Source organism: Astatotilapia calliptera, chromosome 4, assembly GCF_964374335.1.
Source record: "Astatotilapia calliptera chromosome 4, fAstCal68.1, whole genome shotgun sequence".
NCBI lineage: Eukaryota > Metazoa > Chordata > Actinopteri > Cichliformes > Cichlidae > Astatotilapia > Astatotilapia calliptera.
Window position 1 is genome coordinate 9664913 of NC_137425.1, and position 144179 is coordinate 9809091.

The 144179-nt window shown below is 37.2% G+C and overlaps 1 protein-coding gene across 1 annotated transcript; it reads right to left on the bottom strand.

Annotated features, from left to right (window-relative positions):
* Nucleotides 1-12689: 12689 nt before the first annotated feature.
* Nucleotides 12690-100782, bottom strand: hs3st4 (heparan sulfate (glucosamine) 3-O-sulfotransferase 4). The gene is made up of 2 exons (XM_026164495.2): nt 99403-100782; nt 12690-14778 (listed from the first exon to the last, which is right to left on the bottom strand). The coding sequence occupies exons 1-2, from the start codon at nt 99996-99998 to the stop codon at nt 14124-14126; spliced, it is 1251 nt and encodes a 416-aa protein (XP_026020280.1). The 5' UTR covers nt 99999-100782; the 3' UTR covers nt 12690-14123.
* Nucleotides 100783-144179: the final 43397 nt, after the last annotated feature.

A 144179-nucleotide genomic window follows, 5' to 3' on the forward strand; every position in this document is an offset into this window, starting at 1 on the left:
GTACATTTTAAGGTGCGATATTGAAGGGTTCTTTATTTTTTAGAAGCTGAAATGGTTTTCAAAATGTTTTAGTTTGTCTGCTCTTGGCCGCAGGCTCCCATTTGAGTCTAGTCACAACACTGTAAATGCCTTTGGACATTTACTCATAGCGATGAGCTATATTCAGCTCACTGTTGACAGACTTACTCTAAATGATTTTATTTCTCATTGTAAGGGCATATTCTCTTTGTTATATATTCCTTTTTGCATATCAGGCAAACAACAAACGGTGTTTATGCGCAGAGGATTTTAACCTTGTAGCCTATGCACGAAAAAAAAAACAACATCCTGCTGAAGCAGATCAATGAAAGCTATGCATATGCACAATAATTGCAAGGTATGCTTACTGTAATAATATAAAAGAGTCTGGTCTGTTTTCCACATATTTCATAACAAATAAATCTGCTCTAAGGGTGATTTCACTAGCTACGGATCACCACAGCTCATTCCTCCATATGTCCCTGCCTGCACTGCGTTGTCTTTTGGACTGTTATAGGACACAGTTGTTTCTGCAGCACAGTTCCAACTCTCACTATCTGTTATGATTTCTTCTGCTGTCATTTCTATTCAATTAAATGATAAGCTTTTTTTAACTTTTCAAATGAAGGTAGTGTCCAAACTCTTTTCAGGAAGAGGGGTTATATTCTACTTCAATATGTGTGTTTTTTTTATAGGTAGAAAGATTTACCTTTAAACCTCCATACTTCCTAGCTGCTTTTACCTGTGCTATACTTTGTGCCATTTCAGTTCTCTCAAGAAGTTTAATCAATAGGTTCGCAGAATCTTTGCATCTCCTGGGAATCCGCTTTTTTCTTGATTAAAAACACAGGCTTTGACAGCAACTCTTTGCTGTAAAATACACAAATTCCAGCAGATGGGCAATGGTAGTATTTGTTGAAAACATTAACAAAGTGTTCTCGGTTTGACAGTACGGACAGCAGGTCAGGAATACCAACTTGCTTCTGTAATCTCAAGTAGGTTCATTAAACCTGTCTAAATCTTCTCAATCTTCTCAACTCAATGAGTCTAAGAAACACACACACGGGAACAAGAGCTTGATCTTTTGGGTTGTGTTGTTGGCATACACTGCTATAAGTAGCTCAATTGATCAGCAGTTTCTGAAATACTCAGACCATCCCAGCTGGGAACAACAGTGCCACACTTGATGTCTATTAAATCACAATTCTTGTTGTTTCAAACCTTGTTTACATGCCTAAGTGCATCGGGTTGCTACAAAGTGACTGGCTCATAAGATATTTGCGTTAAAAAATATTTGAACACATGTACCTAATAAAGTAGCTAGTGGTTACTGTGTTTTTAAAGGCTGTATTCATCTTTTCTGTTATTTAGCATGTTGGCAATGTCTGATGCCTTCATGATGCTAAAAAACTAATATCTTATAATAACTTTATCTATAAACAAGCATGTTTTTTTAAGAAGAGCAAGAATGCTAGTTGGAGACTAATGATGTTTTCATGCACTAACCATCTTTTTTTCACCCCATTTTAGTATTGCTCTTCAAGTGTTCTGCTTAGGAGTTGGATTGCTTGAGGCAAAAATCTGACATGAGTTTGAGTCCTGCATCATTTATGCATTGTCAGCATTGGCATGCAGTAGCTGCAACAGATTCAGTCCAGTGAACAAACATATTGACGTGCTGCCACCATCTAAAAGATTGAATCAGAGTCATCATCAGCTTTATATTGTTCCAATGAAAATAATCACATTTTTATTTAAAGAGTATTTCACAACTCTCAGCATTGACAGAGACTTTTTATTTCAACCAAGAAATAAAGCAAGAGTGGAAGTAAGTACTAAGAAGAATTTTAACCGAGAATGAAATAGGATAACAGACTAACAGTGATATGTTTTGAAAATTTTATATAATGCACAATACAGTTTTTTTTTTTGGTTAAGAGTTGATTGCTAATATCAAGATTGACAGGTGCTTCTGTTGTTACATAAGAATTTACTACAAGACTTTTTCACAGCTTTAAATTGCATTAATTTTAATGGCAAGTCCCAGTCAGTCTGATAGCGAACCTACTGCATGTACGGGCAAAATCATTATACATTTTAAAAACCCATTAAGTCTGTTAAAGTTCACTTTTATGAGACCAGAGAGCAGGAATAAAAAGTTTGAGTTGAAAAGAAAATGCATGAACATTTTGAATTAAGATGTAAAAAAAGTCGTGGTTTAAGGTGGAGGAATAACTTGATCCTTAGTTCAACCATCTTGTCAGAGAAAAACTGAATGCTAGATGTGAAGTTTCTTCATCTCCCAAGGCCTCGAGTCATGATTCAGGCCCCATTTGCATTCAGAGCTGCGATGCTTTTACACAACCTAAGAAATATACCTGCCACTTGCGGGGTCAAGCATACTCCTTCAAACACTATCTCCAGACTGACAGACGTGAAGTGGATAGTTTATCATACGCCAACAATTAGGGGCTAGATTAGTGCTGATAGAAAATGTAAGCAGTTGTCATGACCAGATGAGAGAGTGAGCAATCAAACAGGATGGAAAGATGCAGCTGTCAGCCTCATTGTTCAACTTTGACTGGGGTTCAATTTAATATGGTGGGAAACCTATATCCACATATTTATCTCTCATTTATATTTCATTAGTGCAAATCCACTATGGATCAACTTACGTTTTGCCTGTATTTTCTCCCTACACCGTAGCTTCCCTTGTCTTCTTGTCCGTCTTTATGCCAAAAATTATGTTTTCAAAAAACTACAGGGTACAATATGCTTCTACAAAATATTACATTTCTGACAGGCCATTACTTTAAGTCATTTTTTCAAAAAATGTTATATTTACATAATATTTCCACTTTTTTCATGCTGAGATATATAATATGTTTATGTTGCAAAATATTTGGAAAACAAACACATAAAATCCCCCCCCCCACACACACACACACAATACCCTCATTAGTGCTAGACAATGGGCCACTGGGTGTTGATTCCCTGAAGTGTGAAACTTTCTGCCTGTCTTAATTCTTGCTGTTAAGCAACACACTCACTTCTTTCTTCTACCTACGCAGACGATTCTTCTTCCACCCAAACACTGTGATCTGATTCCTTTAAGCTATTGTCTCTTTTTATGACTTAAAGTCAGACATACAGTACACAGTGTTCCTTATCTTCTTCAAACTTTGCACACATTTAAATAATTTAATGCAAAAGGAAAAAAAAAATCAGTTTATTCAATAAACATTTTCTTCTGCACGTACAACCAGAATGTTGGATTTACCAATACCTACTAAAATTTACAGCAATACATCAGACCTTAGAATTCATGGCACATTCAGTTTATGGACCCTTTTCTCCAGTTGTCTTGTTTCTGTAAATCTCCCTGCTTGGTGCAGGATTTACTGGACTCCTGTTAGCTGTAGCGGTCTTTCATGAGAGTCAGTAAAAAAATGAGTGAGTGCGATTTTCTTATGGGAAGCCCATAAGCTGAAGTGTGGCACATATGAACAGAAGGAACACACATTAAATGTTATTCACAGCATTACATTAGGCAATATCCAAAATTGAAATGCAGGGTGAATCCCAAGCAAAGATCCACAGTGTGAGCTTAAATTCGCATGGTCGTGAACATTTGGGTTTTCATACAGGGAGTTGTCAGAGAGGCATATTTTAAGAAATTCACTTCAGAGGCGAGTTTAATTACTATGCAAGAGTGTGCATGAATAGCTGTAGTGTAATGACAGTGTACGCGAATTTACTGTGTATAAACATGTGGAAGATAACAAGGATGCTTTTTAAAATTAAACACTTTAAATGTTTTAACTTTAAAAGGATTATAATTAGTGCCCTCAGTTTAACTGCACTTACTTTGAGGCACACTGGGTTGTGGTGACCAGGTGTTGCACAGTAATCCCTGCCTAAAAACCTATGAGTATTCAGAGCATGATAATTTAAACTGCATGCATGGCTCGGCAAAACAGAACAAATAACCCCCCTTGTCACTTCTGCAAAATTTACCATGCGGGGCGAGAGATTAGCAGTCCTTGTGGTTGAGGCGTAAAGGGATCAATAAATCAATCATTTGAGTCCAAGAAGTCAGCTGGACATCATGAAGCACCTCTAATGTCAGGAGCCTATTAATTGGTTTGTTTATGGCGCTCCAATCACAACATACCACACCTCTCCCACAGAAAATTAATGATTACTGGCAAAAGGTTAATATCCACTCAGCTGAAAATGAATCAACACTGAATTAATGGGATCATTACCTACACGGATTGATAACAAAATTAGTCTTCTTTCAAAGCAGTGCTTTCTGGGATGTGGTGGTATTGATTTGAAAAATAATGTATCTGTTACTGAAGCCCTTGACCAGATGGCCCTCACTGAGCGATCCCTAATGCTGAAGGTTGCAGCCAATGAAAGAATGGTTCGGAGTAGAACGAAATGTCCTTCACATCAGATTTTTCCCCCTCTCTTATGATTTCAAAATGAATAACCATGGATAATGATTGAAAAAAAAAGCATGGTGTTTTGCTTTATATTTAATGTTTGGAAGACAATACCATTCCTTCCTACATCTAAAAGTTGCAACATTATTGTTTTTGAGAAGACTCCAGGGTTTTTCTTTTGTGTTGTTTTTTGTACCATCCTATTTTTTGCTGTTTTAAAGAGCTAAACTATCAGCATATCCCACCAGTAGTGATTCATATGCGTGAAATAATGTCTCTGTGGAAAATGGCACTGGGTTAATAATTGGCAGGGAGTAAGACAGTACTTAGAGTAGACTCTGGAGATGGGTTGATTCATGTATCAATTCTTCATTTGAACAGCACTTCAAAGTAACACAGTCAAATTGAATCTGCAACAGAGCTGAAATTTTATGTTAGTTGCAGACTGTAAGTTGAGGGTTTCTTTTTGCTTTTGTTTATTTGGTTTTTTAAAAATATTGTATATCTAATACTGATCTTCTTTTTCCTGTTGTAAGAAAATTCATTTTATTGTAACCATTTTTGTATTTTTGTAGTTATCCGTCATGGTCCAGGTAAGTGGCTGTGTTTTGTTCACCAGGTGCTGGTCTCCGCCTTTGGGTGGAGACTCGACAACCTTTTCATTGTCCACACCTGCTACCAATCACCATGGCTGTGTATATATATATAAATATAAAAATAAAAGACCAGCGCTCTCAATGAGTCATCGCCAGAATGTCTGCTAACCTTCGTTAGTGCAGCCTGTCAAGTCAAGTTAAGCTTAGAATTCCTGTATACTAACTGTTTGTTTCCTGTGCTTGTAGAAACCCCTGGATCATCCACCACCTTTTCAGTTTCATGTTTCCCTGGCCGCTGGTATTCTGATGAAATCACGGTCCCTGTTCATGCCACTGCCTCTCTGGATCTCTGGGCTCCCTGGATTCACTTCAAATGGACACTCACCCAGACCTCATCGTCAGTCCTTTTGCCCCGCACCTTTGCTTACTGGATTACAAGTAAGACAGAGCAGCACATGCATATATTTACCGGTCTCTCAACCAGTACTCCACCTGACCCTTGTCTCCCTCTGTTAACAGTGACTAAGACCACCGAACCCTATGCCTTGATACCTGTGCTGAAAATCTTCTGCAGACCCTGCTGTTGGTTTTCAGCTGCTGCCCCAGACTCTCACCCTAGCCACAGCTCTTGTCTAAAATCCTGTTACCAAGTTCATGCTACATTACTACAGCTCCGTCAAGTCTGGATACTGGGTCCACTCTTTGTTCTGGCTACACCACCCTGACTGTTATCCATATGGTGTTATACAGTTGTAATGTAATTGAATCTATCGGGCAAAAATTACCACTTAGTCTAAGGCTGCTAGTTCCTTTGGTCATTTCAGCATCTCTTTGCATTTATATCTATATATGTAAATGATTAGCAGTGGATTAGCAGTCACACAAACTTATATACCAATTAGTGACACCCTGGCAACTTTAGGTTGCCAAGGAAAAAAAAGCATGCGTATGCCCTGACCAGGTGGTGAGTGGTTGCTGGCAGTCACTAGACGATTGCTACAGTTCCAGACACCAACACAAATTCCTATCATAGTGACAACAGACATGCAATCTTTCTTTTAATTTTTAGATATAAACACAACGTCAACAAAAGAGAGCTGAAGGTCAAAACAAACCCAAAGAGATTACTTTATTCTACTTTAAGAACAGGAATAGGTAAAACTTGAGATTTCAAATTTGACTGCTCATCACTGAAAATAATGTTAATATGTCTTCTCTAAACCGCTCCCCCATCTGCCCAGCCCATAGACTACTGAAAAACAATGACATAATTGTAACTGTAATATTATTACTGAATTTAGCACAGAAATGCCTTACAAAATTGCGAAAACAAAAAATGTAATGTAATTGCAGTAACACGTTGTTTTGGAACCGCTTACATCCACTGTGAGCATCCTGAGCAGCATAAAACTAACCTGAAACAGAGAACGTTTGGCCCCAAAGTAAAAAATTGTCCCTTACCTGCAAACACATTCAATGGTAATTGAACAGTGTTTGCACACAAATTGACATCTTCCATGCAAACTACGACTGTGCAACCAAAGGAAATCCTAAAGATGTTTTACTTCTTTACCATAAATTTAACCTAGTGACTCTGAGCAACTTCCACCAACCAGTGAATATTAATTTTATTATATTATCAACCTGTGGATTCTAGGGGGAGACTGACTCGTCTCTAGGCCTGCCCAACTGGGGCATTAGCAACAAATTTCACAGCAACCTCCAACAACCACTCACCAACTGGTTGGGGTATACTAAGTTTATACTAAGTGAGGCTGCAGGGGGAATCACCGACCACTCTCTTGGTCTGTGTAAATGATACCTGGGCTATTTTGAAATTGATTCCACAAGTGTGTCAACTAGTATTTTTTTGTTTAAAATGACGTTTTTCAAAGGGTGTACAGGTAGTTTTCACAAAGTATTTAATGTTAAAATATGAATCTATTCAATGATTAATAATAAATTAATAATTTCTCAATTATTTACTTTTAAGCCTATTTTTCTAATAATATTGTCCTCTAGATAAATATACAATGAACACTATATATGTATAAAAAAAACAATAACATTCCTGTGTAAATATTAAAGTCAAACCAGCCTTATCAAATTTAGCTACAAGTTTAAGCTTTTTACTTCTACGTACACTTATATACTTAAACATACTGGATTTCTTTTTCTATTTTATCTATATATTGGACTTGTTCCTTCCAAATAGTGTTCCATACCAACTCAAATGTTTGTCTGAAAAGCTGCACCAATAGGATCATTTAAAAATCCATTTCATTTCCTGAACGACTCTACTTATGCAAATGTTTCTCCCTGTTTTCAGTATTCATAAACTGTCTGCCGAGATCCAAATTTCTTAAGGGAAATCATCCCATTAGTGATTTCATCACTCCCTCAAAACAAATAAGTGTTCAGTTTAGGAAAGAAGCGGCACTCACTACTAATCACACATCTTCTCAGTTTGCTTGTTAACACAAACATCACATTGTTAATGCTGTACTTGGTCTCTTTTTAAAACAAGTTGCTTCAAAATTTACTATTTTATAAAATTGATTTTTGCTTATTTGTCCTTTGGCTCGACAACAGCTTATCACATTCCTTCAGCCAACACTGCAGTCCTTATATTAATTAACACTAAAGCTTGGCTCCGGCATATAATACAGCTCAATCCAACTGTGACGTGGCTGCCTCATGCCTACTCTTAGTGCCTAGTGGGGGTTTATTATTATTGTTATCAGAATCAAAATCAGTATGTAAATTATTTAGAAAGAAACAAATCTGTCAATTTTAGTATTGATTTGAATCTTTTTTTTTGTCTTACTACCTGAACAACACAGTTTTACACCTGCTAAAATATTTTACCTAATATTAATTTGGGTTATGCTTCAGGATAACTAGCCTTGTTTGGAAAAGGATCCAAATTCATCAAGCCACAGACACACATTTGTATTAGCCATAGACATATGCATTTATTTTTTTTCCACACTTTCCACACAAACTGGACTTTAATACTGCTGCTTATACTTCTTCTGTATGAAATGTCCTCAAATTCAAGTGACAGAGGATGTCTTTAGAAGAGCTTGTGAAGTTTTAGTGGAATGCCAGATTTTAAAATGATCCATTGCATTGGCCTAAAGTTCAGACATTCAGGTCTGTTCCTGCAGGGCTAGTCTCTACATTTTTGATCCTTCTTCTGATCTTCACTGAGATAAATTTGGTACCAAGTAGATAAAGACCAGGTGTGGCTTGTAAAGTAGCAAGAAAGACCAGAGTATCTGCAGAACACCTAGTATCTATTGGGCCTGAAGCAGAAATATTTCAGTGTCATATATATTTAATTTATTTTCATTTCTTCTGTTTACTGGCATGGCTTGATAATTTCTTGTTCAAAGTGGTCTTTAAAATGTTGTATGAATGAGTTTCTTTCCCCCCCCTATCAGTCATATAACTGCAGTCACCTGGCTCTCTCTGATTAGAATAGAAGTTGCTGCTCTGGGTCATGTCATCTTTTTACACTCTTGCCCATTGTTTATTTGAAACAACAACACAACCAAAAATAAGTTGACTTAAAACCACAGCATCTGTATGTGTGTGTGTGTGTGTATGTGTGTGTGTGTCTGAGTTAGGGCGTTGTTGTTGTTGTTGTTATTGTGAGCATTAATAAATGATGGGTAGGGGAAAAACCACTGGGTTAATAGCATTCACTTGCAACTAGATTACTGTGCATTACCATAGCAGACTTTGGGAAAGCAATGTGATTTTCTGCCAATTTCATTAAACATACATTAATTATGTATGCCTAATTTACTGGTCTACAATATCAACATGTTTATCTGTCAGTGATTACTGTTTAATTGGTGATTAGATGATAACTGTGAGCTCTAATAGTGAATGGCATTTTTTGCTTTTGAAGTCATCTTTGCTCATCTGGACTTTTTACACAACACACAATACCTGCATTGAAAGGACAGTATCAATTAACAGAGCTCAGAAAGCTGAATTAATAACAAACAACATCACGGGTGGTAAAAATACTCTACCAGACTTCCTTGACTTTTAGATTCAATTACTTGTCAGTTTTTATTTTTGCTAAAGTGCTATGAATCAAAAGTGTTTGTCGTTTTTTAACAATTTCTCCATCGGAAACATGAAAATTTGTAATAAAGTGGACAGTTGCAAAAAACAGAAGATGATTCATCTCTGAGTCATTGTAAAAAGCATCACACAGGATTGCACGCAAGAGGAGGCAGACACAGAGAATGTGTTGGGGCAGCAGGGATTGAAAATCACCCATCACAGCACGGAGAGGAGAACGAGTTTTGAGTCAAGATTTATGAGAAGATGCTTTTTCTCCACTGAGGTGGTTAGGAGGAAGTTCCTGATTTGGAAAGTGGCATTAGATGAAATGATTGGTCATAATTGCCAGCACTGATTCTGGTGTATGGAAATGGCAGGAACTGTTGATCTCAGGATATTGGAACCATGTGTGATTGAACACTCTTTCTGTAATAATCTTTGCTCTTTTGTTATTGACTTGAAATGATTATTACAGCAACTTCAGAGCGAGCTTCAACACCAGCTTCGACTGAAATGGGTTGGAATATAATTTCTTCTCCACAATACAGGGCAACACTTTCATACATTTCCGATGGAAATGTAGTTTATTGCTAAAGAAACATACTTCATGTTTGAATTGCAGGTGCTGGTATGTTCGATTACTACTGCAAGGGTTGTTCTTGGCAACTGATCGTTCTCATTGTCTGACACACCCCTTGTATCCATCTGAAGATATACACTGTTTAAAAAAAATACATGACTGTAGAGAATGGGAGAGGGATTTTAGTAATCAGATGCAGAATCAGGTTCAGATACATGGGTAGCATCTCAAATCAATGACTGCCTAAACCACACTTGGGACTAGGGGTGGGTACCGGTATCTGACATAAACCGTAGTAACCAGACCGAAAAGCAGCGCACATTTCGGTGCTTTTTTTTTCCTGAGCTGTGATACACTTTAGATTCTAGTAGCCAATCATTTTACATTTTCGAGGATAGTAGGCGGGTCCAGGTACGTACCTTCTTTTAGAGCAGAGCTACAGATTAAAAATGCCCAAGGCGAAGCGGTCAAAAGTCTGTACTTCACAGCAAAAGATGCAAACTCAGCAGCCTGCAACAAGTGCTTTAAGGTAATACTGTCAAAGGAGGTAACTCCTCGAATCTGATGAAACGCCTGGCGACGCATAGCGTTTTTTTTTTTAAAAGCCGAAAAATGCGCCGTATTTGATAGCTTGCTGCGAGACCTCACACCGTGCACATCTACTGCGGGTGTGGTGCCTGTTATCGGACCCCGAGTTAGCAACATCCCCCAAAAACCCGAAGAGGAGAGTCCTGGCCCCTAGCCCTGCCAGTGTAGCAGAAATGATGACGGATGATGATGGCAGCAGCAGCCGTTCTTCTCTGCGTGAGTAGCTTAATGTTGTTCGTGTATAATTTACGTTGAGTAGGCTAACCACGTTATTACATTAATGCATGTAAGGTGAACTAGCAAACATCATCATAGCTACATGCGGCTGTCTTCTTGTTTGATGGCAGATACTCCCTTCACGCTGGCCAAAAAGGCTAAAATGACCAAAGAAAAAGTGGAAAGCAGTTAAACATGAGAGGTTTTTGGACAAAGTTTGTGTTTTTTCCATTGTTTAAGCACTGCTTCCAGCCAAGAGTGATACTATATATGCCCCATAGCTGCAGAAAAGGCTAACATTGTTATCTTTTTACAAAAAAAACAGCTGAACATGAGAGGTTTTTGGACCAATTTTGTGTTCTCCATTCTTTAAGCACCGGTTTGAGCACCGTTTAAGCACCGGCACCGTTTCAAAAGTACCGGTTTGGCACCGGTATCGGATAAAACCTAAACGATACCCATCCCTACTTGGGACATTTCCATGCAAATAAAATTCCTCTATAGATGAATTATTTCACTAAAAATGAATAAAAATGACCATGATGTAAACTTCCATCTAATTTTCAGCAATTTTTTGTGGATCTTTTGCAGTTGCTAAAAAAAACCTTTATTGCGTGTTGACAATTAGCAAACAAGTTGCTTAAAGATTTTTGAAACCTTTTCTAAAACTACATTTCCAAATGAATCTGTCCTTTACTAATGTGAATGTCAGTGGACATTAAAATGAGCAATTTAAGAGACTACATTAGAGAGTTACTCAGAGTGGAGGAGTGCTAAGTTGTCAGAGTTGACACTATTGTGCCTCTTTACACAGCTGGTGATCATTCACTCAAATGAAGTGAAAAACCAATTAGTTGGTAGTAATGGAGACTTCTCTTCAAACATCCATGTTTCCGCAAGCAAACTATTAACACTGTATTTTTTTTCTTCTGCACCCTCCATTATGCTGTATATAATTGGAGCTCATAAAATAGAAAAGTGAATGCATACTTTCGCACTTTACCATGCACAGATTAAAGCCCTTCAGCCAAAAAGCAAACACACAAAAGGCTACTGCAAAAACATTTGTTGGTACGTCCAAGTGCTTTTTTCTTTCTTTCTTTTTTTTTATTCAAAGCACTGTTTCAACTTCCTGCCAAATTTTCAGTAATGTCTGACAAATATGAATTTGTACCCCATTTCCGAAATGATGGCACTTAAGCAGTGACAGTTTGATGAGTAGGTGACACTCATTTATCATCACAATCTTCTTTACTTGAAGCTGGAAACAGTGTGGAACCACATTAACACAGCATGACCCCCAGTGGGAGGAACACATGAAGGACAGCTTAGCATGTCTTTCATGCATGGTAAGCCTTGTCGGATGTATCACAGTGCTCCTCCTGTACCTAAAACAAGCAAGAGATACAAAAAAAAGGTGCACGTGTTTCTGTTAATGAGCAATTGGATCCAAGTTTTCACTTTGGAAAGGAATTCCCTTAAGTGTGCGATCCTGGAAATGCAAATGACAACACGGCTGCATATTCAAAGATGTAAAATGGAGTCGTCATCTGTCCTAATAACCCTGTAGGGTGCTTTCTGCGGATTTCTTTGAGTATCTGTACACTGAGTAGGAGGGACTGTCTGGCTTGGAAGTTGGATAATGCTTGTTCTTAAGCTTAGCAAAAATGTGAATAAATAAATGAAAAATGTGAATAAATAAATGATGATAAGGGCTTTTATTAACTGTGTGATTAGCATGTCTTGCTTGCAGTTCACTTATCTTTATTCAGTGCCTCACCTTTGTGAAACAGCCAACACACTTCACAGCTTTGGAGGATGACATGTGTGAGGAGAGAGAAATAGATTAGGGGGGGGGGGGGGTAAAAGTGCAGAGACATTGTCAAGAAAACACCAAGGGATGGCTGCACAGAAAAGCCTCAAAGTGGAAGTTGTGACTCTGGGATAGTGAGACTCAGAGGTAAGTGTTCAGGCTTGGTGCTACAAAGGGCAGTATAGTGCTTACTTTGATTGAATCAATTGCTCTGTGTAAGTAGCTGCTGGTGCTGGCTTCCCCTGGGTGACAGAGAGGTCTACAGAGAGCGAACCAATCCAACCATCCATGGCAAGAGAACAGGGAAGATTAACAGAGCAATGCATCATAGCTGTAGCAACCAGTGATGTGTAGCAGACTGTATTTATTGACTCATTGGCTGTATTGATTGTCTCAATTGATGAAAAGTCCAGAGACAACAGACAGACGCACAGCAGATTATGCAAAATCAGAAAATAATAAAGGAAAGATGATGGGTCATGTTGTTATTTCATTGTATGAGTAAATTAACATTTCACAGCAAAAGCCTGTAATATCTGGTACAAGCATTCAATCAGTTAGCGTTGCTGATCATGTGATTAAGTGTTTGCTAGTAAAACGTCTAGTTACAGCACATTTGACTGGCATGAGTTATTCCATTCAAGTTAAGCACATACAGTAATGGCTTGGTAATTTACCTGGGCATGTATGTAGCTTTTCCTTGACAGCAAATTCTCTTTGACATTGACATTGTTCCAACAGCAGCAGCAGTTTATTTAACACGCCATTAATCTCTAACGACAGAAGACTGCATAGCAGCAGATGTTTGGTAACAAACTTCTGCTCGGTCCTCTGTTTTTCTTCACCCTCATTGACATGTATTACTGTGACAAGAGGAGGGTCACAAGGCAAGCAGGACCACAAAAGTCAACTGTTATTTTTGGGAATGCTTTGGCAGCACCAATTTTTTCTTCTGCCTAGATGCAGACTCGTTTGATGCACAAAGAGAAAACAGATTCATTTGTAATGCTATACCAAAACTACTCATAGTGCACCACACTGGTGCGCATGGTCGTCAGTATGCTAATGTTCAACTGTGCAGTGAAACAATCCAATTATTGAATGATGGCCACAGTACATCTTCTCTCATATGTATGCAATTAATGAGTGCAGATCAACCATAACAGTGACACAGAGTAAATTAACACTTTGGTAAACTTAAAAGGATTGTCTCCACTCAGATATAGACAACTGAAAAGATGAGCACATGTCAAAGGATTATAGTTCTATGTCTATCATGTCCTCTTTTCTCTCTCTCTTATAAAGCAGCAGAACTCTTTTAAAAGAAATAATACAGAACGCTTCATGGCATTAGCCATTGAAATAGAATATCTTTTTGTACTGAATGCTGGTGAGTGGGCGTGAGGGCAACAAACTGCAGGAAAGTAAAGGGAGAAGAAACAGGCAGAGTTTACCCTTAGGGCTCATGAGGTAAGGACACTTAACTCATCGCATGCATTGCCATAGTCAACATGATTTTTTTTATATCAGTTCTATGCTTTAAACCCAAAAGGAATAAATCATCTCATTTACACAAATATAAATATATTTTATGTTTAGTATATACAATAATGATCTGCCATCATCAAGAAAAAGCATGTCAGTAAACTCTTGCTAATGGGTACAGACACTGCAAAGACAGCCATGATTGATTGGCGTGCTCAAGCACTCTCTGAAGATGAAGCCGGACAAGATTAGTTTTAGTGAGAAGGCTGGTGGTGTGGCTGAGCCGTGCCATGCTAGTCCTGAGAGCTACGAGTTTCACTGTCCTCCTCCAGCTCCCATTCAAAGTTCTGACCAGTCATTTGGTAGAACATCATGTTAAAGGGCTTGTAGAACTTGTGCAGCCGCCGAATCACATCTGGGTCAATTTTAGGATGAGTTCTCCCTTTAGACTTGCCAAGGCATCTGGGAGTGCTGCTGTCCTCTGGCTTCTTTAGACATGGAAATCCTTTCGTTTTATTAAAGTAAAAGTGTTTGTCTGTGACAATCCGCTTCAGTCCCAAGAAGTCCTGCACTTTGGCCATCTCACCAGCAGGATCCACAATGAGCCTCTCTCCACTGACAAAGTGCATTTGGGAGAGTGGGAAATACTGCATCCAGCTCTCCAGGTGAAGAGCATATATTCCTATACGCAACGCACTCCACGAGGCATCTATAAGACCCAGCGTCCGGTTCTTAAAAGCCAGAACCTCAAAGGTGGGGATATCGGGTTTCTTGGACAAAGTCTGTGTATAGTCTGAAATGGCTCTAGTGACAGGATTACGCACGACAATAATAAGCTTGATGTCTCTTGCCATGGAGTGGATGCGCTTGGGGGCATGGTTAGTCACAAAGTAGCTTGGTGTCTTTTCCATGGTGATCTGCCCCTCCAGCGTTGAAGGCATCAGGTCTCTGGGAACAGAAACAGCAGAGGGGGAAAAAAAACAGCTTAGCATGGTATTACCCTCAACACCTCTTCCAGTGCAAATAACATACCCAAGGACAAGGTGCAAGCAAATCTGGTACATTTACTAAGCAGTGCATTATTCGAAATTACAAGAGAAAATAACCGTTATTATCACTGGACATTATGTTGTGAGGAGAAACATACAGCTAATTACATCCATAGAGTAATATGCAAGAGATAAAAGAAGGAAGATGAAACAGCAGGAAAGCAAGTATGCTCATTGCTTAATTGACTCCATCTGTGTTACTCCAGGAGCTGTTTTGGAACTTTAATAATGAGTTCACTGCATATCATTAATACTGGGGTGCCTGGGGTATTGTTTTGTCATACATTTATTATGCATGCTAGGCTCACACTCTGTGCAGGCAGTTTTATTTCTAATGCACATGCACTTCCCCGGCAGGAGAAGATTGGAATGGGTGCAGGCAGCTCTTTTCTTTTGCTCTTTCTGCTGCATTTAAGGTTAGGGGCCAATCATTTAAAGCAGCAGTGATTAATTATCAGATTCAAGGAGATAATTTGCAGTACAGTTGAAATGTCCCAGACTTGATGAATTAATCCAGGGAGTCGCAGGAAGCCATGTGCCATTGCCACCAATATTATGAGTTTCATCTCTGAGTTGTAGGATAGGCCACTGCAGAGGCAAGTATATCAAATGCACAGAGGCAACTCTTGTTTTTGCAGCTTTTATTTTTGTATCAGTAATAAAGCATAGCAATCGCCTCAAGCAAACCCTTATCAAATGTTTACACTGATGTTCATTCCAATCCGTACTGTTTTCTTTGTTTGTAAGCTATGTGATTCAGTGCTAAATTGGTACATTAAATCCTCTGTGAGACATGCAGATTATTTAACTACTAACGAATACAAGCACAGGAGATGTGTAATACACTGTAAAAAAGAAGCAGAATCCAAGCACGTAGAAAGCTGCTTCCTTCCAAATTCACCAATGTTTGCTTGGAAATGAATGTCCGAACAACCGACCAAAATCGAAATTATTTCTTCTGGAGACTCACTGATTTAGTGGAGAAATTTCCCCATAATTCTGGGATAAAAGCTATTTCCTTCTCCCTGCAATATTCTTTTTCCATTTATCTGCCCTGCACCACAAACCTACAGTTGTAACGATATAGTCACATCAATCATTTGCATCTTGGACATATTCTAAATTAACTGTTCTCCAGCAAAGAATCCAATTTACTCTGCTAGACATAAGAGCTGTTATGCACATATCGACCACACACATGTACCCACGGATACTCGGCTGAAAGTCTCACAAGTGGCCTGGTAATTGCATCTCAGTAACAGTATTGCCTTCCTGATGGGTAATTTCCCTCTGGATTATGTTTGTCTCTTGACAGTATAGAACTGTGGTTACTTCTGGGCCTGTAATGGGATATTAAACATATCTACAGATAGCATAGTGACCAGAAAGAGTATTAGTTTTCATTATATTCAATCACTTTCCACACTTCCCCCTTCCAGTAATAAATGGCTAAAGATTGTTTTAACCTTTCAAGGACTTCAGGTCTGTCTGCCATTAAACTCCAAAGTCCAGTAGGTGGTCTAATAGAGCAACATCGCCATGCAGAAAAAAAAAGTTCAGATACACACCACAGCGAATCACCTTGAAACAACCGACGTCCTACTGTATGGACATTAGCTGCAGCGTCTCCCTGGCAATCTTTGGAGCATATCCAATTGAAAGGACAGTTATACAGTGTTCAAGGTTACTTTTTTTGAAAACACAAACATAGCAGGCTATTATTGTAATCACGCTCATTGCTTGTCATCATACATTTAATTAAAAAAGCGAGCAAAAGCACATAAGCCCAGTAGCTTGTTATTGTGCTTTTGATTGAGAATCAGTCATGGACCATGTACGTCTAAAATGTCAGTTGGATGTTGAGGCGGGAAGGAAATCAAAACACTGATAAGCAAGCTAATTTTACTGTGCATTGCAAATGACTCCTCTGGCCTTGCAGTCTAGTGGAACTGAAGTAAACACGAGCAAACAGTTAATTCTTACTTTTTTTTCTCTCCACATCAGCTGCTCAGCTCAATGCAGGTCATTCAGGTGGGTAGCTAAATAAAATCCATAGCGCTAAAGTGGCGCTGCTCACCATCTGTTGTTTACTGCCTCACACCGAGAACATACCACATAACATTTATTTCTTGCATTTCAACACGTGCCTAACACTTTATTTACATAGCAAACAGAAGTTTGAAGATAGAGGAAAGGTCTCTCATACCATTTGATGAATTCTAACTGTGTTGCATTACAAGTATCTAAGGAAATAATATAAAATTACTCAAAAAATCATTGTCAAGATATGATCCTTTGACAATTTATGGCATAAAAAATATTTCCATCAAATATTAACAATACATTTTGCAATCAGATACTTTGAGTGGAAGAAAGAAGTCATCCACAGTGAAATAAATTATGAAAAGACAAAATCAACCTTTAAAACAAGTTCACTTTCCAGTTGCACCAAGGTTACGTACTCGTAGGAAGGGAATTCCATTTTACACCCACTCCTCATAATTTTCAGATCTGGAGGATGCCATTTGAGAAAGTTGATTCATTAGTAAGAATGTGAAGTACATCAAATCAAATTTGTTGTGTGTGTGTGTGTTTGTTAAGACAAAATCTTAGTAGATAATCACAAGTCTTAGTTCCTAAACACCCACTACAACATACGTGAGCATTTAACTCGATGTTTCATTCTGTTTTGTCAAACTGTTGTGCGGGGAATATTTTGAGGTATGATGAGGTGAGGCATGATGCTCATTTACATTCCCAGATACTAATAGGTCCAAGCTGTTTATGGAGAAATGCAGTTTCTCCAGAGAAGCTTTGCTGTTTCTAATAAACTCTGGCAGAGGAATCAACGCTCCCACAGTCTCTCATTTGGATTGATCACATTTCAGCAGCAGAGTATCAATCTGCCGTGCTTCCTCCACGTCATGTCAAATACAATCAATTATTCTAAAGGAGTCCACTCATAATAAGCTGACTCCTTGGAGAGTGTACTTTGGAGAGGGGGCCAATGTTGTGGGCAGATTTGTGTGATTTTTCTTTTTTTCAATAACGCCTAAAAACTAACATAATGATATTGAGGTGTAAATTACAGGAATTCTTTGCTGTCTGCCAATATTGACTCAGTAAGAGAGAATAATCGTTTTGTCGGGGAGGTGTCAGAATCTTGTCATCTTGCCATTTATGAAGGAACATACTTGTTAGTCCTATAATAGAGAAAGCAGAAGTTGTACTCGGATTTACTAAAAATGGCTTTGATAAACCTTTATAAGTTAACCAGTGCTTAGTACAGGCAGCCCCCCCCCCAACAAAAAAACAAACCAGTGCAAGAACAGGCAAATGTATTACACTTACAATTGGAATTACAAATATCAGTCGAGGGTGTAAAAGCGTTTTTCATCAAAAACAGTCAAGACATTTGCAGTGAGAGATATACTGTGGTCATTTTGCAATGAATAATCCAATTATTTTACCATGAGTGACATGTTTGTGATTACAGCGGCACAAAGAACAAAGACATGGGTTTACTGCAAAGTGGAGAGAAAACAAAGGTTGGTCAAATGAGTCATTCTTTGCTTGGCTCTCAACAAGTGGATGCGTACATGTTTGGCACACAAAAAAAAAACAAGCCCACAGGCCAGAGCAAAGGGGTCCTGGTGGGTCTGCTGTGGAGTGGGAGGCATTGTTTTGTCACGGTTAAGGTGCAACTTTTGGGAAGAAAATAAATAGAGAGAAGGCTGCCATTCTGAGCCATCAGATCATGTTCAAGTAATGGGAGAGAGTTTGGCTTGTTTTTTGTTTTTCTCAACCTGAATCTGACCTAACCACATGGTTGTGTAGTGAAAGTATCCTTTCAGCAGCCTTGCCTTTAAGCTATTAACTGGATTTAGTTATGCAATGTACATAGAGCCACTTACAATTACAGTGAGAATATTATGTGATTTGTCATTTAGAGCATTGAAAAAGTGACATTAGGCTTTTCACATGTGTCACACCTATATACATATATTTAATGAATTCTTTTTTGTTCATGTTTTAAGTTTTACATTATAATAATTGAAGACACGTGTGCATACACAGACACAAACGTAATCCATTTATTGCTTTTAATGATTCCTTCTGAATCACTTAAACATTATGTCTTTCTTTCACTATCTTCAAATCCAAGGGGCTTTTCACACCAGAAAGATATCTATATGCATAATAGGCATAAAAGCCTTTTATTGAAATCCAGTAAAAGAGAAGATATGGTTGAATGTATTTAATATTAGCTCTGCATGCTACTTTTTTGTGTAGTAGAGTCTCAGATGCAGAGCTTTTACTATTACATTGGGCAATATGGAAATGGTTAATTTTTACTTTTAGAATTTTCCTGACTCGTTTTACGTTAAACACTTATTTTCTTTCACTGACTTCCAGTTTATTTCATTTTTTCTTTTTTTTTCTTGTTTACATTTACTGGCTGTTGTTATTAAAAACACAGATCTAGAAGTAGTTTCATGAGAAAGATGAAACCAAACCAAACTGTATTTCAAAATGCAGTCAGGTGCTTGGTAATCAGCAACGATAAATGCATTTTTATAAAAAAAAATAAATCTATACTACAACATCGTTTATTATTGTTTATTCTACAATATCCCCTTTTACTCCCTTAAACTGTTTTTTGTCTGTTAATCAACTAAAATACTAGCTATTACCAGCTATTTGAAAAACCTTTAAGACTACCATGAGCATTGTTGAATATTATTTTTATCTATTTATTTTTCTTTTCACTGAGAGTTCCCAGTTTGGCTGATGCACAAAGAAGCAGCGATGAAACCAGGCCCATACTGACTGAAGAGTGTTGCTAGGTTGTTTCAAAGCTGTTTAGACAATAGGATGAAACCATGCCAAACTGCAGTGAGATTTTTTGTTCCTGTCTTTAATCATAACAGTACATTGGGTGATAGAATGAGGAACACTGTTTTAAAGTCACTTTATCATTTAATAGTACACTAAATTTATTAACTGCTATTATGTGAAAATTACTATTGGTGTGGTATTACCACCTTTTAAGAGCCAAAATAAGCAAAGCAGATTAAAATCATATTTCAAATATAACAGCTTTCTCATACTTACTAAGTAGTAATTAGGAGGTAATTGAGGGATAACTCTAAGTTAATGGTCTAGTAGCTGGAGAATATTTTGTGATGAATAAGTCATTAATAAGTGACTTATAATTATTTCTAAAGAGTCATTAAGCTACTAATGTGCATAATAATGGTAAATAAGTACACCTTAACATGGACTCCTATTGAACTATGAACCAAGTTCTAAATAGCTTAAACACATTTCAGATTTAATGCTGTTTGTCATACAAACTGTTGGCTTTCTTCTCAAGTGCATTGCTTTCTTTCACCTGCAATGCCATGATCACGGAATATAGACTGTATATCTGTCCACATTTATCATGCTGTCTTTACAGATGCACCACATTCATTAATTAAATGCAACATTTTGAGCCTAGCGGTCAGAGTTATGCTAAATTGTTGAATGTTAATATTGTCAATCTTTCCTCAGTAGAGATTAAAAGACAAGCAAATCATGTCTGTAACATGACAAGGAGAGCAAAACTGCTATAGCCTCCCCACTCTAAATAAGCCTATTATACTTGTACTTCTGCGGGACTGTAGACTTTGAGAAATAGTTGAGGACAGAAGTGACAGCTGGTCCTGATCAAACCCCTATTCCCCACCCCCTTCCTGAGATCCCCTAAAGACCATCCCATTCCAACAGTGGGCAAGCCAGGTACTTCTCTGCCCACATCACCAGACTGCAGTGCTGAGATCTGAAGCTGTGCTCAGATGCCCTTTGGACATAAAACATCATGAAATAAAGTGTGGCAATGAAGCAGACTATGAGGATGTTTGGAATGCTGTACCGACCTGCAACATTAGTACATAACAGTGTATATGAGCCAGAAAATAAGTCTATTTTTAACTGTATTAATGTCTGGGAGAGAGAACGGAAGCAATCTTATCTCAAATCAAACTTCAAGGATATTGCCTTTTTTTTTTCAACTTCACTGTCTTGTCTTAACATTGCTGGCTATAAAAAGGAACTGATTTCTAATCATAAATCTCGAAATAAACACACAGTACATAACCCAAAATAATATCCTTACATAATGGCTCATCTGTGGTCTAATAAAAAAACAGCAGTTTGCCACTCCTCTGAAAGACGATTGTCTCCTTTTATTGTTCTTTACTTGTTTGTTTATCTGTCTTTGAATGAACTGATGAGAGCACTTCAGACAACACTCATTCAATTTGATCACAATTGCCCTCAATATTCCATTATTGATGTTGCCACTACAGAAACAAGTCTATGTTATGTGCTTGTCCCAGCACTGCTGCGCCACTTTCACATTCATTTATTTACAAAGTTGGAGCACAAGCGAGAACACAACATAACAACCGCATGCAGGTCAATGTGATATGATAATATCAATGTTAATGAGCCAGTGGACAGAGTGTGACCTCAAAGTTGTTGGGGTTTTTTTTTTGCATTTAATACTTTATGGTATTTATGTTAAAAATGTAAAGCTCTGCATTTTCTTCTGTGTGGAACAGAGGGCTTTTCATTAGCGCCTGCCTAGCCCAACTTAATTCGCTTACACCGTTGAAACCTTACCAAATGTCTAATAGCTCAACGAAATGCACAAAACAGCAGCTCTAATTGAAAGTCACACCTGAATACGTCAAAGTCAAAGGCTAAAATTTACATCCTGGCTATATTGCAGATCCAGCTCAGTTAAGCAGAACCAATTAATATGACAGTTTGAACATGATAGATTTCCTTGCCAGAGAAAAAAATGGGCAACACTTCAGGATCCAATCAGTTTAAGTTGACCACAGACAAAACTTTGCACTTGTTTGGCTGCATTATGTAAAGCAACCTTTTTATTAAAATGCTCATTATTTTTGATTACATAACACATCCATGAGCTCTTTCCATGCTTTTTCTAAGTGGATTTATGAGGTAGCTGAAGTGTAACTTTTGATAAAGTGTCTGTCAGAATGATAAGACTGAAAGGCATCAATTATTGTGGTTAAACAAGAAGACATGAACATATGAGCTGCTGCATGTCGTCAGATCAACGCCATATGACTGATGAAAGAAATAATGTAAAATGGATAATGTCACCATATTTGCATGTGTGGCTGATATAACTTAATATAACCGGAAAGCACAAATTGTATTTTATGTAATTTTGAGTATAATATGTAGGTCTTTGTCAGGTATACATTACAGACACTGTTGGTCTGCATTACTCATAAGTACTCTGGTGAAAACTTAAAAGAAAAGATTTGATATCCAAATGATAGATTTTTGGCAGCTCGATCAGTTAAACACCTGGACATTTTCCAGAAATTACCTATCAGAGGCAGTATTTTTTCCTACTTTTTTCTAATTTTTTCCCCCCCCAACTTATTATTAGGCTGTAGGTCAGCATGACACTACGAAAAAGAAGACTGCACAAACTCTTACTTTCTGTGTGCAAGACATTACCCTAACACAGACAGAATTTTGACGATTTTCTCCTTTTAGAAGTTTGAGTTAACTCACAAAATGTCAGGATGAATATTATGAAAATTTGAAAGCAAGCAGACTTTTTTACTTTTGTCTTTTCTCATGTTGTAAAAATCGGTAATCTTTGCAATGAAGCCTTACAGAAATGTCAGTGTTGGGCTCTGTTGATTCTATATAATGCACCTTATTCACACATTACAACAAAGGACGCAAGTGACTGAGTTGAGTACTTGTCTATTTTCTCCCTCAAGCGTATGTGTTAAGCTGGCCACAGTTGTCATAGCTATAAAAAATGAATAATGAGCAATATAGTAAATAAAATGAAACATGTATATAGTAAAAATTAAGTCACTGCTGAATTAGGTAGGGGTTATTGCATTCAAAGCGAGTATTTGGTTCACTGGTTCACCATCAATTCTTTCTACATGTATTTGTCTTGATGCTTCAACCCAAACCTAAATAGCACTCTTCAGAGCACATTTGCATTCATTTCTTAGTTACTACACAGCAGATATTGAAATGCATCAATAAGAAATCCAGCAAAAGCAAAAGTGTGTACTGCGTTTCCTTTCTTGCCTTTCCTGTTTAACATTAATCAAGGACTTCAGCGGCTCCAACAGAACTGCAGGAACACCACACATAATGGCATATAAATGCTGCATGAAGCCACTTTCAATCTTGGCAATCCTGAACATTTTCATTCAAATAAATGTCTGGAAGCCCCCATAAATCACTTAATGTGGTATCACAATCGTAATTAAGTCTGTTGCTGACTGATGAAAAATGGTGCAGCATATTTATATTTGGAATATTACAAATCTAGTGACTTTGCCAAGAGACAAATGCTTTATTAATTTATTGTATTAAGTTATTAATTTGCACACCAAATATTACCAACTGCTACAGCTTCACATTAAAAACATTAACTAGCAAAACAAAAAATTGTATTGTGTTGGACTAAGAAGGTACAACGGATCCGCTAGCTGATCCTCCTGTTCGACTACAACCCTGATGTCAAAGTATCTTTGGGCAAGATACTGAAGATTAAAGTGTTGTCAATCCATCAGTGTGTGTGGATGTTAGGGTAAAAGTGCTGAGGCATAAAAAAGCACTTGTATAAATGGTAAATTAGGCTAGTAGTAAGAAAGTGCTTTGAATTCTAAAATTGTGCAGAAAATTGCTATAAAAGTATCCATCCATTTATCAGTTATGAATTAGAAACAGAAAAGGCAATGTGTTATTTTACATATTTTTAGACTGTGGATCAGTTTCACATATCACAGCGAGTAAAGGGACAAAAAGGAGTAGACCTAAGGTATTAAAGTTCGTGTTTTTACTGTCAAATCTTTAAGATTGCTTTTTTTTAAAGCTTGAAGTTGTGCAGACCCAACTAATAGTAATTAAGCCTATATTTGCCAGATAATTTTCTCTGTAATTTGCATTTAACCAACATTTTAAATTGGGTGTGTCCTGCCACATTTCCACACTGGCAACCCAGTATCTCTGCATTTTACATTGCAATTATTGGTGCACTTGAAAGGGTTAGAAACAACACTTGTGATATTTCAGATAGAAACGAAACTCAGTTTTCAGAAGGATTATTGTCTAAGAACAAAAGAAAGATTCGTGGTGAGGACAAATACAAACAATAAAAATACATTTAAAGTGCAGGTTTAACTGTCCAGTTTTAAACTGTAGCTAATATGGAATACACTATGACCCACGAATCTCTTCATATAGTTTCTATCCTTGAGTTTTTAAGTGAATTCCTCAGTCAACTGTGGTGCAAAATTTCTAACCTCAAAAGAGATGAGAAATGCCTCTAGCATTTAACTGTCTTTGTGCCTGAGCCAGTGAGGACGAGGTCAACCCATACGGAAAAGAAATAGTAAAAACTTATATGTGATTACTCATGAAAGTGGCCACTTTCGCATTACTTTCATACATTGTTTTAGTAAGTATCCAAAACTTACAAGTTTCATTTTATAATTTTTCAAGGGATCTTATATCTGTTTTAACACTTATATGCTTTTCATACAAGTTTCACACAAGACAGATACAAACTTTATAAGATTTATATATATCTTTTCCATATGGGAAGTCTTAACACTCATTAACACTGTTTTATCTACCAGGTCCCTCTTTTCTATTTAATTTCTTTCAACATAAATTAAATCATTGTAGCAGTTTTAAGATTTATAGAAAAAAAACCATTAACTGATTAAAAATATCACTTAATTGCAATTTCTCTGTATTTTCTCTGTCTTCATTCCTCTGTCTCGTGTTTGACCTCCTGTTATTGTTGTGCCCTTAAACAGGGGAAATAGTGAGGAGAGGTGAAAGAACGGCACAGACTCGCAGCTCTCACTCGTCTGTAATGAGTTTCACATGCAATACAACCAAAACAATATTCTTATGGATATGCACTCAGTCTCAGGACAACTGTGTCCAAACTAAGTCACTATTGTTCGCTGCATTAGCTGATGAGAATGCTTTAGATAACATGAACTGTAGCATTAGACAAAAACATCTTTTTAACTTGCACATGTTAGCTGACACAGTCACTAACTTTCCACAGCAATGAAATAATACTTTAAGTGCTGCATGTCTTTCAGTAGTTAACTTATACAGATAGTAACAGAAAAATCTTCACACAATATGGCGGAGTAATAGTGAAAACTCGCATACACAGCAACAGAGGTTAACTGGAACTTCTCAGCAAAATAGTCCGCAATTCACATCTTTCGCTAAAATGAACAATGATAATGACCTAATAATCAACAGTAACACATGCTGCCACGTTTATACAGATCTGTGCATGGCAGTTACCTTAAACAGGGGAAATAGTGAGGAGAGGTGAAAGAACGGCACAGACACGCAGCTCTCACTCTCACTCGTCTGTATCCGGTTGTTCAGTCTGACGTCACTAGCCGTGTCTGGACCTAAACTCCGCTGCAGGTCCACATATCAAACGATCACTATGGCATTACTGAGAGTTGAAAAACTGTCTAAAGTCTTTCATCTTTAATAAAATGATCAGCGTTCTGCTCTACCAGGTGTAACAATTGAGTTTAACATCCAGGCATCCATGAAAACGGAATTTATGACATTTAACAGAGTTAGAAGTTAGCAGGGCGTTAGCTCGCTAGCTTCTATCTAAATACAATATAGCATGTCCTGACTGCGGGGTTTTGGAAACAAATTAAAACGTACAGCTCTGTTATCACTTCCAGCATAAATGAAGACAGAAAACTAGACAGCAGTGACGTTTGTAGGGTTACTGAAGTTGGGCTAGCTGGTATATAATGATGTGCTACGTGACCGCTAGCGACACAGCTATGTTAGCATAATATAAACAAGCTAACTTTTTTTCCACTCGATAAAAGTTAACGTGAGTGTTCTCGGTGGTCAGGAACAAATGTAATCGCATGGCAGGATGCTGTAAAAGGACCAAACTTCAGCCAGGAGAACAACTGAGATAATCCATCCACAATACGAGGTTAGTCATTCATATACTGCTGCATGGGCTGGGATGTAGTTAGATCCTAAGGTTTTAAAAACTGAGCTTAAATAAATGATTAGCTGTAATAAAAGCAGAGGGAGGTCAACAGTGATCACTGACTGTTTTAGGAGCTTTTTGAGATCAAATAGAAGAAAATACATAACATTAAACATGTTAACAACACAAAAGCCATATTAAATGCAGACTACTTTAGGCCCGGAAGTAGGATTCGTCGCGTCATCACTGAACAACCGGATTGAGTGAAGGAGGAGGTGCGCGAACCCACCTACTGGAGCCCTGAGGCATTAACAATGGATCGACGCACAATCAACCCTGGCAAAACTTTCACTACTTATCTCCCTCTATGTTCCCACTGCATATTCTATTCGAAAACAGTCAAAGCAACAAATAAAACATTAATAAGGGCATGACATGAAATGTAAGGAACAGAGATGTACAACTTCAAAACTAATCAAATTTATGATCCACCACATTATGATCATATGATCGGCAGCAAAAACACATGGTAGTTGCTCTGCAACATGGATCCTGATCCTACTCTTTAAGCTTTGGTGCAACTTGAAAGACTTTGATCAAATTTACAAAGTAAAACGTGCAGTATTTGAAATGTTGGGTCAGCAGTTCATAGCTGCGACTGGCCAGCAACTAAAAGTGATTATCTCTCTTGAGAAAGGGTGTGAGTCTATTCTGTCAGGAGAGTGTGGCAGCCTGCTGGTGTGCGTGATTTTAGATGACTTTGGGCGATGTGCCATTGCTGATAGTGCTTTGTAAACATTGTATTTCATTTTAAATATGGTGTGACTCATGTATTTTTATTATGGTCTGTGTCTTTCACATCTTGCACTGCACCTTTGTCCCCATGTTCTAGGCATTTCATATTCTGTATATACTTCTATATTTCAGTGTGCATGTGGCAGCTACGAGTGCTTGAGAGTATATTTCACTTTTGTCTCGCATTTGGAAAAAAAAAAGCCTCTAAGATTTTTGCTCCCAACAGGCAAAACAGAAAGCAAGAAAAGAAAATAAGGGAGGCATGAAATAAACTGTATCTATTACCTGTGTTTGAGAGATTTACCCACTACCTGTCTCTGCTTATACACGGTGCAACAGTGTGTAGTGTGGTGCAAAAGCACCTTTAATACCAATCAAACAGAGCGGCACAAATTCTTTTAAGCTGCTTTTGGTCATCTGGGCAGGTTGGCCCATCGTAATACTCATTGTAAAATATTACCTTTGGCTGTGGCAAGAGAGGATGGAAAACAGATGAGAAAGGTTCCTGTATTATATGGGGGTATGCGGTGTACCTGACAAAGGGAGGAAAACAGTTATGTGTCTAAATGCAGGCTTTCGCTAACAGCACTTTAGCCCATCATCAACTAATCGATGAGCACTTTTATTAGTGTCTTGTTTGTTTTTTAGCCCATACAAATAAGCTTGAAATTAAACGTATCAACAGCAACATGAATCTTTCAAGCATTTAGGATGCTAGAAAGCGAGAGAGGGAAAATAAAAACTCCCCTCCAAACAACAAGAACAACAACACTGATCAGCCAAGGCCTGGAACACCCAAGGGAGTCTAAAAATAAATTATTAAATAAAAAATGTGTTTTCCAAAATATGTTTAATACATTATACTGAGATTTGCAAGTTCTCCTTGTTCCTCCATTTGTTTCTTTGGCTTCCTCTTTGTTGGGTTAATTGGTGATTCTAAATTGGCTGAAGGTGTTAATGTGAACAAGAATAACTGACTGTCTCTGTTTTAGCAATGCAATAGACTGACAGCCTTTCTAGGGTGTACCCTGCCTGTCACCTTAAGGCAGCTGGGATAGGCTCCCTTTGCCCCCATTATGTTCCTCATTCTTCGGATCCTTATTAATTCCTGACTTCAATATTGCAATAGAAGTGACTACGTATATTGTTAAAAAAGACAGCTAACTTAATCCAGTAGTAAGTAGTATGCGAGTATTCGAGACGAAACAGAATATATTTTTAAAACAATAATAGTGAATAAAAGTGACATTTTTGTTTCGCAAACTATAAGATGTGGCCACAGATCACGTTCATGACATTTCGGAGCTAAAGCAATTACAGCGTGAAGTCAAAGCAGCGGGGTGCCCTGCAATAATGTGGTGGAAACTGCTGGTCGTAGGTGTCCATTTTCATGGTGGAGGCATGTGAATTAAGCTAGCAGCAAAAGTTCTTTTAAATGAGCCGTGAACTTATAAACAAAAAGTTTCACGTGCAAGAGAAATGAGCTGATGAAAACATTCTGGCACGTGTTTTATTTCCATGAGGACGTCTCGTTTAATATTAACAGTGGAAGTGTTGGCATGGTTGGGTAAGGAGAAAGGTAAATGATGAAAGCCCCCTGAGTGAAACCTGTGATCAGAAGAGTCTGAGAGACTTCTAAAGACAGACAGCCCTTTGAAAATGACTAAACCACACAGCAGTTTGCATAAACACTGGGACTGTCATTTGGAAAAATAAAACATTGATTTTTCAGGTAATCTTCTTAAACCCATTTGCATCATTGACAGCATCCATCATAAAGCTTTAAAACTTCTAACCTGATCTTGGCCTGTTTATATAATGTACTGATAATGAAAACAACATGCTAAGAGGAGAATCACTACGTGGTGGTGTGTTGAGCACTTTCCAACAAATGCATATGCACACGAACGGCGTCGTTTTGTCACGACATGAGGAAATTTACATTGTCATTTGTGTTTCATGAGAACAACTTGCACAGGCTGAGAGCTCTAATTTAAAGAGCAGTGAGAAATTGAAGTGTTGAAAATAAATTACTGCTGAAGGTCTGAGAAATGGGGTTTCTGAAGTTGAATGTGTAGCTGCTTAAATGCACAGACAGTGCAAAATAACAGTGCTGCTAAATATCAATTAACTATAAAGCATTCGTCACATGCCAGCATTTCAAAAAGAAGCGTCAGAAATGAAATGTCTGCTGTAGTCGAATGTAGTTAAAATGTTGTTAAAGTTGACATTATAATGCTTTGATTTAGCAAACAGATGAAAAAAGAAAATGTTGTCAAAGATGAGAACTTTTAGAATAAATTATTTGTGCCAAATAAGGAAGAAGCATTGCTTGACATATTTTACAGCTAAAAGATCCTTTCAACATTTATCACAAACAGCATTGCTGACAATTAAGGTTCTTGAAAAATGTATCACGTATGCGAAGGTGTTTTTAAAATGTTCATCATTTTGTTGTTCCTCTGATCTACATTTTATTTTGGACTTGAAGTGAGGCAGATATGTTTGTGCTGTAACATCTGGAAGCAAGGCAATAGGCCGCTAAGAATGTTATAATCATGCAGACAAGGCCTAAGCTGCTCCATTACGGGCTAAGCTGACCTATCAGTGGGGCTTTTGCTAATCCAAATTGTGCTTTAGCTGGCAGAGATTGCTCAATTCAGACAGTCTGTTGGGAGGGCTGAAAAGCTGAAATAATTCACCTGCCATGTGAGCTGCTATCACTTATAAGATATTGTGTCAGTTATATTTGCAACTGCAGGCACAGCACAGAACGTGCTGTTAAATGTATGTGTTTACTTGCAGGGGCCTTTTCTTATATCTGGCAAAAAAGGTGTTTTAAGGCCCTGCTGGAATGCTCAAGATGCAAATGCACAACTTGGCAGGCCTGAATTCTTGCCTGTGTTAGAGGAATTTTGTTTTCACTGTGACTTATGTACAGAGGCAAATCTATTATGTTTCTGCATGGTGTGACTTCATCTAAAATCAGCAGCACAGAGTTGGCTCCACAGATAGACTGTGTTACCCAGCTGACATGACACTGGGGAAATTAATTTGCTACAGTCATATAATGGTTGGTTATTTAATCACTGTTAGATTTAATGTAACACCTTAATCTCACAGGGTTGCTTCCCCTGCCGGAGTTTCATACCTGCAAAGACTGAAGGGATTAGAGACAGGATTAGACAGAGTCCACTATAAACAGGACCCAACTCTGCAGCGTGAGCGGCTTTGCTGTGCTGTCAGAAAGAAAACACGAAAATAGCTACTAAACAACCGCTCCGCTAAGTGTCTCTCTTTATGGAGGAATAGCTTCGTATCATGGCTTTTGAGCTTTCTGGTTTCTGTCATGTATATTTAATAATTTTGAAGATCAAAGCGGGGCACGTTCCTTCCCAGTCTCATGGACTCAAATACTTGCAACTATAATATTAGTTGAACATCAACCAAAGATCTCACTGAGCAGAGACACTCTGCAAGACCTGTTTATTTTGTCAGTTCCGCATTATTTCTGCTGGTTACAGCCCCAAACCACCAGAAAGACAGTCTTTATCATGGAGGAAATGGGCAGACAACACCTCAGCTGTGAAATGGCTGTTGCAAGTCATTGAACATCTCTCTGGTTTTCAATACTCAAGATGGGAGGAGATATGAGGATGTAATCCTTGAATGAATCTCAGTATAGCCCTCAGCCTTTTGAGCAGCTTGTTTGAGCACTTCCAGTAAACCCTGTACACACCCTTAATCTCCCCAGCAGAGGTAGTTTGACACAGCAAGGGAATCTGCCATAAACACACATCACAAACGCAGGATAATGTTTTAGAGATATACAGATTTGCTCATGTAATCCAGGCTGCCAAAGGGAGAGCTTAAAGAGAAATGTGTCAAATGTTTATAGATAGAATAAAACCAAATATTAAACCTTAATCTCAGAAGGCTTTTTGATATTGTTGTCCTCACATGTTTTGCACTAGTCTTGAAATGTATCACTTACCATTATATAAATAGTAAAGCTAAGTTACATAAAAATATATGCTTTATGAAAATATGGGAAAACGATTTTAAGTGTTTTGACCTGGCGTCCACATATGTGGACATCACATTTTGGGTTATTTCGCTCAAAATACTCAATTTTGCTCTACAAGGGCCTGATATCTACTTACGAGGACATTATACTTCTACTGTTCTATCAAAAATTTAAATGAATATCCTCATATGTGGCTCTTATTTGTCTTAGAAACAAAAATAAGGTAAAAAAAAAATCTGGTAATTCTTTGTTTTTACATTCATCGGGTCCCAATCAGCCCAAATATCAAAGAGACATTAAAAATGCATGCCGTGGAAGAGTTCAGGTCTTACGAGGTTAAAGTCATCTTCCTTCAGATGGCTTCTCCTGATATAACAGAATATGTTGAAACAAACTGCCCATGTAAAAACAAGCAGCTCAGGGCTACGGCACTACAGCACATTTACTTTTAGATAAGAACACAAACATACGTTCTTAGAAAACCATGCTGTATCACATACTCCTGAAACAGGCAGGTATGCAGCAATTTATAAAGTAATTCTACCCGCTCAACATTAACCTTTTTTTTTTTACATCAGTTTAACAGTTTCCCGCCTCGGTTTTCATTGGCTAAAGGATAAAATTGAATTCTGTACAAAGTCCAGATGCATCCCGAGTCAGTTACACCAAAAAAACAGTTACCCGTGGTCATGGCATGACGGTGTGATGGTTTGAATTTGGCTGAAAAGATATAAACCACATCTGGGTTGTATATATCGCCAAATCGGTGCCACAGCTTAGCTGTTTATTTGGAACACCATCCTGCCAAAGAAAATTTGCTGACTGGATAATGCACTTAGAAGCACACTGTGCACCACACCGTCCCTATGCACATTCAAATGAGCTGATAAATGCATATTTGCAAAGCTGGGAGTTCACTGTGTAGTGTGCTATAGTTCCTGTTGTCCTTGTACTGTGGAAAATCTTTGAGCTTCTGCTACCAAGTAAATCCCTGTGATACAGACAAAGGTAAGGGAAATATTACATAACAGATTATTACTCCTTTACTCCAACATTCTATATTGTATATTGACTGGAAATTAAATTCTCCAAAAAGCAGACGCACTCCTGACATGGGAGTGTCTTATCAATAACCACCAGCTAAAGCAGGTACACTTCAACACAGAGGATAAATGAGTTAAAGAAAATTATCCATATGGGTTGAGTTGCATTTTTTAATTACTTGTGAAGCCTGCTCTGCTATCTCTTGTACTCTTCACATCAGTATTCAATTAAGCACTGTGATCAGATGATTTGGCACAGCAAACTGCATTGCGGCATTGAAATGCAAGGAGTAAAGGAGCTGTATATTACAAAGACGGTATTTTTCTAGTGAATGAATTTGGGATATATAGATGATTGCAATTAATAACAATCAGCAATGACAATAATAATCCTTTGGATATGCATTTCCATCGCCACATTTTGAGCACTTTGAGCACTCAATTGGAAGTTGAACTGTTGTCTTATCTCTGCCAGTAGTCAAGTTTTCTTCTGTGCAGTGAGTTCTGTGTTACCATACATCATTAACCACTATGAGCTCTTCACTGATTTATCATCCACAAAAAACAGCCTTTGGTGTGTACACCAAGTTGACCAGTACTCGAACTCTCCATGTTACGCTGCAGTGATTATGGACCCTCCCTTTATATAAAAGTAAAGCTCAGTTAATTTAAAGAATCTAATTTCCCAATCAATCTGCATTTATAAATTGAATTGGACTCCGGGGCGTGTAAAGTTGCACAATAAATTAATTGCTTAATGACTCTTGCACATACAAGCAATATTTTCTTTCATTTTATTCCAGCAGTAGAATAGAAGGCTTCTGAAAAGCAAGCACCTCATTTGAAAGCTCACAAAAGCAGCAAACAAGAGCTCTTTGTAGCTCCTTGTTAGCAGATACGTCTTATAATCTTGTAATGGTAGTTCAGATATCATTCACAACACAATGTGACTTGATATTTTCTTCAACAGGAATCTATTTAGGCAATAAATGTGCGCAGAAATCAAAATAGCTTCACCAAAGGCCCTCTCTAGTGACTTTATCAGCTCATTCAAATGTCAGAAATGTGTAAAAGCAAGGTATGATCATCTCCACCGCTCTGAAATTTGGCGTAAATGAGGCTTTGGAGTGAAGAATAGAAAAGGGGCTAGGAAAATCCAGGTGCTATTTCATTTAGCAGTAATTAATTAGGTTTAACACCTATCTTTTTTTTCAAGGGAACAACTGTCTGCCAGAAAGACAGTGGTTTTGAGATTACCTAAATGAAACTGCATGAAATGAAAAATTATAGACAAAAGAATATGACAAGACTGGCATACAGGAAAAAAATGCCAAGAGCAAGCACAATGAAAATAGTGGGTATGGTTAAAGGGGGCACAGGAGTACTGATTAATATATAAATACTTTCTGGAATAAAAGAGAGGGGAAAAAGGCCTCACAACATCAACCTGGCCCTGTCAGTATGCAGTACTGAGCCTTAAGACATAGTGGAAATTGGTACTTTTCGATATAAGATTGTAAACACTAATAAATAAATAACAGGATTTCATTAGAATGTCGTGGCAAAAGTGGACTGAGGACAGACACTCTGTACACAGAGCCCTCATGAGTCCTAGTCAGGGCTCTCTGTCCAGCGTGCATGCCATCCAACACCTCCGGGTTTTACTGGAATGCCGAATGTAATCCAGGCTTTATTGCCCAACATCAGTAATGCTCTTGTGACTGAATAAGAGCAAAGATCCCCTTGCCCTGGTTTCAAAATCTGCAAAAAAGCTCTCACAGAAGAGTAGTATTTTAATCACCATTTCCCATGCAGGCATCACAAATGCAATCTATCAGCAGTCCAGCCATATTAAAACCTGCAAAGCCATTATGTATAATATTTTGTATATAAAGTAAGTAATTAAATTAAACCATTAAGTATAATGCTTTCTGTTTTTGGCTCGTCTTTGGGATATTACATTATTTGTTGTAAATTACTTTAGTTTCTATGAAGACAGAGTGCCATTAATATTACTCATCAGAGACAGGTTTCACATAAGGATGCATTTTTCCTGGTTTCATCTGAAAATATAAAGTGTTGCCCTCTCTCACCACTTAGATACTGAAGACATTATGAAACCAAGAGTGGTTTAAGCAAGGATAATCTCAGATGAACTTAAATGGGCAAAGCTATTAATGGACAGTTTGTATAGTTGAGCACAGCAGTTAAAAGCTTGTCAGGAAGAATTTTTTTCCACAAATCCTTTGCTTGGTTATTCACATGATCACATTTCAAATGTGCATTTCCAAGTCAGCAGGTCTTACTAATCTTTACAAGCCCAGCTGAATGTTGTGTTCAAAACCTTGGCAATTTGCATGATTCATGTGAATATTCACACACTGTGGATGCATGCAATGTGTTGTTCCTTCCTCGGGTTGTAACAAGCTCAGTAAGAATTCCTCTTCTTGTCTTGGGAAGGGTTTTTAAGCCATAATAAATTTCAGGGTATATTATGAGAAACAATATTATCGCAAGCTCCACCTGATGATTGCCTCATTATAAATGGTTTGCACATTGACTTTTACCTCAGCAAGACAGAGGGCTATTAAAAGATGCTTTATTCTCCTTCTGGATGTTCATTATTTTGCACAGCTAAGGATGTTGACATCTCAAACAAAATCCCTGAAGTGACCAGCCTCAGGCCTGTCAGGGGAAATTTAGATAAGCTTCATATGCATACATTTTCTCTACCAAAACTGACGAGGCACCATCACGATAATGTAATCTCACAAACATACTTCTTTTGTACTTTTCATTTTTACAACCAGTTAAATTAGACTTGACTAATCCCTTCAATGAAACACATTCTATACATGTAACGTATCATAAGTATAATGTAGCAAAGAGGAGAACAAAAAAAAAAACAAAACAGACATCCGCTGCAGACACTTCAGGGCCAGAACAATGACGTCTTAGAGAAAGACATTATTATTGATAAAGATATGGTACGCGTCCCAATTGGACAGCTCTGTATTCCTGATGACTTAATGCGCTGCTTGTGACAAGCACAGCCAGTCTCATGATCACATTGTCAGACATTCTCAGTAAAGCTTGTAATTATTCATGTTGCTTAAGTGCTGCAAAAGAGAAAAGTGTCCAGTTTGACTTACTTTACTAAAGCCTGTTTGAAATAAATTGAGTCTTTTTCTTTACAACACAGTTGGGCTTTTCGCTCATTTCATAATGGCTTATTGAGATAAAAACCCAAGTGCTACGAGGTGGACGTGTATGGTGCAAAGACTTCTTGGTTTCTCTAATTGATGCTCGGTAATTAAAATGTCTAATTAGAGTATTTGTATACCTTAAAGGTTAAATTTGTTATACTGAAGTGTGTTTTTTGATGTCCCTGACATGCAAGTAATCAAATCAGCCACTTATCATGTTGATTTGATTACTATTTAGCAACATAGTGCACCCATGATATTTCCCTGTTATTCTCAGAGCAGATGTTCAGAGCAATCTGATGGAGCGCCGCAGGAATGTAAAAGAGGCTGTTAAGAGAAAAAGCTACTGTAAAAAAGCTGCACTTTTACAGGTTTGACTATATAAAATTAATATAAAAATTTATATATTTACACACTGTCACAAACACTTAAAGCTTCAAAATGGAGTAGGAAAAATAGTCTGTCTTGACTATAAGCAGTAAGTCTGCTTATTAGGTCCTTACGTTTTGTGCTTGGACATATAGTTTACAACAACATTAGTGGCAGTTAAAAAAAAAGATTTTATCGTTAACTTCTTTGTTTTATAGAAAACCCTCATTGATAATACTGGCCTATATTGTTTTTAAAAAATAAATAAAAATGAGTCATAGCCAGTCAGTAAGAGCTAAAGCTATTTTTTTAAAGCAAAACACAGAGGAGACCTAAGGAAAAAAATAAATATTTGACTCAACTGATAGCATGTAGCATATTATTATTATAATAATTAATATTATTATTATTATCGTACCATCATAACCATTGCCACAGCAGTGAAGCAGGAAGATACCAGGCAGGCTTTGTACCTTAAGTATTACCTGCTTATTAACAGTACTTAAATGCAATGTCAGTATTTCATCAGTATTAGTATTTCATAGGCTGATAGCCTTTTGTTTTCATATAGTGACACACTTATACACACGCATACAAAAAATACAGCCTTTTCCTTATTTATTTCCTGCTGCTTTTTGGGAAACTGCTTCCCCCATTAAGTCTTGTATACTAACCTATGTCTGCATTTAGCTGTTAGCGTATATGTTCACCCATGAACATAGTTACTTTTCAAGAGTCCTTTACAATGTTTTGGATTATTTTTGTTGTGCACGTAGTAAATAAAATTTAAATCAAATCCGAATGCAGTCAGTTGTACTGTAATTCATAAATTCATATTTTATTCACAATAGAGCATAGAAAACATATAAAATGTTTAAATTCAGAAAACGAACCATTTAAAAAAAATGAAATTTTTAATTTATGAAAAAAGTTGGTGTGAGGTCATGTTTCCCACTGAATTTCCTGTTCTGTTAACAGCAGTCTTCTCCGGGAACTGAGGAGAGCAGTTGCTGGACTTTTGGGAGAAGAATGTTGTCCCATTTTTGTCTGATATAAGATTCTAGCTGCTCAACCGTCCTGGTCTTAGCTGATTAAAGGTCTATACTGCCGGCCGGACAGTTCTTCTACTGTGAAGTGCTGCTGTTTTAATAGTAGCAGTATGCAGTTCAGAATTGTCTTGCAGAAACGTGCAAGACCTGAAAAAGATGTTATTTGGGTGGGAGAACATGTTGCTCCAAAACCTGTATGGACATTTTAGCACCAATAATGGCTTTCCAGCTGCCAGATTACTAAGCAAAGTACCCCCATACAATAAGATATGCAAGATTTTGACCTGAGTGCTGGATGGTCCATCTCCATTTTAGTGTCAGGACTAAATTTAAGTTCAATTTTGTTACCTGTCGGAATTTTCTGTCATTTGCAAATCGTAGCATTCATTTTATGCAGCTTGCACATTTTTTTGGAATTGGGCTAGCAAAATTGACTTTTGTCCTCATGTTATTTTCTAGCAGTTTTAGTTGACACTAAAGTTTGGTAAATACATGTTTACATATTTATTTTACAGTAAACTGTGACTCTATTCTGTCCCTTCTTTAAAAATATCACTTTCACTTGAAGACAGAGCGTTTTGTGATGTTTTGATGGTATGACACTCTCTTGCCGTGTTTTCAAGTGCGTGTTTCTTGGCCCCAGACAATCCCCAACCTTCGCTGTGAGCTGATATGACAGAGAATGCAGTCTGGCTGTCATTTGCCCTGACCATGACAGAGAAGCACATGGCTGTGAGCTGCATACACATTCTTCTGCGCAGAGTCTGCCTACACCACTGACACTCTATCTCAGCTAGAATGAGCTGTGTTCACACCCTGAAACCCAACAGTTCTCTTTGCAATAAAAGTATTTTTCAAGTGGGTCTGAATAGCTGTCAAGACACATCATTGGTGTGCCTTTTGGCCATTTTAAATAAAGCAGGTGCACAAAAAACACAATAGAACCTCATAGCTTAGCTAAACCTTTTGCCCCACAGCTGACAGGCTCGTTGGCTGGTATTTGGGTGTAAATTTTCATAAAGCAAGAAAAAGCATTCTCATACAAACATACTCAAAATCCCTGATATCCTTAAGGTAGAACATTGACCATAATATTCTAAAATACAGGAATACCAAAAATGAACATTTTCTCCAAACATATGGTCAAAATCGAACATGACTTTACTGCAGTTACAAATAGCCACTTGGTAATACACATGTTATCATATGCATATTACCATTAATGAAAACTCCAATTTCTGCTTACTTTACAGTGACAAATTTCAGGCAAACCTAGTGTCACTCTACTGCCTACATTAATAGGACTGCAGTCACTCTAATAGTAATACAGACTTTGGCCTTCATGTGTTGTTTAAGTCTAAAACTTTTTTTTTCCTTTAAAAATTTACAGTATAGAAGAAAATTACTGTGCAAAGAGTAGTTTTATCCTAGTAATTCAGCAGACTGACTGCACATTCCACAAAGCCTCACAGTCAAGAGTCTGCTGAATATGACCAGCTGAAAAAAAATTTCACTTTGAAAATAAATCCCTTAATACAATTACAAAATGAAAATATTTTCAATATAGCATGTAAAAAAAGAAATGCTTCTGGATTAGTCTTATAATCATAAATTTAGTATAGTGTCATTATGCCTCTTGTATTTGGGGCACCAAAGAGGAACAAGTCTGACTTTAAGGTGATCCTGCTCTTTTTTCTTCCCTGCACTTTTATGAACTACTTGTTATACATTAGAATAAATCATGTCTAAAAGGTTGTCATTCATATAAAGTAGAGCTATTTCAAATGTTGCACAAAGGAGATGCCGAGGTTATTATCTGTATAGGCAGAAGTGTTTTGATAACTGACTTGATAGGATGGCCTTGTGAAATCTTGTGAAAAAGATTATGAAGGAAATGTCAGTCAAAGTGGTTAAATGTCATCTAACATGCATCACAGATCAGGGAATAAAACTTCATTGCAGCCAATTAAAGATAAATATGCCACAGACCAATATGAGAGACATTAGGTTAACAGGTTACTTCCAATTTATAGCAATTAGCCCACTGTAGAGTCAAAGTTCTAGAGTCAAAGTGAGGGCTGAGCTGCTCAGCACAAAGTGACGAGCTCCTGGCACATGACATCAGTTAGTTGGAATCCAAGTCTCTGACCTTTGCTGCCTCAAAGAGTGTTGAGCTTTCTGTTCAGTGCTTGCTCTACGATTGTGGGTTACATATCACAGGGAAGACTGATCTCTTGACCCGGATTGATATACTGGTTACCCTTTGCCCCCTTGCTGATGTTATTCATGCTGAACAACATCTGACTGTTATAGACTGAAAAAAATCAAATAAATCAACACCTCGCATGACCTTTTGAATATTATACCATTATCATTAATTTACCTGCTTATATTTATTCGCCTACCCTGAAAACCAGAAAAGTGGGAAATTAATACCAACCACACTTGTAGAAAGACAGCTAACCTTTTCTTTCTTTCTTTCTTTCTTTCTTTCTTTCTTTCTTTCTTTCTTTCTTTCTTTCTTTCTTTCTTTCTTTCTTTCTTTCTTTCTTTCTTTTAAAAAGCGGCTGTTTTATTGACTTAAGTAGAAATATGATTTGGTATCAACCTTGTTATAAGAGACCAAAATGTGAGCCAGGCAGCGTTCAGTTTCACCTTGTTCTTTTGTCAGCTCTGGATTAACCTTTGCTCTGGTTTAGGATGTAAAGGTAGCATTGCTAATACAGAAACCTCAATAGTGACTGAAAATTGTACAATTTGTACAGTGCAGTAAAGCCAGTGTAACATGTTCCATGTGTTCCTGTTCCTGACAGTTCTCAGATAATGAATGCCACAAAAATGATCACATATTTAAACTTGTGTGACATTATTATATAAGTGGCAGATGGTAGTGGTAATTTAATCAGGAGAGACTACATTTTAAAAGCATTGCTTGATTACACTTGAAGGAATCGCTTGTGGCAAAAAGACAAAGCAACAACTAGACTGACAACATTTAGCTGATGTAAATCTCACTGGATGGTTGAAACAGGGGGTAAACTAGTTTTCTAAGATATCGGCGAACATTTGGTTAGAATAAACTAAGGAACCGTGACTGAATATAAACAGAGTGATGGATATCTTAGATGTCAGGACTAGGTTTTAGTTTATAGTTTTTATAAATTATAGTGTTACGCTGGAAGGATTATTACATTTTCTTAGCTTCTTCTGTCTGTTTGAAACATCATATCCACCCTGTTGATGCCAACTGTTATACTTTATGTAAGAATATTATTTTCTTTTAATATACATGACTGTGTTTTTATTGTATTCAGGATTGCCTTTGCAAAAAACACACTCTGGGGATGCTGAGGCTCCTGTGGCTGGTTTATTATAAAACCTGATGTTCCCTGTGCAACACCTGAGTTTATGTACTGTCGTAGCAACAGTTAAACAAAGAATGCAACATGAATCTATAGCAGCAGCATTCACCACACCACATAAATTATTGACAATTTATTACAGCTTTGCGAGGCAGTAATCAACAGGTTAATCACTTTGCTGCAGTTGAGCTTAAATTTTCACTGGATGTTGCATAAAAAATACAGTTGAATTGGGATGATCTGACACTATACATGCACTACACTAGCCAGAATGGCACTCAAGAGAGAACAACAGATTCAGAGACAAACAATATCATTAAATATGTATGTTTGTCTTCTCTACTAAAATAGTGTATTTGACCAAATGGGTTGTTCACATAGCAATTGAAACACAAAGACGATGGCTATTCAAGCAAAACAATGCAGCCCTTTGAGAGTATATGATCACTGGGAAGAATAGTGTATTCCTCACGTATTACTTTTACTGCAGCACTGAAATATAGTTTAAGTGCTTGAGAAAGCTGCACACGTGCGGACACAAAAGATTTTAGTTTTCTAAAATCTTCTTTCGTTTAACTTGTAAGAGTTCTTTTTTCTGTGTTTTATTTTGATGCCCAACATTAATTAAGTCTGGAAATAAAAACGGCTTTCAGAAAAACAGGGTTTTCTTTTAAAGGCCCCCTCCATTTTTCTCTCCATCCATCTTTAGATAGTTTGTGAGTGACCTGAAAAGTGAGATGCATCAGCAGGCAGGGGGTAGAAAACAAAATGCTGAGAGCTTATAAGAAGCATGTGGAGATGTTTTGTGTCTTAAGCAGAATGAATCAAAATGGGTGAAAATATTTGTGATCAGAAGGACCTGAATCACAGTTAGCTGTTAGGTGCACTAATCAAGGTTTTTGTTATTATGATTATTTTTGTTAAGTTATCATTAAACATTAAAAATGTAAAGTAATACAGAGCAGACTATTACTTTTTAGGCTCTGTGATAAATTATTTGTAGGTAGTTACTGGTGGAATTTTGCCAATTGTGCCTAATATGGATATTTTTACACTACAATGAATATCTGAAATTAATGAAGTGCCTTTGAAAAAACTTGCAAAAGACTTGCACTTCTGCAAGACTTGTATTGATTGAAAAAATAATTTAGAAAAGTTGAATGTTTCAGAAAGGGCAGAATTCTATTGCATACGTAGCATGCAGCAAAACATTTGTGCATTATTATGGTAAAAGGCACAAAAGATCTGATTAATAGACATGACAGCGATCTCAGGCTAATGTAAATATAATGGACAAAGCTTTAGAATCAAAGTTCATTCCTAGTTTTCATGTTGATATCTTTTTTTTCTACATATCAATTAGATATACAATTTTTCCCTATGAATCTTCCTCTTTTCATTCAATAATTTGACATCCCCCCAACCAGTGGCAGCAGATGGTGCCCTTTTCCTGAGACTAGGCCAGAGGTTTCTTCCTGTTAGCAGGTAGTTTTTCCTTTCCACCGTTGCCAAATGCTTGCTCATAGAGGATTGTTGGAATTTTCTCTGTATTATTGTAGGGTCTTTATCTTACATAATAATGCACCTTGAGGCATTGTGATTTGGCACTATATAAATAAAACTGAATTGAATTGGACTGAATCAAAGCGATGACGTACTTCTTGCTGATCACCATTGTTTATCTTCAGAGACATTGTCACCATTGTTCAGTTTTACCTTGAGATCGTGTGCAAAGTGTGTAGCAGTGCGAAGTGTGTAGCAGAGATGCAAAGAAAAATGAAAAGGTGGCTGATGACAGCACTGTGTGTAAATACTGTCATGTCTAGTGACAAGTGCAGCCATGTTTAGAAAAAAGAGAAGAATGGCTCATGTTTTACAAAAGAACAATATATTTACATACCTTCTATATATAAACCTGTTCTAGCGTCACATGCACCAAGACCTAGATGAACAATAAGTTTGCACCTGCACTGTGTGGTTACCATGGTTACAAAAAGTCTCACAATATGGCCATCTATTTATTGCTGAAAAAATAAAACAAACCAAAAAGATCTAAGATTAAAAAAAGCAAAATGTTTCTTTGTATCTACATTTATAGTATATTGCCGAGAATTTGTGTGTATTCTTTCACACGCATATGAACTTGAGCAACATCCCATTCTTAATCCATTGAAGTTTATTAGGATGTTGGCCCACCTTTTGCAGCTATATCACCTTCAACACGTCTGGGAAGGCTTTTCGGAAGCGTAGTTGAGAGGCCATGCTGATGTTGGACAAAAAGTCCTGGCTCATAGTCTCTGCTCCAATTCATCCCAAAAGTGTTCTGTTGGGTTGAGTTCAGGACTTTGTGCAGGCCAGTCAAGTTCTTCATCACCAAACTTGCTCATCCATGTCTTTATGGACCTTGCTTTGTGCACTGGTGCACAGTCATGTTGGAACAAAAGGGGCAATCTCCAAACTGTTTATCACAAAGTTGGGAGCATGAAATTGCTATGCTGAAGCATTAAGAATTTCTTTCACTAAAACTAAGGGGCCAAGTCCAACTCCTGAAAAATTGCTGCTGCACAGGTGGCATCCTATCATACCACGCTAGAATTCACTGAGGTCCTGAGTGCAACCCCTTCTTTAACAAAAGCTGTGTGTATCTGTATGTCTAGGTGCTTGATTTGAATCAGCATGGAAGTAACTGGAACACCTGGATTCAATGATTTGGATGATTTATTCTCATAATAAGAAAACCCTACTTATTGTGTTACAATAAAAAAAAAATTCTAATAAAATCATATTAAATTAAATGATACTGACAACTAATTAGGAAAAACAAGCTCTTTTTACGGAGATGTAACAAACATGGAAGTACAGTAAACAGCTACTGGATCTAAGAAACCGCAGACAATGACGTTATCATATTTTCAAACTGTAAAACACAGTATGAAACAATCAGCTTGTGATTTAAAGTTATCTAAAGCCAAAAGACCTTTTAATGATTTAAATCTAATAATACAACAAGTCTCAAACAAAGTGGCCTGTTATTTCTGTTAATGAGAAGGCCCGATCAATATGATGAATTGTTTATTTTTATATGGACATAAACACATAATAACCACCGACTTGAATGAAGCCCTTTATCATGCTGTGGCATTCATAGCCTGAGGCAAATTTGCAGCACCTCTCCCAACTTAATTGCAAACTGATGCTTAAATGCTAACACCATGAATTTTTCAGCAACTATTAATGAGCAAGAGCTTAGAGAAGGCTTGGATTGCTGTTGAATTATAAACCTTTATGAGTGTGGCTGTGAAGGATAACGTTATATATTATGTAGTGTATACAAATGATTTACCTTTTCCTCGGCCACGATCTGATTCCAGAACCAGAAGGGGAAATATTTTTTTTCTTATGGAGTCTCTGTTGTGTCTCTCTTAAAAGATTGATTGTGCCATGCAGCTCAGTCACAGAGTGATGGCTTATTATTTTTGTCCAGACAGGTAGAAGTGGAAACTTTCCAAAATTTGACATTTTTTCCTAAACTGTTTTGGAACAGGAGTTTGTTATTTATATATATAACCTGAATAATATAGATTGCCAGACATTTAAAGGCAGCCACAGATTAAAAATTGGCTCAACATATCAATCATTACAAATGCAAAATCTGGAAAGTTTAGAGCAGCACTGAGCTGTGTACTCCCTGTTAATCCTTTAAAACCCGACAAATTCAGGGAATTTGGAAAACTAATGCCATGCTTGACCGCTCTGATACGCCTATGCTGCTTTAGCGTGTGTAGTGAACAGAGCCGATTTTGACATCTAAATCACTGTTTGTCAGCACATGTGTTGGAAGAAAATCAGTTGTAATGCACGGCTACAACAGACTGTTGGAAAACATCCTCCAGGGGAGATCACTTGTGAGCATTGGCTGTGCTGTGTAGGACATAATTATTTTATTTGAGAATGTAGCAGACAATAATCATTATCAAAATGAATGATGGAAAAGACAAACTAATTGAGGGTGTTAAGTGTCCTCAAACCAAATGAGGTATGACTAAATGCATCCTTGGAAATATGAAGCCGCATTAGGTTTTGGAAAACAAACAGTCACTACATTCTTTACCAAACACTGCAGAACACAGAGGCATATGGTTTCATGCCAGATTCATAAAAACAGCAATCAGCAGAATACAGAGTGCCAAGGAACAACCCCATGATTTCTAAATTCTCTGGGAATCCTAAATAAGCTGTGTGCTGTGTTTGCCTGTCCTTTTCATTACACCGTGATGTGCTGTCTGTTATGTTTCAAACGAGCAGTGAAGTCAGTCACGCACAGGAAACAGAGATGAAAATAATATCACTTTTTTTTTTTTTTACAAGGTTGATGTCAAACATCTAAGATAATCCTGAGATCCACTGAGTAATATACTCTTTTCCTCCACATTTCCATTCTGCAAAATAGTGGTGTCTTTATGTGTTGTATTAGTTTTATTTCTTAGTGACAAGGAAAGACTGTAAAAATAGACACAGTGATCAAAGGCACATCTGTGACTGGTGAGAAGAAAAAGAATTCATCAGCAGTCGGAGAAAGTGGGTCTGCAGCGCACGTCTGTCTAAAAGCAAAGTAGAAACTGTGGATCCGCTCCTCACACATCTCCTCTGAGAGCCAGGTGCTCAAAATCACCTGAGGTCACCAACTGTCCTCCCACGTGGGCATCCATGCCCTCTGCAGGCACTATCAATGTTTAAAAGCTTTATAAGCGTGGAGAGACTAAGAGGCAGAGAGGAGGTTTGTCATATGAAGTAAAAGCAAGAGAGAAACACTATTAGAGAGAGGATCATGGAAACAAAAAGCTGGGTTTGGGGAATAGAAAACTGGATAGAAAAAAAAAAGATGGTGCTTTTTGCTTACTGTTCCGCCTCTATCGCTAAAACGTCTTTTTTCTAAAAGCCAGTGTTATTCATTTTGGACAGTTTGTGTCTCAAAAGTCAGCTACTTCACATAGCTACGAAAGCAGACAGCAGCCCAAGTATGAAAAATTGATGGGAAACAAAAGACAGCACTTCCCAAATGCCAATTAAATCTGTGTTACTGTACCCAGGATACACACACATAAATAACACAAAGTGTCTGCTTAACACTGGACAATAAGGGCTAATTTTATTTAAACATCAATCTAGCCCAAAGGAGCAGTGCCTCACAGTGTACAACTGATATAATTAAATACTCTGTCACAACATATGCAGCAGGTTTAATTATTCCCCAGAGCTGTAGATAAAGAGAGGACTGCTTTTTTTGGTGATGTAGCACTTTTTTTGATGACGCTTTACTTTGGTCACGGGCCCAGTCACTAGGTAACACAGTACTGTGTTATGTGTGTGCTTCTTGCAGAGACTCACTTTTAGCACTGCTCAGATCCAGAAACCTGTGGTGTAAATTACAACAACCAGAACCACCAGTTAGAATTTGCCTGGGTGGGAAAGCCATTATTCGAGATGTTACAAGTCATTACTAAGTGTGAGGATATTCTTGGTAGCAAGCAGCATGTGTGTGAATGCGTGCGTTTGATTTGGGAGACCAATATGGAGACATGCAATAAGAGGCTTGAAACTTTCTGCATGTTTTCTTTGACAGAGTCTGAACCACATATTTGCCTGACTTGATGTATGTGGTATTTAGTCTATAAAGCATATGTAATGTGTATCTTATACAGATGACAGAGCATGATGATTAATGACAGAATGTTCGTATTCACTTCTTAAATTCACTCACTCAAACGGAATCCTAACAAGACATTTCTCTCTCTTATCTTTCCAAGATACATGAAATCTGTTTATTAGTTTGTTTGCAGAGTCTTCCTTCGTAAACACTCATTGAGCAACCAAACTGGTATAGGTATCATATTTTAGGCCCCTGAATGTTCTTATCTAACCTATATCTGCTATTATGATCTTATTGTGTTGCCTACCAACCACCAAAATTGAACAATGGTGATCCATTTGTAGATTTTGTACCACCCACCTAACAATGCACAAAAATTGAAGGCCAAATTATACTGTACCATGAGCATGGACTACTGATGTACCTTCATAATGGCAGTTTTACATTAGTTTCCTTTACTAATCCCTTACCATTCTCCTTTACTGTTTTGTGTATGCTATTTTCAACCATGGAAATATCACAATAGGTAGACTTTATTTTTATGTGATTTAATTTTATTTATTTATTTATTTTAAATTCAGTATACTTTACCTGAACTTTAATGACAGCAAATGCAGTTGATGGAGTTTTTCTTTAAATCCTACACACAATTTCTGTGCCATATTTAACTGACGCAGACCGTTCCTTCAACTTTTGCATGAACAAAATAAAGTTTTTTGAACTCATTTCCATCGCCTGCATTGCATACCAGCTCTCTACATATTGTATGACTAGTATGTAGTGTGCTCATATTCAGTTAACGTTAAATAGTGTGTCATCAAACACCGCCTCATTAACAGCAGCATCATTAGGATGAAGCCTTTAAGAGCAGTACTCAGCCATGTGACAACACTGTCAGAAATGTGAAGTGCGACTGCACTTAGTGAAAAATTTGCATCTCAAAACAACTCTTTTTTTTTTTCTAGTGGGCAGGATGGATCGCTGACTCTTGCTGTGTTTTATGTACATTTCAAGTTGTCAGTGTTAGCCATGTCACATTCCTGAGCATAGCACCGTGAAAGCAACACACTGTGCTGTAAACGAGATGAGATGAGTCCTGTTGAGAGGTGGCTGCACAATCTGTCTCTTTTTGTGTGTCTCTGACCTTCTAATGATCGAGTCAGGGGCCCAGGATAGCAACCTCGTCTAAAACTGCAACTCAAGCCAGAGTGAGGAAGGTGATATGAACGGTTAAGACTATGGCTCAGAGAGACTCATTTCATAGCGCCTTGCAAAGCTGATAAAGAAATCCCTTTGACATTAGGGAGGAAGCTGCCCTCCCATTTTAATTACCTGGCAAACTGCAAGGCAAACAGTATTACTTCAGCCTCCAGATTCTTTGATGGCATTTGTCATTTTAGAGAGATAGCAAAAATTGTCAAGTAGAGCTAACTCCTCTCTAAAGTGGGACATAGATTTAAAGCTAATCTGGGTGGGAATGGGAGTCTGGATAGATAAACACTGAACAGAACTGAGCAGACAAACAATTTTAGCTGCTGTTCAAATCACATCTTAAAGTAAACAGCCTCGTCAAAGCACCAGAGATGCTCTTGAACTGTCTTTGTTCCCAAAAAGTAGAACAGTGGTTTCACTTCAGATTAGGTGGGCAACCACACAGTAGAATATTGTTTTATTTATTTATTACAGTAGTTTTTCATTTGACATGGAACATTTTTACAGATGACTCAGAATGGCTGGAAGTATCAGCTGAATAAGACAGGGTTCTTTTTTAATAAAAATATTCTGCTCTCTTATTGTAAGAAATGCGCCTGGGGTGAAAAGCCTCTAGAAACTGAGGTCTGCTCAAAACTGATCGAGGGAAAGGTAGTACTTAAGCTCATATGGTTATTTTGGTCATGATGGAGCTTCTCAAATGACATGGGCTCGAGTAATTATTTAGGTCAAACGTATCGAAGTGCATAGTGTAGTTATAGCACACCACTAGGGCTAGAGTTGGGAGGTGAAGTATGTAAAATACGTTACTTTTCCCACAACTTTTTAATCCCTTTATTTTAACAGAAAAGTCTACACTTTCTAATCACTTCTCACTTGTGCTTACATTTTCAAACCGGGTTCGTTACTTTAGGTTTAAGACAAGGGGAGGTTATTACTTCCCGTCATTGCATGCCTTCAAACATCAAACTGATTTGAACCTAAATGGATGGAATAATAAGTTGTAAGGAGCAAGCACATAGGTAGTAATTTGACAGGTAATTTCAAATTCAATGTTTCTAACAGCTTAAAAATTATCAGCTAACTGTCTCTGTGCAGTTTGTCACACAGTGTCTGCTAGCTAAAGGCGCAGTTGCTGTTTTTCCCTTGGAGAGAAAGAATGTGTGAGATAACTTCAGTCAGAGATGGAGAAAGATGTAAGAAAGGCAGGGCAGGAGAGGAAGAAGAGAGATTAGATTTAAATGTAAGAACTGCACAGTGATATTTGTTGAACTGGAAATTGAAAGCTTACAGGTAATGTCCTCATTTGTTCTCGAATTCTTGAAACCAATATTCAATCGAGTTTGAAAGTGATCCAAAAGTATTCTCCATGTGCAGTAAAGTTAAATGCACACATTTTGATCTGCTGCCGAGAAAAAGATTAAGAGCTCCCCCCTCCCATGCTACTTCTTACTAATGAAAACGTGGCAAAATATCAGTGCTCGGAAGAAAGCCAATTGTAGAAATTTTGCATTTAATATCAATGAAAGTAAGACCCTTTGTGAACTGTGTGGATCACCTCTCACTATTAAAAACACAAAAAACGTAGTTAACTAAAACTAGACTAAAACTAAAAGAATTTAGATGCCTAAGTAATGACCAAAACTAAAAGATATTTTAGTCAAAAGACTACAAATAAAACTAAATCACAATTTGCTCACAACAAAAATTATTGTCTCTAATTTCTAAGTGATTATTTTCCTCACACTGCACCGTTACAACCAACCTTGGTGTCACTATGCCTGCCGAATCCCACTGGTTATACTCGTCTTTCTGTTTATCTGTGGAAGCAAAGTTACCTTAGCTTTGGTGGCTTTACTTTTCTTTTCTATTATTATAGATTTATATAGATCTTATAGATCTTTTCTATTCTTTTATCTATTCTTTTCAAGCTGGGTGAATTCTTTAGAATTGACATTAAGGTTGAAAAAAGTTGGAATTCTCTTGTATTCATGTATTATTTTATTATAATATGACACGAGGTTTAGTTAGCTTTGCAAAAAGAATAAAAAAGTTAATAGTAGTTTCAAATTGTTAGCAGAAATGTCATGTAAAGATCTACTTTATTTAATTTAATAATTAATACATACGTTTCAGAGCTTGTACTTTTTTACTTTTACTTCAGTAGCAAAGCTAAATCAGTACTTTCACCAGAGCTTTTACCATTTTTTTAACACATGTTTCTGTACTTCTGCTTAAGTGAGAAATGTGTGTACTTTTGCCACCTCTGCTAGGCCTCCAGGATGACAATCATGCGGCTGAGAAAAATGATACTCCATTCTCAGTGGAAGGTCTTACTGCCTGCACAGTTAGCACCAAGTGTGTTTCCTTTACTGTGGTTATTTTAGTGGTGCTGAATTTATGTAGACATTTAAAAAGGGTTTACAAGAGACAGATAAGATCACTTAATTACTCGCTTTTATAAAGAAGCATGTTTCAAATACTTATATGAATCAGCAATCACTGTGGCACATCCTTCAGAGAAATCGGGAGTTTAAATTAACAAAAACAAGGTGATGATGAATGACTCTGAAGGAGCATCCTATTTTTCTCCTTGATCAATCTTATCTCTTCTTCTTTCTGTGATATTTTCTGCACTCTGATCCTGTCCACTCGCCGTAAGTCTCACTTAAGATAGTGTCAGAGAAAGGGTATGCTGAGCACTTTAAAACCCTCTCTTCTTGAGAAACTCTTTCTCTCTCATCAAGTATCCAACTAGACACGGACAAGCGCACTTAGAGGTTATATTTGGCGATTACAGGATAACACCATGAGCACAATTCAAACACCACGAATTGGATGATGTGGTTGTGGTATTGAAGAGAAAAAAAAAGTCAAACGTAGTTTGTTTATTCATTTTGCAAAGCATGCTGTGTTTCATGACTTCCTCCCAAGCAGTGTTTCTACTGCGGTAAACAACACCCTCAAACTCTGACTAAACTGTGTGATTTTCAGAAAACTGAAACAAAATATGTCTCAGGAGAGATGAAAAAGAGAAGTGCGCTCACTTGATTTACTGCAGGGACTGCAAAAGAGAAAACTTGAAAGACACAGGTTTACTAGACTGAAGCAAGGCTTCCCCGGGCACACAGTAAATTATCCTTTTCACTTTGAAATTTAGAAGCAGAACTAGAACTAGGGAAAGCAGTCTTTGGGGCAAAGATGGACATCTGTTAAAGAATGATATATTCATGGGGAATCATATGTTTTTGTATGTACTATGGGAATTCTTCAAATTGCCACTAACGTTCATTAAATTGTATTTAAATTTGTATTTTTTTATTAATACTGTTTGACAAAGTATCCTAGTTGACCTTTATATATTTTATCCTAGGATAGTTTGCACCATTCAGGTGTATTGTTGCTGAAAGGATTTTGACTTACTGTGTTATGAGAGCTGAATGCCTAAAATATATACGACACTATATTTTCTCCTCAAAATACTTTAACATTTAAATTAAAATCACTGCTCCTAACATAACATTTTTAAATTCTACATTTTACACAGATTGTGGTTTTCAGTATTCACCTGTTCACCTAAATGAAGAGGTATGAAAATAAGAAACTGACAATAAAGGAAAATTACGTAGTATCAGAGTCACTAGATAAATATGCAAATAGCTATCACATTTCAAACCAGTGCATTTAAAGATGCATACTAAAAAGGTGCATTCTATACTCAGGTGTTTCTGAAATACAAACCATAAAAAGCACGATAAGAAAACAACAATAGACCAACTGTCTACCAATAACGCTTCTACTCTTCTCTCCCCTGTCAAGTGTTTTGCTGCATAAAAACAGAACAAACACAGAAGACAAAGGGTCGGGTTATTCTCACTTGTCAGACATGGTGTTTGACTGTGATGGAAATCGCTGTTTGTTCCAAACAGCCACATTACTGTGTAAATATGGAGAATTGTCATAGCTCCAGCTAATGTCTCGTGTGCATAGGGTGATGTTTTGGGGGGTTTTTTTGGCCAAAGCATTTTGACCAATCAGCAAGCACTTCACATCTGCATACTAACACAGAGACAATACTAACATGCTTTCGTTAAGCCAGAGCTGCCAACTCCTGTGTTTTTGGTGTTAGACAACCAGTTTAAGGCTCTCGTTCTCCTAAAAAAGTCTCAGTGGACTTTCTTCATAAATAAGAGAGAAAGAGAAACATGGACACGATACGCTTCCTCATTTACTTAGAATTGCAATCCAAAATCGCGCGTCAATTAATAATTTGGTCCAGTTTGCATTACCAGTAAAGTCTTCCTGTGTTCCTGCATGTAATCAGGCTTTTGACAAAACATATTTATTCATTTAGCTTCAGCTGTTTGAAGGTTAAATTCCCCTGATAATAGATAAACACTGGTACCACCAATATGTACATTTCCATGGTAACACAGCTGTAAATTTCCCATTTATACAAGTGACACATTGATCTGCTTTATTATAAATGTGATTTAAGTCTGCTAAACAAAAGAAATCTTGATGGCATACAGCTCTGACAGGTGAGGTGTAGCAGACAAATTTACAGTTTCCTGACTACAGTCAGATAATTTAGAGTTGCCATCCTCAGTTTGAGTCCTGTGCTCCATCACAGCTGTCAGAACAATTTCATTTAACTGTAAATTAAATTCCAAATCATTAACTCTGCAGAGTCAAAATATCTCCTTTTTTTTGTCTTATGTCAAGTTTATAATTTTCGGGTCTTTCTGGTTGCTTTCTTTAATCCGAAATTGTGCTACAAATGGCTGCCATTGTGTGATGGGGCGTGGTCTGCACCGTGAAGGGAGGGCGGACGCACCTGCACGGTTTGGGTGTGTTGTGTTGTGATGGGAAATCAATAAAATGGCTCTAAATGATGATCTTTGGTCCCGCCGTGTCTTATTCACACCACACTACAACACACCCAAACCCAGGTGCGTCCGCCCTCCCTGCACGGCACTGCAGACCACGCCCCACCACACATTGTTTACAGTATACGGCAGGCATCTGCATCATTATAATATACATTGCATATAATCCACATGATATACATTGGTACTATGTATATAAATCATTTGAGTTATCACTGTATTTTGGAACTTTGTAGACATGTACAACTTTATTGCAAAACATGCGTTAGTTGTCGAGATGTTTTACTCATGACCACTCTAAACCAATGTAGTGGCATTACTGAAGTCCTTCAAGGCAAGTGTTTGCCTAAGCAGCACCTGTCTTTGTAACACCTCTGGCCAATTATATCAAGACCTGTCAGTAGTTCCACTATGCATGGTTATGCATCAACACACCAACTTACTGATTGGACAATCCTGCTGTTATAAAGAATACAGTTAAGGACATATGTCTCTTTCTTATAATGTCTTCACTATAGAGAAATTCACTTTAACTGTGTACACAGCATCTGTCCAGGGGTGGCCCCGATTTTTACCACTGTGGCAGACCTGCCAACAGATTCCACGAGCAATGCTGCCGGTGTCGCTAAAAGTGTTGCAATGTTATTTTCTAGTGTTTTGACTGTGTTTGCACTGTGTTTTAGTTATGCCTTACAGTTACTCTCTTTAATGAGCAGTGTGTGCATATAATTATTCTAATTGATGAGATATTTTGACAAGATTTAATAGGATGCAATTCAATATAAATATTCAGGAAATGTAAATGTGCCTCCACAAACTAATTAAAAGACTGCAGTGGGTTATACAGGGTACAAATTGAGGTTCATTCCCCAGACTGTGAAAATGTGGTACATACAGATGAAGTGTGCTGAAGGGAAAATGAGCTTTCTTCTGACCAGAAACAAGAAAATTTCACAAATCTGTTGTGACGTATTCACCCATGTTCAGTATCATTGCAGTTAAGTCAAATTCAGTGAGGCTTAATGCTGATTCTGAATGCCGGTCTGCTTCTCTTAATGAAAGCTTTCATGGTGGTTTGAGGCACTTGGTCAATGGAGGGAAAAGCAGAGGTTAATTTTTAACATCTCTTTATTTATTTATTTTCTGCCCGCACGGTCCCTTTGTGATGTCCATCTCAGTTTGAAAGGGGCTGTCGTGTGCACTGCCATAGGGAACCAGTCATGCAGTGTCATGTTAGAGTGCACTGAAAGATAAGAGTGGATATGCGCGACACAATAAGATGCTCATACGTAAAATCTACATAGTGTAAAAAGCTTGTTAAAAAAAATCCAGTTGAACTCATTTAAATGATTCAGATGCCCAAATCATGAAAATAATGACGCTACATTTATTACACTATTATTAAATCATTTAGCATTTAAGGGCATATACATTTTGATCAGTTTCCTTCCCAAATGTAAATGTGCTTGTTGGTAAATCCCTTTGAAAGACTGCATTAACTGAATGCATTTGATGGCATTAGAAGACATTCTGACAATAAAAATGTAGTAATTGTGGTCTTGGCACTTGTCACACAGTAATGGAACAATGATATAGATGTATGCAAACTGCCAGGATAATTACGAGGTACCACAATCACCGGTTTCACCTTACACTGTGAACCCCCCTTTATGATTATACTATCCTCCACTTATCACCTCTACATTGGCAGTTATCCCCAAGTTGGTAGAATCTGGCATATGAAAATGATCGTAGCATTTTAGTTCACAAAAAATTCATTGTTTGACAATTGGAAATAAGAAATGTTTGAGATAGAGCATCTACTAAAGGCATAAAGATGTATCAAAAATAGCTCACCGTGCTATTATGAAGCAATATATTAGACTGCGTATTGTGTAAGGCTGTAATGAATTGTCACAGAATACCAACTTGTGTACCTTCTTCAAAGGATGAGAACAAAAGACAAAGGCATAACAGAGTTGGTTGTCTCCGATATTGGATATTACACACCATGCCCACAGAATCGCTAATGAACTTCATCCAGTTTCATGCTAATGGTTATCAGGGTGAATTCATTCCCTCGGCCTTTGTGTGTAATTATTGATTTCCCCAAGAAAGGTGGGGTATATAAAGCCCAGTAAACAGCAGGTAATTAGTATTTCTGGACCTTTGGCAGGATAATGTCCTGTGTTGCTTCTATTTGTATGCATGAAGGTAGAGAATATAAGAATTCTTTTCACACACCAAGATAACTGGGAGCAGCCTCAAAAGCTTCCACCTGAAGGTTCATTTTATCTTCTCTCTCTAAAACGTGTTAACAATTACAATTTTCAATTGGACATTATTGATGTTTTCAATTAAAACCAAAAAGATTAATAATTTTCTAAGAACCAAAGTTTTCCAGGAGAATGGCTGAGGTGTTAGGTCTTGCATTATTCATTATTTTGCCTGAATATGAGAGGGAATACTATTTCTTCCTATTCAAAAAATGCCAAAATTATTCTTATTGTCGTGATTTATTGGGAGATTTTCAAGAAATATCATCTGTGAATCCCACTCTCCCAGAGGAAAATCACTACAAATTAAGTATAATCTATAAGGGAGGCTTTTATGGTCTTTGCAGTGGCTTAGGGTGAGGACTCAGCAGGGGGTTGTGATATAAGTGCTACACGCAGTTACTTAGGGTGATCAAAAAACTGAGAAAAAAAAATTGCCTCTTTCACACCCATTCAAGGCCATCGTTAAATGTCAACAAGCTGATATGATTGAAATAGCCTTGACATACATCCAAATATCTAGCTATTTAAATAAGTGAGATGTCAATTAGCATAAATGACTATATGCCCACTAATTCTTAGAAATCATAGAAAAAACATATGTTTATCTTGTGCTTTTCCTCATACTGTACTGATAAAAGTAATTACTATATTAATTATTGGTTATTATCTAAGTTGGTTCATAATTATCTTAATTGATTTTATCTGCTACCTCTCTGAAAATAAAGATAAAGTTGTCAAAATAATCTTCCTTTAAATATGCCAAACCCCAAAAGACAGTTTATAGAATACAAATGCATCCAGCAAAGCTTATGAAATGACTTAAATAACTAAAAATGACCGAAATCAGTAAGAAAATATATGAATTAATTAATCTTCTAGGTAATACTACGTAAGTAACTCCAGGTGTCACCCCTAAATCTGTCTGCATTATGCATTATCAAACAGCTGATCATTTGTGATGCAGATTTCTAGAACTCTAAGCAATATATGCTAAAAATAGGGTTCATCAAAAGTTTGCCCATAAGGCTTGAAAACCTTAAAAGATCTGAATACACAATACACATGGGAAGTACATCATGAACGTTGCCACTGGTTGTTTTGTGTAGCTGCCTGTTCTAAAAGGGTGGGTATGATGTAGGACCACCATTTGGAGAGATTTCAGCCCCCAGATGGTGCTTTTTGTTGCTCTGAAATTGTTTAAGAAGTACATTGTGCAAGTTATAGTGATTTGGCCAGTCACTCAATTCCGAAGGTCATCTCCTCATTAACTGTCCTTTTCTTTAGGGACAGAAGGAAAATAGTAACATTTTGTTTCATATCTTTTATGAAACAAGACTCCCAGTGCTCCAGTTCTTAACACTGATTACCAAACACTGCAGACAGAGTCCTGCACAACATCATGGCAATATGAGACTTTGATTATGTGTTTGTTGTTTAATTATAGTGGAAGTATTATCTGTATTTTTCATGCGGAAAGAACCTATGAACTGAAAACCATTTTAAATAGCACCTGTAATGCAGAGTGAAATAGCAAACTGATTTGTGCAGGCTGGTAAAGCATCACCTTTCCTGGCATGGTGCAGATGACCTGTGTTGAGCTTCGAGGATACAACAGAAATCCATGAAATGCAACACACTATTAATGGACATTTGTTGTGGATCACTCACTCTAAAATGTCAGCACACTCCCTTTTTTCTCCTTTCAGCATTAGAGCAAGGAAGCACATGATGACTATCAGAAAGGACAATATTATCCACAATACATAGTGGATAATATTTGTGAAAACATAAATATTGTATGAACGTGTTTAAGTGTATATATTTGAAAAGTAAGAGATCAACTATGTTACTGAAGAAATTAATTCCAGTATTTATGTTATGTACAGGGAGTGCAGAATTATTAGGCAAATGAGTATTTTGTCCACATCATCCTCTTCATGCATGTTGTCTTGCATAATTATTAGGCAACTTTATTATAATATTAGGCAACTTCCTTTCCTTTGGCAAAATGGGTCAAAAGAAGGACTTGACAGGCTCAGAAAAGTCAAAAATAGTGAGATATCTTGCAGAGGGATGCAGCAGTCTCAAAATTGCAAAGCTTCTGAAGCGTGATCATCGAACAATCAAGCGTTTCATTCAAAATAGTCAACAGGGTCGCAAGAAGCCTGTGGAAAAACAAAGGCGCAAAATAACTGCCCATGAACTGAGAAAAGTCAAGCGTGCAGCTGCCAAGATGCCACTTGCCACCAGTTTGGCCATATTTCAGAGCTGCAACATCACTGGAGTGCCCAAAAGCACAAGGTGTGCAATACTCAGAGACATGGCCAAGGTAAGAAAGGCTGAAAGACGACCACCACTGAACAAGACACACAAGCTGAAACGTCAAGACTGGGCCAAGAAATATCTCGAGACTGATTTTCCTAAGGTTTTATGGACTGATGAAATGAGAGTGAGTCTTGATGGGCCAGATGGATGGGCCCGTGGCTGGATTGGTAAAGGGCAGAGAGCTCCAGTCCGACTCAGACGCCAGCAAGGTGGAGGTGGAGTACTGGTTTGGGCTGGTATCATCAAAGATGAGCTTGTGGGGCCTTTTCGGGTTGAGGATGGAGTCAAGCTCAACTCCCAGTCCTACTGCCAGTTCCTGGAAGACACCTTCTTCAAGCAGTGGTACAGGAAGAAGTCTGCATCCTTCAAGAAAAACACGATTTCCATGCAGGACAATGCTCCATCACACGCGTCCAAGTACTCCACAGCGTGGCTGGCAAGAAAGGGTATAAAAGAAGAAAAACTAATGACATGGCCTCCTTGTTCACCTGATCTGAACCCCATTGAGAACCTGTGGTCCATCATCAAATGTGAGATTTACAAGGAGGGAAAACAGTACACCTCTCTGAACAGTGTCTGGGAGGCTGTGGTTGCTGCTGCACGCAATGTTGATGGTGAACAGATCAAAACACTGACAGAATCCATGGATGGCAGGCTTTTGAGTGTCCTTGCAAAGAAAGGTGGCTATATTGGTCGCTGATTTGTTTTTGTTTTGTTTTTGAATGTCAGAAATGTATATTTGTGAATGTGGAGATGTTATATTGGTTTCACTGGTAAAAATAAATGATTGAAATGGGTATATATTTGTTTTTTGTTAAGTTGCCTAATAATTATGCACAGTAATAGTCACCTGCACACACAGATATCCCCCTAAAATAGCTAAAACTAAAAACAAACTAAAAACTACTTCCAAAAACATTCAGCTTTGATATTAATGAGTTTTTTGGGTTCATTGTGAACATGGTTGTTGTTCAATAATAAAATTATTCCTCAAAAATACAACTTGCCTAATAATTCTGCACTCCCTGTATTTATTTAGCTGTCCCTGAGCAATCTCAGCCCTGAGCTGAGATTGTGGAAACATTCTGCAGAGATTTTGGTCATGTTTCATGCAGTTGCTGCAGATTTGTCAGCAGCACATCCTTGATGCCGATCTCCCGTTTCACCACTTCCCAAAGGTGCTCTACTGGATTGAGACCTGGTTACTGTGGAAGCCCTCTGAGTAAAGCAAACTCATTGTCAAGTTCAAACACAGTTTGAGATGATCTGAGCTTTGACATGGTCCATTATCCTGCTAGAATCCCCCAGTGGAAGATGAGTACACTGGTCATAAAGAGACATGGTCAGCAGCAATAGGCAGGCAGTGGCATTTAAACCATGCTCAGTGGGTACTGAGGGGCCCAAAGCATGCCAAGAAAATATCCTCCACACCATTACATCACCACCACCAACTTGAACAAGTGGTACAGGGCAAGATAGATCCATGCTATGCTGTTTCTGCCAAATTGTGACTCTACTGTCTGAATGATGCTGTAAATATTGGGAATTATCAGACCATGCAGCAGTTTTTCAATTTTCTGTTCTACAATTTTGGCAAGCCTTTGGTTCCAATTTTAACCTCACTTTCCTGTTCTTAGCTGACGGGGGTCTCCTGAGCTTTAACGTTCAATGTATTGTTGTTGAGATGCTCTTTTGCATAACTGTGTTGTAACAAGTGGTTATTTGAGTGCTGCCCTCCTATTAGCTCAAAGCTGCTCTACCGATTCTTCCCATATGGAAAAGAAATAGTAAAAACTTATATGTGATTACTCATGAAAGTGGCCACTTTCATGAGTAAATCATATAAGGCTTACATGATTTACTCATGAAAGTGGCCACTTTCTCATTACTTTCATACATTGTTTTAGTAAGTATCCAAAACATACAAGTTTCATTATATAATTTTTCAAGGGATCTTATATCTGTTTTCACTCTTATATGCTTTTCATACAAGTTTCACACAAGACAGATACAAACTTTATAAGATTTATATATATCTTTTCCATATGGGTTCTCTCACGCCCAACAACAATACAGCACTTTCGCCCAGAGAACTGCCACTCAGTCCCTATGTGCTTTTTTCCAGACCATTCTGTATAAACCCTAGAGAATGTTGTATTGGAAAATTGCAGTATATTTGAAGTTTTTGAAATAATCAGACAGGCTTGTCTGGCACTGACAAACTCACTCAGCAGGTCATCTTGACCGTGTCTACGTGCCTAAATGTTGAATTGGTTCCTAAAAGCTAAACATTGTGCTGACTTGTTATTATTCAACATAAAAATCAAAGAAAAAGTTTAGGTGATTGCAATTATATTCTAGCAATACTGCATTTTAAGGGTATTCCAATGTGGCAGAGGAGAAAAAAAGCAGCATGAAAACAAATGTTTTTACTATTGGTTGTTACTTTTACAAGTAACCAGCAGCTATGAGATGTTTGAATGTGTATTTGCTCAATGGCAACAAAATCGGGTGTAAATTTGATGGATTTAGTTTTATAGACTTGCTCTCGGGTAGGTTCACAACAAACAACACCTGTGACAGCATATGTTGCCTCCGTCCTCCTGCAAGAATAAATCATTTGCCCCCCCTCCTCCAAAAAGATACAATAATGCAAAATCACACTATTGTGTAGTTATGCAGAATCTCTCTGCTCCGTGAAGCTTCATAAGATAGAGGATTTTTGTTTTCCTTTTTTATTTATTTACAAGGTCTTACCGAGAAAGCGCTTTAATAAAACCCCAAACCGAAGCTATAAAACTACGTAACGGTAAGTTAAAAAAAATAGAAAACCAAAACATGAGGTCTCTGTGAAGTAGCCTGCACCCATTCTGATAAAAGCTTCATATGAGTAAACTGCCAAACGTAAAAAAAATACTTCGTGTGGGAGCCCAAAAATCGACTCTGTGGCGTGTACCTGATGCATAATTTAGCCTTTGTCTAATGGCACTAGGTATCTGAAAGTGAATAAACAAAAATGGAGGCAGCAACTAATTTAAACAACCTTTTCATTTATGCACATCTGCACTGTTACCGATGCAGTTAGTCCTGTGGCCTGGGATGGCTGCCATGACGGACAACCCACCTCTAGATGCGGCTGTCTCGCCATGACACCAGATGACCTGATCGATTACAGCTACTGTCAGTCTCCTTGAGAACTGCCAATATCGAATGTCTCGCCAAAATAAAGACATCAAGTGTTTCTCTGATCCTCTGCAAGTAGACTGCAAAGTTAACCCTACCTGATGCCTGAAATTGTAAATGCTCCAGGCTTCATCTTTCTTTTGAGTTTGAGCCTCATTTTTTCAAGATTAAAATCATCGGCATCTTGATGTTGCTTTTAGTGGAGTTAAGAAAGCGAGTGAGAGATAATCTGGAAAAATAATGATCTATCCATAGAACACGACGAGGAAAAAAAACAACCTTGTCATCTACAAGCTGTATGGTAATTACTGCAATGGTGTTTTTTGTTTTTTTGCCTTGTACGTGTATTAGAAAAGGAAATGTAGAAGCCATTTCGATGTCCATTAAGAATGTTTCGTTTTATATAGGGGTGGAAAACATAAATTTAGTAGTGAGACGTAAACAAAGGATCAGGAGTATCAAGAAATACACCTCTCTGTCTTTAATTAATGCTGCCACACAGTGCACACTATAGCATCTCAGATTACAGAGAGCAAATTGCTATGTAATTGCTTGCTAAAAAAGTCAGACAATTACTGCTATACTTTCTTTTCTACAGTAACAGCTGCATAATCACATGTAAATGAGTTTGAGGGGCTGTTATCACGTACCTATGTGAATGGCATGCTAAAAATCACTAAGGGGCAATTTAAATCTGAAATAGCTTAGAAGACAGATGTACAGGGAATGCTAAAAAAATTGGATCCTAAATGCACCAAATTCTAGTTTATGATTGCACCACTGGTATCATCCTCCTTTCTAAATAATGAATATGTATTATTACCTCCGATTTGGTTTATTGGTTGGTTTAGTTCTCTGAAAGTCCTACTAAACGTTTTTTTGGGGTAATGTCTTACTAAAATTGCTTGCCTTGTTCCCGGTTTTCAGCAATATGTTTTTAGGAGAAGGGAGTCAAACTCATCCTTACAAATGCAGGAACACTTTTTTTCAGTTTCTCCACTGCTGTACCTCCTGGCAATCACTTATCAGTAGGCAAATCAGCTTAGTCATTGACCTCATGCCTCCTGGCACTCATTAGTGCAGCATGTGACAGTGATGGAGGGGTGGGCTTGCGCTAGAGTATGATGCTCACGCAGGGAATACATGGGTCACCACTAGTGGGTGGTCAGATTAGTGTGCCACAGAGAGCTTTCTGGTGTGCTATGCCCGGGGCAAGCTTTTTCTTGTTTTGCCTCCCCTTGCCAAGACCCCTTTTTCTTTTTCAGTTATTCTATTCGTGTTGCCCTGGATATCAGAAGAGAAACTAAGAATTGGAGAGTAGCTACACTGAGTGATGTCATGTAGCTCAGGCAAGCACTCAAGGCATTATGGGCCCAATGTGCTGAGTGCACTGAAATGAGAGAGGATCAGCTGTGGCTTTCGAGCTTTTTCTAAAGCATCAATGGACGTGCACAGTGTGGCATCTTTAGTGAACCCCCCCTCCATGCAGAGCTGCTGTGCCAGTACATTTGTGGTGTGGTTCTGATTGGTTAAAAGTAGGTAAACACCGCCACAGTATACGTTTTGGTATATGGGGGAGGACACAACAACAGCTGTGACATAAAAAAAGAATCCGATACATCATATGTATTTTATCACTTTCTGATATTGCTGTATAGTACCTGTTGTGCTGGTGAATTGTCAATCACGGCTGTTCATATAGGAATACAAGGTAAGCTGTGATAAAATTCATGACTGCTTTACATATAATATAGTTTAACAATAAGAATACAGACCGAAGATTAAAAGCAATATCTCTCTTCATATTGAGACAGAAAGAATCCTCAGTTTTTTATGGGGAGTCACATGTTTTTAAGGGGGATTAAAAACTATTGCTGTTTACATAGGCAACCTCTTGTGGTAATGTGAGTAAGTGCATGTTAAAGGTCTAAGTTTTGCAGAAAAACTGTGGTGATCTCATTAATGTAGGAACTGAAAAGCAGAGGAGAAGCTTGTAATAATTGGGGAATTGGCCTTTTAGAAGTGGTTAACCTTCAAAAGGGGTTATTATGACAAAATTAATTATCTTATCCTGAAAAAAAAGAATTCTGTGGGCAAATGCATCGTAAACCATCATCAGAGTCCACAGATTTTTTTTATTGTACTAAATAATCCTGATTTTCACCAGGCATGTAGCCATATAGTTACTTTCTAAAATAAGCAGTTTGCTACTGATAAGGTGATATCACATTCTCACTGTTCGGGCTGTTGCCACAAAACATGAAACAAAAAGTAAAATCACTCAAGCATTTGTAGTTTGTTTGCTTCATATCTATTTCTTGGAGGAAAGCATTCCATACTACAGTTGTTTGTGGACATGTGCATAGCTCATCTGGTGAAATGGCACAGAGGGAATCCTTGAAGTTTTCGAAGTTTTTGAGTTACTTTGATTTCGTGGCTGAAAAGGACAAGAACTGTCAGCAGCAAAGAGCTCCACTTCAGTATAGAAGAAGTACCTGAAAGCTAAGCTTCGCAGCTCTTCAATACTGGCCCTAAGGACCACTGAGAAAGAGAAATTATGCTGGTGCAAATACTAAAAAGCAATTATTAACTTTTTGTTTGGCTAAATGTATCATTTCAAGAGAAATTCACATGCTCCATAGTTACATAGAGTGGAGATGCTACAAAAAAGACACCAATAGTCTATAAGGTTTCTCTCTTCAGCCTTTTGATTCAAGTTATCACAGGGTACACAAAGCATTGTGATGGAACTGCTGTATAAAGCAGCAAGTATAAAATAAAGTCAGTTAAACAAAATTTAACTCCTGCTAATCTTTTTATGTAAGATGCAGATACATTCAGTAGCAAACTCTCGGACCTCATAATTTCACCTGTTACAGACAATCTTCACCAGTGTAACCTGTATTATTACAGACATTTTATTTTGTAATAGATCTGAACATATAGAGCAAAGTAAATGAGGTAAGACTCAAAAGCACAAAACATCTTTCGAACATGCAAAAGTCCTTGTGTGCATCTCAGTAAGATAAATGCATGTAGACTGTGTCTTTTTCTGCCTGTAATGTCTTTTTTCTTGTGTGCAGCTATTGAGGCTTGAGATTACATGTACAGGCAGATGTATATGCCCATGTTCCATCATTTCATGAAAATGCCACATCTGTGAAATTGTCATCACCAGCGCGACGCCTATGTCGCACGTTTTTAACACCCGTGTCTGTACTGTCAGTGTGCATAGATTGTTGCTATGCATTTAAAGGTTTGATCAGATCTTAGCTGTCTTAAGTCAGCACTAGTGAGGTGTTTAGAGTAAGTTGCAAAATTTGACCCCTGCAGTCAGCACATTCAAAAAGGAATGCGTTGTATGCAACTGCATCATTTGCTCTGGACAAAAAGTCCAGAGCAAATGATATATATATAATATATTCTGTTTTTAAGGTTTTTAAGGTACAAGGAAACATGAAATTATCTCTAAGTGAAGTAACAAAACACAAATAGGTCACATACAATGAGTGATCCATTCACATTCGCTCAGTGTACTTTTTTTTTTTTTTTACGCAACAAAAGATGTATTTTAAGATCCACACATTTCCTCCTACCTTCCCACAGTTCCACCTGGGAATTGGATTTTCAGTACTGATAGGTACTGTAGGTGCAGGCATTGACGCATTCATTTGGTGGACTCTTCTTATAGCTTTAGGTGTCTGGTGCCTGCACTTCTCTAAATAACACAAAGTACAACCTAATAGATAATAATAGATAACAAATGCAATTACTTTGTGTGGCAAAGAAAATGCACAGAAACTGCAGAGAAAAGACTTCGGGATGTGGGATGTGCGGCTAATTTCATTCTTTAGTATAGGCGGGTGTGAACACCATGGGATAGTGTTCACCCACATACTGTATGCCTGATTAAGCTGGCTGGAAAGAAGCTCCCATGGTATTTAATCAGCTTCCCCAGACCATAACCTCAGTATGGCTGAGTGCAAACATCCAGTATTGTCTTTTTTGTAATTCAGTGCTATCTCTTATTCAACCAGAATGACATGAACAGAAATGGTAGCAACAGTGGTGGAGCTGGTGTGTGTGTGTGTGTGTGTGTGTGTGTGTGTGTGTGTGTGTGTGTGTAGGTAGAGGCAAGGCTGTAAGGATTGACAAGACCAAAGAAGTCCACAGAGAAGGTAAATAAAAAGGAATATCGTAACCTCTAACAAGGATTTTAATTAGCTATTCAACTATATAATTACACAGACGCAGAGCAATAATCACTCCAAATATCTGACCTTCAATAAACCCAAATTGGCATTGCATTTCTATAGTTACAGTGTCCTTAGAAAGAAATTGTTTCATAATGAAATTATACCCCATTAAAAATGATAACGGAGAGAAATTTCCCCCTCTTCAGCTTACACCTCTTTGACTTTGCTTCCACTGACTTTTTATGAAGACTTTTTTTTAACGAAAAATGTAAAATACTGTGGCAAAAATGGGAGTGAACCTCATTAGATTCGTCTTTAGGAACAATGCGTGATACAAACATGTGTAGAAAGAGTAATTTAATGTCACAAAGCTGTTAACTGAGCACACCATCAAAAGGCTTTCCATTTCCTGCAAATCATGAGCCAGCTTATCTAAAATATGAATTTTACACCTTCAATAGCATATGTTAATATAGGCATAACGTAATTGAATTTATGTCAGTTATCATGGTGATGAACATTAAGTGAGAATTACTAATTTGCCTACAGTGACAGTAAAACAAATTCAACCTAAACCTTTCAGCTCTTCTTTATTTTCCATAAGCGCACATCTGAGCTGGAGAGGAGCCCGAGGAGGAAAGTCAGAGGCAGTTAAGACTCTCTGGTAGAACTCACTCAACAGATCAAAGTGTGAGGCTTTGTCCAGTGTGAGAACAGTGTGTGAAAATGGTGCTGGGGACTGGCAGACTCAGCTCTTTCCCTCAGCATTGGGTTAATGCAGTTGTGCCACTAAACCTGTCAGAGCCTCTAACAGTAGGGCAGATTCACAGCTGCTAGCTTTAAAATGCTATTACTGTTGCAACACTCAACAGCAACATGGCAGACACAAACACAGAGTGATTTGTAAACCTGATGTTTAAAAAATATCCACTCAACATTAAGCTATGTTTTTCCCCATTGTGGACAAAGTCTTTTAAATTTCTCCCTAATAAAGGTGAATGCTGATTGTCAGTGTTACCTAATAATTCAGTCGGCCTATGCAATTTTATTTTCAAGAAGAATTAAACTGATGTAATAACTATCTATTCCAAAGTTTCAGATGCTTGAGTTGTTTAACAAAAAAGAATAACAAAATTACAACTGATTGTAGACGTCTGTGTGGCAGTACTATATAATTTGTCTTTGCTGTAAAGATAAGAAGATTTGAAAACTATGTCACACTTTAATTTTAAGCTGTTTGACTTCACTCGCTGGTCTTCAAGAATACCATTCGAATTTAAGAGGACCATTGTATAGCCACATAGACATGTCCAAAATAAGTATACACTAAGAAATAATTATTATGACGCAAAAAGAAGCCGCATCAGACATAGCCAAAAGCATTTTTCTCTTGAATCCATTATGTTCTGATTCAGAGACTCTCACAGGGGAAGACAAAGAAGATGTACTTTGTTCAGCGCAATGTAGGCCAAAATGCTTAAAGCAGGGGTCAAGCCACACAGAGTATTCTTTGATAAACTCTGGAAGAGAATCAGAGAAAACCACCAAACCTAGACTTGTCTAGTGGGGTAGTGCTATTACATGAAGAACAAACAAACAAATCCATGAGTGAGCACAAATAATTACAATATTGCATTATGTAAAAAAAACAACCCAACTTCCGTTTTGTATGGCTGTCTCCTTAAGGATTTGTGGTTAGCAGTATAATTGTTTCTCTAAATAATTTAAACATTTTAATGGTAATTAGCTTATTCTTGCCAATAAAACCCTGAATTTATATAAGTTTGCAGTTCTTCAAATTAAAAACCTTGATGAACATAACCAAAAACTACTTTTGCTCTATTAGATCCTAATTATATTAGTTATCCCTTAGAAAGCTCAGATTTACTTACAATTTCAAGGCTTTCAAACACAAAGATTGAAGCTTGAAAGCTGTGAAATCACAAAAAAGAATAATCACTCATCACTAACCCTAACAAGGTCAAGTTTAGTTATAGTATCAAAGTATCCATATTTTGTTAGATTTAAGTAGTTGCTAATTCTGCTAACCTTCAAACTGTAGCCTGTAATCTATGAAAAATACACTCATCACTGAAAAATCCATTTTAAACGTTGCGAAATAACCCGAACATGAAACCCGTGCAACCGTATGCCTGTTACAATTGAAAGCAAAGTTTTGCAACCTTGTTTTGTATCCATTAGGCCTCCCATGGCCTCATTTTCAGAGTACTTCTCAAAAGTGCTTCATGTTGCTTGGTTACAGATTTATCTTTTTTTGTTGTTAGATCGTAAATAACTGAGCTGCCACTGACAGCCAGGATCAGTTTCTCCTTCATTATTCATTGTGCAGGTATGGTTAAATGGTTCAGCAACGTACGGTTGAAAGTGTTTATGTCACAAGCTATTTCTTCGCAGTGCAAGCATAAAAAAGGATTAGAAAGAAAACCCTTCTTAGATCGAGTCACCAGAGAGTCACCAACACTGAACTTTAAAGTTTTTGCGTAGAAAATGGAATCTGTGAACATGAATCCTTATTATTAGAGATATGACCAGCATTTAATGTTATCTTGAAAATATAATCTAAAAAGTTGATTTAAAGATTTCACAATGGTTTGTCTTTTCCTAGCATTATCTTCAGGTAATCTCAACAAGTACTGTATGCCAGCGGTCTCCAAACTTTTTTGTGCCACGGAGCGGTTTATTCCCGACAATATTTTCACGGACCGGCCTTTAAGGTGTCACAGATAAATACAACAAAATAAAACCAATACCAGTACAGAAAAAAGAAGATTTATTCATAACACACGTGAAAAGACCCAGGAAAACCGAGTTAACGATAAAAACGATAACAAAATAACGCTAAAAACCAATAAAAAACCCTGAAAACCATACATTTCACACCCAAGCCTCAACTCTCGTGGCCCGGTACCAAACGGCTAAAGGACCAGTACCGGTCCGTGGCCCGGGGGTTGGGGACCGCTGCTATATGCTATGCATTTGTAAATTAGCATCTTGTCTACACTGGCCACATAAAATAAGCAGCATGTTAGGAGGAGTATTCATCATTGTTCAATTTATTGCCTACATTGGAAGGATTTAGTCATCAAACTGCTGTGGGCATAAACTCAGTGCTTACAGCTCACAAGAAAAACAGTGATGTTACACATTTAAGACAGAAAAAAATGTGGTGTTGAAAATAGAGCAGGCAGTAAAATGATCCCTGTGGCAGTAGTTTGTGCTACATTTTTATTAAACAGTCTTAGTTGATGGGCACCAAGGCCTCTTTGAAAGTAGATTAGTATGAGTTAGGAATAGACCAAGCAACATACTTCACTTAATGTTAATCACTGGATCAGTCTGGGTGTTAGTATTACGTAAAACGCCCAACTCAGCATCTGTATTGATTCCTATTGTAAAAATATAATAAAAGACATTCCAGTTGTCTTCAGCACATTTTGCATTTATATGTAGGACTATTTACCCACCATCAGAGAGTATTAAATTAAATGAACATTTTTGAGCTGAATAATGTTGGAAGCAGTGAGACTCATTATTTTCTTTGACTTAATGGTAGTTCTTTTGCTAATCTGTTGTGCAGTGTCAAGAGCTGATTTTGATTAGCTAGAGCTGAGTGAAAAAGTCGTTTATTGTTGCCATGGAAAACTGTGTGTCACACATTGATCAACGGGATTTTGTTCCACTAATGTACTAACAATTCTAAATCAAGGAAATCACAGTGATCAAAAATATTTGGAGACTAGATGCCCTTTGCAAAAAATGCAACAAGAACATTGTAACTATTGAGTGCATTACCAGTGTTGTTAATATATAAAGTTAGCGAGTACATGAAACAATGAAAGACTGAAAATATAAGGTGATGCAGAACATGTAATAGAGCCTGCATTCCACTTTTTATTTGTACACAAGACCAATAAATGACTGTCTTATTGAATCGATGCTGACATGGGATGCTAAAGGATTGTTTTGAAAATTTAAAAATAAATAAACTACTTTTCTCAATGTTTGAAGCCATCCATTTTCTTTATGTATACTTCAGGGTTGCAGGTGGATTAGAGATGAGGACACATTGCCAGTGAATCACTAGATGTGTTTTAAACCAATGGGAGCAATTAGTTGATTTACAAAAATAATTCTGTAAATCGTTGACCTTGGCTTTTTATTTTTTGGAGAAGAGAAGATGTTTTATGTACCTTGTTGAAATGTTGTTCTGATGCCTTTCTTTGTCAGTGTAAATAACTGAGTAGTCTCAGTGTTTTGTATGAGATATGTATATAAAAAAGGCCTTTATTTTAATCTTTTATTTATTTCTATTATGAAATGTAGTATGATATTACTCCCTGTGCAAACACAGGAGCAATACTACAATGCCTCTTCACTTTTCTTGTATGCTTGTTTAAAGATGATCTGAAAAATGGACAGAATTAATGTTGTAAAACGTCACACTGAACCTTCACACAGTAATTACAGTAATTACAGCAGTTAATTAAAGAACTTGATTTTGTGATACACCTCATAACCTCAACAGATAGTTTATACTTGTTATTGCACAGGTGTAATAATGCCTGTACAAAATGTATGTATGAATGAATGAAACAGTAAATGGCTGCTTTATCCACTGACATTTATATAGCCTCAAACAGTTGGACTTTGCTTTATCAACAAGGTCCAGAAACTTACACTGGATACAGATGAAACCATAGTGTCTCACTCTTCATTTCACTTTCATACGTACAGTTGAGATAGTAGAGACAGAAAACAACTACAGCAGGACAGCTCTTTAGAAAACGCCGATCAGATTTGCGCATTGTTAGACCTCTGCCTGACCACCACATATTTTAAATAAATCAAGAGTTTCTACAGACAAAAACATGGATGTGTCATGGGCTCCCCAGTGTCAATCATTGTAGCCAACCTTTACATTAGGGAAGTGGAAAGTAAAGCTCGGCTCTTTCAAAGGGACCCCGCCTAGCCATCCCTTACTGTGTACTCACTTCAAACCCAGCCACACACTCAGACAAAAAATGCTTCATCCTGAGGACAAAACTCCCAAACACAAACTAAATGATGAAATTTATGCTGTGCTGTGCAGTGATGAGTGCTCAGACTTCTACAATGGACAAACCAAAGAGCCACTTCATAAACGCATGCAGCAACATCGAAGAACCTCCTCGACAAGACTCAGCTGTACATCTGCACCTACAAGATAAAAGTCACTCTTTTGAGGATGCTAATGTTCACATTTTGGATAGAGAAGATAGATGTTTGAAAGAGGAGTTAAAGAATCAATCTGTGTCCACTGTGAACGACCACCTTTGAACAGACGGTATGGCTCACGACACCAACTGTCTGCCACCTATAATCCAGGTTTGAGATCCCTTCCTCACATCTTGCACCAGACGATCTCAGTAAGTCACATGATAGGGTGAGGCAAGGTATTACAGTGGTTTCAAAGTGGTTTCATCCAAAACCCCAAACCTCTGATGAGCCACATGATAAATAGTGTGGACAACTCCCACGACGACTTAAAAAACTGGGACTCTCCATCATTTAGTCTTAGAACTGAAGAAGCTTCTCGGATAAGAGGCAAAAGTCCAGTCTCTATTCTTTTCAAGCTCCTTAGATTACCATGACCTGGATGACTGAGAATCTACACAGACATATTGCCACTAATTCAAATGTTTCTGTTAAACCTCTAGCTATGGAATGCTGCATAGCTGCATGCATATATGCACATAATACTTTTAAGTGGAAGCTGGTGATACCCATGAAAGGGTTAAGTGCATGCTGCCTCTAGCTCTGACGTGACAGCATTACTGTTAGTGATGGGGCAGGACAGCCTCTATCAGGAGGGAAGCAGCAGGCATTACCACGGACAGGTATCACTACAGCAAGGATGAATGAGGACAAGAATGAAGGTGGATATTAACATATCCTCTCATTACCATATTAACAGTGTGCATGAAAATGTGGCTCAAGCACTTACCTCAATTAAATTATAGTTGAATTCCAAGGTCACTGCTACATTACCTTTGATCCTATGAACAGTCTAAATAATTCTGTTTTCCAAAGCACAAAAGTGATATATATTCACTTTAAAAGGGGTCAGCTGTGAGAGTGCTATTTTATCCATTTGAATAAAGGAGTCTTTTTTTGTGACAATATTTGTTCTTTTTCATAATTTCATTCACTTTATGCTTCTGCTAAGAGCAGGGTTGTGTAAGCTAAGATGCTGTCTATCAGTGTATGCAGAAACATTTGATGTTTCATCAGTTTGACTGCATAGTCTGTGCCACAGACCCCACTACATCCTTTGCTGTTTTGAATTGAGTTTAACAGATGGGGTAGATGAGTCTAGGTTAACATATGCTAAGACAGGATGCTAAATCCCATATGTGTACAGAGGCACACTGTTTACATAATATTCTAAGGGGAGTTGTGAACCACATACTCCATGCTGCTTAATATACACTCCACAATTTCCACATTACTGGGCACGCAAACAGCTCACTTTAATCTCTGAGTCATAAAGTGTATAAATAAAGCATGAGTATTAACAAGAAGACGGGGTTAAAAAGTTCAGCTACCGTTCATTGAAACGCTTGAATGGGCAGCATGTGTGATTACAACTTTTAACGTGTCATGACTGGTCGGACCAGACTTTCAAAAATAGTGAATCTTCAGGGATTTTGGCACATTGTGGTGTGTAAAACTGAGGATAGCGTGGTAAATTGCACTGAATATTGCACCATCAGAACCCAATGATGAATAAAATTATCTAGGTAATGTTTTTTTAAGCATGTTAAACCTTGAGTGCCTGGCATTTTCCTAAGCTTAGTAGCATTCTTTTAAAACAAACGTTTGAAAAGGCGCTGAAAGCTACTGCCCTTGTCGGGGTGAGGTGGAACACGTTTCTTCCAAAAATCTTTAAAACAAATTGTGCTACTCAGTGAATTATGGATCATTTAAAAGATCTTGTGAGTCCTCTCAAAACTAGATACACTGTCTCATCTGGTGTCTTGTTGAGGACATTGAGATGAGTATCGTTTTTAAGCCTTGTGTGACATTTTTAACTTTTTTGTGAGCAAATTCATTTTCTACAAACAAACCTGAGTCACATCGGCAGCTGAAGGATAAATAGCAACTCTGGCTACAGGGCCACCTTTCTTTCAAACTTTCAGTTTGTGAGGGACAGCCAATTGGGAAGCAAAAAACCAAGAAAAAACTAACAAAAACAAGTTAAAACAGCTCAACTGAGACGAGGGATAAACTGAGGCTGTCATGGCCCCTGTGTCTGCCCGGCTAGCCCTGGTAGGCTACATGTGTTTTTGTTTTGTTCTCGTTTCTCCTCCCTTCTGCTCCTGCATCACTCGGCCGGGGCGGAGCTCTCCTCGGGCTCCTGCCTTTGGCATGCACATCTGCCACTAATCACTCACCTTTAGCTTATCACTGTTTCTGGACACTACTAAAGGCAGCAGCTCAGAGCCTCTCGTCGCTGGGATATTGAATTACCACGTTAGTGTGAATCCCGGCTTATAGATTCGTGTCCAATATTGCGTACCTTTAGTGATTGCTTCCCTTCCTGTCTTCAGATTCCTGGACCCTTCCTGTTCCCTGCAGTTTGGAGGATTGAGCATGAGTGATAGCTGAGAGCGTGAGGAGCAGCTGAGACCCCGCGAGTGTGGAGCACCCGTCCCTTTCCCCATCAACTCGTGGATCCGTTGGAGCCCTTCCCCAAATCCCTCACTTTGTAAATAGCACTTGGTGTTCAATAAAGTTAAAGATTGTAAACGTGACCCGCTGCTTACGCTTGAGTCCGACCCGCTAGCCCTAACAGAGGCGTCTTAAAACATAAGCTGAATAAGGTTTATTTTGAACTGTAAATCATGTAAAAATGCTTTAATAGAATCCAGGAACAACAAGATATTCTAATTACTACAGTATACTGGATACAAACAGTTTTCTTTCAAATATTCAGTGAAATTACACATTTGCCAATGTGTTGCTACGATCAGCTGCCAGATTGAGGAATAGCTCGTCATAGTCATGACCATGAGCAATGTCAATTGAGTTGCACAGCTGGAGTTGTGTTAAACGTAAGGCGAAGTGACAGAAATGCTAATCAAGTATCAAAACTGACACTGCATTCCCATTGATGCACATCAGACCTTCAATGATTTATTAGTCAAAGTGAAAGCATGTGTCACTGTGCTGAGTGGCTTATGGGTAAACACAGTTCTCACCAAGGTGCACTCCTCAGCAGTCCCTCCCCTCTGCTTTCTCTCAAGCATGAACAATACAGTCTACGAGGTCCACTGACAGCAAAGTTGAAGAATTACTTAAAAACAACAACAACGAACAAACAGGTGACTTACATGCAATCTGTCTCAGCAGGTCCTTTAACAGTATACTAAAGGCCAATTATAAGAGTAGAAAGTAGAAGGTGGTGTGTGACTCTGCTTCAAATGGGTCTTCTGCTGAGTAAGCTCTGTTACTTTCTTCCTGCCTGACTCCCATTCCTTCTCTGTCCCCAGATCTAAGGGACGACAGAGAGCAGCAGCAGAGCCCAATTATCAGACCGTTATTCATGATCCTTCATTTGGCTCCTCAATCGCTGCTCACCATATGACATTAATTTTACTCAGGATATTCCAGCTGGAGTCTTAGGGAACTGGAGGTGCAGAGGTTAAACACTCTACAGAGCAAGTGTGTTCTGGCATAAGAACCGAGAGGATGAGACATAAAACACAGCAAGTGCTGGCTTTTCCCTTACTGGATATTTTTTGCCTCATGGACAGAGAAAGAAAGTTGTCTGTTTGCTTTGCCTCTACTTTAGTCTTGCCAATTAATTCTGAATTTCTTTGTGAGTGGATTGCTGGAACAGGGCCTAGTTTGATGGATAAACAATGCTCCAGTGCATAATTTAGTTGAGCATGGAAGTGAAAACACGAGATCCATTCACTCTCCGTCTCCCAATTGTATTCTTAGCATACACTTACATTGACTGCAGAGTTGTAATGAGATTATTGTGATTGAACAACTGAAAAACGGATAATTGGCCAATGTTTTTTGTCACTAAAGTATTTAAATCAGCTGTTGGTAATTTTGAAACCTAAATATATCTAATGTCATGCATGCACCCCCTGCCTCCCCAAATGCAGAAAAGAATATCACACATAATGATAAATACTGGAATAATTGCATTCTACATAATTCATATATCTTAACATCTCAGAGAAAATCTGCTCTCTTAAAGCCGTTTCATTGGCTAACCTTTAAATCACTTTAAAATCATCTCTTCTATAGTGGGTTTGTACATTTTAAAAGAACGAAAAAAGAAAGAATGGCTAATGATGCTGATTATTCAGCTGGGCAGGCCAACATGTTTGAATTTCATTGAAAAAAACAGAATCATCATCATCAGGAATCATATAGAAGTCCTCATGTTAACACACAGACACATACACACACAATCACACACCACACTTAAGCACACCATTTCTCTAAGGATCCCATTTGCATTAAGTTTCTACTGTTACTTTGATGGTGTTTATGTCTATTATCAAGAACCCTTTCATTTATGTAATTAATGCAGAGCCTTTAATTACTTCAGCTTTATTTCAATGGGAGGTTGAAATTGACATTCGACCCAAGGCAAAATCAGAACGCCATAATTACATACATAAAAATATCTCTTCACCCACGAACAATAGTGTCCTATATTGTTATATTTTTCCGTCTTTCTTTTAAAGGGAGGATTATGTGAACATGGTGTATGCTTTCCTCTGTTACAGGATGGACAGAGCTAGTTGCATAAGAGCAGCCTGCAGCAGTTTATGCTTTAACGTGAAGAGGGAAAAGGGGAATACTTGGGAGATTAATGGTATATAAACAATACAAATGACTATAAGTATATAAATGGTGTCCAGTTTTTTTCCTCGTTTGTATTTATTGATCTTCTATTACTTGTTTACACTGACCTAAATTTCACTTTTTCAAAATTTGCTATAAATTACTTAATATCATTTTTGAATGATATGCTCGGCTTTATGGCCATAGCTAGAGCAAACACTGAATAAATATGCATAACTCAGATCTAAGTTTGGGGAATTATGAACACCTTCAGTCATTAAGAAGTTTCTCATTTAAACAGGTGCCCTGTTTTCAGTCAGTTCTGTCCTTTACAGATACATGGCTTTGCTGATTTAAAGGCAATTTGCATCCATGCTACAAAGAAACTGACTGTGCAGGTAACAGAAGAAGATATTTGGCATTGTCTACAGTTTCAACTCAAGACACACAAGGTTCGATCCCACATTTGCACTTGAATACAATGAAAGGTGTTTGCTGAGTGAAGTTTATTATACAGGGCCAAATCAAGATAAACACATGCTGACAACAATAATAATTCTTCTGTCTTGGATGATAAATTAAATCTGATTTGTATGTGCAGAAAACAGGCTCCTGCAAAGCCAAATCTATTGCACGTCACAGTTTTACAAACGTGATTCTTTTTTCTTTTAAAAATCCCATTTTAGATTTCAAGGAGGCCAGTAAAGAAATCATATTTGCACATACTGAGCTACATAGAAACAAATATAGTGTCATATGAGAGATTATATTCTCTCACTAAATTCATTTAGAAATCAAATAAGTTTATTTTAGTACATCAATTTTGGACGCTCTGTGGATTTTAAATGCAATATAAATTTAAGTATCCCATGGGGAATAACATCTTTAATTAATTCAGATATGGATCATTTCATGGTTTGGACTTGGGATTGAAGTATAAACAGATAACTGTTTGGCATTATACCTCCTGTGTAATAAAGATGGCCCCATTGCACTTCCAAATAGGTCCAATATGCAAGTGAGGAAATTCATAGTATGCCCTGATTTATTTGTTGTTATTAATGGGGCAGTGTTGAAGGAAGTGGTCTTTGGCTGCCAGCACAATATCTGAGCTCCAAGAGTGCATTAAATCAAGGCATTAGGGAATGCAGTAATCAAAAGGCCAGGCAAGTCAGTGAATCCACTCAGGAAATAAATAAATAACAAACCACAACACTAGCCCGGAAGAGGATAGACTCACACCCAGAGGCTTATCTCATGCATAAGACACCAACACAGTAGGCAGCCATGCAGCTGTTATGTGTCCATGTAAAACCCATGTTAGGGTGTTCTTAAACACAGGGTCAACAATCTATCAGGTTGATATTTGGCAGGGAAAATTCTGTACCATGCTAACCATTCTGTATTAGTGATAAAAAGTTTAGAAAAAAAAATACAGCTGAGACCGAGGAGCAGCTCCTAAACCATACTCCCTCAGAAGTCGATTGTTTTGTTAATAGTGTTACATCTTCACTCTGGTTATTTTGGTTCCTCTAAAAGACAAAGCTTCGAAATCAGAGGTGTTTGACTGCCTGTTATAACTCACAAGCAAAGTAGATAACCCATAAGCTGGAGGAGGAAAAATGGAGTTTCACTAATTTAGAAGACTGTTGTTTGGCTGGGAAAAAATATTTTTCTCTCTCTAAAACAAGAATAACCCCAGATTTCTGTACAGCAATGGAGTCAGGATGGAAAAGAGTCAGAGCTCTGTTAAACTGAGTATTCATCTCATTTTAAAGTCTTTAACTAGTAAAGAAAATTTACATTTTCACCATTAGAGATAGAAATTATGCACATGGCACAGATATATTGTGTACAGCAATGTTTAAATCTGCTGATATTTAAAATCTTTCTCACACATTGATGGTTCTGAGTTCAGTTTAGTAATTACTTCATGCCCCATTCCTAAGAAACAGCAAAGAAGTCCTACCATTAATTAATGCTTCAGCCTTAAATATTTATCTTTATTGATGGGTTATTATTATGGGCACATGCTTTTAAGATGGTGGCAATTAAAGCATTACTTAAAAAGCCTTTACTTGACCCAGGTGTTTTGGCTAATTATAGACTGATTTTTAATCTTCCTTTTATTTCAAAAAGTCTTGTAAGAGCAGTTTTAAAACAGCTAACTAATCATCTGTAGAGGAGCGATTTATTTGAAGAATCCCAGTCAGGTTTCTCAATTCATTACAGTATAGATACAGCACTAGCGAAGTTTAGTAATGGCTTATTATGGCCTCTGAGAGTGGAATCTCAGAGCGGTTTTTTATCCTGTTAAAATTCATTGAATACAGGTTGCACTATAGTATTTTGCTATAGAATTATAGCATACCGCAGGTATTAGGAAGACAGGAGTAAGACATGCTGTGGAAGAGAACTATAGATTAATAATAACTAATGATAAAATGCAGAGAGGTGTATAAACATATAGTGAGTGAAAAAAAATAAAATAAAAGGTGAGTGAAGAGGAAACACTCAGTTGCATTTACTACATTGTTATCAGGTTGTTCTAAAAGTTCCTTAAAAAGCCTTCAGTAATGGCAGTAATCACCCTTTTCTAGTAGTACCTACTTTGATTTTCGTGAAGGAAATGCTATCATAACTCATCAAGTAACACCAGTGACTAGCCAATCGGTGGCATGCAGTCTGTTGACTTCACATTTTGAGATCCTGCTTAGAACCCAAGCTGAGTAGATACGAAAAAGTAGCTGGTGCCAGGTACCTGAAGGAAAACCCTAAAAACCAAACCAAGCCGTAACTAGCCGACTAGGTGCTAGTGGAAAAGGACTATAAGAGTTCAGACAGAGAGTAGGAAGGGAAACCATATTTCTCCCATATTAGCTTTTCTTTACTAGCTACCTGTAAATCCAGATTTAATTTAAAAGCCTACTTATCACTTATAAGGTCTTGACCTATCATATATATTAAGAACTCTTAGTACCATATTGTATTAAGAATACAATATGGTACTTTGAATTTTGATGAAGCTTGTAGTTATGTTTGGATCAGGTGATGCTAACCATACCTTTGTTATGTTGCAATAGGCTTAGACTGCTGGGGATTGTCATGATGCAAGCATTTTTTTTCCTTCACTCTTTTTCACTGTCCATGCATTTATACACCACTGTTGCATCTATTTTAATTAATTTTAAATCCTGGTTCCCTCCCATGTCTTAACTTTGTCCTATCTACCTCTGCTCTCTTCTGTTTTCCCTTACCTCCAATTTGTCAGAGGGATCCCCCTCCCTGAGCCTAGTTACTTCCTGTTAAACAGTTTTTTTTTTCTTCCCATTGTCACTAAGTGCTAAGGGGGTCATCCCATTGTTGGAGTTTTCCCTCTAATATCCCGGTGTCTTTTCCCTATGAAATAAAGTGCCTTGAGGTGGCAGTTATCATCATTTTTAAATAAAACTGAACTCCGTTTAATTGACAGGCTTCATAAACCAAAATATTTAAATTTGATGTTATGGTGATGAACACAGCAGCTTAAAACAGCAGCTTTATGAAATTCCTCAGTTATAAAATCATACAAGGTCTTGGTTACAATAAGTAGGACTGTTGCATAGCAGCAATCTAATTAATCTGAAATGCTTGTTAAGCTTGCTGAACAAGTTACATCTTGCTAAGACAGTCAGCAATGTTTCAGATATTTCAATCACATTAAATTATAACAAATTAAAGTAAACTATTAAGATATTAGACAGGCACAGTCTAGGTAGTTATTAAAATTAAAACTGGACATCACTCCAGTTACCATAGAGTATAATATAACTATAGTAACCATCTTTTGTTTGTTTGTCTGTTTGTTTTTTTAATTTAGTATTGAAATGGAATGAGTTTTGAATTCCAATCAGCGCAAACCTTTGGTAATACTTGGCTATCAACACAGACACAGATGTCTTCAGACACCATAGAAGGATAGTCATTTCTTATTTCTTCGAAGTGTGCTTGAAGTCGATCCAAAGGGTAGTTAGTGAATTAAAACAAAGTGTCTGTGGATGAGTCCACCTGTTCGAAAAAAAAAAAATTGGCAGGTATAGAAATATTCACTAGGAAAAAAAAAAAAGACCAGATTTACATCACTCTGACTCAGAACCTCATAGAAGGATGTTACTACTACAGCTGGAGCTTGTAATGTCCCCACTGAACAGTATGGAGATCATAAGGTGACACTGATATAGGAGAACAGTGTTAAAGAACATGATGATACACCACCATCAATTATGGCAAATACATTCACTGGATCAAGTGTGAAATATGTGGCAAAACTTACAAAAAAATAAAAAATCAATGCTCGAACTGTACCACAAAGCTAACTAATAAAACCCACTATCACAATCATGAAAGCTAATTAACTCAGCCATACCATTGCAAAATAAATGATGGGTCTTTAACAGGTTGAAAGCTGGGATCGAGAAAGCCCTAAAATATGTTACTCATTCATTAGGATGCTGTGATAGACAATTGCTAGATGGAAAAGAAATACAAGGCTTTAGAATTCACCAAACAAAAGTCTCACGGCTCTGGCTGTTAGGCTAGTGGGACACAGAAGAGAAGCAGAGGCCAAGAAAATAAATAGCCTGGCATGAAGAGCTGGGCAGCACCAGGACCTAACATGATCCACTCCTGCTGGCTGAAGAAGGTGACATGATCACCTGGCAGCACAAGGAAATGTGCTTTCTCACCCAGCCTGGCTAAGAAAGACCATGTTTTTTTTCATGAAGAATCCTCACAAAGGTACAACACTTTCAACATACTGAGTGATAACCTGCCACTCCACAACATGAAGGTTTCTGTTAAGTAACACAGGAAGCAACACTGAGTAAGCACAGGGATTAGAGCATGAACAAAGCTCAGAAGGGCATTGGAAACAACAGGATCAGGGTTAGAAAACCAGCTACTGCTCAGTAAAGTAATCACCCAAGAGTGTGACTAGGCAAACTAACCTATACACTTCCTGAACTAACTACAAATAAGTCTATGACTTAGGTTTACTAACAACCACAGCTGTTCTACATTGGCCTAAGCCTTCTCAGCCACATCAAGATCAAGAGTGGGCATCGATACACAATCATTCACCTCAGCAATATCCAAAATATTCAAACAGGAAAAGTGCACTGAATCTTTTTATGTCTGAATTATGGGGGCAAAACTGATCATAATATCTAACATATGGTCTTATCTTTGGTCAAAGGGGTTACCCTCCCTCTGGCCAAACAGTTCTTTGTCTTTCATGGCCAAAATATTTTGAAGTTGAATCAAAATTGTATGTAAGGTGTGTAAAGAAAATTTAGATAAACAAATTTTAATTCAACGGTGCTACTGGACCACATGGCCTCCCCTACAAGACAATGTGTGCAACTTCACTACAAAAGCTTTGCAGAATGGCTTTAGTAACACGAGAAAGACTTCAGGGCATTTGCCTGGCCTCAAATCCTAGTGCTGGTCTGATCTAGTGCTTCATATGGAAGCCCACAACGCAACATAACCATAACCAGAATCAAAATAGATTCAAAGTACTCATGTTTGACACCACAGGATAACTCCAGAAGTCCCACTTGGTGGATCTGAGATGTTCTAAATGCACATGAAGGACTTGCCCAAAAGAACATTTAAATATTGTTGTTGTTTGGTATAAAGGTGTTTGCTAAAAAAAAAAAAGTCAATAATATGTGTAATATGTCAGATTTCACTCTTGGTTCACACATGAACTGCAGGATATAGGCAAACAAAGACACAAAAAATGCTTAGCGAACGCAAACAGACATAATTACAGGACTTGGCTGTGATTTTCTTTTACATGTTCACAGCTCTGAGACCTACACTTTTTTTTTGTTCTTCTTTTTAAATGGTATCAAAACAATGGGAGGTCTGGCGATTACATTCATTTTCACTGCACGATTTCTCCGGCAACTTTCAAAAACTGGCAGAACATGCGGTGGACATTGTTGTGCTTTTCAGTGTTAGAGCTTTCAAAAGTCAAATGAAAGAAAAAAAAAAAACTAAGGAAACAAAAAGCAAAGATTTTATGGAGAAAAAGACCCGTGCCTGACTCTGTGGTTTAGCACTTACACAGGGCAGGGGGCAGCGCTGTCTGATGTCAAAGTGTCTGTGCAACCCACTGTCTCATTATCCATTTGAATAATTTGCCACTGCATCTGTACAGACATTTCTCTGTGAAGTAAAGAATGACAAGTCTCAATAAAATAAAATAAAATTGGTCTTTCATTTATATAAAAAAAATCTAATACTAAGTGACATTTTTAAAAGAAAAACATTCACTGGCATGGACGATAGTAATTAGAGTTGATGGTTCTGGAAGTAGCTGAGTGTTTAAGGCAGTACTTCTCTTTCCAAGCCCTCTGCACCTAAAGGCCTGCTGGTTTTCACTTTGAAGATGTAATCAGGAAGTGTTTTACACCTGGAATGCCAGGTGAGGGAAATTACATGCAATCAACTAGCTAGCAGGATAGAAAGAGGTATTGGTTTGTGTCCTTGGAGTTGTATTCAGTGTTGTCCATGAGATCACAAATAGTTTTACATTGAAAATGTACTGTGTATTGAACATCCTGTTACTAGATGTTTTAGCATTTTACACTTTCATATGATTTGTTTTGAGTTTAGATGTTCCAAAAAAAAAAATACAGACACCCCAAATAGAATACATATATATGAAGTATAACAATGAAATTTGTTAATGACATCCAAACAGATACGGATTAAAATATTCTCACGTACAAAGATGTTTTTTTTTTTTTTTTTTTTAAATGCTCTCTTGGTAAGAGATGATCACTAAACACTGACACCATGAAATAACATGAAGAAACATATGCACATTACAACCAGGGAGAATTATGGTATATATTATTAGACTCAAGGTGTGAAATCCCTTCCTCTGGCATTGCTCCATTGCTTAACTAATTATCATGGCACATTAATTTTCTAAACCCCGAAGCCTTTGTTGAGTTTACCCAGTGTGCAGAGCATGCATGTTTATTCCTGTAAAAATGAGGTGTACTACAAAACAGATTAGGAAAAAAAAAACCCTATTTGCACAGGGCAGAGACAACACAGAGCTAGCAGCTGTTAGTACTGCTTCATTTGTATTCTGCAGATTGTATCAGAAATTTGGAAAATGTTAATTGGAGACAATGTGTTAAGAGGGAGATCTGGTCTGACATGTAGCCACCATAATGGTATTAAGGATAGATTAATTATTTTAATACGCCCAAGGCAAAAAAAGAGAATGCCTTCCTCAATCCATAGAAATACCTAACAGATGAAAAAGATAGCAGTGAATGCTAAACATTTACTTGTAAAAAAATATGCTGAAGTGCCTTTCAGTTTACACACTGAAATCAAAAGACGCAACTTTACATCATCCAACAGTGGACATGTTGACAAAGGCCTCATTTATTACAGATTCCCAGCCCAGCATGCATGGCCCCAGTGTGACGCTGATTAGAAGGCTTGTACAAAATACGCTTGAGAACCCTATTTCACCACAAACCTATATTCATTTAGTTCTGCGGATTTATACATCCAGCTATCTAGCCAAAAAAAAAATTACAGCATGACATGAGAGTGTATTCTGGCCTTTTGAAAAGAGGGTTAATCTCTCTTTCTTTCGTGGAAAAAACTCTCAATCTTACAGTGACCAGCATGTCTCATATGATGCCTCAGCCAGAGCAATAAATTAAATTAAATAAACCCATTAGTTACAGCAGCCACCTTCTCACCTCGGCCCAGATACTCTTTCATGGTAAGTTGGTCCTTTATAAAGACCAGGGGACACAGCTTAAGACTGTAATGACAAAGTGACCTTGAAACAAAAGATGGAAGGCATGTCCTTGTTCATTACTAACATCAATTAAGACAAAATGTTTACTGCGCGCCACAGCGTCAATGTATTCGGCAGTTGCTTAAAAGTACATATGTGCTTATTCAAAAATCAGTTAGTAGTTAGTTTGCATGTTTTTGTCAGATAGACATAAAATAAATAAGTTGAATTAATAAGTAGAAATTGACTGTTGGGAGATTCGTGCGGCACATATTTTGAAGTCAAAGATTCTTTCATATCGCATAAATTAATAATGCATATTTTAACTCTGCATGTGAAAAGGTTATGGTTAGGGTCAGGGTGAGGTTGCCAATCACGGTGTGAAAGACATGCAAAAAGCAAAAAATCAGTAGTGAAAACATGTAAAATATCTTGACTTGTTATTCATCCTCTGTTGCCTGATACCAGGCTGACCTTGTTGGATCCCTGACTACTTTACTCACAAATCTGCTTAAGGCTCTTGGCTTGTGTGAAGTGTTTTTCTGGGGGTTTTTTCCCGAGATATTATTCAAATAAAACACCTTCAAAATTGTGGATACTGATTGAATAGTAAGGTGTCAGTCACTGCAATCTAATGTTAAAAGCTCATCAAGTTTTAAAGGCGTTAGTCAGTATTTTATTTTCCTCAGAGGCTATAAAGGCCATTTGAGCTAGCAGCCAATTTAGTCTTGCTGATTTTGATCAAGTTGTAGGACTTTCAACAATGCAACAGCATCTTTGTAGGTTCTGGCATGAAGTATCTTTGGAAACAATGGCATTATCTGAAGCCACACACCTAAAATCTCATTTTTTCAAACTTGCAATAGAATAATTTATCAACTATATCCCAGCTGGCATAACACAACAAGGTATAAGGGAACCTATATATAAAAACTAGTCATAGATTCTCTAGAAAAACAGTAAAATTGTGCATAAAGACTTCAGAATGTATGGGATTTATAATTTAGAGCTTTTCTGGATGTCCAATCAAAGATGGGAATATCCCTTTGAAGGCCTCCATAGTCTGAACTATACAGCTAAAATTAAAGCCGGTCACACAAATTCTTCATGGATATTGATGTGCAGGTTGTTCCTATGCTGAAAGGACGACGTGTTACAGATACAGGCCAAAGAGGGGCTAAAGAGAACGACTGAAGAGCAAAAGTAATACAAAATAAAGTATACAAATGACCAATGGTTGGTGTAATACGTTACAAAAAATATATTATTGTAACTGCATAACATGTTTTGGTAACATAATATCATTTTATGCATTGATTTACTAAATTCAGTAATCACATTACAGCTAAAATTATGTTCCTATTGTATCAAAGGTTCGTCGATTACCTAAATGAATGGACAGAAAAAAAAATCAAACATGCCTTTTTACCAGCACACTTATGTTACAATAACATAAAATGGCAAGAGTGGTGCCAACTGCAAGCAGAACAGTAGCAACTGCATTACACAGACAGCACAACACTGGCTCCTAGTAAGCAACACAAAGCTTGTGAAGAACCCAGAGTTTTGTTAAGGCTAAGTGTCTGCCAGTCCCAGACCAGTCCCAGAGTCTGATCTTCAGTAGGTAACAACGAGAGTGATGACCAGCCACCCTGCATTGCAGCCTCCATTTCTACCTGTATATGTTTCAGTAGAATCCCAGCGGCAATAACTTAAGTCTCTGAGCTTGTTTTCAGTTTTACTTTGTGTTGATGGCCTTGTCTTTACTCTTAACCCTTGTGTGGTGTTCGTATTTTTGTTACTCAGCCAGTGTTCATGGGTCTGGTGGACCCGCTAGAGTTTTGGCTTTCCAAATTAACACTATCAAACAATTTTATGTTAAATTACTCAACAGATGTTTACTTCATCCCAATTACAAGACATATGAACAGCAAACATGGTTAATTTTTTCCCTTTACCTTTGTTAGATCACATTTATGAATTAATGTGCTTCTCGTTTTTCTTTTATATAAAATGTTATAAATAAATCAGTTATAATCAAGTGGAGTGAGTGGAAAGACACAACACATTTACACGTGAAAAAATAATTAATTGTTTAATTTTTCTTTTGAAAAAAACTGAACACGGGTCTCACAGACCCGAACACCATACAAGGGTTAAATGCTAAAAAAAAAAAGATCACATGTACATGATCATTAGAATAGGGGACTGATGTCAGTGTATAGGAATGGGGCCTAAGATTTATATTGTTAACTGTTAATTATGTAACAATACATTTCAAGTTTTGCTACAACAAGTAACTAGAAAACAATATAACAAGTAATGTAGCCAATTACTTTCTCAGGTGAGTAGTTACATAAAATAATGTTTTACTTTAAAAAGAAAACAACAAGTAATGTGTGAAAAATTATTTATATATCACCCACGCCATGTGGGATCTGACCTGTAGTCTCTCATGTGAGGGTTGAAATGACAAATTAAAAAGCGTCATACATGGAGGTGTGCTTCACTGCACTCTCACAGTATTGACCAGCTGGCAGTGAGGATGAGGTACCCACCATTTGGTATTTGTTAAGCGCCTAAATAGCCTTTTTTTTTCTTCTTTTTTTAAGAGGTCAGTGTCTTACTAATCAGAAGCAGTACAGTCAAATCCAATAATTTAAAGTCTTTAAAATAGCAAAGCACTCTCAACTATATTGAAAGATAAAAATAGTGTTTCTTTATATTAAAAGTCATAAATATATTCTTTCAAATAAAAGCAATAAAAGGGCTAAAATGAGCCATTAAGTGTCAGCCAATGAGCAGTTTAATAACAGTCTATTAATAAATGAAGGATGGAAATGGTTTACTTGGTCTTTGTCTTTTGAAAGCAGAGGAGTTCTTATTCTTATCTTACTAGTGCAAGCTCAATGTAACATAGCCGTTATGAATCTTCATCACAGTTTGGACGAATAGGTTTTTATGGCTGATAAATTCTAAAATGAACCCTTAATGAATAAGGGAATAAGTGCTAAAACATGTGCACTGTTATTGTAACCTTTATAAATAAATTCTCAATAAACTCTGTGTGTTTACATATTAAAAATGTGTTATGTATTTAAAACGATTCATTAAGCCTTATTTTTTTATGCCGTTAAAATGTGTTGTGTTTGCTTGTTTTGGACCTGTATGAGACATTCTGTGAAATCCAAATATAGGGAAAATATGTATAAAATTAAAACACATTACACGTGATTATTTTTGAGTGCAATATCACACAGTACAAGGTGAAAAAGTAGTACAAACAGGTTAGCTCACATTCACATTCCACAGTTTATCGTTTTGATCTAATTTCACAGCTACAAATATAAAATGAGTTCATGTTCATTTCTTTCACTGTTCTAATTGAGCTTCCCAGAGCTTCGCCTTTTTTTAAGCGGAATCATTCCCACGTTACAAAATAACTGAATAACTGTATAGCACTATAAAATCACACATTACTCTTTTTTTTCCAACAAAAATATTCTCTCATGAGATAAAATATTCATATGGACTGGCTTTGACTAATGCCGGCAAGCTGTATACTTTTGTTGTAAGTAAACTGTATACAGTTCATCATAGACAGTGAGGAACTGCATGGCTCTGAGAGCAAACAATGCTCACTTCATCTTACTAGTTGCAGAGTCTATTCATTTAGTCCAGTGTTCACTAAGAATATGATATTTTAAAGGACACTCGTGTTGTTAGGTTTAGGCAACAAATGTCCTAAAGCCATAAAACAATGACCATTTCGATAGGCTCTTTATAAACCTCTGTTTTTATTTTGCAATTCTGTCTGTGTCTGACTACTAAATCTCTCAGGAAAACAAAAGTTGATTCAGGAAACAGAGGAAAAATGTCTCTGATTAGGAGACAGTGACAGCATATTTTCTATTTGTTGATTTTAATATTAACAAGTTAGATAGTTTCTTTCAGTTTATATAAAAACATAATAAAACAAAATAATACAGAAACATAAGCATAATAAGTTAGCACCTGATTTTACTTGTATCAACACATACTGAAGAACTTCTATCGGCTGTATGGGCTTCATTATAAACAAAATTTAAAAAAATAAACTAGGGTTCTTTCCCCTAATGTTTTGTGCTCCCTGTACACCCCTGAAACCAAGCTCTTACTTTAGCTACTAATTTGCACAAAAGGAGTTATTACTCCATAAAATAAATAAAAGAAATTGACTTTACCTCTTTAGTAAATGTTCCTTTTTCTTAACCCTTATTTATACACGAGTGTTGAGCCTTTCTTTTTTTTTTTTTTTTGTGCTCTGTGTTGTTGACAGTAGTCTAGGTGTAAAAATGTACTATCCATATTCTGTTTTGTTTTGCAATAATAAAGAATAACAGGCCATAGTTTGTATCAAATTAGACAAAATTAAATAAAAAATGATGAACAATATGTTCTTTATAGACAAACAAAAACACCCTTACTCCAATTAGACACAATATATTATGTTGTGATTAAAACATTATGTTGGAACCAAAACATTCAGTTATATAAATTGTTACCAGCTTTGCTGTTTATATTATTAATCATAGAAATGATACAAATACATGTCACAGATTGTGCAAGAGAAGAGTTGGTTTTATGGTTGAGAGCAGGTAAGAGCCTTATTAGAAAAGCAGAACTCGTCAACTTTCTCCTAAATCTCTATTACCAATAATCCAAATTACCCAGGAAAAACAATCACCTCCTGATATAGCAATTAGCAATTAGCATAATCCCTAAAAGCCTCCTTTTGCATTCCATTGGCTTAATCCAAGTCTCAAAGGAGTTTGGCAAATGCCACAGCTTGTGTTAATGACTTCCAATATACCAAACACATACTGCATCAGCAATATGTTTCAACCAAGTTATAAAATCAAAATAATAGTGAGAATATTCTCTCACTATTCAATCCAGCATAGCAACATCTTGACTGTATGTAAGAAGTGTGTTGAGAGCAGTTTACACATCTAATACTCGGCTCATACTTTGTTTCACACTGTGCTAAAATTCGTCTAACGGAATACCCCATGGTGATTTGAGGGAAAGAAAGAGCATGAATAAGTAAACAACATAAAGCGATGAGAAACTTCAAAGGCGGTGGGACAATCACAGCAAACAAGATCCTGGAAGCCAATGAATGTGTTTGTCTTTGTTTGTGACAGTGACTCAGGGGTGTAAACAGAGGAATTAGCTCACACCTCCGGAGTCTCAACACATCACACAGCCATAATTGAATTAAGTCTGTCAGGTCGTTGCTGAACTGTAGATGTTATGAGGAGCACAAGATGCATTTGACTCTAAGGACCACCCCTAGAAACGGTCATTTTTCATTCCCATAAAATACCAAAAATAGTAATTAGTGGGGAAAAAATGGTTTCTAAAAATTATGACATCTATGATTAGCAAACAGGCCAATTTTTATGTTAAGATATTTAATGCATTGTAGCAAACACCTAATGCGTTGCGTTTATCGTCATATGCACTTTCCTTCTTTTCATCCCTCAGCCTATAATACAAAAGAACCCATCAGTTCCCATAGACACATGCTTGAAACATATCTCCAGCGGTTCCTGTATCTTGGCTCTATGTCCATTCCTGTCAAGGTTTTCCTTTTGACTGAACAAATGCATCAGCTTGTGTCTTGAGACCATATCGCTCGCAGCCAATAAGGAGCGTGAGCAGCAAAAGTGCTTCAGGAGATGTGGAAAGGAAAATTGGAATCCTGACAAGTATGATTGACATGCGTATTTGTCCCAAAGGTAGTCTTATTTGCAGAGATTTAAAGACGTCTGTAAACCAGCATTCTGCCGAACAGAGTCATTGTTCCTCCAGACTAGAAGCATATCACGGCAATTCTGTCGCATGCAAATAATCTTTTGGGAGAAATGAATCCCTTTGAGCATAAAATGACTTCAGCTTATACTTTATTTTCAGTCCAAAATAAATAATTTAACAGATGAAGCTATGTCTTTCATTTTCAGACAATCTGTCCATGTTGCGGAACAAACACACAAGCCCAAGTCCTTCCGTCTATCCCAGCAACAGCAGAGGAGAAGGCTGCTGCAAATTGTATCTAGCTGTTTTGATGGACACAAAAAAGTGGATATGTGCCTTTATGGCAAACCATAACCTGGGGCCACTTCATAGCAGTGGAAGGGGAAAAAATGGAGAATTAAAATCTAACCATAAGTAAAATAGACTTCCACTTGAAAGCACTGGAGTGTAGCTACAGCAGAGCAAGAGAAAGAGACAAATGTGTGTGTAAAAGAGGAGGTATGTGCATGAATTCTGAACAGAACCAAAGGCAGGATGAAATTGGCTATACCCATTAACTGCTGAAGAGTTTTTTCGCCCTTCTTCTATATGCAGAAAAGATGAAGCGCTATTACTTCTTCCATAATTCCCATGACACATTACAGATGGCTAGAATAAGATCAAGCCTATCTGTTGTCCTGGAATAAAAGAAGCCTCTATTCAGTCAAAACAAATCACCAGAGGAAAAAAAACCTCTTGAAAGGTAATTCTACACTGAGGTATGTACAGTATGTGTTTATCCACTGTATTAGAATATTTGCTGCAGAAAATATGACACCAGAGAATCATGTTGTAATAGTCGTACTAATTAGCGATTCAGAATAGTTGCAGCTTAGTGCCTGTTCTTTTTGAAATTCAGAGGTCTCACCCGAGGTTAACTAATTCACAACCTGATGATACATGTTGCATAAAATCACACAATAACAGCAAGACGTGTGTTTTGCTTTTAGAACACTGCATTTAGTTAGCGAACATTAACGACACAAAGCCCATCGGAGCATACACAATTTTCACTCTAGCTCTGTTCAGCTCAAAGGTAACAGGAACAGGGGCAGATCTAACGTGGTGGCATGGGGTGGCATGTACCACCTTAAAACAATCCCAGTGCCACCCTAGTTTTGCATTTGTCAGTGTCGTTTATTAAAATTAGCTAGCATTAACACTTTGAGCCTATTCAATTAACACTGGATATAGCCCCCCACCCCCTCACACACACACACACACACACACACACACACACACACACACACACACACAGAGAGAGAGAGAGAGAGAGAGAGAGAGAGAGAGAGAGATTATATATTATGCTAATAATCCATGTAACACAAGTTTTCAATTTTTGGTGAAAAATACATCCATTTGTTCATGACAGTGCAGGTTTCTGAAATTTAGGCATGTAACAGTTTGCTTATTTCTTAAAATTAAACAGTGTGAAACACTATTTCATATTTCAGATTGCGCAGTTACTTGCTGCTACTCTACCTTTACACTCTTATATTCAGCAGCATATTTATAAATTACCAAGGATTGTCCTGTTGCAATAAGAAGTCATTTCCAATACAAAAAGAATGACTTCATCGCTTTGTTGATTCAACAACATAGATTAAAACTCAAGTGTTGTAGACCTATACATTATTGTGTATTAGAGAGACAAAAAAGAAAAGGCTGCTCTTCCCGTTTTTAGGATCCAAAGAGCAAATTTTCTGAGCTATGCAGGATCTGAAGAGATTCTGAAACAAGAAATAAACATGATTGCTCCTGTGGTAACTGGTACCTCAGAGCTCTGTGATCCTTGAGAGTTTAATCAAGTGGAAAGAGGGTGGGCACTGAGAAAGACCTGAGTGAAGCAGTCCTCTGTCTTTACAGCACAGGGGTATGCTGCTAATTAAAAAGTTGAATTCTACAACTGCAGTACTGGCACTGGAGCACTCAGAGGTGCGTCCTTGCGAGTCTTGGCACTGTCTTATCGGGCGTAGGCAGATTATGCCATGTTGGGAATGCGTAGGAGAGGGAAGCATTGCAGCAGCACACAGGCCCAGCTGGAATGGATGGCATCCTGCCTACTCCGGGATCTGGCCCACCGTGCTCTTTCCCATCTCCCCACTGAGTGGAGTCATGGGCTCCCAGTCAGGTGGCAAGAGTCAGGGGCTAAGCTGCCCAAGGAGCAACTGAGAGAGGGAAAGCAGGTCTAAACAAGGGATAAATGCGGGATTTAGACTTTCTGCTGCTTTGCTTGGCCATGGATTCACATCTCCATTACACACCTCCTGTTTCGAATCCTGTCTTATGACCAAAGGTTGCAGGTACACCAATGCCTATTCTGCGTTACACTCTGTTCCTTTGACGTGCCGCAGCAGCTAAATCAGACATTGTACACTGACACTTCTTCCACTGAGTTTAATATTTTTTTTAAAAAAAGGATTTTTTTCACAGTGCAGTCCAAAAAATAGATACGTTCCTTTGATAAGATAAGGTGAGGACTGAACGTACTCTATTGTATGACCTTGGATGAGGTAAAGGGATGTAGCTGTGTAGGATTCACTGATTATAGTGCATTTCTTATGAGAAGTTTGTAAAAGTTAAAAACCCCATTCATTTTAAACCTCATAGTAAGTAAAATAATTAATCAATTAATGGAGGATGCTAAAGTACCTGTCCTGTGCAGCAAAGTGTGAATTTGGATTTTGGAGTGGTGGTCGTTTAGTTACCTTGTTTGACAGAATTTCATTTTGCACTTTCACTTGTTTAGGTTTAGGCACCAGAAGCTACATTAAGTTCAGAAAAATATTATAATTTGGAATGAAAGATGAATCTTCACAACATTAATCTTGGATTTAGAAGGATGGAACTTAGCAAGTACATTTTAATGTGATGCATAGTGATGGTGAACAAAAATAGTTTTCAAATTTCTTGGAATAAAACTTACATCTGCTGGGACAATTATAGAGTTGAAAGGTATGCTGATTTGTTTTTTTAGCACAGAGATGGTAAGGTAGGGCCATCTCCCAAAGATTTATGGGTATGTCTCTTTAGCTTTTATTGCAAAGTGTCATTTTAATAACACAGACATATTACAGCTTCCAAATCTTGGAAAAATGTTGGTTCTGGCTCACCGGTAACCAGTTTATCATATGGTTAAATATATTTAAACATTACAGTCATGCAGACCTGTGTTGAGCTGTTGATCCACTCATGTCATCATTTGTAATTTTCATGAACTTTCTTTTAATTTACAAGTTTTATTTATATGCAATTATCTTCAAAGTTGAATGCAAAACCTGTAGAAAACCTTTGAATTACATTTTTCCAATATTTTCCCATATGACTAAAGGATACATTCAACATTTTGATTAGTTATTTTAAGATAAGATAAGATAAGATACCTTTATTAGTCCCACAAGTGGGAAATTTCATGTTAAGGCTGCCGACCTATTGCACGCAATGGCGGCGCCATCTTACCCTCCGACCATACATACATTACACAAAAACATCACATGGGGAAGACAGGTCAGAGAGGTATAACAATGGAAAAAGCACCACATGAGGAAAGATAAGATTTTGTGACTGGGACTGTGAGGAAAACCATTAACTGGCATATACGAGGATTCTTTTATTGTACATCGCAGTATTCAACTTAATCAATTTGTGTTTATCTGTACCTCACATCTAAATTATGTTGTATTACATTATTTTATTATTTATGGGTCAACGAGTCTTACTTTTGGACACATTTCATAGAACAGCTTCATACTTTTCAGGAAATGGATTTCTAGCTGTTTAAAAAGTAATGTGAGGCAGAGCCCACTGGTGGGGCATAGAGCCACTGCAGACTGAGCACAGACGTTCAGAGGAAAAATTTGGCACAAAGCTGAAGGAAATGTGTATATTTTTATTGGGAAATTAAGAAGAATAAATAACATTTTGTTTTTGATTCTCATTTGCAACCTTTATTTGGATAAAATTTGAATGAAATTTAAATATATATTTTTATTGTTAATGAATGATAAACTCTTGAAGTGGGTAGGGCAATAACCCTACACCCTGTGAAGTAGGTCACTCTGACAAATTTGACATCCAGGGTTACAAAGAAAACTCAATATGTAACAGGTTATCCAAACATATGGAGGGTAGACACAGCACATGTACTCATGAGGTGCATGTACTAGCACACAGAGACAGAGCTACTTGAAATTTACCCAGCATCTTTGTTTCAGAGTCATATTGATTTTTGATGAATTTCACATAGGATTTGGCTTGAATCTACTCTGTTGATGTAGCTGTACAGCAGACTCTTATCGAATGTTCACCTTTATACATAATACAGATAGGCTGCACAAATTTAATATGAGTCTGCAGGCAGAACTGGTGTGCATTTCACTTTTAATTACCTTGAATCTTGGAATTGCTTGCAAATTGCATTCTGGCTTCAACATTTAACATTATTTAATTACATATTTATCACATAATACACAACATAATTGCTCCATATGATGTTCTTTTTTGCAGGCAGAAAGCTATTCTGATTTGTGAAAAGAGTAATCTAACTACTGACTTTGCAGTGTATTCATCAGTGTGGAACAGAATTACACCAAGCCTCAATAGATGAGAAACCTCATGCTCTCTGCTGTATTATTTGATCTGGATACACATGCTTTTCAAATAGAATTAATCTGAAATGGACAATCTGACATGTTCCAAAATTGTGTTTTTTTTTCCACTGTGTAGTAGGCAGATACTCCTAGTATTAATATTCTATGCACCTTAGATGTTAAAGTTTGGAAAAATATATCTTTTCTATTTTGGAATTTAATATTTTAACTATCTTTAAATTAGAAGCATAATAAAAATTAGACAGCTGTGGGTCAGGTGGTACAGGAGGTCATTGAACAATTGGAAGGTCAGCGGACTGATCTCTAGTTCACGTGCCAAAAAAACCTTGGGCAAGATATTGAACCCCAGATTTTGTAGAAAGAGCTCTGAGTGCTCAACTGAGTAGAAAGGCACTATGTAAGTACTAGTCCATTTACCATTTGTGAGTCCAAAAATGGATAGTTTTCTGCCTTGTTTATTGATACATGAATTTTTGAAGCTTTTTTGACAGCAGTTTAGCATCGTTTTTTTCTTTATAGACTCTTGCTGTGCTTCTCACTCCTCACAAACCCTATTAGTTAACATTAATGTAAACACCATTGTTTGACATTTTGCAAAAGTGACGAAAATACCAAACAGTCAACCTCTCTAATAGGTGCTCATTAAATCAGTGTAAAGTGAATTCCTGCTGAGTGTTTACCCACATCAGACACAAATCTTAATGAATGACTGGTAATCAATTAAATTCTTTAGCACAATTTATGATGCACATTTTTTTTTTTTCACTGAAGTACTGTATGCGTGAGCACAGGCAGAGCTGGAGTCAACAGTTGCTGTGTTGGTCACCAAGCATCTAACACTTCCTTTTCCAGCATGGGCGTTTGCACCAGGTTGACTCAAGCTCAAGAGAACAGATAAGTTAAATCCTTGTGGTGATGGCTTATCCTCTTTCCTCAGAAATAGAGGCAGCATTAAAAGTGCCAATTGGCTGATGAAAGTCCTCTGTGAGCAGTAATGATGCCACTACATTGCAAATTGCTTGTTCAAGTAAGCTCAAAACACACTGGAGAAACTATCCAAGAGTGCTAAAAACAAGAACGCGGCACCAGTCCCCAATCTGGGACTGTCTATGGAGGTTTATACCAGGCCTACACTAAACTTGGAAACCTAATCGGAATATCACATGTGGTGGGTTTGAAACTAAACTTTTATAGTCTTGAAAAAAACTACAAACTTCTTTAACCTCAAACACCATTGTTTGACATTTTGCAAAAGTGACGAAAATACCAAACAGTCAACCTCTCTAATAGGTGCTCATTAAATCAGTGTAAAGTGAATTCCTGCTGAGTGTTTACCCACATCAGACACAAATCTTAATGAATGACTGGTAATCAATTAAATTCTTTAGCACAATTTATGATGCACATTTTTTTTTTTTCACTGAAGTACTGTATGCGTGAGCACAGGCAGAGCTGGAGTCAACAGTTGCTGTGTTGGTCACCAAGCATCTAACACTTCCTTTTCCAGCATGGGCGTTTGCACCAGGTTGACTCAAGCTCAAGAGAACAGATAAGTTAAATCCTTGTGGTGATGGCTTATCCTCTTTCCTCAGAAATAGAGGCAGCATTAAAAGTGCCAATTGGCTGATGAAAGTCCTCTGTGAGCAGTAATGATGCCACTACATTGCAAATTGCTTGTTCAAGTAAGCTCAAAACACACTGGAGAAACTATCCAAGAGTGCTAAAAACAAGAACGCGGCACCAGTCCCCAATCTGGGACTGTCTATGGAGGTTTATACCAGGCCTACACTAAACTTGGAAACCTAATCGGAATATCACATGTGGTGGGTTTGAAACTAAACTTTTATAGTCTTGAAAAAAACTACAAACTTCTTTAACCTCAAATCCAGTCAGAAATCTTTTGCAAAAGAAATGCATGCTTATGCTACAATTTTAGAAAGTTAAAAATCTTCTGAAATATACAAAATGTGTGAAATTATCATTTTCCTTCCAAGTTCTCTATAAAAAAAAAAAAGCTTAGTTTTGCATTTTGATCCCTCAAGTTTCTCCAGCTGCTAAGGTTTTAGCAATGGGTTACTTTTCTCCAGTATAAATTAGTATAATTGTATGCAAATTAAGCATGATATGTTACATTATAAATACGGTATTTTATATTGTTTTGCTAAAACATAGACTATAGGACACTAGATAGATATTTCAGAAGGTATTTAGCTCTCCATATGATCTAAATACTGGAATTGGTGATTGAAAATGCATAGAAAACTGCATTAAGTTCATTTTGTTTTTTTCTTTTATGTGTAATTTTAGATTTAAGTGGTTAGGTTATGTACACCATACATACAAACAGAGTTTAAAAAAAATTAACCGTAATTTACAGACTTTTTTATAGCACTATAGTGAATGATTTCATGGTAACACATTGTTAATGTAGTGTGTTTTTTCTGTGTTTTTTTATTCATAGCCTATTGGTTTGATCAGACACAATGATTAAATAAAAATTTATACCCTTTCAACGTAGATTGACCAACATATATTTTCTATACTTCAACACTTACATCACTAAAGCTATGAAGAGTAAGCAAACCCTAGTGGTTATCAACTTGGAATATCAACTCAAGTTTTGTTTTAAATCTAACCATGCGCTATATGGAAAAAAAAGTCTTGGGCCATACCTCTTAATCTTAGCATTCAGGTGTTTTTAGTCCCTGTGCCACAGGTGTCTAAATCAACCACACAGCAATGCAGTCTGCCTGTATGAGCATTTGTGAAAGAATGGCTCATTTTAAAATGTTTACTGAATCGAGTTTGGCTGTAATAAGATGCCACTGCTGCAACAAGTCAGTTCCAGGAAGATTTTCCCTCCTAGATATTCCACCAACAACTGTAAGTGGTATTATTACAAAGTGAAAGTGTTTAGGAACCAATGCAAATTAGCCACAAAATGGCAAACGACATAAAGTTTAGAGCAGGATCGCCAAGTACTGAGGCGTACAGTGTGTCTCCAGTGCTCTGCTGTCCATGGACAGTATAAAATAAATACAAGCTAATGTGGAAGTGCATTAAACATTCATTCTATTTCTCGGCCACTTGACAGCAATAACTGTGGCTGCAAAAAGACAGCTGGACCTATAGAAGTCATTGTGAAATTAGCTTTCTGTCAAGACCCATGTAGAAACTTTCATGTGGAGTTTGAAGGGTCAGTCACTCATTTTGGACGGAAGTTTTATTTGCTCTAACCATGGTTCAGAGATTAAGGATTACGAAACGGCATGCTCATTGGCTAACAAAATGTAAATCACAAGTCATTAGCCAGTAAGTGTATGGTTCAACTGTGAGACCCTCCCTTTTTCTTGACCACGATTACAGAAGTGTTTATCTCAAGACTTCAAAAAGAGGATATCAGACATCAACAGGTGACATCACGGTAGCTATATTCAATTTTTATACTATGTCTATGCAGCTCGATCAATAACTATTCAATTCAGTTCCTCCGCTGCTTAGCCATAGGCCACAGCTTTGTAGCTGTAATAAGTAGATGGTCCGTTACATTTGTCTATATGAGTGCATTCCTTACATTTCCTACAAAAAAAGTTATTTTCATTCTAAATGAATAAATGCAAAATATATCACTGAGGATGGATACAACTGACTATTGTCTGTCAATTAAAGTACTACATTGCCTAGATGCATTCTTATTGTGTGTAAGAAATGGCAGGGCCTTATTTAGCCCTGCCATTTCTGTCAAGACAAAGGGTCCTTTAACTAAAAAAACTTTTAAAAAAAACCCCGAAAACCGGTGAAAGGCTTACTAAATTCTAATATCAAGGCAAGATACACAAGGCTTTACACTTTTGTTTATGAACTGCTTGAAGCCAGCAGGAAAAAAAAATACAAAATATGTTCCTGCTGAGAACCTATGACTCCCTTTGACTGTGGTTATATCCTTGTTTTTTTTTTACATTTCATTCTGAGTGAAATCATTCCAATTAAAAATGTTGTGTCAGCTCTTTTCACAGAATATGGCTTTAATAAGCTCTGGTGTTTACATGCACTGATGCAGAACAGTGTGACATGTATAAAAGTGATGAATATGTTAAGCATCTTTTCTCTTTCACATGTGTTTGATCAGCTCCCTGAAAACGGATATGTATCACTTGTTCAGCACAGCAGTTGCCATTATTGCATTGCTCTTAGCTCTTTAATTATTTACGAGTTTGAATTCAAAGGAAACTCTGCAATGAAGAAGTTCAGCTTGGAAGCTGCTATTTTTGGGACGTGGAGAAGCAGATGTCCCCACACATTTACAACATGATCTGTCCTGTGCGGAAGGAATGCAGCCAGAAAGTAATCACGATCAGTCATTGACACTGGGCATTTTTTTTCTTCGGATCAGTTTATTAAAAGGTTTAAACCAACCTTGTGAAACATCTGGACCTGCTTACTCTGACTTTATGGAGCGTTTTTATTATGCTTGGGTGTTAGAAGCAATTACAATTGGTGTAATGTAAACACATGTATTAGCAATGATTTTGGTAAGATCAGAGATTAATTTGATTCTAATATATATATATATATATCTGTTATCAGAACACAGATGTCCAAGAGATTTTCCTGAGATGATAATGTTTCTTTCCAGCAGAGTTTATTGGTCAGTAGATAATGGTTTTCATGTGCATTAACCTGCTGTGTTGAATGTAATATACTCTAGAGTGAGTTACGTGTTTGGCATAAGTTAATATTATGCTCCAACAAGTAAATTACCATTACTGTAGTCCTAAAACTCCACAGTTAAACATCCAAACCTCAAAACTTACTTAGGGTTAGCAAGATTGTGCCTCCAACAGACTCATGTAATTATGCATATGACCTTGTTTTACAACATGCCCTATTCTGTAAGAGTGGTTGTGAAGAAACATTGTATAACAGTTGAAATACCAGAAAAAAATGGCTGTGTACAAGATAACATCTGTAGCAAGAGTTTACTAGAGCTTATATTCATAGATGTACCGCAGAGAAAAATCTTGGAATTTTATCTGTCATTTTTGCATGATATACCAAAAAAGCTAGTGCTACCAGTATTTCCAAACTAAACTAGAGACATGCATTCTGTGTCCTGATCCTGGCATTTTTTTTATGTATTTTAATTTCACAAAATTGCATGAAAAAATATCAAAATGCATAGACATCTGTAAATGTAAAATGTACCTGTGCAATGCCATGATATGACATAGGTAGTTAACAAAAACAAGAAAAACACAAACACAATCGCAATTCATTCTAAAGACACTTTAACAACATTTGTAGGATATGTGTAGAAAACCATAAAGCTCTGTTATCTTGTATTTATACCAGCCCTCGGCAGAAAAACACATGGTCAGAAAGTAAGCCCAGGCATTTCATTATGTACTTATAGGATGTCGTCAGACTGATATATTCCTTATAGATCTTCTATCATAGCTGTCAAAATACAGAGCAGGTGTTAGTGAGACAGGCCCAAATTTATGAATTCCATTTTGTGAGATTACTGGTCTCATTCAACTACAGCAATGTCAAACTGTTGCAAACATTAGTATGTGATCATAATTTCACTTCCATTAAGTGCGCATTAGCCAGAGCATTACCGACAGGGAAGAGAGAGGCAATATAATACATCATTTAGTGTTTAGAAACAAACAAACTTTGCCTGAATTAATGTTTAAATCAATGACAAAAGGGTGACTCAACTCATGATTAAAGCATATATCTATTCACTTTGACCATCGAAGCAAGTCAAAATCACACCCTTCTCGATGAAGCCTATCCATCGACGTAAAATATTTCTTGCGTGTTTATTTGTGTCATTTTGAGGTGAATGTTCAAAATGAAATGCCCCTTCAGGAATTATTTAGCCCAGGGGCCCTAAAACACACAAGTGCATTTATTATTATTTATGTGAGCATGTCATCCTCCTGTCTAATGAGCCTTTCACCGTAAGCATAATGAAACAGCTTGCATTAGCACAGGATAAATGAACAGCCTGAGAGCTCCCATGTCTACGCAGTGAGATGAAAGCAGATGTTCCACAACCCAAACACCAGTGTAACAGACTTAGATCTACAGAGGAACAGAAGGGACTTTGAGTCAGTGTCATTCTCATCAGCTCATTGACTCCATTAGAAAATTCCCCTGGTCAAACATCATTATGTGAAAACAACGCCTAACTGAGCCATGACCAACTGACCATGAATGAACTCCTAAATTGATTTTTTTTTCTCCTATAAACACATTAGTGATAAACAGGTTCTTCACTGGCAAATAAACCTGGAGTCAAAGTGAATGTCAACTACCACACATGAAAGGTTGTGTAAATAATTCTCACATAACCGAGAACTGGTTGTAGTGGAAACAAAGAGTGTTTCAAGAAATCAAGCTTTTATGGTACTATTAGTCAAGTAGATGGAAGGACAATAAAAGAAAGCAGTTGCTACAGCAATTCATGGTTTCATTTTATTGGTTTTATGTTTTGACTCATAAAATCAAAATATAAATTGACATATATTTAAATATTTGTGGGATATCTTTATGTAATAAGCAGTATACGTACAAAAAAATACAATCTGACCCTTTTTTTAAAAAACCGGTAACGCTTTTGTGTGCATGGTTGTGACTGTGTACAGAATTGTAACTACATATTTTCACAGTCAAAATGTAAATGTGAAAATTTCTTACAATTTATCAACCATGTATTGTTTATTTATGATAGGCTTTCTTTAATCTTTTTTTTCGTGATGAAACTGAAACACACAAGTGATGTGTGTTTCAGTTTTATTGGTCGATAAAGGGAGACAAATGGAGCCCCAAATTGGCTCTTTCAAAATAAATTAGCTAAATTGTAAAAATAAAAATAAAATGTTGTATAAGATGGATATAAATAACTTAAAAATCTTAAACATATATGATGATGATCCCCTGTCTAACCTTTAACCTCCTGTGTGACAGCACATCCACTGGTATATGGCAGACACCAGGTGAACAATGTATAACTCTTTGCTATTTTTAATACTATTGTGGGTTTTTAATGGGATTAAATATGTTTTCATTATAAACTCTATGATAAAGCCGGGGAAAGCTTCAAATAAAAACAGTAAAACCACGTCTCGTTTTTGTCTGATAAAAAGTCATAGAACTCACTTAACCCATGTAGTAGAGAAGGAGAAGAATTCAAATTGATTCTTTTAAAGGACAGCATCATGTTTTAGACAAATGTCATAAATCATGTGTATTACTGGTACAGAAACCACTCTCTAAAGCTGCTCTATTCGATTTTTCCGACACTTTCAGCATGCCGTTGTCTCCAGTGTGTATTTATGAAAAATCGGTATAGAGAATAACAGTGCGACGTTTTCCCTTTTAGGCTCTGCTTTGTAATTTTAGCGTAAGTAAGCTAATGTAGCTGAAAGTGCAGATTGACAAGTGGAAAAGTTTTGCCGTGATGGCTGAAATTATGTTCCGTGAATGGGATTACATGTCATCTATACACGGTCATCTACATACATGTCATTTCTACACGGAAAAATTTATTAACTAATAAAGCATGTACGCCTGCATATATAATATATATATATATATATATATATATATATATATATATATATATATATATATATATATATATATATATATATATATATATATATATATATATATGCGTGACCTTCTACAAACAACTGCACGTGATTGAAAAGGTAACTCACCTGTACCAGTCAAGCCCCTTTTCGTAGTTCCTATCAAAGAAATGTGGCTCATTTCCAACTGCTCTGACATCCGGGTGCACCCTGAGAGCCTCCAGCAGGGCTCTGGTTCCCCCTTTCTTCACCCCGATGATAATGGCTTGGGGAAGTTTCTTCTCTCCGTAATCCGAGGTGCAGTTCACCCTGAGTTCGCTGTCCGTGGTGCTGAATTCCTGGTGCTCCCTCTCCAGCGCAGTGGTATGATACGCCGCCGCCGATTTAGTTGGAGACGGCTGAGTCCTAATCCACTCCACTGTCCTTTGTTCGGCCTCGGCATGTTCTTTCGCGATGGATACCGGGGTTGTTCTCTCGGATTCGGTGAATTCAGAAAAGCCCTGGGAAGTGGAATAAAGTTTCTCTCTCAATGTCACAAAAGTTGTCTCCTCTGTCACCAGCCTCCCCTGATACACATAGGTCTCTTGCAGAGGGAACTGCAGCGAGTTGTAGCAGCTCATCAAGCTATAGAACAAGTAGGTGACAGACAGGGAGAGGGTGAACATGAATAAGATTTTCCGGGGCACTTTAGAGGTGAAAACCGAAGTGCTGGACCAAAATGCCATCTCTGATAGCAATGATCCTCTCAAAGAAGTGGTCAGACATGTTTCCACCCCGAGTCTTGCATGGACAAATTCAACAGCAATAATCAGTCACTATCAACGCTGCTCCAGCTAAAAAAGCGTGAAGCTGGACCAAACCACCCTAATCCAACCAAACCGCATATTTATAAGGATAGCTGGAACTAGACCGTAAAAATTCCGAAGGAAAAACAATGCGTCCCTTTTCTCGAGTATCGATTTCTAATTCCAAGGCTGACAGACAATGTCACAATTTATTGGACTGAACTTGCAGATATGAGAGGCTGGAGGTCTGGCGTCCTTCCAAATTAGCAGCCTGACTGGAACTGGGCAGCGTATGATGGACGAAATCCTGGCATTTTGTGAAGAGAAAAAGAAAAAAGGCAATGAAAACCAGAGTGTTTAAAGTACGCTTCTTCTCTTCAACCGCTCAACCCGAAGTCCAGTCCCGTCTCCCACAAAAGAGTAGATTCCCATCGGTGGAGGCAACCTACAAAGCCACTAAATCTTTCCAACATGAGGCAGTTTGGCGCGCAATCCTTTACGCGTCCCTTTATTTACTTTGCGTAGTAGAAACTCGGTTTCCTTTGTACCAAAGCATCCACACTTCCCACTGACTACAGGATGCTGCTCGCCGTCCTTACGCCTTCTCACATTGGTAGGATACTACGATGTGCGCATCGGCTGGGTGAGCTCATCTGAGCTGAGGCACTACAGAGCCACACAGCACAACTAGTGTGTACACCCACTTTTCCTCTGTCCGTGCACAAGTAGTGCTAGAAACGTCAGATTTCCTAATCTAAGGGAGTTGTGTGGGGGGAAAAAGCTCATCTTTATTCCTTTATAGAACTACTCGTGGAGATATAAAACTCGACACTAGAGTATGCGAGAGCTTATTGCAGTGTGATTTGCTCCATATAAAGTTCACTGTTAAATTCAATATCAGAGAGATTATTTTGATAGAGGTTATTTTTTACAGAAAGCTCATGTCTGCACCCTGCTGGTTTTTTGCGGCGCATTAATTTACAAAAGAGGAGAGAATGTGTGTATGACGGAGAAAGAAACGGAAACAAAGTTTAACCTGATACATGAGGGGAAACAGATATTTAGCGTTTTTAAATTAACAACGCTGATGGTGAAGTCACATTTCTGAGTGAAAGAATCCAGGCAGAAAACAATCCCGCGTTTTGCATTGTGCTGAGGATGTTGCTTAGGCGTATTATTCACTGAATTTATTATACATGGGCTGCAGACTATAATTACTGATGAGAATATTCAGTAGACCTTAACTTGTACACTTTGTTGCCACAATATGAGGATCTAAAATTGCATGCCACCGAAATGTCTCCCTGTATTAGAGAATCTCATTCATCACACACCTCCAACACACCAGGAGAGCCATCGTCACAATAAGTACTGGGTCACAAACAATTTGCAATGCCTGCTTCTCAGAACAGCGCGCCCCTGCTATATTTAAAGATCTCTGTGTCGTAATAGGAAAAAATATTTCTATGTATATGTTGCTTGACCAGATTTGTCATTTCTAATGCTTGTAGCTGGCTGGGCATGCAAACCAGGGGTGATACCAAGTCATATTATAGTGTCGGTAAAGGATTGCAGTATAGCAAAGGAGCTCTTTAATATTCAGCCAGTGCATTTCCATTAAATAAGAATGAAAAACTGTGATAATGGGAGCTACTATTACACACAAAAATACATGTTACCATGACTAAGGCTTTTGCAGGTGCTGTATTAGTGTAAAGCTGTAATAATTTATACTTTTGTTACAAGGTGATGTTAATTGACATTTGGACAAACAATGTGATTATCAATATGAATAATAATCCCATTGTCATATTAATCAACCTACAAAGCCAAATCTGTAGCTCACCTTGGGTTTAAGAGTTGGTCATTTTGGTTGTTGTGAATGTTTGAGGTCTAAATATTTACTCCTGGTTAGAAAGATACACGTAGTGACTGGTTGACATATTGGGTCATGTATTTATTTCAGCAGTGAGTAGGAAGCAAAAACTCGGAAAGAGAAGAATGAATTTTGTATTGAACTTTGCATCCATAAGATGACCAAGCACATTGTCAGAAACATAGCGGTTATACTATTAACTCTTGGGTGTGTAACTAAGCAACAGCTTGCTATCAATATACATTTATATGAAAAAATCGGAGTTACTCCTTGGAAAATAAACCTCACTTACACAATAGATAGTATCATGAGATTCAATGGGCTATAAGTTGCTGAAATACACAAACACAGACACATAAATAAATGTATATGTATATATGTATGTATGTGTGTGTGTGTGTGTGTGTGTGTGTGTGTGTGTGTGTGTGTGTGTGTGTGTGTGTGTGTGTGTGTGTGTGTGTGTGTGTGTGTGTGTATGGGTTTTAGTAATTAAAAAACAAAAAAACAAGTAAACCCACAAAGCAAAACTACATGTAAGCAATGCAGGTGATTGGCTGAGTGGGAAGAAAGTATGAACAAGTGTTTAGAGCACAATGGTTACTAGGTGTTTGGCAGTCAAGAGAGTGTAGGAGAGCTCAATGGGTTTGTTGAAATTGTTGTATTCATAAATTGCCACTCAGAGAATCAGAGAGCTCTCAAACACGAACTGCACCGTTTGTGAATTCCCACTGTTATCAGACCATCTACCTGTCTAAGAGTCACTCTGTCAGAGATTTCTGGGCATGTTCAGAATCTCCATGAAGTAGTTGCAGCAGAATTTTTCTTTGTTAATAACAACACAAGTGAAATGGTATTCAAAAGGAAGCTTCGACTTGCCGCTGATGATAAATGATTATCACACGAGCACATGAGAAAATATATTAAGTCATTTTATCTTCCCTTTGTTGTGTCTGTTATCTGAGCCATTCAGATAATAGTTAAAGACCAAAATATTTATTACAGGAATTAGATTAAAAATAAAGCAAAGCTAAAATGATTTAAATCGGTATAAAGGATGTAATGTGGTTTGTATATCTTGACAACAAATTGTTAAATCTAAAATGTAAAAAAATGACTTTTACACCAGCAACTAATGCCCAGTGCATTTTTTTCCATGGTGTACTGGGGATGCTGCCTAGTTAGCCAAGAGCCAGTTCCTGCAAGACACATCATTTCTATGGTGAATTAATGTGACAACAGAGGCTCTTCTGTACCTGATTGAGTATCTGAAGTTGCAATACACAGTCTTATGCTGAAACCCCAAAGACTGCAAAATAATTCTTGTGACAACACACACACGAAGCTTCTGTTCTGCCAGTGCAAACTACATCAGGCCTGTGGCACTTTCTCAATATAGTTACAGCTCAGGAGCTGCAGCTCCACCTTTGAGATTTGAGTCTACTAATATGAAATGACTTGATTCTGAACTCTGCCACAGTCTAAGCTTGTCTGGTGGAGCTGAGATGAACGGCTATTGTGGGAAGGTTTTGGCAGACTGTATATGCTCAAACTGTTACGGGGCTCAGTGCAATTAAAGTCAGAGTACTGTGGCCAGCAGAATCACACCCTGCTGTCCGCTGGGGTTCGTACCTGCAAAAATGGTTTATCAGGCTACATTTAGAAAGGAAATGACAAAATGGATTTAAGTGACCATCCTGATAGTGATAAAAGAAAGTAGAAAATACCATAAAAAGAGCAAACTTGCCTTTGGCCTACAAATCAGTAAATCAATATTTGTATGACCTTGTAATTTAATTCTCTCTCTTTCATGGAACCTTTGAATTAATCATAGACTGCAATGTCATGGTGCTGAAGCATAAGCGTGTGCAATCTTGATACAGAAACTTTTGCAGCAATCTACTTTAAGTAGGACTGGTGCAGGTTCAGGAGAATCTCTTGCCTTGTTGTCTTCCTTTAATGAAGATAATAAAATTCATGAGGAAAATGCCCCCGAGTGATCCTTGAAGGCATTTTCCTCATGAATTTCATTGTGGAATCTCTCAGCAGGAAGATTGGAAATATAAAGATTTTGTATGTTCGCCCTAGAGTAGAAAGATTGTTTTAAGGCATGAATTTATTTTATTTTGTTTTTGTTATTACTTTTATTGTTCTTTTTATGTAGAACAACAATTTGAAGCACCAAAGAGTACTACGGGGAAAAAAAAGATTTCCACATTTCCTTATTCAAAAATGACACACTTACAAATCACCTCTTCATTATGCCAGAAACATTAGATTGTCCTTCTTTATTTCTGGGGCCTGGTAAACACATTTGGACAAGTATCACTCAATCATATGTGGAAAAAAAACCATTTGGTTATGGTAAGCAACCCAAACATAAAATTTGGTTGATGCATTTGTGTAGGCATGGTAACAATAACATGAGCCACATTAAAACACGTTGAGACTTAAACCTGTGGGCCTACATGTAAAACAGAATTTGGGATGCATAACCATGAAAATAATATTAAAATATATCCTTAGATATAACGTCTTGTACATTTTCATGAAAATTTGGGTTTGCTTAATTTAAAAAAACAAAAAACAAAGTTGGAGTACGACATAAACGTTCTCTTTTTTTCTGGTGTTTATTGTGTGCACTTTTATGACCCATGTGCATAAAAATCTTCTTGTTTACTTATTTATGTATCGCATTTATGTCTCTTTATTTCTTTGTTTTTGTTTGTTGTTGTTATTAAATCTTTGGTTAATCAGTTATTGGCTATGTAACACATGCACGATACATTTCGGAATGGAGACAGATATAGAGAGTCATTAGTGACTGAATAGGACCAAATGGAGGCAGACTAGAGTCCTCTTTAGTGCTTTGATCCTATAACACCAAGCTATATCCCTGGATTATACAGTGAGCTTAATTTATCACCCTGTTCGAACGCGAAATCACAACCTGATCTCAAGGTCTGCACTATAAAATGGTGTCCCTTTTTCCATCCAGCATACCAAGGAATTTGGAAGCGCCTTAATTCAGTTTAGAAGGTCAAGTGTAAAAACTCTACTGATCGATTTTTAATGCAGTCACCTTAATAAGTGTGAAAGGCAATAAAGAGGAGCTGCTTTTTGTTTCCAGAACGGGTGGTTTCGAGGGAGAGGGTCATATCTGCATATCAAAGTTTAGACATTAAAATTAACATTTAAATGTAATGATTCATTATTATATAACATTTATATTTAACTTAATGAACGTACCAGAATAATCAAGGTATATTAAATTTTTTGGGACTAAAATCATTCATTGTCATGAGACTTGTGTATAGTTATGAGTGATGAGGTGCACTCACTGCTCACAGCTACACTTTTCCCTGTGCTTTTGTTGTAATTTTTGCAACACAATTGCTGAGCATTTTGTCTTAGAACAGATAACTGTTGCTTTAAAACACTTGCTTTGCAAGTGTTGAATTTGCCAGCACAACTCAGCTGGGGCACCTGACAGAATGACTAACTGGCAGTATTGATTTGCTTGTTCTAGCATTACAGATGTCACTGGAGATTCGTGTAGCCATGTCCTAGTTGTGGAATTTTCATCTTTAAAAGTTTGCATTTTTAAAATAAATATATCATAACGGACGGGCATGGTGTGTCCTATTTCAAAGTCTACAGCAGATTAGACAGTGGAAAGGCAGCGTTGTTCTGACACAGTGAACACATCATCTATGGCCCTCAGTATTCATCAGTCTTTGGCACTTCAGTTAATTGTCTTGTCAAGGATTTCAGTTCAAGAGATGACCCAAATACAGGACACAGAGACATGAAGGAAGGTTGTGGAAAGAACATGAATACTTTAAAATAAGTCGCAAAAAAAAAACAAGGACCAAACTAAACAAAAGAGAGGCAATTATGGAAAAAGTATGCACACAAAGTAACAAGGGCAGGATTAAATACACAATAAATTCAATGAATACGAGTCAAAACTAAATTGGCAAAACAAACAATAATTAAAAATCGAAAGACACAAAGATTGAAAGAGATATAACAAGAAATAACAGCAATTCCAAACAATAACTCAGGAGCCATCTACATTTGCCAGTTGAGACTCAGAAACAGAAAAGATGAAAGTAGACATATTCCAGGATCAGGGAACACAAATGTTAGCAATTCTGGAACAGTCTTTGCATTGGCAGGCCATCAAATGGGTCTGAAATTTGACAAATCTAGATGCAGATTCAAATGCAGACTGAGGAACAGACATGGGCATAAGCCAACTGGATTCTAGAAGGGGAACAGTAGAGGTTTCTTGTTACTGGATGACCAAGAAAACTGAGAGACTTTGGAAGTTACCGTCAGAAATGTTTTAAAGATAGCATGTATATTCCCCTTTTTCTTTTTTATCTCATCATTTTTCCCTTACATATATAAAAGGTAGAATGCACCCTTAAAGTTATGGGCTATTGGGCCCAGGACCTGGCATTGGACATGTCTTCAGTTGAATGGGACTCATGTCTCCATAATGTTAATACTATGTATAAAGAAATAGGCAGTAGATTTATCCAACTTAAGATAACCATAGGTGGCATTGAACATTGCAACAACTGTATAAATGGAACTTGGCCCCCGTGGACGATTGCTGGAGTCAAAATGCTTTGATTTCACATATCTTATGGGACTGGTGGGAGATCAACGGAGGTCATTTTCAGTGTTTTGAAAAGAAGATTTGGCATCTCACGAAAACTGTCCATACTTGGTATAACTACAGAAGTTTCTGATGGAGACTTTTCCTGCTATACAAAAAAATGGATCATCCTGACTTTTACTACGGCAAAACGGTCTTGTTAAGACATTGGCAGAAAAAGAAACCCCCTCCCTATGAGGAGTGGCTAATGACGATGGTTAAGTTGGCATCTTACGAAAAAGTGACTTATGGTCTATTAGATAAATTGCACCAATATAATTGTATTTGGTCCCCCTTTACTAGCTGGCTTACTGTAACTTGAGGGGCAAGAGGGGTAATGAGAGAGTGGTTGGTGTGGGGTTTGGGTTGCAAAGAAAGAATATGATAACTTTATTTATTTTTTATGTTTTGTTATTTAAGTTCAAAATGAAATGAAAAAAAATTAAGATAAATAAAAGGTAGAATGCAGAAGAATTCCCCATTCTTTTTGACTACGGCAAAGATAAGGCCAACATCAAACTGCCTTTTCCATTTACTAAGTGTTTTCACTTGTTCTTCCAGCTCTTTCGAATAATACCCCTTGATGCCTTCATGTTTGTACTCTTATACCAATCCCATTGCTTAAAAAACACCCTAATTGAAAACATCTTATCAGTTTGCTTGATGTGATACCCTCAACTTATAGAAGATAATGTCAACTGACTAATTTTTCATCTCACGTTTGGTTAAGACAAGTCGTTATTAATTAAGTATTTGCAAATCGATCGAGAAACTATGGTGGAAATAGTTGTGCTACCTCACCAAGTGTTGAACTGCAGAGTCAGTACAAGTCTATTAGCCTGTGGTGCAACTGAAGAGAACAATAGAATTACCTTTGTTACCAATGCCATTCGTGATTTCCTATGCACATTGCCACAATGATATTGTCTTCCTTGTTTTCAAATCACTAGAGAGCCAATGCTGAAGTGAAATGATAGATACTATCTGCTTCTTGATCAATAATTCTGCCTCCCTCTATTGTTGACCAGGCTGCCACACTGTGGACTAATTAGATGATAAAAAGTGATGGATGTGTATTAAATTCAGCTGGACCTTAAGAGAACTCCTTTGGGTTTTGTCCTATTTTGAGCTGACCTTTTAGATCCTAACTTTATTGTACATGAATGCAGTTTTATCGGATTGCTGGATGTTTGTGATGCATCAGTTAGACTGTACGCATTGATTCACAGACAGATAGATAGATAGATAGATAGATAGATAGATCTTACTTCAGTTAACCTATATTGGTCATATGCGTTCATATGAGGACATAAGGACACGTTGCCCATTTCAGTAGGGAAAGTGTAAATTACATAGAGGGAGGGAGAATTCCCAATGGATCAGTGAGAGGTGACTAGAAAGCCCTTAAACTGCAAAGCATTTTGATTAGCTCTGTTTTTTTTTTTACCATCAAGGTAATTTCAAGGTTTCTTGTCCCTACATTTAAAATATAAATTGTATTAAGTGTAGTTAAAATTAGGGCAAGCAGAACAGTCATCTTACAGGGACAAGCTATATTTTTTTCTGTTAGAGCAGAAAATGACCATTTTTCTGTTTTGAAGCAAAAACTCATTTCAAGACTTGCCCAATCTCTTCCTCTCATCTACTACCCAGTTTATCAACTGTACAGTGATAACAACTAAAACACAAAAACAATGTTATTATAGCATTAGAGATCATTAAAACCAAGCTTGTGAGCTTTGTCTGGGGAATTATATTATATTATATCAAAAATGAAGATAGAAACAAAATAAATAAAAGGTTCCATAAATGTTAAAGATTTTTTAAAATTAAATAAAGGTGGTGTCCAAGGTTTTCTGTCATGTATAATCACATTTTTTCCAGAGGATTTAATGTTTCTGCTAGTGTTTTTCCTTTTTTTCTCATATTGTTTACTCATGCTTTTTGATCGTGTTTTCTTTTTACTCAACCTCCCATTATGCCAGTGTGCTATCTTTAGGATGTTGATGTTAGACTGATGCAACACTTGGCCCGCTGTGCTTTTTTTTTCTTAAAACATGTCAGAGCACAGCCAGATAATGGGGTACAATTAGGGTTGTGCTGAAAATGTTCTGTTGGAGGTGTCATCACAAAAAAGGAGACATCATGAGTTATTTTCTTTTGGTTTAATCCTAAGAATTGCTTTCCTCTTGTGATTTATCAGCGGAGGCTGTCATGAATTTGTGACACCTATTTGCCCTTTACACAACTTGTGCTTTGGAAGTCACTCCCAGGTATAATGTTCTCTATGGAGTTGCTGTAAAACTCTTTTTAGCAAGGCCATACAATGACGACCAGACTGGATCTGCATGGAGCGCACTGCCTGTGGACCACTGGCCTCCTCCTGAGTCGTTCCTGAGTTAGCAATGTCCCCTGGTGCCTCCCAGGTGTGACTCCCTCAGCATAATTAAGGTGGGATCTGCCAGGGCTTCTGGGCCAGGGTCATTCATCAACTGGATCACCCGCAAGATTAATGTGCACTTGCTACAGCGCTCCAATGGATTGCTGCCACTTGCTGAGATCATTAGCGTTGGTCTCCATATGACTGCAGAGGGCTCTGTGCAGTGGATGGAGAGATTTGCAGCTTTGCATACTAAATGAATAGTCTATCATTGCCTAATTAAGGGCTTATTGGAGACACTTGTGTCCAGTCCCCTGGACAGTAAACCATAACTGAAGGGCAAACTAGATAGATTAGCTCCACCTGCTTAGTAGCAAAGTGCAAAGTAATGAAACTGCTGACAAAAGTAAGCTCAAAGGAGAATGAGTGGGGTGTGCGTCATTACACTGCATTTAGGTCCCAAAGGGACTTTGATGCTCCTTTTTAAGAACTCGCCAATTTTACAGTTTTAGAAGTCAAGATCACAACATTTCAACATGGTTTAGCAAATATCCTGATCTTCCGCATAATCATGTATTATGACTTCCTAAGACACTGAGTTTAAATTTAGATTATATTCAGTCACTTACTCATACTGTTATAATGTAAATTAAACTTGATCATCATCTAAAACTTCAACTGAAACACTGACATCGAGAAACCAGGTCCCAGTCTTACCTCCTGCGTCAGTACTATTCAACAACCAGTTGTAAATTTTTGTTTTCAGAAATATTTTTTATTAGGTCATTCAGAAAAAAAGACTTAAGAAGCAAGTATATGGTGTAACTAGTTTCTGTTATCTTCTAATTTTAAATTAACTCAAAATTAATCAACATTTTTTGCCCTTTGTGATCAAATAGAAAACACAAGACAAACAAAAACCTTTCAAGGTAATATGGGAAATTCATTCATTCTTTCATTCAATTCATTCATTTGCATATCCAGAAGAATTACAATCTAAATTCGTTTCAGTCTCTTGTAGTTCTGTTTATGGTCTCTACCTACTCTGGGAGGATATATGTGGTTAGCATTGCTACATGCTGAATAATGTTCACCAGCTATCATTATGCTGCAATACTAATAAACAGTAACATAAAACATACAAAGGGTACACATAGCTCTGTTACAAAAAATAGCCTTATAACACTCGGTGTTTTTGCACAACATTTATTAACATTTATACATTTCCCTTCATCCTAATTGGAGAATTATTTAATTATAAAATTTTTGAAAGTGTATCTCACCAAATGTACCCATATGATAACTGGTTTATTTTTGAGTGCACACTGTCAACAAGGTAGCAGAAAATATAATTGATGTAAATATTCAGCCAAAACAAAGCAACATCTCACTGGAGTCGATTAGTAAGCGCAGCCTGTGAACCCAAATCAGCTAAGGAGCTAAACTTGCACTGTGTGAAAAGGTTTGGTGTTTTATATCTCTTGGCCACACTACAAGCAACAGCTTCATACTGCATTATAATCATTTGACTCATTGTGTATAGAAAGAATTACAAGAACTTGGAAAAAATATAAAACGACTGCAGTGAGAGTATGGGATGATCATTCACAGTTATAATATATTTGCATACAAATCCAACACAAATACGAATGTGCCAAAATGGTCAAAAATGAGACTCCACTTGTTGTGCAAACCATTATACAGTTTCACACTGAGAGATTGGGGAGGGCGGGGGGGGCTGTGCACAGCTTTTCTGGCTGTAAGCCTCCCTGTATATGAGGCTTGTTTTTCATTGACTGTGTCAGGAATCAAGAGGGCTAATCCCTCAGAGACTTCAGATGAAAGTTTCAAAAGAAATAATGAAAGGCATACTGCCTGAGGGTGCATATCGGGGTGAACGTACAGCAAGCTGGAGAGAACAGCAGCGGCGCACGACAAGCAGCAAAGGAAGAACATAACAGCTTCCCTTGCTGCCACCCCCACCAGTCTAACTATAAATCACATATTCTGTCTCCAAGACATAAACAAATACGCAGCAGAGCAGATCAGAAACTTGGCACAGCATGAATACTTAAAATAAAAATAAAACGTATCATTTTGCAGCTTGTACTTTTAAACTATTTGAATGATCCGTAAAAATGACTAGAGACTTTATGAAAAGGAACAAGAGACTGGCTTTTGCAAATGTCTTCCTAAGATAATAAAAAAATCTTCTAGTAAGAAGCATTTGCATATTTTGCAACTGAAATATATGTAATTATAATGATGTGTGCTATATGATACAAAGTAACTAAATCAGAATTGGCAGCAGTGTTTAGGAAAGGTCCTATCTGTGTGCTTGTGTGAGCGGTTTTCCTTGCTTGTTTAGATTTATTTTTCTATGTTTGTGTGGGTGCATGGGTGAGTGCCACATGGAAGCTATCCACATTTTTAGGTAAGTACACATGGAATTCAAAGATCTTGGGTTCAGACTTTAGGAAAAATGAAACAATGTACAACAATATAACAGGATTAATTATACTATTAAAACAAATAATATTTCTGTTTGATTACAAAGCACGTGAGTGTTTAAAAAGCTGAGGTAATCCCGGAACAGGTGGACAAATCCTTTATTCACAGCTTAAAACAGCATGGCTGTGCCACCAACACACCTGTTAGCTGACTCTTTGTTAATACATACCATCTGTAAACTGTGACCATGGAGTCATTTAGGCTGTAGGGTAAATGCACATTTACTAACCCGACTCTCTTTTAATGTTTAGAAAGACATTCTTGCAGTGGGAATGACACCATATGTTTTTATCATTCCTCGGAGTTGAGATAAAATGCCGCGCCAAGATATAAGTCAGTGTGAAATGTTGCTTTCAGCTGATTTTATGATGGCTTTCACAAACAAATTATTCTTGTGGCCTCGACTGTTGCAGTGGATGAAACATGCAGACTCTGACTCCGGGGCTTGAGCTGCATGGAGTGTGCAGCATACCTCTGAAATGACCAAATTAGAATGCCATACCGTTCACAAAACATGTGCAGTGAATGGAGAACACCCCTAATAGTGCTGGCAGAAAAAAGCATCTGTATTCTGCTGGGCATGCATATATAAATATACATTTCCCTCCCTCCACATAGTAATGACTTGTAGGTAGAGCCAGACAACTTGGCCACTAACCTTTGCAATTATTAATGTGTAAATAAGATTTTTTTTAAAAAGATGCCGTTCAGTCAAATTCTTTCAGGCCAGTTTAGGCATTTAGATAGTAATAATAATCACTGAAGCTTAAATATTTGCTTGTAATTACATTTTTTGCAGACATTCAGCTAGTTTTAAATTATAGTGTCTGCACTAATGCCTACATATTTTGTGTTTTCCATAGAATATACCTTTCAACCCAGTATTCAGGACAAAGCTCTTCTAGGAAATCCCAGACGGCTGATTCTGTTGCTTGGACGTAGCGCCAGAGGAAAAAATATACCTTCTGGGATTTCCTTATCTGGATGACTGACCATGCATCAAGACACACGACAAATATTGCAGTGTGTTAAGTGAATTAGCTGCTTCAAATTAAATGCTTACTATGCTTATAAAGCTGGTATGATGTCTTTACATTGGGATAACCATTAGATCATTTTCTTCACCAGCTATTATTGTACTGTTGCAATACAGCAACTTTGAATATTGAATGAAAATTGTTATGTAAAAATCTTTTAAACACAGCGTGAATGCCATGTTTGGCCTGTAATACAAAACGGTAAAGACTTACCGAAGATGCTTTTATCTTACACGGCTAAACTGGCCGTAGCAGTGTGGGTTTTTCCTAGTTTTAACTGTCCATGTCCTGACTTAACTGCAGTGAGAGGTATTCCCATAACCCTGAACTTTTTAGAACTAGTAAAGGTTTTGTTTTAACATTGCTAGTCAAAGAAAGTAAACCCTACCTAGGAGTCTGTTACTGTGCCAAAATACATTCTCAAATATTTTCTTTTTTAAGATCATGATTGATTTTCAAGCCATTATTCTAATCTACAGACAATGGAATTAAAAGGCAGTTTTATAGTAAAATGAAAAAAATTCAGGGTTTCGAGAAGGCACATTTTTAAATGCGGACACGTTTTATGAAAGACAGCGGTCTAGCTCAGTTGTTAAGAGCCCCTCACATTTCCATGCACAGAAAGAATAAGTGAAGCAGCTGTCTCTGATTCTCCACCTGATTTACCAATAACTGACATGCAGAGCATGTTTCCACAACTGTTCTGCTCTGTTGGGCTGGGGTTTCATACACTTGATCTGATGTCAGGAAAACAAAAGGGTCAGTGTTTATTGCAGGCATCAGAAAAAAGGGAACAGTTCTTTTCAGATTTCCTCTGTTGGGTGGCTGATTCCAAACTTCAATCTTGTCGTCCTCAACACTTCCTCCTCATTTCTACAGCCATTCTGCCTCGTAATCTCTTGCCTTATTCCCCGTGATGATTTCTGGACTTCTGTTTGTCCCCATTTTGGCCTGCACCTTCAACCTAATAAAAGGTTTGCTTTTTGTTAGTCTAGTCTGCCAAGACTTCTGCATCTTGGTTCTTTATTCTTCAACCCGTAATAGGAAAACATCTCATTATTTCTTAAGTTCTATTTACAAAGAATGAGTATTAACATGGGACTTGATATATTTTAGAAACCCACGTTTACGTTTCATGTTGCACATGAGCAAAAAAGAGAAGTCATACTTAGAGAAGTCAAACCAGTCAAACTTACTGGTTGCCAGTTATAAATCTATACCAAAACCATGACTGCTATATAGTTGTAAATCCTTTTGAAATAGCTCATCATACCATCTTAACAGATTATGCTTTTTTAATGAGTCTATATTACAGTTTAGCCACACATGTCTTTCTGAATTCATGCTAAAGAGATTTGCGCAGGATTGGGATCACAAAAGACAACTAATTTTTTACTAAAAATTCCCCAGGTAACACAAGTCCCCTACAACAGAGACTAAATCAGTGCTCTGCGTTCAAACTACTGTGATGTTTCTCCTTTCAGCATTCTCCGATGGGGCTGTAACTGTGTCAGCCCTGAAACTGTGTGGAAAAAACAAAAAAAACCCTGTCCCATAAGAATCAGATCAGACAATGGTTAAACTGTTCCTAAAGCCTAGTCTGAATTATTAGGCTCTCACAGCATCATTTGGACTGGCTTAGTGTTACCAGGGGACATCATGAGATTTAGAAATGACTCCCAGGTCTGTCTTTTTGTGCAGGGGCTAAGCATTGTCTGAGTTTTACTCATATTTACTGACATTAAACCGGGGTATGATGACAAATATTGATTGGAAAATGTCTAGTCACTCACTATAGACCTAATGTTACTATAAATAGGCATTTACAGAACAAATGCTGAGACAGCAAAGTGTTTTTCAGTGAACGAGTCTCAGGGCTGCTTATCAAAATGAGACACACAAAGTTTCCAAATGACCTTTAATCGCAGAGGTGCCACAGTTAACTAATACTGTACTAATACAGGACTTCTCAGTTGTTATATGTAATTTGCCGTGAAAATGTTCATAGATTTACAGACACACTCTGCAAATATTGCATTGCTTGGTGTCTTTGGGTAATACTAGTCCTATGCACATAAGGCTTTCTGTTCATTCTTTTTTTCCCTTTAAATGTCTTTTTCAAATATTAAGCACCCTTGTTCCTTAATTAGCCAGGTGGCATTTGAAATCCTTTCTTCTGTGTAGTGTAGCACCTTATTGGAAGATTAAAATATTTCAGTTTTGTTTAGTGTGTAGTAAAATATGTTTGGTATCCTGCGTTTTAAAAATTAGACAGTTTGAATGTACATTTGCATGATAGCGTAATACATTTAAATTATATTCCTTTGGCCTCGTGTGGGGAGAAAATGGGGACACAAAATCATGTTTTTCCCTCTGAACACATATGGTGCAAAAGGATTTATCATAGGCAAGACATGCAGGGTGCAAAAGGAACAGTTCCCCAGATGGGAGATTCAGAATTTACAGTACCTTTCCATTCAGAGAAGACCAGAGGGTAAATGTTCACATGGACTAGAATTATGGTCCTGCTCACTGGTGTTTGATAACATCCAGGCAGAGGTTAAGTTTATCCAGTATGTTGAGAGATAAAGATTCTGGTTTGCTTTTTCCATTTCTTCCAGCATATACCGAGTCCTTATCACAAAAGTGTGACATGGTGGAAAAACAGAAGAATAGCCCAAAGCTGCTGGAACAGTGCTGTAGAGGCAACATGGTGGTGAAACATGTTTCTCACTATTAGACTCAGGTGATTTGGATTTATAGAGTGAAAAGATCACAGATGTTGTTATAATAATGTTGTGATAATGACTGATTATTTATTTACATTTTATTTAGTTGAAAAATCTGTCAAATAATGGAACAGGTTTAATATGTGAGTCTTTTCAATCAGGAGCTGTACAGTAGCAACTTTATTGTGGTAATTGTAAGCATATATAAAACATCATTTTGTACAGTTTGTTACTATAATCTTGGCCAATGTAAACAATAGTGATGAGCACAGTTATTATCATTTAAATGTAAAAGAAATCATGTAATTTATATGTGTTTGGATAGAAATAGAAAACCACTGATATCTTACAGAAATTGCCTGTAAAATACCAGCTGGGATACTACTGACTCGAGTGAAAAACATTTTTGTAAATGTTAAATGCTGAAAATCTGTTTATCATCTTAAATGCTTTCAGAAATGCATAGGGAATCTGACTAGAATTAAATTCTTCAATTAAAACCAAGAAATCATGAAAAACTAAGCCTCGTTTTTATGAAAATGTGCACAGAATGATGATGTGTTTATTAAGAAATCATTTCCAGGCATACTGTGGAAAAGTCGTGACTCACCCCTCATTTCTTTATATTTTCCTTCCAAGGAGCCAGACTTATCTTTGGTGCTCTTTTTTTTTTTTAAAGTTTGTTTGAGAAACAGATTTCAAGAATTCGTTCAAGGTTTTTCTTTCCACATTAAGTGCTTTTTATTCATTTTCCAGTCCAGTCTTTGTACCTGATCATTTTCAAGAGAACATTTTAGTCGTTTGTTTTTGTATTTGTCTGTGTGTTTTTTTTCATGGTCTGCAAAAAAAGACAAAAATTGATAGAATTATGAACACAGAAAGGTGCTGCCAGCTTTTGGTACCATCTGAAAAGTTTCTGATTTGCAGCGACTTCATGTTTTTATGACAATGATCCCAAACACACTGCCAATGTAGTAAAAGCATACCTGGATAGAAAAACCCACACCAGAATATTATGAGTCATGGCTCCCTAGAGCATTATCCAAAGTATGAGATCATCTCGACAGAGAACAAAACAAAATGCAGCCAACATCCAAAGAAGAGCTTTGAATGTCCTTTAAGAAGCCTGGAGAACTATTCCTGAAGACATCTTAAAGATATTACAAGAAATCTTTGCTAACAAAATTCAAGCTGTGTTGAAGAATAAAAGGTGGTTAGAACAAATATTCACTTTCACGCTTAGAACTTGAAAAACTGAAAAAAAAGCTGTTTTAGCCTATCCGGTTGTTCAGTCTGACGTCACTAGCCGTGTCCGGGTCTAAACTCCGCTGCAGGTCCATACATCAAACGATCACTATGGCATTACTGAGAGCTGAAAAACTGTCTAAAGTCTTTCATCTTTAATAAAATGATCAGCGTTCTGCTCTACCAGGTGTAACAATTGAGTTTAACATCCAGGCATCCATGAAAACGGAATTTATGACATTTAACGGAGTTAGAAGTTAGCAGGGAGTTAGCTCGCTAGCTTCTATCTAAATACAATGTAGCATGTCCTGACTGCGGGGTTTTGGAAACAAATTAAAACATAGAGCTCTGTTATCACTTCCAACATAAATGAAGACAGAAAGCTAAACAGCAGTGACGTTTGTAGGGTTACTGAAGTTTGGCTAGCTGGTATATAATGATGTGATACGTGACGGCTAGCGACACAGCTATGTTAGCACAATATAAACAAGCTAACTTTTTTTCCACTTGATAAAAGTTAGCGTGAGTGTTCTCGGTGGTCAGGAACAAATGTAATCGCATGGCAGGATGCTGTAAATGGACCAAACTTCAGCCAGGAGAACAACTGAGATAATCCATCCACAATACGAGGTTAGTCATTCATATACTGCTGCATGGGCTGGGATGTAGTTAGATCCTAAGGTTTTAAAAACTGAGCTTAAATAAATGATTAGCGGTAATAAAAGCCGAGGGAGGTCAACAGTGATCGCTGACTGTTTTAGGAGCTTTTTGAGATCAAATAGAAGAAAATACATAACATTAAACATGTTAACAACACAAATGCCATATTAAACGCAGACTACTTTAGACCCGGAAGTAGGATTCGTCGCGTCATCACTGAACAACCGGATATACTGTATTTCTGTACCTGTTTGCAGATGTTGTTAAATCTTTGCACATACTCCTAATTTCTTTTTTTTTGCAACCATAACGCTAACCCCAACTGCTCACAAACTAAAAGGAACTAACAGAAGCAAAACAAAGGTCAAAGGTAACCAGTAATGGAGAAGCTGCAGAGGTGCTTTTATTCATTCGTGTCACATTTAGATTGAAAAGAAACTCAGGTTATACCATCAATTCATGAAACACCCGTCTGTCAAATCTGTCTTATCTATGGTTTGCAAGAACAAAAATGTTTCATTTAATAGAAAAAAAATGTGATAGAAATGTGTGACTATAACTGTCTAACGAATCCTGGACAGGATATATCATCTATTTAATACCTAATTGTATAATGATTTCAAAGCTCTTTTTGTGCTACTGTCTGTTTTATGGGGTGCCATATGGGTGATTGTAGCGAAAATGACAAAAAGGAGATTTTAATTAAATAAGGCTTTCAAGAATCTAAGTTATACACATTTGTCTTATAGACACATTGTTACACAGCCAGTTCATGTGTTATATAATCCTTAAAAGCGCATCAAACTGCAGGAAAAGGTGTTTGTGAGTGAGACACTGAGATGAATCAACCTCCTAATGGGCAGCACAGCAATGCAGAGAGAATGATTTATACAGCTCTTTTTTTTTTTCTATTTTGAGCTGTTTTCTTTTAGTTTACTCTTTGTAGAATCCTTGGACTTTGTAAAAGGAAATACACCATCTTTAGATGAAAAAGTTCTAACATACATAATAATTTAATGCATGCTTAATCATCCAGGCAAGGAAATCCCTAAAGGCTGATTCTGCTCATTTTGACCTAGGGTTTTCAGTCTGAAGAAGTCACTTAGATGAGTGATAAAACGTTTCTCCCGCTGAAAATGCTACGTCCAGATGAACAGAATCAACCTTTTGGGATACATAACAAACAGGATGTAAGATCTCTGACATCCAGGTCATGGTAGTCTCGAGTGCAATTACTCAAAATGATTTAGTCCTTAGCAAATCTTAAATATAGATAAATATAGATTGATTAATGATCGATAATTAATTGATCATCACCACATCTGTAAAAAGCAGCTTGTTGGTGCCGACTCTTCAGTGTGTTAACACAGTGCCAACGAGGAAAGATATTGTTGCTGCCCATCAATTGACGAAGAGTTACAACACCATTTCCAAACAATTTGAAGCCCATCATTCTACAGTGAGAAAGACTATTCCCAAGTGGAAAGCATTCAAGACAGCTGCCAATCTTCCCAGCAGTGGACATCCCAGAGAACTCACCCTAAAGTCAGACCATGCAATGCTCATAGAAATCGCAATAAAGTCAAGAGCAAAATCTTACTCTACAAGCCTTAGTTACCATTTTCAGTGTTAAAGGTCATGACAGTAGAGTTAAAAAAGGACTGAACAAGTAGGGCTTATTTGGAAGGCTTGCCTTGAGAAAAATAACATGGTAGCATAGCTTAAGTTTACAAGATTACATCTGAATAAACCACAGCACAATGTCTTTTGGACAGACAAAACCAGAGTGTACATAATGCATGTTTGTCATGTTTGGTGAGGAACTCTGTTTGCTTTCCAACTACAGAACCTTGGCACCTCGCAGTCATTAATTTGACCATGAACTCCTCCGTATACCAAAACATTCTAGAGTTAAATCTGAGGTTCTCACAGATGGATCTTGGTCAAAATTGTGTCAAGCGACAAGATAATGATCTCAAGTACAGCAGCATAGCTGAAAAAAAAAAACCAACAGAATTAAGTTTCATAATGACCTAGTCAAAGTTCAGGCCTCAATCTGACTGAAATACTGTGGCAGGACCTCAAGAGAGCTGTAAATAATTGAAGGCTCACAAATCTCAATTAACTGAATCAACTTTGTAGGGGAGAATGAGACGGGTTAGAGCTAAAAGTGGTACAAGCTATTGAATCATAGGGGTGTACTTAACTTTTCCGCACACTGCCTGTTCATTTTTGCTTATTTTTAATATATATATTATATATATATAATATATATAATATGAGAAATTGAGGATGAAACAGGATGTACTTTCTTTTCAACATGACTTTAGACCAAAGAAAAATTTCAGCTATTACAAATATTCATTCTGCTATCAAGCAGAGGTGCATGTTTCCATGAAATTTCACCTTTAAAACAACTGGAGTGTAAGTAAAGAAAAGAGAATGAACAGTTTTCTCTGAAACAGCTTCTCTATCAGATGAGAGACATGTCTGAAACGCATCTCTCCAAATGTTTGCATAGTACTCCAGCTGCTGAATTTTAAACTTCAAACACCGTCATTAAATCTGTTGGCATCAAGGACACCTCTCAGTTGAAACAATTCTACACTCCTCTGCAGGCAAGTTGTTACTTCTCGGCAGGTGCCTGTTGCAACTGGAAGTGCATAAATCATAGAGCAGGAAGGCTGTCAGCCATGATGACACTCCTCATAAACACTGCTGACCGCTGGCCATGACATTGTACTTCTTCATCAGCGCTCGCCATCAGAGACGAGTGCTTAGGGCACCATCCACATACTTACTAGAAGGCAGCTCCAAAGTCTCTGCCTGATAGAAAACAGCTCTATACTCTGGAGTGCCAAGCTTTGAATTGTAGTGATGCTTCCTTGGCAAAATTTAGGCCCAAGTGCCCACGGCTTTGAGGTAGGAAAACAAAATTTGATTGCAGCGAGTTTACATCACACTGTAATGTGGCAAAGGCTTTTATCAACATATGGGCCTCCATGATTGGATGTTTGGTTCACATTAATATTTCTCTTAAGGCTGTTATATTAATAAATATGAAAGGAAAGCACAGTCTGTATGTAGTCAAACAGTTAATACAGGGTGACAAGAATTCAGCAAGACAGCAGCATTTCATTTAATGGTTTTCAGAGATGTTCTGCAGCACTCCAAAGCGGAGGTTTGCATACATGCTCTGGGTTATTTTTCAAAAATCAACGCAAAATGTTGAAAGCAATAAATATTTTTGTATCTGTTTGCTGGCATATAGTTCATAGTAAAGGATATTGCTGGTTATATTTAAGTTTAACCATTTTTTAAACCCTCTTCCTAATTCAGTGATTTGATACACATACACATATAAATCCAGATTGTTGTGGTTATCCACCAACTTAAATCTTACAAACAACAGATAGGTGACATGGCAAGAAAACCATATGCAAACAGACTTAATGCACCTTGGCATTGGGTCTCCAAGTCTGTGGAATTCAACTAGTGTTACGACCCAGATCAAAAGCCACAACATAAAAATGGAGACGAACACCATCATTTCAATGAGAAGAGATTTTATCTTAAATTGCATAGCAAGTTAGCTAAAATAGCTGGTACCACCAAGGCAAACACTGATGAGCCTCTCTGAAAGTCTGCCTCAGGTATGCCTTTATGCACACCTGACTAGGTGTGGTCAATGAGCAACAGCTGAACACTCTTGCACTCTCACTGCAAAGAGATTAGGGGCTGCAGAGGGGCGTAACTAGAACCATTGAAAACCATTCCACTAGAAGTTTTTCTCTTGTTTTCACAGTGATGTGTGTTGTCTAAAATTTTAGCTCCACACCTTAACCCATTAAGCTAGTTTGAGGTTGGGTCACTGTGAAGGCCACAGCATGTGATTTACACAATTTCACACTAATCAAGTATCAAAAGGTGGTTCCACAACACGACTCTCTCCACATGTTTATGAACATTTTTTCTCACAATTTAGCAAATGCTGCATTCAATTTATATGCAGATGATACAGTTATCTATTGGTCATTGCCTTCATTAACACAAACCTTTAATCTCCTGCCAACTGATGTTGTTCAGCTGACTTTATCTATACACCTCATTAGTATACTATCTCAAATAGCAAAAAATTTACATCTCACCTCCCTGGCAATGCAGTTAAACCTGAAAAGATTATATCATATAAGTATTTACCCATTATTGTTTCTCTTAACTTGAAATTACACCGTAAACAGCCTACTTTGCTTCCAAGCTGAAACTTCTGAAAACCAAACATGCTGTTATACAGGCAATAAGGGAAATTGACTAGTACCTAAAGAGTGCATTGAAATTTATGGAAACCACATACTTATGAGTTCCCCTTGCACTGCTGCTAACCTATTATTTTTTTAATCTACCAATGGCATTTCATACATAATAATAAATACATAAATTAATGAGCTGGTATGGGAAAGTGAATATTAAGAGACGGGAAATAAGTACTCTTGGAAAATGTTACTATCCTTCTCTTGAAATCAGTGTGAAATCAATGATTTTTAATATAGCGTGTCAACATTATGGTGATATAAACAGCTATAGCATTTAGCTAAAAGCATCATTGTGGGTTTTAGATTGTACCTGGGAGCAGATATACAATATTTCTTAGTCATACTCTTTTCACTTGCCTGTGTTTCATTTTGAAAAACAGACCAGAAGTCCTTATGTGAACCTATGAATGAAACACTTTTCTGTGATGAGTGTAAAGGGAACAAACATCTTTTTTTATTATTATTTTGGCCATAGGTTAGCGGTAAATCTCTGTTTTTTTCTCACCGAAAGACATATTTTCTGCTGCTAGGGCTATGACATTCATTATTTTCATGTTTTCCTCCTCGCACCAACAGTTTGATTTCAAGTATATACTTTAATAACTTTCCATAAAATAAATGAGATGTGGATTGTGTTAGGAGTAGCTGCTGTTTCCTCAGGGTATCAGGGACAAAATGCTCATGATTAATAATTCATGTGATCTGTTTGATCCTCATAGAAATAGTTTCCTCCAGCTTAATCCTCATCAGTCCGAAAATTGCTGTCTCTGGAGGACAGTACACCTCGCCTCTCCTCTAATGTCTCTGTTGCTCTCAATACTTTGATATGTGCTGAATTTCTAATACCATGTGTTGTTAGGTGGAGGAGGGAATATCATTTCAGAGCAGACTTCAAGTAGCTGGATTAGATTTCTGCTGGCAAAGTTGTTAACAGAAGTACCCTTCTTCTGTTGGTGGCGCAGAAGGGAACTGACTACAAAATTAACACAAGCCTAACCAGGTTTCTGCACGACATTTATTCACTCAGGGGGAACATTTCATCCAGTGTACCCCAAGGACTCGGAACACAGTAGAAGGGTGAAAATGAAATGGACTGTAGAATGACAAGTAAAGTTTCATTATGAGGTGAGCATCATATTGCAACCCACCTTAATGCCAGACACTGTTACTTCTTTGAAATGTTAGATTGTACTTCTATTCCAGTCTCTGTGCTATTGTGAGAGAATCAGTCTCCATCCTTACAAAAAAAAGCTTTTTTTTTAATATCTAAATCAATTTGTGGCTTTTTATTTATGGCCTCCATGCACCAACGTGCCTGTTCTTTCGATTAAAATGCAGCATGATGCAGCTTAATGTCAGTGTTTCTCATGCTTAATGGAAAGAAATAACGCAAACGGATTCAAATAAATAGATGCATTTATAACACAGTCCAAATTATGTCAGCACCATATTATTGTTCTAGTAATAATTTCAGATCTGGGTCTACAAACAACAGAGGAAATGATGTGTCAGATAAGGTGATCACAGTTTCTAAACAACAAAGCGTTACATTATTGATCACTGCTGCATGGGCTTAATCAAGGGACAGAGGAATTTAAACTGCCTAGCAGCATTTATAATAATCTTTTCCAAGAACCAGTAATTACAGAGCAACCGTAAGTGCTAATCGATGCTGTTAATATTCTTGGTGCTGTGTAGTATCAAGGTAAAGTAATTCTTGTTACATTGGATTTAATGCAGCTCCTCAAAGTTTTTTTTTTTTCAACTGTTTGTCATAGTCGATAGCAATATACCTCAGACAACCCATCTCTCTGCCATTCCAACAAAAGTGTCAACAATCCCTGCTGCAAAACAATACAACACACAACTGCCAGCTCTAAATATAAATACCTGAACTGCAATACAAATTTCTGACATCTACACAGGGATGGTGAACAAAATGTTTCTGAGAAGTATCACTCAGCGTTAAACACTAAACCATTCCTCTAACCAAGTGTAATTTTACCGGTATTGCTGTTTTTGCAATGCAGGCAAAATAATTTGTTGAAATCTAAAAAAAAATATGATGAATTATAAAACACAGTTCTTGTGTAAATCTCTGTACTGCAAAGCAGAGCTATCTGTATTGACCCACAGTCTGTTCTCTAACCAACCATCTGTAGATGTGCTCTCGACTACGTTTAAGCTTAAAAACATGCAAGGCTTTGATGTATTTTCATCGAATTTCATTATAAAGACAAACACCATTTGAATGCATCAGCATATAGCTGTCTCATTTGCTGAAGATAATAGAAAGGTTATGATGTGTTTGTTGCACATGTTTGAATCAAGTTATTAATCTGCAAGATAAGAAATTATCTGTAGCAGTGCAAACTGAACTGTTTGTACTCGGGAGGTGATTTATTTCTGGTGCTTACATTATTACTCTGTATTTAGTTGTTGGGAAGTGTTGACACAGGTTTGAAGTGAATGTTATCATGATCCTGTCAAGTATTTTATTTCTAAAACGTTATATTAGAAAATATAGCAGTTGTTTCCTTTTACTTAATAGGTAAAAACTCCTATATTGAGACATTTTGTGACTGAATGGCTTATCCTTCATAATGTGACTCAACCAACACCCACCTACACATCCAGGCGAGAGCAAACAGACGCGTTTGTCTTTAATGGGGAGAAAATATCCCCTGTTGTAATCTAGGTCAAACAGAAATGGCTTCCAAGTGGTTGTTCGACTGAATAAACTTATCATTCTGATTTAATGCCATAAGAACATTACACAATAAGATACTGTCTGTCTATTTCATGCAAGATTAATACCAGATTCCCCTGAGCAGTCAAGCTGATTGGAGATTTTCTAAACTTTAAGCTCAGGCATATATAAAGATTGCTAAGTTACACAGCAGGTAATGTATAAATAAGTCTGCACAGATTTGCTTCAAGGAATTTGATAAGTGAAGAGCTTTTGAGAGGTAAAATCTCAAGGATATTAAACACTTCTTTCCCACATATATATTACATTATCACGCAGGGAGTGGTGTTTGGATTGCTATGGCTACACTGTCAAGCTGTGAAGGCACACGATCCTCTGTGTATGGATTCTACAGGGGCTGGATGCAGTTGAGCAGCAGAGAGGAGCTGACATGCACCTTTATCACATGGCTTAAAGAGACTGAGGCTGAGGAGAAGACAGGGCTGGTGATGAATGGGCTGCAGGGCTTGCCTCCCTTCTTTCCTTTGACAGAGCTGCTGTAATCTGTTACAGAGCCACCGTTGCCTCTATTAACTTCTGACACATGCACACCTGCACACTCACTACCACTGACCTTCCACTCCTCTGTATTCAATCCCATTCATTCTACCTTCAAGGCGAGTGAGAGAGACAGAGTGAAGCTAAATTTTTTGAATGTGTTTACTATAAACAAACACAGAAGTAACTTTTCTCTCAACTTTATAATGTTTTGTTCTGTTTGGAGGTGGGGGTGCCTTTTTTTAAAATCTTGTGATAAACTGAAATACCAAAATTACATGTATTAGCAAATCACAGAAACTTGTTGTAGCTCTACCATTATTTCAGCCTACACAGGGGTTGAACTGAAAGGTTATAGACTTAAATTATCCAAGCGCTGCCTATTCTTTCAATCACCACCATACATACACTCAAAAAGCCTATTATTGTTTTTTTTCTTGTATTTCTTTCTTCTTCTTGGAGTCAAGAAAACTAACCTTGTTGTTGACTTCCTCCATTACCTCCATTACCAAATATATCTTCACACTCTAGCATCTAAAGATTCTAGAATTTGTATTAATTGAAATAGTGATTCATTGTGATTCATTTTAAAGACAGTGAAGTAGTTTGCAGCTTGGAAAATAGTTGTTTTGAATAGAGGACTAATTTTGAAGCAGCATTTAAAATAACTGAAAATGTATCAGTGTCTTACATTAAAGTCTCTGCCTTTCTATTTAGATGGTAAAGCTGTCTGTAAGCATTATTTTTCCATATGTATTTCTCAAGTAGAGAACGCAAGAATATCGGATATCAAAGTAAAGTATAAAGAACTTCCTGTTTATTTTTGCCCTTCTAATCATTTCTCTCTTGTTAGTGAGCCAGTTGTGTAGTCACCTTACAATAAGAGGAGAAGAGGATTAAAATCTGATAGCAGTCTACAATCAGCAACCTTTTAAGTACCTTATCTGCTATCTTAATGGGATGAAGTGCATATCCATTACTCATATAGAATTCCAAAACCATCAAGGAGATGGCTATCATAATAATCTATATAATGATGAAAATCCACAAAATTACTTTGCTGTAGTGCATTTTTATGCATGAATTCACTGCCACTGTATTCACGGTATCATAAAAAACATTATTGTTATGGTCATATTTTGCATAGACTTTTAAGACTTAAGCTTGAAGATAGTTTTTCCTATACCAGGCATTCAGCTGCAGTTTTTAATACTTGTAATGAAAGTGAATTATAAAATTACAGTGATGTGTTAGAAAGTGACATTACATTATGGAACAGAGTGAAAAGAGCCTACCTTGGCATCACTGCTTTCTAAAAAGAAAGGAAACAATGGGAGTTTAGATATCAGTGACGCTTTTGAAATCATTCCTTATAAATATCCGGGGTTTATAAATGAAAGTAAGAAAAAAAAAAGCATTTCAGTTAGAATGTCTGCCGCATTGGCAACAATGTTGACACATCATATTGATGTGTGGCAAGCACCTTGTCTTGGGAAATATTTTTAAGTGATTAATGATAACAAGAAATATCAAAGACAGTAAAGCTATGGAGGCCACATAAGTGGTAGATAAACTTCTACTAAAAAGAGATGTTAAAATCAGACTACACAAACTAGTTTGTTTTTATTAGCCAGTAATGTCAGCTAGTTCATTTTCATGTCTGATTGCTAAACTTTGAGGTAGCACTTACAATATATGCTTCCACTTCCAACACTGGAAAATATGGATGAGGTATTCCATAAATTGAGCTGTGATGTTCCCCTCTAGTAATTACATCACTGAGGTACACAGACACAGACACAGTTGAGATACTCGTCTATCGGTTCAACCTAATCCCCATGTGCCTACCAAGGGAGTCGGTCACTGTGAGTAAGAGAAGCAGCTTCAGGTTGCAGAGGCTACTACCCGCATTTATTTACAATTAACCTGAATATGAACCGAGGTCGGTGAACTCATTAAGTTTCAGACATCACTGAGACAAGCTTATGCTTCTTGGTGAACTGACTTACTGATAGAAATCTGGCACATTTATGTAGGTTATGTAGCATTTTTATGACAACAAATATCAGTGCAGTAAATTCAAAGGTGACCACATAGTCACATATGAGTTTTTGCATCAGTCTTAGCTTATCGTGCAGATGAATTTTGTGGACATGTCTACCTTATTACATGTTGAATCTCATGTTTTAAATATGTGCAAATCTAAATTTCTTTCTTTATTTGTTTTTGGTGGGAGTGGGGATAACTGAAGTTTTCACATTTACAAAATATATAACATCTCCATGTTGTCCAGATTAGCACACACCACAGAAGAAATGTCAATTCTCATATTACCAAATTCATTAAAAATCTATTTCTTTTCATCTGACAATAATACAGATAATGGGAGATTAGGTATATTGTTATTGTTTAAGTTAAGGGAATGATTATACATCAAAATGCATCTCCAAAAAGCTCTGTTCTCCTGCACCGTCCAGAAGGTTGGACTCTGAATCAATGCATGAAGAGGCAGCTGAACTCGTTTGCTACCAGCTGTTACAGTATCATGTTGGGTATCAAGAGAACAGAATGAAGTTGTAATGAAAACAGTCAGCCTGACACCCCTTGCAGATGTACTCATCTCCAGACAGCTTCACACTCTATGCCAATGGCTTCAAAAGCCTCTGGATACCATGGTCCTTCAATGTGCAGTGTACAATCCAAAGGCGTGAAAGAGGAAGTAGACCACACATTGCCTACATACAGTGAAGTACAGTGATGTTACTTTCTTACAATAACACAGCTGTAGGAGTTTGTAACTTTAGTATATATATGTGCTATTAATTAATACAGCCTTTTCCAGAAATGTAACCATTTGCAGTGATAATGTGTCGCCTGTTAATTTTTGCTTAAAAATAAAATACATTATTTTTATATACAACTCATACAAAATTATTTTGTTGAAATCCCAATGGACATGACTATGATTCTGTATAACTAAATAATGCTTATGCATTGAAAACTTAAAGTTAGAAAGAAACCGTTGCTCAATTTGATACATTCAGCACATATTAAGGTGTGTGTGTGTGTGTGTGTGTGTGTGTGTGTGTGTGTGTGTGTGTGTGTGTGTGTGTGTGTGCGCATTGTATTACAAACGTAACTGAGACCTATTACCAGATACTAGATCTTTCTATCTCTCTTTGTGTTACTATCACAGTATTGTTTCAGCATTATCCCATTAGCCCTCCAATTTCACTCTCTTTGTGGCCTTTTCCGGCTACAAGTCAAGTAAGTGATTTAGTCCATGTAGTGGCAGGATAAAGACAGAACCTGGCTGACACTGATGGGAATTGTACTCACCAAGTTAATTGCTGAATTCAATGAGTGATGCAACATTTTTAAAAAGATGTCCAACAGGGCAAAAAACACCAGTGGTCGTGCAAGTTTCACAAAAGCCGCTCAGTTAGACGGAATCATTTTGAAGCAAAAATCAAAGGCAAGGAGTCCATAGTAAACGTTCATTGTATTTCTTTCAGGTTTGACAAGTGATGAAAGGATTATTAACAACACTTCCAGTGCTTTCAATTGTTTCAGGTAATCAGGTGATCAGCTGGTTTGATTACAATGTGTGTAACTGCTCATCTTTCTTTTGCTGTTGTTTGTTTGGTGGCATTACCCCCTTTGTAGTAAAAGCAACAAAGCGTCTGTAGCTCTGTTTTCTTTTTTAGTATACTGGAAACTGATTTGCACTATTTCCATGACACTATATTCATAAACCTTTCGACCAGTATAGTATTACACTACTAGCAAAATCAATCTTTGAAAACACTGCTGATGAGAAAAACACATCCAAAAAACCGTTTGGGTTGTTTTTTGTTTTTGTTTTGTTTTTTTAACAGTTGACAGAAAGCAATAAATGAGGCTCTAACGCCAGTTGTTTCTCCTGGGCACTCTAAATGTACACATAAAGATGATAGACATATCTATCCTACAGTGTTTCAGCCACTGGCCACATGGAAACACTGATAAAGACTCTGAAATCAATAGGCCACCCGCTGCTTTATGATCTTTTTGCAGCAGGAGTGCTTATGCAGCATCTGGCCTCTGACCCTCAAGTGAATTTCCAACACTTACTTTTTGCTACTGTCTTTTATCTAGTCCACAAACCTTGAAGGCCAAACATCAATGGACCTCCTAGGTCACTAAATATCCTTTGCTTTTATTTATTTATTTATTTTTCCTTGACCATTTTTTTTGTGGAATCCACTCACAATGGTAATAAGTCTAGATCCCACCCTAAAGAAAGCAGTCCTCAAGAACCCATCACAATCCTAGCGTCATACCATGAACTGTTGCTTCTAACAATGTTGCATGCCTCTTGGCTGTAGCAGCAAAGGTGAGAGTTCATTTGTTTTCATGAGGTGTGTCCAGAGGAGGAGGAAGACAAATTGCAGAGCTGTGTGCCGTTGCTATTTGGCTGAATGCCTTGTCCTACTGAAGCCTCCCCAGAGTGCCCTGCTGCTGGCGTCGGATTCCATATGGGGAGGGCAGAGGGGGTATCAGCTCCTGCCCACACAATCAAAATATAACATGCAGCATGCTTTTCAGTGTCTGGCTCAAGTAACTTGGTAATCCAACACTCAATGTTGCACAGATCATTAAGGTCATGCTCAGATCTTTGAGACGCAACAAACAATTGGTCTTGGCAGTACGATATGTCTATGTTTCATTGTGACAGATTTAGCTGTATAGCATTTGACAGGACAGACAAACTTTAAGTCTAGACAGGGCTGTAAATCTCTGCACAACCTGTTTTATAAATCTTTCACATGCTGGCTTCTCCACTGCTTTTAAGAACATCTTTCTACTTGTGTTGACCACTCATTTGGAGCTGATGTCGGTTTAGCTGTTTGATTCTCGCTTCTTCTTTGGCAATAATTGGCATTGCTTTGTACTGCGGCAACACAGAGTTTGAAAGTAGATGGTTAAATGTTTTATTGAACTGCCGATATGCACTATAGTACTGTGTGAATGTGTGTGATATGTCAATTGTAAACACATAGCAGTGTCTCCAGGATCAAGCCATGATGCAATATTCTTCATGCATTGTGTTCTCTTGAAGCAGCAGCAGAAAGCGCTTTTTTTTTCTCTTGTCAGATGAAGGCCGAGACTTTTATGGTAATGAGAAACCCAGCCACGGGGTGTACATGTGGAATGAGGCACTAGATAGAGTCAATGTATATTGGCTGTTCATCATCTTTTTTTCTGCCCTGTTTTAAGTTCCAATTTGAACTTTCTTCGGCTCTGCCTTTCATCTCTCTTGGAGTTGCAGCAATTTACACTTTGTCTTTCAATTTATTCCTGTCTGATGTAGTACTTGGTTATCAGTTCACCTCATGCCTTCCCTCAGTCAGACTTCTAAAAGGTTGTGGGATGAATCACATGGGACATTGACTTTGGTGAATATGAGGCAAAACCCCTTTCTCCCCATCACCCACAAAAACACCCTCCTTTTCTATTTAATGTCTGCACACACTCTCCATTTTATCCCAGACAAGACGCAAGGGAGAATTTCCCTCTGTTGACATCATAAATCTGAACTAGATTAAAAGTACTACCACACTGTTGGGGAAGCTCTGTGTTCTCATCTGTCACCTGTGGAGGAGCTAACATTCGAGACAAAAAACAGAGGATGGTTTACCTGCTTGTGCCTGTTCAACTACTGCCATCTGCAGTACACTACAGTCACAGCGTCCTTTCTGCTTTCCTCTTTCTCTATTCAATTACAGCTTCAGGAAATGTGTGCAGTGGCTCAGTGATCAGTTTCTATTGTATGCAGAACCAACAAGCATGAAATATAGAACAGAATAATTACATCCCAAACTAAGCAGACCTCAGGCATAGTCTGCAGAGAAATACCTTATAGCTACAACAAACATTTAGCCTTGACTTTGTCTAGAAGAGGACGCCGAAAACAAACAGCCTTTATTATGTCTATTTACCATGCCAGGCCAGTGTAATTTGTTAGTGTGAACAGAATGAAAAGAGGCGTGACCTGCCATGGTGCAAGAAGGGCAACTAAGCGAGGACAAGCTTTTCTGCCTGCTAAAATCCAGAAGCAAATGTTCAGCTGGGGTAACTTCAGATGTTTTTCAGAGAGAAAAATACAGAAACTTGTACGACAAATGACACCATCTCCCTCTTTTTCTTTTTTTTTGGTCCAGGAGACAAAAGAAATGTCTCTTTTCACAAATCAGAACTTAAAGAAGACAATATAAATTTTCAATTTATATTCTGTCTATCACAGAAATCGGACCACAATGGCAATGCTGTGAAGACACATGAGCCAGAATATATGTCAGTTTAAAACCACAACTGTGTGTGTGTGTGTGTGTGTGTGTGTGTGTGTGTGTGTGTGTGTGTGTGTGTGTGTGTGTGTGTGTGTGTGTGTGTGTGTGTGTGTGTAGCAGTAATTTACACTAAATTCTCTGCTTCTTGCCTAATCTCCCTCTAGGTCACTAAATAGATCATGAGAGCTCTGCTTGACGTTGTTCATCTAATAATAAAAACATTAACCTTTTTTCATGTGTATGGACGGGGTGATAAAAGAATCAAAGCTGAAGCTTTTCGAGGAAGATTAAAGGTTAATAAATATAAATATATTTAAATGGTTGTATGTCAACAAGTATCTCTTGAAAGAAGTGGAATAACCCCAGAAACTATATAGAATCCTACAAGGGTTTAGTCCTTGTCTGTCTCTACGTTCTGGATGAAGGAGCAGGTCAGAGTGACCACAATCCCATCTAAATCTGATAAATCCTCAGCGCAGCTTACTGTGTGACTTTCTGGCACCTTTTTTTTGTTGGGATTAAACCTTCTAACCTTCTGCCACATGCGCCCTATTTCCTCTTCCTCCACATAGAATTTACTGACCTCTGACCTTTCATGCATACTTAACATGTGCTTTTTTAACATTGACACTTATTTAACTCGTGAAATAAAGCTGGTGCTTCAAACCCTGACGTGAATGGTTAGATGTTTCTGGTGGATTGCAAAGATAAGATCATTCTGTGACTGCTGAGGCCTGTCAACACTGTAATAACTGATAGAGCCTGTGCTGTATTTAATAGGGGGAGAGGAAATGTATACGAAGAAAAAGCAAAAAAAAAAAAAAAAAAAAAGAAATGAACAGAATGCCTTTTTTTTCTTTCCTTGTCTAGAACACACCATATTTTCCAAATCACAACACCTTTACTGCAAATTAGCATTTAATTCATGCAGTCTATCAACGAACCAAAACACTGATTACACAGTACTTGTGCAGATAGGCACTAGTTTGAACTTTGCTCCTTGCCAGGTTTTTCATGGTTCCAGATATAATCAAATTCCCCGACTCATGCCAGCCCCTACAGATTGAATGAACAAGGCACCTGCTGTGCCAGTCTGGGAAGGTGACAGGGCTGGCAGCTTGTAGATTAAATAAAGCTGTCTCGTCTGTGCCAAGGTAATGGCTTCTCAAACCAGAGTTAAATGTAATACTGATGCTGTGTCAGTGTTGCTTTGTTGGATAACTCTGTTTGCTGTACTGAAGCAAGAGAGCATTGCACACGGTACACTTAGGGCTCCAGCTGAGACTGCTTCAGTTCTGGGTCCACAGGGGCCCCAAAAATGTTCCTTTTATTTCAGGTGTGCAACACGCCAGCAGCGAAAGGGCTGACAGTATATAAGAACATGCATGGGAACAAATATTTAACTTCAGGAATTTTAATTATTTAAAAATTAAATAATGAATAATGCATCTATATGTAGCTTTACATAAACTAAAAAATTAAACATTACTATACATTTCAGCATTTTTGTTTTATTTTTGCCAAGTACTATACATAACAGATCCTTCTGGCTTAGCATGGTTACACTATATTTTTAGGGTTTCCTAATTTAGAAGTGCTAATTTCAGTCATGTTAACATCAAATTAAATTTAGCTTTAACAACATGCTTTATATGTTTATATTTAGATCAGCACTTTGCAGGTATTTAGTTATGACATCTTGTCAGAACTACAATAACACCTCCTCTCCAGCATCCTCTCTCTATGTGTTGAATAATATGTGACTTTAGAAATGCCGGGTAAATGTGGTTGTTCTTACATCACACATAACCTCTAAAAAGACGTTCACCCTTATTAGTAAAATTTAGCATGGATTCATGCTTTTTTGTATTTGCTGTACCCTAGTAACATGGCAAGTGGGCTGGAAATCACTGTATTTGTCACAGCTTTCATGAAAACATCAAACAGTGCATATTTCTGAAATTAAAGCACCAGGTTTTTAATATGAGTCTTATCACAGTATCATTCACGTACAAATGTGTTGCTGTTCGAATTACTTTATTTGTACACAGAGCTGTGTGTCATGTTACAATTTGGTGCATGTTGGATTCACTGTATTATATAAGTATAAAAAGTCATATAATCATTATGTATTCACATATGACTCGATACCTCAACTTTCACCCAGTGTCACCTGGGATAAGCTCCAATTAGAGAATGACATTACCATGTTCAAATCAAGTTACTAAGCAATAGAGGGAAAGACTCATATTCAAAACACAAGGGAAGCTTTTGTGGCATTCTATGGTGAAAGTTGAGCTTGTTGTGAGAAACATTTGATATATTTCTACATTAGAAATATAGGACTTGACTATAAATATTCATGAATAACAAGGTGAATAGAGTATGTCGTAAAAGAGGTACAATAACTGGCAACAAACCCAAGTACATGAGTACTTTTATGTAGTCTTGATGGGGTCATTCACTCTGTCAAAACACAACCATTTTCTTTTATCTTAAATCAATTTCTGTGGAGATAATGTAATTTCTTATTTCATGACCACACATTGGTGGTTGCCATGACAAAGAATCAATCTAAACTGTAACAAATGACTTCAATTCATACAGGGAAATGGTTCCCATTTGTCCCCAGCTGGTCAATACACATTTGAGGTCCAGTCGAGAGCTCTTTAATGAATGTGTGCTGGCTTGTTTACTCTGGGAGAAAGGAGACATAATTTCTGACTGCGTGTCCCTGGCCACATTTTGCAAGAGCTTCATGCCATGATTGCAGCAAAGCCAGTTTTCCACAAAATGTTCTGGGCTGATCAACCCTTTCTCTTTGGCAAGCTACATCGCATTCTCCACCAGGGTAAAGGATGGAGATAATCACTGCAGTTTTGTATGCTTTACTCTCCTCCCCATTTTTAAAGGGCAGTGCTTAAGGATGCCTCACTGTGAAGACATGCACACGATCCACAACACTCAAAAATAGATGGAAGACTGCAAAGCTTGACCTATACTGTATGTTTCTCCTGTTGTGATGAAAGGACATCAAGCTTTCTTTGCATATAAACCAGTTAAGTTGTGTGAAGGAGCTCAAGGGCAGGGGCAAATTCATAATCAATATTTGCTAAAGATCCTAATTTAGCACATTATTCATGTTGACTACTTTGTTCCATGGCTATTGATCGATGGGCAATGTTGTCAAGATGACAAAGATGAATAGGTGAAATAAGAAGCCTTAATAAAGGCGACAGAGTCGTGTCTAGGGTCACCGTGTACCTCCGTGAAATGAACCCATTAAAAATCACATTTTGCATTACCTCTTCATTTTTGTCCATGCCGGCTGTTTCTTCCTGTCCTTTATTCACACAGACTCACTGTAGGGACGTCTTAGTTTATATTATCGATCTATGATGTTGAGGGCTGGTCATCTTGGCCTCCACAGTATGGATGTCAATAAGCATCCATTTACACTGGCATCCAACAAATGGAGAAGGAATTCAATTTGCCAGCATTCATTCAAAAACTATTTTGTTCTATGGTCTTGCTGACATCTACCATCAAGCAAAACCAATGTGGTGGAACCCACAGACAGCCTGCAGGCTGACAGTGAATGTTCCCCCATTACTGCAAGAACAGATCAATCCACAGCAACTATGGTGGAAGTGCAGACAACTGACAATAAATATGTATGGTTTTAGGAAACTGTACTGTATGGTGACCATTTTTTAGGAATGTTTTTCAACACAGTATATAGTAAACAAAAAATACTCTTTTCCTGAGAAGGACATGTTTGTGTCAGAGCCATTAGTGCAGGAAAATGCATGTAAGAAAGTAATCTGGAACCATTTTTTGCCTCACCACAAGAACAATTAATGGTTCCTGGGTCTAATGGTTAGACTGTCACGGTTCAGTCCTCTAATCCCAATAGGAACATATATGTTTAAAAGATTAACACAATTGGGATTTTGTCTATCTGCTGTTTTACTATGTAGATAACAATAACCGTCTGTGTATGCTCAACAGAGAAGTTCAAGATGCATCTATTATTTAAACCATGACATTATAGATGAAACTAATTTAAATATTTAATTGTTTCATTGTATATGGTCATACACTTTTAATATTGTGAATTCTACTTTTGATTCTTTAACAAAAAACAAAATCCTTTTGAAAAACAAGCACCTTTCATTCTCTTAATAATTGGATGTCACAAAGCATGGATTAGAAATCCCTCATACCCAATAAGAGACGCCTCAGAAGGTGGTTGAGAACAACAGGACTAAGAAACCTCGAGTTTAACGCAGACAAGCAGCTGCAATTAATCAAAGCTGTGGTTGACAAGGAGAAGAAGTGTTCAGTTGTGACAGACTCAGATGACAGTAACACAAGAAAGAAGATCATGAGAAAATTGTGAAGTGCTGGGCACTGAAGGCCTGAACTGTATATATGGAGAGTAAATTCCAAACTGGCTCCAGCAGATTCCAGGCACACTATCTCTGCTCTGTCCTGATGAGTACAGTCCTAACAGCAAGGATACAGACACACACATACACACACAGTTAGGTCCATTAATATTTGGACAGGGGTAAGTTTTTTTCTAATTTTGGTTCTGTACATTACCGCAATGCATTTTAAATGAAATAATTCAGATGCAGTTGAAGTGCTGACTTTCAGCCTTAATTCAGTGAGTTGAACAAAGGGATTGCAAAGAAATGTGAGGAACTAAAGCATTTTTAACACAATACCCTCATTTCAGGGGCTCAAAAGTAAACAAATTAAACGACTGGAAATAAAAAGAGTTGAAAACTCTTTTTTGCCAACGACAGCCTGAAGTCTTGAACTCATGAACATCACCAGATGCTCTTTAATGTTCTACCAGGCCTTTACTGCAGCGACATTAAGTTTCTGTTTGTTTCTGTCCAAAGTTTAGTCTTCAACAAGTGAAATGCATGCTCCATTGGGTTAAGATCAGGTGACTGACTTGGCCATTCAAGAATATTCCAGTTCCTTTCTTTAATAAACTCCTAGATTGCTTTAGCTGTACATTTTGGGTCAGTGTCCATCTGTATTATGAAACGCCATGCAATTAATTTGATTGCATTTAGCTGGATTTGAGCAGACGGGATGTCTCTGAGCACTTCAGAATTTATTTGGCTGCTTCTGTCCTGTGTCACATCATCAATAAACACTAGTGTCGTAGTGCCACTGGCAGCCATGCACGCCCAAACCATCACACTGGCTCTACCATGCTTTAAAGATGATGTGGTATGCTTTGGATCATGAGCTGTTCCATGCCTTCTCCATACTTTTTTTTGCCATCATTCTGGTAGAGGTTGATCTTGGTTCCATCTGTCCAAAGACTGTTCTGTTTTTCCAGAACTCTGCTGTCTTTTTAAATGGTTTTTAGCAAAGCCCAGTCTAACGTTTCTCTACTTTACGCCTATGAGTGGCTTGGATCTTGCAGAGATGCTTCTGTATTAACTTTCATGCAATTCAATTTCAATTCAATTTCAATTTTATTTATATAGCGCCAAATCACAACAAAAGTCGCCTCAAGGCGATGCAGTCTTCTCTTCATGATAGACTTGGATATCAATACGCCTACCTTCTGGACAGTGTTGTTCACTTGGTTGACTGTTGTAAAGGGGTTTCTCTTCACCATGGAAATGATTCTGTGATCATCCACCACTGTTGTCTTCCATGGATGTCCAGATTTTCTGCATTGCTGAGCTCACCAGTTCTTTCTTAGGATGTTCCAAACTGTAGATTTTGACACTCCCTAAAATTTAGCAATTTTTCGGATGGTTTTTTTTTCTGTTTTTGCAGCATAAGGATGCCTTGTTTTCATCTTGTTTCACCTGCAGGGAGACCTTGTTTGTTGTCTGTTCACAGCAAAATCTTCGAAATACAAGTGCCACACCCCAAATAAATTCCATCTGCTTAATTGATTATGATATAACAAAGGAATTGCCCACACCGGCCCATGAAATAGCCTTTCAGTCAACTGTCCAACTTTTTTTTTTTTTAACAAATGCTAGGAAGCTGAAACTCCCAAACCCTTCATCCAGCTTAAAAGGGGATACCCTAAAAAGAAAGTCTTCACATTATGTGTCCATTAATGGTTATAGACACATTATGTCTATATCCATTAAACAGGACCTAAGAGCATGCATATATATATATATATATATATATATGTGTGTGTGTGTGTGTGTGTGTGTGTGTGTGTGTGTGTGTGTGTGTGTGTGTATACATATTTATTTATTACATACTTATTAGAAAATGTATGTTTTTAGAGAACATTTTATTAATACTATTAATTTATTTAGCCTAATACCTAAATATACTAAGTCTAAATATATTTCTAATACCACTTACATCATGTCAGTGCTTTATGTTATTCTGATGCAAATACCATGCTGCTGCTAATTTCTCAGTCTGCTATTTATGTGGCGTGAAGATGTAATATATTGACCTGTCTATGGGTGGCACTACATCAACACCACCAGCAGAGGGATGGGTGATCATTATTATGCTTCCCATCATATCTGTTTGTTTGACAAAGATGGTAAAGTGTGTTGCATAGTAGCTCATTAAAAATCAATCAAACACTTCATTAAGCCTCTCTGAATCCAATAATTTAATTTCTAGTGGCCCAAAGCTTTGTTAATGTATGTTACTGGTATAATTTTTCACTAGGTTCTAAGGCTTTTGAGCAGCACAAACATGTCCGTTCTTGTGTTTAAAACCTTTCATAAGACAGTGTATACTCCAATTAAATACTTTTGAGCAAGACCCTAAACTAAAACAGCTTTATTTGATCTGTAACTCTATCTGGAAATATGTCGTTAAAAGCCCAGCTGACTTTAATCTTCACTGTTGCCTGTATTTTAACAGTTCTGTGACCACGTTTTCCTGTCTAATTATATACTGAGCCTACGCATTTTACTTTAATGTACTGTAGGATTTGAATCACATATCTGTAGTATGCACTCTGAGTCAATTTTTAAAAGAGTTTCTGAAATACGAAGCAGTCGAGAGGTTTCTTTGATCATTTTCTTATACTGACATCTGTATAATGTGAGGGCCTGGGATGTGGTTACAAGAGCTATTTTGAGCTCAGCTTGCTCTGATCAGTGAATTGATTAGCTGTGAATGAATCCCTACAGAGGTCACTGAAATCAGTACAAGGACATCAAGGACCATTGGACTAATACTTCCAGCCCATCAGTTGCACCCATGTTTCTAACTCAACTCCTCAAATAAAGATTTATTACAAATGTTATTACAACTTTGTTATATCTGTGTTTAGATATTACAGCATCCATGCTCTGCTTATACACCAACTCCCCCTAATGTGTATCCATCAAAGCAAAACCACTTTTCTTTTGTTGCAACTATCATATTTTTTACAGCAGTTACAGAATGCTGTAACAGTTTTTTTTACAGCATTCAAATGCATACTTTAAACATGAGCATCAATGATAGTGACTAACAAAACATAGACAGCCAGAAGGTATTATAATTAAGATTTAATTAGATGTGTTTAAAGAAAGAAAAAAAACCCCCAGGAAGCAGTATTAGTACTATTAAATCTTGTTCAACATGCAAAGGTCACATCAGTATGTAAAAATCATATTTTTGACTGGTAGTTCAGCTAATCAAGGAAAATTAGCTGCATTACGTACATGACCGATTTTAAGCAGAGCCAATGCGAGTGTACTGTAGGTGTCAATGTATGTTTGGTTATTTGGCGCATTTCATTTAAATTGGGGGGAAAATGTATGAAACATGTACTAATGTGCTTTTAACTGCCTGCTGTAATACATTTGTCAGATATTTCATCATCATTAAACCTTAAATTGAGAAGTGATCAAACATTTTTGTTTCACTTTCAGTTACACAAACGGTGCATTTGTGATTGAAACACGCTTCATCCTTTAAGTTTTGGCTTATATTGTCATTTACTTTGCCTCTGTAATGACAGACTTTATTATGTGACTTTACTGTAAATGTATTCAGTGGTGATAGTGCCTTAACAGCAATTTAGCACAGATTTCCCACTGAGACCAATTCATGCACCCTTTTTATTAAAATAAAATCTTGTGTTCAGCAGTAGACAGTTCTCCACCCATAGGAAATGATGAATCAAGATTTAACATTCTGTCTACACAGGAAGGGAGCGCCCCACAAACAGAGCTCCTCTCACTAACAAAATGTATTCTCAAAAGACAGAATTATAATGCCGCTGCAAGCGACAAATAGATGAGCCGAGTCCAAATGTTCACAGATGAAAGATTTTCAATAGTGGTAGAATATTCATTCAGTAACACTTACAGTGCAGCCTGCCAACTTTGTCATTGTACTAAACTGACTGCAAAGTAAGTACAATGCCTGGGCTGCAGATACTTTCAGACTCACAGGGTTAGCAGGAAAATCTAAAATCCATCATAATGCACTCTCGCTGATTTCAATCAGAATATAAATTACAACATTTGTAAGTGATTTGATAAAACTCAAATCAGAATAAAAGGATACGTTTTGTCCCTTCTGGCAAACCGCAAGTCATGGTTTTTGTTTGCATATTTTTGAATGCACATGAATTTAAATAAAGTTTTTTTTTTTAAATATAATAAGAGCGAGGAAACAATGAAAGCAGTTTATTTATTTCATCTGGTTTGAATTTTTATTTCATTATTATTATTACATTTTAACCTCTTAAGCTGCAATGCCCCCTGATACGGGGGCAAAAGGCAGGAGATCAGTTAGGCTTGGGGCTTAAGATGGCAAGCTACAATGTAGCTTGCCATCACCAGTGTGTGAATGTGTGTGTGAATGGGTGGATGACTGGATATGTAAAGCGCTTTGGGGTCCTTAGGGACTAGTAAAGCGCTATATAAATACAGGCCATTTACCATTTAAAGAAAAAAATGGGTTCTGATGTATATTATTCTAAGCATCAGGAATAAATAATTACTGGCTTATAATCAGCAGATATCATAGACTGCACCTAAAAGACAGACACATCCAGTGGTAGAGAAAAGTGACACTAATATTGCAGATCATTAAAGATACCAATTCTTATTAGAATAGGCAGAATAGAACTAAAAATGAATGTCACCACTAGGTGACATTGTTTTGCCACAACGTGGAGTTTCTCTGTAATTAGAAACAAGAAAATACAAAACGTGCAACTGTCAAGGTCCCTCCTGTCCTCCAGGTATGAATCCCTCTCTCTGTCTCTCTTCTGCTGCTACTTCAGTTCCCTAGTCTTTACCCCTCAGTCATTATTAGACTGTTGCAATACTCAGGCTACCTTAGCTTTTGTAGTTAACATTACTTACTCTGTCTGTCCATCTGAAGATCACAGATGTGATCTGGAAAACCTGCCTATCTCAAAGCCTTCTGAAGAAATTTACCTTAGAGCAGAATAAGCATGCTTGGGTGTTAAACCTGTGGAGAATTCTGGAGACTTCCCTGAAATTGTGTAGCTCCAGAGCAGAACAGAAGCTACCTGAGTTTATTCTTTAACAGACTTCACTTGAAAAAAAGAGAAGTTTGAGTTATTATTCAATACAGTATTCTTACATTTTGTGCTTGAGTTATCACTACTTTGCTATCTAGCAATCTGTTAACTAGGGACTTTCAGATGAACTGAGCCCCAAATAAATGAGTTGTCTTAACTATTTCCAACATATAGTCAAAGAGTTGATTGCTATCCCAGTGCTTGTAAGGTAAGAGGCGGGTTTTTTATTTATCATACTTTTTATTTAGTATGATGTAAATTTGCTATTTGATGCAAACAACTGGGAAACAGCCTCAAGAGTACTGTTAAAAATCAGGAAGAATATACTTTAAAAAGTTGCATAAATTAAGTTTCAGGGATTCAAACTGCACATTTAAATATTTTAGCAGAAACAATGTAAAGATATGTACAATTACGTGCAGTAAAAATCATGAGACATACACAGCTGGACTGTTATTCATTTCCAACTTCATTTAGGGTTTCAAAATGATCAATCTGCTGAAAACTTTCATCTTTAATCAAAACACCAAATGTGAAAAAAAAAAAGAAAATGTCCTGCCAAATTTCAAATGAATGATATGGAATTTTAGCTGATACCTAACCTTGGGATACCTACCTTTGTGAAGAATTAGTAATTTAAATTGATGTCCATAGTCATAAAAATTATTATCATTAAATTTTTTTTGTTGTATTATTTTATTAGGAAAATACAGGGAGAAATTCAGAGTTTGCCCACCAAGGGGCTCCCTCCTCAAACTCTGATATAACTATGCAAAGCAGCTTGACTCTTTTGAATGTTAGTCAGCCACAGTGTGCTGTATGCTCGTTTTATTTGTTAAAAAAAAGAAGAAGAAAACAATCACATTTTTTACTCTCAAATAAATAAATACCAGAATATTCAATACAACATGAAAGTTGGAAAGATTTTATTTTTGAATGTAGATGGGGTTTTTTTTCTTTAATGCAAGAGAAATTTAGACCAGTGTCCTTATATTTCTAATGTTCAGTCATAGCTGAACATGTCTAAATTTGTTTCTCTGTTACATAATCATAACCACAAAATTAGAATAACCTATTAAATTTTTATTTAAACATATATTTCCATCTTTTATTTAAAAAAAATCATGTCTTTAAAAATGTTAAAAAGAAAACATCCATTTGTTTAGACTTCTTATAGTCAGAGTATTATTTATTTATTTATTTATTTATTTATTTTACTTCTTTATGCAGTGTAAGAAAAGTACAGTACACACAGTTTCAAAATCCAACATAATCAATAAAGTAAATGTTATTAAAAACTGAATCGAATGCAGAGTCAGGCACATTTCCATGTGCTTTCCCACTGCAGTGATGACATCCAGTTGTACAAACAGCCAAAACAATAAAAAAAAAATGTTTTGCATGGGGCCCACGTCCTCCACTGACCTTTCTTGATTGAGTGTAATAGCATACAGAGCAAATGCAAAAAGGTCGCTAGTAGACAGCTTTAATGTTATAATTGGCACTTTTTTCAGAAAGACAACTGAGTTTCAGGGTGTTACAGACACTTTTTGCAGAAATATCTCTTAGAGATTAAGGGCATTATGTTTGCAGGCTTTGCCATATGCACACAAGTTGGGCTACCTGGTTAATCACACAAAAGCACTGCTGTAATATGTATAACACAATAAATATACTGCAAATGTAGTGACAGTTTTTTTCCACTTTTTGTCAGCTGGCAATTGGCCCTGCCCTCAAGTCTTTACTGAGGCTACTCTGAGTAATTGTAAACTATGGCATATTTTCACCTGAAATGTGCATTTGCTTTTGCGGGTATAAACAGAAAGGAGATTTGTGCTGAAAACACTGAATTACGATGCTTACCTCAACATTTGTTGAACTAGCACAGTTCCATCGCATTTCAAAATGTTTCTTCTGTCATCTTCAGGGATAATCATTGCCCATGCTCCTCTGCTCTCTGCAAGCTAATCAGCAGAGAAAAATATTGTGTTCTGTGACTGTTAAGCACCTTCAAGCACTCTCTGACTGCCCTCTCCTTGTGCTATAATGATGAGCAAGCCGTTTGGCCAGTTTAATCACTGTTATTCAGGCAGGTTAGTTTTGTACGTGGGCTACATTGTTAAAGGCCAAATCTGAAAATATAGAGTGAAGCACAGTGGAGATACAATTGTCCCTGTGCTGGTTTTGTTTACATTGTTATTGAGTAGATAAAAGACATTGTCACACTGGGAAGTCAGAGGACAAATGGTTTTGCATTAATAAAATTCCAGTGAATATATTTGACCTGAATATGGGAATGTTTTGGTATTCTGATGCCTGATGTAGGTTCATTTTGGTACACGAGCTCACAGCACTTCATGTCATAGTATCCTAACATATTTAGCCACAATTCGTTACATGAAAAATGTAGTTTCACTGTGATTACCAGCGCAATAAGTCCAACTTTTTATGCACAGGTACATTGTTGTATTGGAGAATTAAAGAACACACACCCTGTGATGGTTTGCAAACTCAAGAAGCAGGTGGAACAAATAAAAAAGTTGGAGAAAAGTTCAGTAAGGAAGTCCAAAGTTTGTAGTGTTCACCTCAAGACGTTATATCCAAGTGCAAAGGGAAGACAGCACCACTATACTCGCATGCTGAAGGAATGAGACACAGGTGCACACAATCAACACAATCACAAGGGTGGAAGTAATACTAAAGACAACTAATTAGCAAAGTAAAACAGGAAGTAAGTAACAATAACTAAACTGGAAAACTCAAACATGAAAATATACTTGATACAGAGAAAAGAATAAAAGCAGGGGAAATAACTGAAAGGACTAATAAACTCTAATATAAAAAGTAAAAGTAACTAAGAGCTCAAAATGGCAAAATCACAGGCTATGATCCCCATCATCAACATCCTGTCATCACTGAATAGACTGATTTTACATCTTGGTAAATAATGCGGTAACAGTTTCCGAATGTAGTTTCCAAATGTAGCTACAGTATGACAATGGCAACAGTAGGTGGAGTAATTATTTTCACTCAAGCTAAATAGGTTTAGCTCAATGGCTTGTTTGTTCTGGGTTATGTAAATACTATGCATTCTAATTAATGTAATGGGGTAAACAGGAAGAGATAATTGGGAAGCATCACACAGAGCTGTTGTGTGCTTTAGTTAATAAAAGAGTCACGGTCATTGAATACAAACTTTAATGCAACATAATCATAAGCGAACTACGTGAAATTTAATATTGTGACCCGGTTCAGACATACTGTATTCTTTGGAGATGATATGGAAATGAAAAGCTATTCATTGTTGCAATAACTGTTGCATTTCTAATGCAGACCAGTTTCCTACTGGACACACTGAACAAATGGCATCATGACAACATCTGATAGATAGCATTCAGCCTGTGGATGATATCTTAATGAATGATGGGAATGTCAGAGGACTCACTGACTTCACATGGTGACTCTTGTCATCTTTTTTTTTTTTAACTGTGCAAAGTCTTTATACCAGAAGGGACATTTCAATCTTATGCTCTATTTTTGATGATTATTGTGTCCTTGTCCCTTATGTCTGTGAGCAGAGCATTGAAAGGGTCTGAACTTGATTTCAATGTAAA

What these genes read in the sequence shown, in the direction of transcription:
- hs3st4 (XM_026164495.2), bottom strand. Translation starts at nt 99,998, where the DNA reads ATGGCATTTTGGTCCAGCACTTCGGTTTTCACCTCTAAAGTGCCCCGG. An exon ending in AAGGGGCTTGACTGGTACAG is followed by an intron (nt 14,779 to 99,402) that starts GTGAGTTACCTT and finishes TTCTGTTCCCAG; the next exon opens with AGACCTGATGCCTTCAACGC.